Source organism: Pongo abelii, chromosome 5 (genome assembly GCF_028885655.2).
Source record: "Pongo abelii isolate AG06213 chromosome 5, NHGRI_mPonAbe1-v2.0_pri, whole genome shotgun sequence".
Lineage (NCBI taxonomy): Eukaryota > Metazoa > Chordata > Mammalia > Primates > Hominidae > Pongo > Pongo abelii.
In genome coordinates this window covers 118,172,198-118,316,376 of record NC_071990.2, presented here as the reverse complement: position 1 = coordinate 118,316,376, position 144,179 = coordinate 118,172,198, and the positions used below count along the sequence as shown (strand labels likewise).

General features: G+C 36.5%; 1 long non-coding RNA gene across 1 annotated transcript; it reads left to right on the top strand.

The window, feature by feature from the left end:
- The first annotated feature begins 31,118 nt into the window (after nt 1–31,118).
- Nucleotides 31,119–133,089, top strand: LOC129060054 (uncharacterized). The gene is made up of 3 exons (XR_008526398.1): nt 31,119–31,339; nt 37,083–37,220; nt 132,149–133,089. It is a non-coding gene; the product is annotated as an uncharacterized LOC129060054 (long non-coding RNA).
- The last annotated feature ends 11,090 nt before the right edge of the window (nt 133,090–144,179 follow it).

The window sequence follows — 144,179 nt, the reverse complement described above, 5'->3', positions numbered from 1 at the left end:
TGAGAGTTCACTTTTTAGTATTATATGCAATTTACTGGAGAGATGAACTGCTTACAAGATGATTAGTGTCACATGGCATTTTGAGTGGATACTTGCAACACTTGAGCATACCACAATAGCAACAGGAGGTGGCTACAAAATTATTACAGAAGTACAGCATTTACTACACTTAATTTTATGCAGTGATGCTTTAATACTGCATCTTTATGTTTTCACATTTCTCTCAACTGTAAATGGCATCATATATTATCTGTAAGTATTTGTGTAAGTTTTGATAAATTTCAACTTTTTATAATAGGTTTGTGTATACTTTATGGTAGTAAATGATAAAATAGGCTGGTATCTGTATATATTTTATACAACCATGCATACTTAACTTTTTCTTATTTTTTTCGATATTTTAGGCTATGCAGTTCATCTGGGAATTTTTTCAAATTGTTGCAAATCTCCAAAACATGTTCTAATATAGTTATTGAAAAAAAAATCAGGTATAAATGGACCTGCACAGTTCAAGCTGTGTTATTCGAGGGTGAACTGTATTTGTGGTTGTAAGACTGAGGTTCTCGTTTGCTTGCTGGCTGTCAGCTGGGGCTGCTCTTATCTCCTAGAGGCTGCTTGCATTCCTTTCCATACCATGTGGCTCCCTCTAGTAACAGAGGCTTTCTTATGCCTCAAAATCTCTGACTTCTTTCTCTGACCTCTAGACCCAAATTTAAAACACATATACATCACCTCTTGAATGCTTTGCTGCTTAGAAATTTCTTCTACCAGATGCCCTAAATCATCTCTCTCAAGTTCAAAGTTCCACAAATCTCTAGGTCAGGGGCAAAATGCCACCGGTCTCTTTGCTAAAACATAACAAGAGTCACTTTTGCCCCAGTTACCAATAAATTCCTCATCTCCATCTGAGACGACCTCAACCTAGACCTTATTGTCCATATCACTATCAGGATTTCAGTCAAAGCCATTCAACAAGTCTCTAGGAAGTTCCAAACTTTCCCACATTTCCCTGTCTTCTTCTGAGCCCTCCAAATTGTTCCAACTTCTGCCTGTTATCCAGTTTCAAAGTTGCTTCCACGTTTTCGGGTATCTTTTCAGCAGCACCCCACTCTACCGGTACCAATTTACTCTATTTGTTCTTTTTCACACTGCTGATAAAGACATACCTGAGCCTGGGCAATTTACAAAAGAAAGACGTTTATTGGACTTACAGTTCCACATGGCTGGGGAGCCCTCACAATCATGGCGGAAGGTGAAAGGCATGTCTCACGTGGAGGCTGACAAGAGAAGACAGCTTGCACAGGTAAACTCCCATTGTTAAAGCCATCAGATCTCATGAGACCCACTCACTATCACCAGAACAGCATGGGAAAGACCTGCCCTCATGATTCAATCATCTCCCAACAGCTTCCTCCCATGACATGTGGGAATTGTGGGAGTTACAATTAAAGATGAGATTTGGGTGGGGGCCAAACCATATCACCTTTCCTGGGGAAGATAATCCCCTGGGTGGCCCCAAGTCAGATTACCAAATAGGTAATGATTGATGCACTGGAAAAATTGAGGAAACCCCAAATTTCCTTTGATAATATTTATTACTAGGATGTCTAAAAAAAATTAAAGTAGTCATTAGGGGAAAAAAATCAGACTAAAGTGGACTTTCTTACACTTATTTAATTGCTTAGAATTATTGTAAAATTTTGATTATACAGTATATGAAGAACACAATCTTTTTAGTGCTTTGATGTCTCTAAGTGTCTTAATCTGACCCTGGCTAGCCAATGCCAGCCATGTTCTTTCCCTTGAGAATTTTTAAAGACTTAACAAAAATTGTAGTTAGTAAGATGGTGGTAAGTCCTGATTTAAAAGACCACATCGAACTGAGGCCAGAGTTTGCTTCACAACAAGGTAATATTGCATGTCATCTGAAGTATGGGGAAGCAGAAACAGCCTTGAGAAGTGGTCAACAGAGAATAGAACAGACAGACAGATGGACTGGAGAGGACCACACAGTGCCAGGAAGAGGGGAATGCAGACAGGAGGTGACTGGAAACATTCACACTTCCCTAAACCCAGACTGCAATGCCACAATTAAGTTCCATGAGATGCCCTTGTATCCTTCTAAAAGACTGCCTTTTTAGGAGTTTCTTTCAGAGGATTTCTGTTTTGTAAAACCAAACAATTCCAAATGGTGACACCAAATAACTCCTTCCCCTATAACCAAAAAATGGCCACTCATTCCTACCCTAAAGATTTCTTAGGCAGAGAAGGTGTTGTTCTAGGCAGAAAGGAAAATACTAAGTGTATAAACATGTTGTTAGCCTCAAGGAACTTACTGTTCAGTAGGATACAAAGGTCTGCACAAGCCAATTTAGTCTAGATGGTTTGTACAGAGACCTAAGAGGAGCCCAGAGAAGGAGTCACTTCTGACCAGTATGACTGTAGAAGACTTCAAGTAGAAGGTTCCTTCTGGACAGAACCTTAAAGAATGGGTCCTCTCAGGGAAGGATGGGTCCTCTCAGGGAAGGATGGGTCCTCTCAGGGAAGAATGGGTCCTCTCAGGGAAGAATGGGTCCTCTCAGGGAAGGATCTTTCCAGCACAGCAACCCATCCTCTTCAGAGGGAATGCTCAGGCACTCAACCTCCCGCTGTGGCAGCCCTGAAGGGAGATCATGTTACTTCACCTTCCCAAGGCTTTATCTGCCTTTGACTTTGAAGCAAAAGGGAGAAAGGAAGGATCAGGCCCTGCCTGGCAGGAAGGCCATGAGCATAGCAATTCATTTCTCAACTCCTACATCAAGTGCATTATCTGACAAGCATAATTTTACTTCTGAGGAAAAGAGGGTACAATAAATAAAACTGGGGTCAGAGAAAATTCAGAAATAGGATAGGAAACAGACTGCACGGCTAGAGCAACAGGGAACCTACTTAGAAGAGATAATAGTGGGAAGGTTGGATGAGATCAGAGAATATATTTCCTCGAATGCCAGACTGGCTTCTGGAAGGTGGTGGAAAGCCTCTGAGGTACTCTGAGTGGGGGATATCATAAAGTATTTGTCTGATCTCCCCGATTGCTGTCTCTGCCTAAAAAATATTTTTGTTTGTGTCTTTCTTGGACTGTTTAACACACACACACCTCTCTGTTTAGTGATTATCTGTGTAGTAATCCTGGCCTATTCTGATTTGTTCCAGAGGATGAGTGCACCTCTCTCAGCGTAGACTAAGCACCTGGCTCAGTGCCTGGCACACTGGTGGCTCCAGGCCAACAGCAGGGAAGATTCCTAGGTGAGTGGCCATGTAGAGCACAGAAGAATTTGTACACATGGGTTACTAGGAAACCAGGTGCAGAAATGTGAGATTCTACAGCCCCATCAGATTAACAATGACAATTACATGATGTGATGAATGCAACAGGGCTTTAATTCTGAAAGTCAATTTAATTTTTCAAATTACTGTTCTCCATAGCTTCCTTACAAAAATGGGTACCTTTGCACATCTAGAATACGGTAACATGTAAATACATAAGCTGCTTCAGTGCAAATAATAGGACAACTGACAAAACTATTTCTTAATACTGGGTTGCCTAGTTAGGCACAAAAAATGTGCAAGTATAATGAAACTGATGACTTTTGTTCTAACTTTTTACATTTTTCACTTTCTCTACTTTGCTTTTTAAAAATGTTATAATATTTTTCTGTGATTACAATAATATTACATGTAGATCATTTGAAAACCCTCAAACCAATAAATCTCAATCTCACTACCCAGAGAAAACTATTTTAACATTATAGTTTATTTCTTATTTAAATTATTTTCCATTCATTTACTTGTTTATCGAATATTTTTGGAGTGTCTATCTCTATCCTGTGGCACTGTTCTAAGTACACAGAAACATCACGGAATGAAAAGATTAAAATCCCTGCTTCTGTGGGGATTACAGTCCAATAGGGAAAAAGCAATGGAAAAGATAAATTTATAAAATATATGCGATGTTGAATCCTAAAATTCATATGGAACCAAAAAAGAGCCCACATAGCCAAAGCAAGACTAAGCAAAAACAACAAATCTGGAGGCATCATATTTCCCAACTTCAAGCAATACTACAAGGCTATAGTTACCAAAGCAGCATGGTACTGGTATAAAAATAGGCATGTAGACAAATGGAACAGAATAGAGAACACAGAAATAAAGCCAAATACTTACAGCCAACTGATCTTCAACAAAGCAAACAAAAACATAAAGTGGGGAAAAGACACCCTATTCAAAAAATGGTGCTGGGATAATTGGCAAGCCACATGTAGAAGAATGAAACTGGATCCTAATTCTCATCAAATAAAAAAATCAACTCAAGATGGATCAGAGACTTGAATCTAAGATTTGAAACCATAAAAATTCTAGAAGATAACATAGGAAAAATTTTTCTAGATCTTGGCTTAAGCAGAGACCTCATGACCAAGAACCCAGAAGCAAATGCAACAAAAATAACTAGATGGGACCTAATTAAACTAAAAAGCTTCTGCACAGCTAAAGAAATAATCAGCAGAGTAAACAGACAACCCATACGGTGGGAGAAAATCTTCACAAACTATGCATCTGACAAAGGACTAATATCCAAAATCTACAAGAAACTCAAACAAATAAGCAAGAAAAAGGCCAACAATCTCATTAAAAAGTGGGCAAAGGAATTGAATAGACAATTATCAAAAGAAGATATACAAATGGCCAACAAACATGAAAAGATGCTCAACATCACTAATTGTCAGGGAAACGCAAATCAAACCACAATGAGATACCACCTTACTCCTGCAAGAATAGCCAATATTAAATAATTTTTTAAAAAAATAGAAGTTGGCGTGGATGTGGTGAAAAGGGAGCAGTTTTACACTGTTGGTGGGAATGTAAACTAGTGCAACCACTATCGAAAACAGGATGGAGATTCCTTAAAGAACTAAAAGTAAAACTACCATTTGATCTAGCAATCCCACTACTAGGTATCTACCCAGAGGAAAAGAAGTCATTATAAGGAATATACACCTAAACATGCATGTTGATAGCAGCACAATTGGCAATTGCAAAAATATGGAACCAGCCTAAATGCCCATCAACCAAAAAGTAGATAAAGAAAGTGTGGTATGTACATACCATGGAATACTATTCAGCCATAAAAAGGAATAAAATAATGGCATTCACAGCAACCTGGATGGAGTTGGAGACCATTATTCTAAGTGAAGGAACTCAGAAATGGAAAATCAAATATTGTATGTTCCCATTTACAAGTGGAAGGTAAGCTGCGAGGACACAAGTTATAAGAATGATATAATGGACTTTCAGGACTTGGAGGGAAGGGTGGAAGAAGTGAGGATAGAAGACTACACATAGTGTACAGTGTACACTGCTCGGGTGATGAATGCAGCAAAATCTTGGAAATCACCACTGAAGAACTTATCCATGTAATCAGAAACCACCTGTTCCCAAAAAACAATTAATATACATATTATTTATATATAATATATATTATTTATATATATTCCATATATTATTTATATATTATATATATTATTTATATATATTCCATATATATTATTTATATATTATATATATTATTTATGTATCTTATATATTATTTATATATATTATATATATTATTTATATATTTATATTTATATATAAATATATATATTCATATGAATATATATTTATATATAAATATATATTTATATGAATATATATATTTATATATAAATAAATATATATTTATATATAAATATATATTTATATTTATATGAATATATATTTATATATGAATATATATTTATATATAAATATATATTTATATGAATATATAATATATATTTATATGAATATATATTTATATGAATATGAATATATATAAATAAATATATTAGATATAATAGATATAATAGATATGAATATATATAAATTTATATGAATATGTATATTTATATATATAAATATAAATATATAATATATAATATATATAATATGTATGTATAATATATATATAAAAAATATATATAATATATATAATCTATATATATAAATATATATAATATATATAATCTATATATATATAAATATATATAATATATATAATATATATATAAATATATATAATATATATATCAAAATATACATATATTAATTGTTTTTTGGGAACAGGTGGTTTCTGATTACATGGATAAGTTCTTCAGTGGTGATTTCCAAGATTTTGGTGCATTCATCACCCGAGCTGTGTACACTGTACACTGTGTGTAGTCTTTTATCCTCACCTCTTCCACCCTTCCCTCCAAGTCCTGAAAGTCCGTTATATCATTCTTATACCTTGTGTCCTCGCAGCTTACCTTCCACTTGTAAATGGAACATACATTATTTGATTTTCCATTTCTGAGTTCCTTCACTTAGAATAATGGTCTCCAACTCCATCCAGGTTGCTGTGAATGCCATTATTTTATTCCTTTTTATGGCTGAGTAGTATTCCATGGTATGTATATACCACACTTTCTTTATCTACTTTTTGGTTGATGGGCATTTAGGCTGGTTCCATACTTTTGCAATTGCCAATTGTGCTGCTATCAACATGCATGTTTAAGTGTATTTTCCTTATAATGACTTCTTTTCCTCTGGGTACATACCTAGTAGTGGGATTGCTGGATCAAATGGTAGTTTTACTTTTAGTTCTTTAAGGAATCTCCATCCTGTTTTCGATAGTGGTTGTACTAGTTTACATTCCCACCAACAGTGTAAAACTGCTCCCTTTTCACCACATCCAGGCCAACTTCTGTTTTTTAAAAAATTATTTAATTTTTAATATTGGCTATTCTTGCAGGAGTAAGGTGGTATCTCATTGTGGTTTGATTTGCGTTTCCCTGACAGTTAGTGATGTTGAGCATCTTTTCATGTTTGTTGGGCATTTATATATAGAAATATGTATATTTCTATATATAAATATATATTATATATTTATATATCAAATATATCATATATATTGTATATTTTTTATATATTTAATATAAATATTTATCTATATATAAATATTTAAACATATATATTTATATATAAATGGCCATTTACATATAAATATATATTTATACACATTTATGTATATAAATATATATATATATATTTATATATTTATATATATTTATGCATATTTAAATATATAGTTATATATTTATGTATACGTGTATATATTTATCTATATATTTATATATATTTATATATTTATATATATTTATATATATTCATATATTTTTATATGTTTATATATTTATATATTTTATATATACTTATATATTTATATATTTATATATTTATATATTTTATAGATACTTATATATTTATATATTTATATATTTATATAGATTTACATATTTATGTATATTTATATACATTAATATATTTATATATATTTATATAGCTATATATTTATATATCTATATATTGATATATATTTATACATCTATGTATTGATATATATTTATATATTTATATATCCATATATTTATCTATTTATATATTTATATATTTATATATTTTATATATTTTTAATATATATTTATACATATTTTTATATGTATTTATATATATTCATATATGTTTTTATATATATTTATGTATATTTATATATATTTACATATTTTTACATATATTTATATATATTTTATATATATTTTTATATATTTATATCTATTTTTATATATTTATATACATTTTTATATATATTTATATATATTTATATACATTTATATATTGTTATATATTTATATATATTTATATATTTTAAATATATATTTATATATTTTTATACATATTTACATATTTATATATTATATATTTACATATTTATATAAATATTTATATATATTTATATATTCATATATTTATATATATTTATATATTCATATATTTATATATTTATATATTTATATATTTATATATTTATATATAGTTATATCTATTTATATATAGTTATATATAATTATATATTTATATATTTTATATATAGTTATACATATAATTATATATTTATATATTGATATATATTTACATATATTGTTATATATTTGTATATGTTTACATACATATTTATATATTTATAAATATTGATATATATTTACATATTTAGATATAGTTATATATATTTACATATATTTATACATTTATATATTTAGATTTTTATACATATTTATATATTTATATATTTATACATATTTATACATATTTATATATTCATATATATTTATACATATTTATATATTCATATATATTTATGTATATTTATAAATATATTTTTACATATTTATATGTACATTTATATATATTCATATATATTTCTATATATTCATATATATTCATATGTGTATTCATATATATTCATATATATTCATATATATTCCTATATATTCATATATATTCATATATATTCCTATATATTCATATATATATTCATATATATTCCTATATATTCATATACATATTCATATATATTCCTATACATTCCTATATATTCATATATACATTCATGTACATTCATATATATTCATATATATATTCATATATATTCAGATATATTCAGATATATATTCATATATATTCATATATATTCATATATATTCATATATATTCAGATATATTTATATATATTCATATATATTCATATATAGTTATATATTTATATATATTCATATATATTTATATATAGTTATATTTATATATTTATATATTTTTATATATAATTTAATATATATTTGATTATATATTTATTATATATATATTTACATATTTAAGACAAATACATATATTCAAGACCATATATATGACAAGAATTGTACATAGAGTCAGCAGGGAAGAAGTGACCAGAAACAGTCACTGAGTAAATCATACACACACAGACACACACACACACACACACACACACACGCACACACAGGACTTCCTAGCAAAATTCAATTGATACTATATGTATTAATTTCCTGCAGCTGTGGGGTAGCTTAAGCAACTCTGAGAAATTTACTGTCTCACAGTTCTAGAGGTTCTAGAGGTTAGAAGTCCAAAATCAACGTGTCTGTAAGTCTGGTTGCTTCTGAGGACTGTTCTAGGTCTCTCCCTTATCTTCTGGTGGTGGTTTGCTCGCAGTCTTTGTGTTCTTTGGTGCAAAGAAGCATTGTCTTGATCTCTGCCTTCATAGGTTTCTCCTTCTGTGGGTATCTGTCTCCAGGTTCGCCACCCCACCTGTTATTGAGACAGGGTCTCACTCTGTTGACCAGAGTGCAGTGGCGCAATCATGCCTCACTGCAGCTTGACCTCTCAAGCTCAAGTGATCCTCCCACCTCAGCCTCCTGAGTAGCTGGAACTGCAGGAGCACCCTACCATGCCTGGCTAATTTTTGTGTTTTTGTAGAAATTAGGTTTTGCGGTGTTGCCTAGGCTGGTTTCAAACTCCTGGGCTCAAGCAATCTACCCACCTCAGTTTCCCAAAGTGCTGATATTACAGGCAGGAGCCACCATGCCCACCCAGATTTTCCGTTTTTATAAGTAAACCAGTCATATTGAATTAGTGGCCCACCATACCCCAGTATCACATCATCTTAACCAATGACATCTACAACAACCTTATTTCCAAATAAGCTCACATTCGGAGATTCTGAGGGTTAGGATGTCCATGTGAATTTTAGGGGACACAATTCAACCTATAATACAAATTGTATACGCAAATTATATATGCAAATTTGTATCAGATTTTTTACATTTATTTTATATTGTGAAAATTTGCCAATACCACTAACATTTCTTGAAAAGATGGCTATAATATAGGCATAACTTTATATACTTCAGATATGTCATATTGACTCAATCTTTCATTCCTTAGTGTTTGACGTGAGATTGTTTCCAGTTTTTCACTCTCATATTTTTCTGTAATTCTTTATCCCATATTCTTCTCAGTGAGTGGCACAATGTCAGGTGTGGTTATCTATAAGTTGTAGACTTACACTGCGAAATTATAATTTCTTTGTTTTTGATTATCTGTACTTTAAACAAATACTTTTAAACGAAATATGTAATATTTTGTAATGAGAAAAATATACACCAAACTGATTTTAAAGCAAGCTTCATTGTTATCACTATTTCCTTTAGTACCCATTTATATTTAATTTTTTTTAAAGTAGATTTCCCATGCTTTATCCTTTTATAATCTGACTTTCAAGCTTATTAATTTATTATAATTATTAGGGTTGTTTAGAGATCATGAGTTTATCTTCGTACCAAGCTTGGGACTTGAGAAAATATAAATTGCACTGTTGGGCATGTTTAGATTTTTTTCTTTTGATTATTTCCTCTTGTTTTGTTTTGTGTTTGCTTGCAATTATGGGTTGAGGATTTAAAGAAAACAAAATGTACACTAACTTTGAAGATTTTATTCATTTTTAAATAAATGAATTCTGTGTTTAGAAAAGAAATGTAATCCCTTTCAATCACATCTCTCTTTTGAGTCAATTCCACCCTTATTGCTGGTGTCAGGAGAGAACCTTGGAAGACAAAACACAGAATTACCTAGTTAGCCTTGTCACATAACTCAGCTCTGCTTTACCTACAGAACCTCAAGGTAAAGCCTTTGTTTTTGTTACCATGGCCTAATTCAAGCTAAGAAGAAAACTGACTTTTAGAAGCAGCAGAGAAAGGATTAAGTTGCCAGGTTAGGTAACATATTCCTAAAGTCCCTGTGCTTTCAGTACAAAACAAAGGAATTCCACCAAGTCTTGGAATCATTCTATTCCTCAATGACTAGTGTTCTCTGTACAGCATTTATTTTTTACTTAAAATGTATCACTTTTCTATGGCAAATAATCTAGACCTCAGCCCCGCCCCCAAAAGCCAGACCTCTGCAAGACATAGAAAGAAAATTCTGCTGTTTCTGCTGTACTTCTAAATAAAAGAATCTTACCATTTATTGTCTTTGTTCTTGGATTTATTTTATCAATACAATTTGAAATTCATGAAATTTTAATTGAGTATAATTTTCTGTCATTATTATATATTATTATGCAAATAAGAAATAAGCTGGCATCTTTCAGTTACTTAGAGCAGAGGCCAGTAAACTCTTTTTGGAAATGACCTTGAGGGACTTACCTGTCCTTGGTGCAACTACTAGACTCTGCTGTTATAATGTGAAAACAGCCATAGATCACATTTAGACAAGTGGGTGTGCATGGGTTCCTTTCTTTACAAAAATTTAAAACTTTATTTACAAAAATATGCATCAAATCAAGAATAATAAAAATGACATTCAAAGATACTCTACCCCAGACCCAACCTGCTTTTTCAGACTTATGGTTTCCCAGAATAAATCTTTTTTTTTTCAAACATACAAACTTGCTTGTTGTCTACTGAATCAACTTTTCAACTTCTACACCACTGTCTTTCCTAGAATGTCACTTTTCTCTTAGACTGGATAAATTCTCCTTCCTTTGAGAAGACTTCCTGGCCTCATGGTGCCCACACGTAAGGAGGCACTCACTCTAGCATCCTACAGATGCAGGGTTGGTACTTGCAGACCCTGACAGTGAGTTCCTCTTTAAACTCTGCACCCTAAGCACCTCCCTTGCCTCACTTTAGTGCTGGCTTTGGGCTTTGATTATCTTCTCACTTCTTTGCCATTTCCTCTTTAGAGATAAGTAGGAGGCTTTCCTTACATGGGAGCAAGGGTGATTTCCCATTTGCTTGCAATACCTTTCCAGTGTTTTATAGCATTTGGTGGGCAGCTTTGACTGCAGGAGTAGAGTGAGCCAGTGTGTGTAGACTTTGGCTTACAAAGCTTGTGAATTCCTTTTTTTGTGTCAGATACTATCATGTTGTTAGTCTGATTCAATTTTTAAGTTACCCACATACATTTGCTTGACTCTGTTATGCCACCTAACCCATTTTTGTCAGAGTTCTCTGTAGTATATTCCTATTGATCACACATTTCAACATTGGGAAAATAAAATATTAATAGCTAATGGTAATTGATATGATCCAGCAATCCCACTCCTAGGTAGATACCCAAAAGAAAGGAAATCAGTACATTAAAGAGATATCTGCACTCCCTTGTTTGTTGCAGCACTATTCACAATAACCAAGATTTGGAAGCAACCTAAGTGTCCATCAACAGATGAATGGATAAAGAAAATGTGATACATAAACACAATGAGTACTATTCAGTCATAAAGAAGAATTAGATCCCGTCATTTGCAACAACATGGATGGAACTGAAGGTCATTATGTTCAGTGAAATAAGACAGGCACAGAAAGACAAACTTCACATGTTCTCACTTATTTGTAGGAAATAACCATTAAAATAATTGAACTCATGGAGATAGAGAGTAGAAGGATGGTAACTAGAGGTTAGGAAGGGTAGTAGGGGATTGGTGGGAAGGAAGTGATGAATGGTTAATGGGTACAAAAAAATAGTTAGGAAGAATGAATAAGACCTAGTATTTGCTAGCACAACAAGATGACTATAGTAAACAAATATTTAATTGTACATTTTAAAATAAATAAAAGACTATAATTGGATTGTTTTTAACATAAAAGATAAATACTTGAGATGATGGATATACCATTTATCCTAATGTGAATATTATGCATTCCATGCCTATATCAAAATATCTCGTGTAACCCATAAAGATATACACTATGTACCCACAAAAATTAAAACTAAAAAAAGAAAATTAAAACAAAGAGCAAATGGCTTTTGTGAGCTGGATACAGCGCTAAGCATTTTACTTAAATTATCTCATTGTATAAATACTTAAATACTTATAGCAACCCTCTGAAGTAGATAATAGTTATGCCACTTTACAAATAAGAAAGTGAGTTCTAGAAAACTTAGGTAACTTTCTCATGTTCACAAAGCAATAACTGGTTAAATCGGGATTTAAACTAGGTCATATGATCTCAGTTTCTGAGTTGTTAAATAAGAGATTTTATTGGTGAATCAGGAAAATTATTTGGCTCATTAATTTTCTTTTTAGGAATCTTTTCTTCAAATAAAAGCTTGGACAAAACCCCAATATGTAAATTGAATAAAAATAGAGTGTTTTATTTTGAAATGTGTGTGTGGAGGCGGGGGGCGGAGATGGAAGTTACAGTTTAGAGTCAGATCTAATTAAATCTTCTTTACCAATTCCCTCTTGTTATGGGTTGAATTATGCACGTTTCCCCCGAAAAGATACCTTGAAGTCCTGACTCCCAGTACCTCAGAATGTGACCATATTTGAAAGGAGATTCACTATGGATGTAATTGAAGTGAGGTCCTACTGAAGCAGGGTGAGCCCCTAACCCAATTTGACTAGTGTCCTTATAAAGAAGTTGATGGAAAGAGAGAAAGACATGTAGGGAAAACACCATATGATGATGAAAGCAGAGACTGGAGTAGGCAGCTGCAAGCCAAGGAATGCCAAAGATTGATAGCAAATCACTGTCAATAGGAGGAGGCAAGGAAGGATTCCCCTACAGGTTTCAACAGGAGCATGGTCTTGCCAATACCTTGATTTGGGACTTTTAGCCTTCTGAACTGTGAAATTCTTAATCACAGTTCATCTTTAATCATTGTTTAAAACAATGACAGTTGTTTTAAACCACCCAGTTTGTGGTAGTTTGATAAGGCAGTCCTAAGTAACTAATACATCCTCTCATTGGGCCTCTGAGGGGCAACACGCAACTCAATAAGTGTGCATAGCTACTGTGAGGATAGGATGAATGAGAAAGTTCTACATAAAAGTTTGATTTTAAAGGAAGGCAAGTCATAAGGAGGAAGTGTTGAAATGTCTGTTCAACAGTAATAAACTACATAGGACCCTAACACGGGTGAGTTAGATGGCAGTAGGAATCAAGTAAATTTATATGGCTAACTTATATACCAGAGTTGCCATGGCAGATGATGGAAAAGGGATGAAAGGTTCAGAGAAGTGGGCAGGTAAGGTGGACACACCATGTAATTTCAGGGGAAAAAAAAGTGATCACATTCTGTGGGAGAGCCCAGAGAACATGGTTTATCAAAGCAGGAGGACTGCACAGGTGAAAAAGGAACAGGCATCATTGAGAGCTTGATGGTGCTCTACTTGGAGGACAGGGCTGATGGCAGGAGACACTGGGCTCACTAATAATAACGGAGAGATGGGATCCCAAAATAGTAGTGATAGGGAAGCAGGACTTAACTTTCAGGAGGAAAGCAGGCATAATGAGCAGCAGTCAGAATAGTAGTGGATTTGTCTGCTCAAGCTGCTGTCACAAAATATCACAGGCTGGGGGGCTTAAACAACAGAAATGTATTTCCTCACAGTTCTGGAGGCTAGAAGTCCATGATCAAGGAGCCAACAAATTCAGTGTCTGGTGAGGGCTTTCTTCCTGCTTGCAGATAGCCACCTTCTCACTGTGTCTTCACATGGCCTTTCCTCTATGTGCACATGGGGTAGGGGGTGGAGAGATCTCTGGTATCTCTTCCTTTTTAACAGGATACTAACTATTAGGTTAGAGCCCCACCTTTATGAAATAATTCAACTTTAATTACTACCCCAAAGTCCTATTTTCAAATACAGTCACATTGTGGATTAAGCCTTCTACCTATGAATATGGGGGGTACAAGTCATGTCATTTAGTATATACAATAGAGCACAGCCAGGTAGCTTATAGGATATAACATATAGCTAGAGGGACCTAAATTGAAAAGAGCTACAGAGATAGTTGATAGAACACGGTATCACTGAAGGAAAGATAGACGGGTAGCCAAACACTGATATTGTTCAATCTATACAACCAAAAGAAAACAAGGATAAGTTCCTGGGAAGATGGTACTGCATATCCAGTTGATTTTTCAACCAACCTTCACAGGACAAAGGGGAAGTTTTCCTTTGGCTGTCACAGTTTTGTCACAGTAAGCAGGATACCAAAACTCTGCTTTTCTGGAAATTATAGTCAAGAGAACCCTAGGACCTGACAAGGCAGCACAAAGGGCCACTATCACACTGATACCAACACAAGACAAAAAAGTGCAAAGGCTCAGTCCATCACAGCCACTGCCAACACCACCATGGACCACATGGGAACCAGAGGGTTGTCCTGCCATTGTCCATGCCATGCCTACTTCCCAGAGACCTGAAGACCTGCCCACCCACCTGGCCCACCACTGCCACAATCAGTACCCAAGCAAGCCACCTGGAGGTTCAAGAATTGGCCTATCTGGATGTGCTAACAATGGTGCTGGTGCATACCACCCTGGGGTCAAAGGATAAGCATGCTTGGCCTATTGCTGCCACCACTGGGGCCTGAGGACTGGCTCATCTGACATCCCCGTCCCCAGAAAAACTTTACCACAGCCTGCACTCACAACTGCACCCTAACCTACTGAGGCAATCACAGACAACACTGACACTGTTTACAGCCAAAGAAACTATCCAAGAACTATACTACTACTACACACACCCAGAATCAAACCAAAGTGCCCTACCTAACCAACACTATAAATATATCTCCAGAAGAAAGTCCTCCCCTATGAAAGCAAATCCAAAAATCTACAAAAAGCAACTATTACACCCAATGCACATATATCAATATAAGGACACAGAAACATGAAAAAAATAAGGAAACATGACACCTCCAAAGAAACACAATAATTCTCTAGCAAAAGATTCCAATGGAAAAAATTTTTGAAATGCCAGAAAAATAATCCAAAATAATGATATTAAAGAAGCTCAATGAGATAAAAGAGAACACAGATAAGTAATATAAAGAATCAGAAAAACATATCAGGGTATAAATGAGAAATTTACCAAAGAGACAGATATAAAAAAATAATCAAATAGAAATTCTGAAACTGAATAATTCATTGAATGAAATAAAAAATACATAAAAGAGCTCCAACAGTAGACTAGGTCAAGTAGAAGAAAGACTCTCAGAACTTGAAGACGGTCTTTTGAAATAACCCAGTTAGAAAAAAATAAAGAAAAAAGAACAACAAAAAAAATTAACAAAGCTTACATAACATATGGAATACCACAATATGGTGAAATGTTTAAATATTTGGTGTTCCAGAAGGCAAAGAGAAAACCAATGAGATAGAAAACCTATATAATAAAACAATAGCCAAAAACTTCCCAGGTCTGGCAAGAGAGTTAGACATATAGCATACAGATACAGGGAACTCAGAGATCCCCAAATACATACAACCCAAAAATGTCTTCTCCATGGCACATTATGGTTAAACTATCAAAAGTCAAAAAAAGAGATATTTTTTTAAAACAGCAAGAGAAAATCATCTAGTCAATTATAAGGGAACCCCCATCTGACTAATAGCAGATCTCTTAGCAGAAACCTTATGGGCCAAAAGAGAATAGAACAATATATTCAAAGTGCTGAAAGAAAAAAGCCCTGTTAATCTAGGATACTATAACTAAAATTATCCTTCATAAATGAAGGAGAAATAAAGTATTTCCAAGATGATCAAAAGCTGAGGGAATTTATCACAAGATGTGCCCTATAAGAAATGCAGAAGGGAGTCCTACACCTGGAAGCAAAACGACAATATCATCTTAAAAACATGAAAGTATAAGACCCACTGGTAGAACAAACACACAAATAAGTATAGAAAAAGTCCAAATGTTACCACTACAGAAAACCACCAAACCACAATGATAAACAATAAGAGAGAAAGAAAGACACAAAGGGTATATAAAACAATGATACCATCATAAAAACACATGAAAGTATGAAACCTACTGGTAGAGTAAACAAGCAAATAAGAAAGAGAAAGAACTCAAATATTACCACTACAGAAAACCATCAAATGAAAAAAATAAGAGAGAAAGAAAAAACAAAGGGAACACACACACACACACACACACACACACACACACACACAGAGAGAAAACAAGTAACAAAAGAACAGGAATAAGTCCTTACATTTCAATAACCTTGAATGTAAATAGATTGAACTTTCCACTTGAAAAGTATAGACTGGCTGAATGGATTTAAAAAAAAGCACAACCCAACTACATGCTGCCTACAAGAAACTTTACCTCACCTGTAAAGACCCACATAGATGGCAAGAAAAGAGATGGAAAAAAAATATTTCATGTAAACAGAAACAAAAAGCAAACAGGAACAGCTTTTATCTGTACTTTTATCTGTACTTATGTAAGATAAAACAAGAGAATATAATAATAATCTCTACATATATAGAATAAAGAATTGGGTACACATATATGCATATATATGTATGTAGGGTGAGATGATTGATAGATAGATAGATAGATAGATAGATAGATAGATAGATAGAAAGATTTGGGTGTCTTCGTGTGTTTATACACTGAACATCAGAGCACCCAGATGTATAAAACAAATGTTATCAGATTTAAAGGGAGAGACAGACTCTAATACAACAGATGGATCTATAATGTTTACAGGACATTTCATCTAACAACTGCAGAATACACATTCTTTTTACCAGCACATGGTACATTCTTCAGGGTAGACCATATGTTAGGCCATAAAACAAGTCTCAATCAGTTTTTAAAAATCCAAATTATATCAAGTATCTTCTCAAGCCAGTGGAATGTAACTAGAAATCAATATTAAAAAGAACTTTGGGAACTATACAAATGAATGGAAATTATACAATATGCACCAGAATGACCATTAGGTAAATTAAATAATTAGGAAGCAAGTAAAAAAATTCTTAAAACAAATGAAATACAGCACCCGGTATACCTAGGTGGTCTTTCATCCAAGTTCTAACCAGGCCCCACCCAGCTTAGCTTCTGAGATCAGAAGAGATCGGGCACATTTAGGGTGGCATGGTCGATAAGAGCTATTTATGACAAACCCACAGCCAATATCATACTGAATGGGCAAAAGCTGGAGGGATTCCTTTGAAAACTGGCACAAGACAAGGATGCCCTCTCTCACCACTTCTATTCAACATAGTATTGGAAGTTCTGGCCAGGGCAATCAGACAAAAGAAAGAAATAAAGGGTATTCAAATAGGAAAAGAGAAGTCCAATTGTCTCTGTTTGCAGATGACATGATTGTATATTTAGAAAACCCCATCATCTCAGCCCAAAATCTCCGTAAGCTGATAAGAAACCTCAGCAAAGTCTCAGGATACCAAATCAATGTGCAAAAATCACAAGCATTCCTATACACCAATCATAGACAAACAGAGAGCCTAATCATGAGTGAACTCCCATTCACAATTGCTACTAAGAGAATAAAATACCTAGAAATACAACTTACAAGGGATGTGAAGAACCTCTTTGAGGTGAACTACAAACCACTGCTCAAGGAAATAAGAGAAGACACAAACAAATGGAAAACATTCCATGCTCATGGATAGGAAGAATCAATATCATGAAAATGGCCATACTGTCCAAAGTAATTTATAGATTCAATGCAATCCCCATCAAGCTACCATTGACTTTCTTCACTGAATTGGAAAAAACTACTTTAATCTTCATATGGAACCAGAAAAGAGCCCACATAGCCAAAACAATTCTAAGCAAAAAGAACAAAGCTAGAGGAATCACGCCACCTGACTCCAAACTATACTACAAGGCTACAGTAACCAAAACAGCATGGTACTGGTACCAAAACAGATATATAGACCAATGGAACAGAACAGAGGCCTCAGAAAGAACACCACACATCTACAACCATCTGATCTTTGACAAACCTGACACAAAGAAGCAATAGGGAAAGGATTCCCTATTTAAAAAATGGTGTTGGGAAAAGTGGCTAGCCATATGCAGAACACTGAAACTGGACCCCTTCCTTACACCTTATACAAAAATTAACTCAAGATGGATTAAAGACTTAAATATAAGACCTAAAACCATAAAAACGCTAGAAGAAAACCTAGGCAATACCATTCAGGACATAGGCATGGGCAAAGACTTCGTGACTAAAACACAAAAAGCAATTGCAACAAAAGCCAAAAATTGACAAATGAGATCTAATTAAAGAGCTTCTGCACAGCAAAAGAAACTCTCATCAGAGTGAACAGGCAACCTGCAGAATGGGAGAAAATTTTTGCAATCTATCCATCTGACAAAAGGCTAATATCCAGAATCTACAAGGAAAGTAAACATATTTACAAGAAAAAAACAAACAACACCATCAAAAAGTGGGCAAAGGATATGAACAGATATTTCTCAAAAGAAGACATTTATGCAGGCAGCAAACATGGAAAATGCTCATCATCACTGTCATTAGAGAAATGCAAATCAAAACCACAATGAGATGCCATCTCATGCCAGTTAGAAAGGTGATCATTAAAAAGTCAGGAAACAACAGATGCTGGAGAGGATGCGGAGAAATAGGAACACTTTTACACTGTTGGAGGGAGTCTAAATTAGTTTGACCATTGTGGAAGACAGTCTAGTCCTCAAGGATCTAGAGCTAGAAATACCATTTGACCCAGCAATCCCATTACTGGGTATATACCTAAAGGATTATAAATCATTCTACTATAAAGACACATGCACACGTATGTTTTTTGTAGCACTATTCACAATAGCAAAGACTTGGAACCAACCCAAATGCCCACCAATGATAGATTGGATAAAGAAAATGTGGCACGTATGCACCATGGAATACTATGCAGCCATAAAAAAGGATGAGTTCATGTCCTTTGCAGGGACATGGATGAAGCTGGAAACCATTATTCTCAGCAAACTACCACAAGAACAGAAAACAAAACACTGCAACCAAACACCGCATGATCTCACTCATAAGTGGGACTTGAACAATGAGAACACATGGACACAGGGAGGGGAACATCACACACCAGGGCCTGTTGTGGGGTGGGGGGTTAGGGGAAGGATAGCATTACGGGAAATACCTAATGTAGGTGACGGATTGATGGGTGAAGCAAACCTCTATGGTATGTGTACACCTATGTAACAAACCTGCAGGTTCTGCACATGTAACCCAGACCTTAAGGCATAATAATAATATAAAAAAGAAAATGAAAACACTACATACCAAAAACTATAAGATTCAACAAAAGCTGTGATAAGAGGAAAGTTTATAGCAATGAAACCCACATCAAAAAGTAGAAAGGTTTCAAATAAATAATCTAACATTGCATTTAAAAGGAACTAGAAAAGCAAAAACAAACCAAGTTGAAATTAGTAAAGAAAAACATGCAGGTCCGAGTAGAACTAAACACAATGGAAACTAACAGAAAAATACAATGGGTAAGTGAAATGAAAATTTGGTGTGTTGAAAAGTTAAAGAAATTCAATAAATCACTTGCCAGACTAACCAAGAAAAAGGAGAGAAGACTCAAGTAAACAAAATCAGAAATGAAAAAGGAGACATTACAACTGACATCACGGAAATACAAAAGATCATCAGAGAACACTATAAACAATTATAGAATAACAAACTGGAAAATCTAGAGGAAATAAATAAATTCCTCGGCACATAAGATATACCAAGATTGAATTAGGAAGAAATAGGAAGCCTGAACAGATCAACAATGAGTAAAGAGGTGGAGTCAGCAATAAAAATCTTCCAACAAAGAAAAGTCCAGGACCAGATGGCTTCACTGCCAAATTTGACTAAACTTTCAAAAAAGAATAAACACCAATTCTCCTTAAACTATCCCAAATAATCACAGAGGAGGAAATTCTCTCCAACTCATTCTACCAGGCCAGCATTACCCTGATACCAAAACCAGATAAGGACACAATAAAAAAAAGAAAACTACAGGCCAATATCTCTAATTAACATAGATGCAAAAATTCTCAACAGAATGCTAACAAACAAAATCCAATGGCACATCAAAAAGATAATATGCCATGATTATGCAGGATTTATCCCAGACATGCAAGGAGATTCAACATACACAAATCAATAATGTAACATATCATATCAATAGAATAAAAGAAAAACCCATTTGATCATCCAATAGACACAGAAAAAGCATTTGATAAAAAATGACATTATGATAAAAGTTCTCATCAAACTAGGCATAGAAGTAATATACCTCAACATAAGAAAAATCATAGATGAAAAACCAACAGCCAACATCCTACTCAGTGGGGAAAAGCTGAAAGCCTTTTCTCTAAGAACTGGAAGAAGACAAGGATGCCCACTTTCATCACTCCTATTCAACAAAGAACTAGAAATTCTAGCTGGAGCAATTGGGCAAAAGAAAAAAATAAAATGTATCCTAATTGGAAAAGAGAAAGTCAAATTGTCCATCTTTGCTGATAATATGATCATATATCTAGAAAACCTACAGATTCCACTAAAAAAACTCTTAAACCTGATAAATTAATTCAGTAAAATTTCAGGATACAATATCAACATACAAAAATAGAAGTGTTCCTATACACTAATAATGAACTATTTGAAAAAGAAATCAAGGAGGCAATCTGGTTTACAATAGCTACAAAAAAACACACCTAAGAATAAATTTAACTAAGGAGGTGAAATTCCCCTATAAAGAATATTATAAAACACGGATGAAAGAAATTGAAGAATGCCAAAAAAAACAAACAGATATCACATGCTTATGATCAGAAGACTTTATATTGTTTAAATGAACATACTACACAAAGAAATCTACAGATTCAATGCAATCCCTATGAAAATACCAGTGTCATTTTTCACAGAAATAGAAAAAGCAATCCCAAAATTCTTATGGAACAAAAAAGAGCCAGAATAGACAAAGCAATTCTGAACAAAGAATAAAAGATAGAGGCATTACACTACTTGACTTCAAAATATATTACAAGGCTATAGTAACCAAAACAGCATGTTTTTGGTATAAAAACAGACATATAGACCAACGGCACAGAATAGAGAACCCAGAAATAAATCTACATTTTTAAAGCCAGCTAATTTTTGACAAAGGTATCAAGAATATGCATTGGGGAAAGGATACCTTCTTCAATAAATAGTACTGGGAAAACTGGATAGCCATATGTGGAAGAATGAAACTGGACCCCTATCTCTAAGCATATACAAAATCGACTCAAAATGGTTTAAAGAGTTAAATGTAAGACCCTAAACTACAAAACTACTAGAAGAAAACATAGGAAAAATACCTTAGAACATTGGTCTGGGCAAAGATTATATGGTTAAAACCTTAAAAACACAGACAACAAAAACAAAACTAGACAAAACTATATTAAACTAAAACTAGACAGAACTATATTAAACTAAAAACCTTCTGTATAGCAAAATAAACAATCAACAGAGTGAAGAGATAACCTGTTAAATAGGAGAAAATATTTGCAAAACTATGCATGTGATAGGAGACTAATATCCAGAGTATACAAGGAACTCAGACAACTCAGCAGTAAGAAAAAAATAATAATCCTATTAAAAAGTAGACAAAGAACATAAATAGGCATTTTTCAAAAGAAGACATACAAATGGTCAACAGGTATATGAAAAAGAACAAAATCATGGCATTTGCAGCAACATAGATGGTACTGGAAGTCATTATGTTAAACATAATAAACCAGGCACAACATCACTAATGTTTAACTCACCAATCACCAAAAAAATGCAAATCAAAACCACAAAGAGATATCATTTAATCAGTTAGAATGACTATTATTAAAAAGACAAAAATAACAGATTTTGGCAAAAATGCAGAGAAAAGGGAACACTTACATACTGTTGATTGGAATGTACATTAATCCAGGTCCTATGGAAAACGGAATAAAGATTTCCCTAAAAATTAAAAATAGAACTACATATGATTCAGCATTCCTACTACTGGGTATTTATCCAAGGGAAATACAGTCAGTATATCAAAGAGATACCCACACTTGAATGTTTATTACAGCATATTCACAATAGCAAGGATATGGAACAACCTAAGTGTCCATCAATGAGTAAATGAAAAAGAAAATATGGTATGTATACAAAATGGAATACTATTCAGCCATAAAAAAAGAATGCAATCACATCATTTGTAGTAACATGGAGGGTACAAGAGATTGTTATGTTAAGTGTAATAAGCCAGACACAGAAAGACAAACATTGTATGTTCACACTCATATGTGGAAGCTTAAAATGTTGATATCATAAAAGTAGAGAGTAGAATGATAGACATCAGAGGCTGGGAAGGATGTGTGGGTGGGTAGCAGGTGGAGTGAATGAAGAGAAGTTGGTTAATGGGTGCAAACGTACAATTAGAAGGAATAAGTTATAATGTTCACTAGCAGAGTAGGGTGACAGTAGTCAACAACAATGTATTATATATTTCAAAATAGCTAGAAGAGAAGATTTTCAATGCTCCCAACACATAGAAATTATACATACTCAAAGAGATGAATACTCTAAATACCCTGACCCCTTACCTAATCATTACATATCTATACGTGGAACAAAATAGCAAGTGTACTCCATGAATATGTACAAAAATTAGGTATCAATTTTTAAAAGTACAATAAAAAAAAGAAATCAAGGATCAGGAAACTAAGGGCAGCTACCCAAATTAAAAGTAACAATTCAGAGGTGATTAGGTCTGGAGGGAGCCAAGATGGCCGAATAGGAACAGCTCCAGTCTACAGCTCCCAGCGTGAGCTACGCAGAAGACGGGTGATTTCTGCATTTCCATCTGAGGTACCGGGTTCATCTCACTAGGGAGTGCCAGACAGTGGGCGTGGGTCAGTGGGTGTGCGCACCGTGCGCGAGCCTAAGAAGGGTGAGGCATTGCCTCACTCGGGAAGCGCAAGGGGTCAGGGAGTTCCCTTTCCTAGTCAAAGAAAGGGGTGACAGATGGCACTTGGAAAATCAGATCACTCCCACCCAAATACTGCGCTTTTCCGACGGGCTTAAAAAACGGCGCACCAGGAGATTAATATCCCGCACCTGGCTCAGAGGGTCCTACGCCCACGGAGTCTCGCTGATTGCTAGCACAGCAGTCTGAGATCAAACAGCAAGTCGGCAGCGAGGCTGGGGGAGGGGCGCCCGCCATTGCCCAGGCTCGCTTAGGTAAACAAAGCAGCCTGGAAGCTTGAACTGGGTGGAGCCCACCACAGCTCAAGGAGGCCTGCCTGCCTCTGTAGGCTCCACCTCTGGGGGCAGGGCACAGACAAACAAAAAGACAGCAGTAACCTTTGCAGACTTAAATATCCCTGTCTGACAGCTTTGAAGGGAGCAGTGGTTCTCCCAGCACGCAGCTGGAGATCTGAGAACGGGCAGACTGCCCCCTCAAGTGGGTCCCTGACCCCTGACCCCCGAGCAGCCTAACTGGGAGGCACCCCCCAGCAGGGGCAGACTAACACCTCACACGGCCCGCCTGGTACTCCAACAGACCTGCAGCTGAGGGTCCTGTCTGTTAGAAGGAAAACTAACAAACAGAAAGGACATCCACACCAAAAACCCATCTGTACATCAACATCATCAAAGACCAAAAGTAGATAAAACCACAAAGATGGGGAAAAAACAGAGCAGAAAAACTGGAAACTCTAAAAAGCAGAGCGCCTCTCCTCCTCCAAAGGAACACACTTCCTCACCAGCAACAGAACAAAGATGGACGGAGAATGACTTTGACGAGCTGAGAGAAGAAGGCTTCAGATGATCAAATTACTCCGAGCTACGGGAGGATATTCAAACCAAAGGCAAAGAAGTTGAAAACTTTGAAAAAAATTTAGAAAAATGTATAACTAGAATAACCAATACAGAGAAGTGCTTAAAGGAGCTGATGGAGCTGAAAACCAAGGCTTGAGAACTACGTGAAGAATGCAGAAGCCTCAGGAGCCGATGCGATCAAATGGAAGAAAGGGTATCAGCGATGGAAGATGAAATGAATGAAATGAAGCGAGAAGGGAAGTTTAGAGAAAAAAGAATAAAAAGAAACAAGCAAAGCCTCCAAGAAATGTGGGACTATGTGAAAAGACCAAATCTACGTCTGATTGGTGTACCTGAAAGTGATGGGGAGAATGGAACCAAGTTGGAAAACACTCTGCAGGATATCATCCAGGAGAACTTCCCCAATCTAGCAAGGCAGGCCAACATTCAGATTCAGGAAATACAGAGAATGCCACAAAGATACTCCTCGAGAAGAGCAACTCCAAGACACATAATTGTCAGATTCACCAAAGTTGAAATGAAGGAAAAAATGTTAAGGGCAGCCAGAGAGAAAGGTTGGGTTACCCTCAAAGGGAAGCCCATCAGACTAACAGCGGATCTCTCGGCAGAAACTCTACAAGCCAGAAGACAGTGGGGGCCAATATTCAACATTCTTAAAGAAAAGAATTTTCAATCCAGAATTTCATATCCAGCCAAACTAACCTTCATAAGTGAAGGAGAAATAAAATACTTTACAGACAAGCAAATGCTCAGAGATTTTGTCACCACCAGGCCTGCCTTAAAAGAGCTACTGAAGGAAGGGCTAAACACGGAAAGGCACAACCGGTACCAGCCGCTGCAAAATCATGCCAAAATGTAAAGACCATTGAGACTAGGAAGAGACTGCATCAACTAACGAGCAAAATAGCCAGCTAACATCATAATGACAGGATCAAATTCACACATAACAATATTAACCTTAAATGTAAATGGACTAAATGCTCCAATTAAAAGACACAGACTGGCAAATTGGATAAAGAGTCAAGACCCATCAGTGTGCTGTATTCAGGAAACCCATCTCACATGCAGAGACACACATAGGCTCAAAATAAAAGGATGGAGGAAGATCTACCAAGCAAATGGAAAACAAAAACAGGCAGGGGTTGCAATCCTAGTCTCTGATAAAACAGACTTTAAACCAACAAAGATCAAAAGAGACAAAGAAGGCCATTACATAATGGTAAAGGGATCAATTCAACAAGAAGAGCTAACTATCCTAAATATATATGCACCCAATACAGGAGCACCCAGATTCATAAAGCAAGTCCTGAGTGACCTACAAAGAGACTTAGACTCCCACACATTAATAATGGGAGACTTTAACACCCCACTGTCAACATTAGACAGATCAGTGAGACAGAAAGTCAGCAAGGATACCCAGGAATTGAACTCAGCTCTGCACCAAGCAGACCTAATAGACATCTACAGAACTCTCCACCCCAAATCAACAGAATATACATTTTTTTCAGCACCACACCACACCTATTCCAAAATTGACCACATACTTGGAAGTAAAGCTCTCCTCAGTAAATGTAAAAGAACAGAAATTATAACAAACTATCTCTCAGATTGCAGTGCAATCAAGCTAGAACTCAGGATTAAGAATCTCACTCAAAACCGCTCAACTACATGGAAACTGAACAACCTGCTCCTGAATGACTACTGAGTACATAACGAAAAGAAGGCAGAAATAAAGATGTTCTTTGAAACCAACGAGAGCCAAGACACAACATACCAGAATCTCTGGGATGCATTCAAAGCAGTGTGTAGAGGGAAATTTATAGCACTAAATGCCCACAAGAGAAAGCAGGAAAGATCCAAAATTGACACCCTAACATCACAATTAAAAGAACTAGAAAAGCAAGAGCAAACACATTCAAAAGCTAGCAGAAGGCAAGAAATAACTAAAATCAGAGCAGAACTGAAGGAAATAGAGATACAAAAAACCCTTCAAAAAATTAATGAATCCAGGAGCTGGTTTTTTGAAAGGATCAACAAAATTGATAGACCGCTAGCAAGATTAATAAAGAAAAAAAGAGAGAAGAATCAAATAGATGCAATAAAAAATGATAAAGGGGATATCACCACCGATCTCACAGAAATACAAACTACCATCAGAGAATACTACAAACACCTCTACGCAAATAAACTAGAAAATCTAGAAGAAATGGATAAATTCCTCAACACATACACTTTCCCAAGACTAAACCAGGAAGAAGTTGAATCTCTGAATAGACCAATAACAGGAGCTGAAATTGTGGCAATAATCAATAGCTTACCAACCAAAAAAAGTCCAGGACCAGATGGATTCACAGCCGAATTCTACCAGAGGTATAAGGAGGAGCTGGTACCATTCCTTCTGAAACTATTCCAATCAATAGAAAAAGAGGGAATCCTCCCTAACTCATTTTATGAGGCCAGCATCATCCTGATACCAAACCCTGGCAGAGACACAACCAAAAAAGAGAATTTTAGACCAATATCCTTGATGAACATTGATGCAAAAGTCCTCAATAAAATACTGACAAACCAAATCCAGCAGCACATCAAAAAGCTTATCCACCATGATCAAGTGGGCTTCATCCCTGGGATGCAAGGCTGGTTCAATATACGCAAATCAATAAATGTAATCCAGCATATAAACAGAACCAAAGACAAAAACCACATGATTATCTCAATAGATGCAGAAAAGGCCTTTGACAAAATTCAACAACACTTCATGCTAAAAACTCTCAATAAATTAGGTATTGATGTGACGTATCTCAAAATAATAAGAGCTATCTATGACAATCCCACAACCAATATCATACTGAATGGGCAAAAACTGGAAGCATTCTCTTTGAAAACTGGCACAAGGCAGGGATGCCCTCTCTCACCACTCCTATTCAACATAGTGTTGGAAGTTCTGGGCAGGGCAATTAGGCAGGAGAAGGAAATAAAGGGTATTCAATTAGGAAAAGAGGAAGTCAAATTGTCCCTGTTTGCAGACGACATGATTGTATATCTAGAAAACCCCATTGTCTCAGCCCAAAATCTCCTTAAGCTGATAAGCAACTTCAGCAAAGTCTCAGGATACAAAATCAATGTACAAAAATTACAAGCATTCTTATACACCAATAACAGACAAACAGAGAGCCAAATCATGAGTGAACTCCCATTCACAATTGCTTCAAAGAGAATAAAATACCTAGGAATCCAACTTACAAGGGACGTGAAGGACCTCTTCAAGGAGAACTACAAACCACTGCTCAATGAGATAAAAGAGGATACAAACAAATGGAAGAACATTCCATGCTCATGGGTAGGAAGAATCAATATCATGAAAATGGCCATACTGCCCAAGGTAATTTACAGATTCAATGCCATCCCCATCAAGCTACCAATGACTTTCTTCACAGAATTGGAAAAAACTACTTTAAACTTCATATGGAACCAAAAAAGAGCCTGCATCGCCAAGTCAATCCTAAGCCAAAAGAACAAAGCTGGAGGCATCACACTACCTGACTTCAAACTATACTACAAGGCTACAGTAACCAAAACAGCATGGTACTGGTACCAAAACAGAGATATAGATCAATGGAACAGAACAGAGCCCTCAGAAATAACGCCGCATATCTACAACTATCTGATCTTTGACAAACCTGAGAAAAACAAGCAATGGGGAAAGGATTCCCTATTTAATAAATGGTGCTGGGAAAACTGGCTAGCCATATGTAGAAAGCTGAAACTGGATCCCTTCCTTACACCTTATACAAAAATCAATTCAAGATGGATTAAAGACTTAAACATTAGACCTAAAACCATAAAAACCCTAGACGAAAACCTAGGCATTACCATTCAGGACATAGGCATGGGCAAGGACTTCATGTCTAAAACGCCAAAAGCAATGGCAACAAAAGCCAAAATTGACAAATGGGATCTAATTAAACTCAAGAGCTTCTGCACAGCAAAAGAAACTGCCATCAGAGTGAACAGGCAACCTACAAAATGGGAGAAAATTTTCGCAACCTACTTATCTGACAAAGGGCTAATATCCAGAATCTACAATGAACTCCAACAAATTTACAAGAAAAAAACAAACAACCCCATCAAAAAGTGGGCGAAGGACATGAACAGACACTTCTCAAAAGAAGACATTTATGCAGCCAGAAAACACATGAAAAAATGCTCACCATCACTGGCCATCAGAGAAATGCAAATCAAAACCACAATGAGATACCATCTCACACCAGTTAGAATGGCAATCATTAAAAAGTCAGGAAACAACAGGTGCTGGAGAGGATGTGGAGAAATAGGAACACTTTTACACTGTTGGTGGGACTGTAAACTAGTTCAACCCTTGTGGAAGTCAGTGTGGCGATTCCTCAGGGATCTAGAACTAGAAATTCCATTTGACCCAGCCATCCCATTACTGGGTATATACCCAAAGGACTATAAATCATGCTGCTATAAAGACACATGCACACGTATGTTTATTGTGGCATTATTCACAATAGCAAAGACTTGGAACCAACCCAAATGTCCAACAATGATAGACTGGATTAAGAAAATGTGGCACATATACACCATGGAATACTATGCAGCCATCAAAAATGATGAGTTCATGTCCTTTGTAGGGACATGGATGAAATTGGAAATCATCATTCTCAGTAAACTATTGCAAGAACAAAAAAACCAAACACCGCATATTCTCACTCATAGGTGGGAATTGAATAATGAGAACACATGGACACAGGAAGGGGAACATCACACTCTGGGGACTGTTGTGGGTTGGGGGAGCGGGGAGGGATAGCATTGGGAGATATACCTAATGCTAGATGACGAGTTAGTGGGTGCAGCGCACCAGCATGGCACATGTACACATATGTAACTAACCTGCACATTGCACACATGTACCCTAAAACCTAAAGTATAATAATAATAAATAAATAAATTTTTTTAAAAAGTAACAATTCATTGCTCTGAACCTTAGTCATTTTTCAGATCCAGAACCCATTGATTAAAAGAGAGGTAAGGCCAATGTCAAGAAGGGTATTTCCTAGATTAGCTTCTAACATTTTCATAATTTGAAGTCTTACATTTAAATCTTTAATTTATCTTGAGTTAATTTTTGTATATTGTGAAAGGTAGGGGTCCAATTTTACTCTTCTGCATAGGGCTAGCCAGTTATCCCAGCACCATTTATTAAATAAGGAGTTATTTCCCTATTGCTTGTTTTTGTTGGCCTTGGCAAAGAATTTTTAGCTAAGTCCCCAAAAGCAATTGGAACACCAAAAATAATGTGTTATGGATCTATGTGACATAACTAATTAAACTGAAGAGCTTTTGCATAGCAAAAGAAACTATTAAGAGAATAAATAGACAATTTACAGAATGGGAAAAAATATCACAAACAATTCATTCAGCAAAGGTATAATATCCAGAATCTATAAGGAACTTAAACAAATCAGCAAGCAAAAATCAAATAACCTCATTATAATATGAGCAAATGACATGAACAGACACTTCTCAAAAGAAGACATATAATCAGCCAACAAACATGAAAACATGCTCAACATCACTAATCATCAGAGAAATGCAAATCAAAACCACAATGAGATAAACATACGTGTGTCATCTACCAGACCTGTGTCATCTACCAGTACCTTTTGTTTGATTCACATCTATGGCCTTGTGGGTTATATATGGGGGCACCCATTATGGCTGCCTGATGGAGGGGGCAAATGGGTTGATTAAGAGAAGGGTTGGCATGATATATGGGCTAAGCCAAAAATGTCTCACTCAAGGGTAGTTTTGATATGAAGTAGAGAGACTAAGCCCTCTCAATGGGCAAGTCTTTCCCCTTTGTGTGGTTAGAATATGTACAGGCAGTGGGCTGGGTGTGGTGGCTCACACCTGTAATCCCAGCACTTTGGGAGGCCGAGGCGGGTGGATCACGAGGTCAGGAGATTGAGACCATCCTGGCTAACATGGTGAAACCCCATCTCTACTAAAAAAAAAAAAAAAAAAAATTAGCCAGGCATGGTGTTGGGCCCCTGTAGTCCCAGCTACTTGGGAGGCTGAGACAGCAGAATGGCGTGAAACTGGGAGGCGGAGCTTGCAGTGAGCCGAGATCGCACCGCTGCACTCCAGCCTGGGCGACTGAGCAAGACTCCGTCTCAAAAAAAAAAAAGAATATGTACAGGCAGTAGTAAATAGCATGGCTAGTTGGTCAAGGGTCTAAAAGGGGACTAGGACAAGGTCTGTGGTAGAGGCATTCATGTGGACATTTGTGAGTGGGTATAATGTGTAAAGATCTTTGTATTGCATGTTAATGCCCACCAGAGAGCATCTGCCTAGAAGTGACACTAAACAATTAAGTAAACACAATGACTTTTTCTGTTGACATCAGTCAGCCTCTGTCATCAGGCATGCCAGTGCTGGTGCAATGAGCTCATAATTAAAATAGCCATGGTGGCAGGGGCAGAAGCCATGCATGGGCTCAACAGCACAGTCTCCCACTTATCAAGGCTAATCTAACTACTGCTACAGCCTAATATTCAACCATAAATACCAACAATGAGCTCCTGAATGTGGCACCATCCCTCAAGAACACCACCCATTCACTTTGTGACAAGTTGATTACTTTGGACTTTTCCTTCCTAGAAGAGGCAGTAATTCATTTTCACTGGAACAGACAGCCATTCCAGGTAGGTTTTCCTTTTCTACCTTAAAGACCTTAGCCAGTGTAGAGACTGAATGTTTATGTCTCCTCAATATTTGTATGTTGAAATCCTAACCCACAATGTGATGGTTTTAGGAGGTGGGGCTTTGGGGAGGTAATTAGGTCATTAGAGTGGAGCTCTCATGAATGAGTTTAGTGCTCTTATAAGAAGAGACACAAGATCTTACCTTCTATCTCTGCTCTCCACCTTATGAGGATACAACAAGAAGACAGGCCCTCTGTAAACCAGGAAGTGGCCCCTCTCTAGACCCAGGATCAGCTGGCACCTTGATCTTGGACTTTCCAGTCCCTACATTATGAGAAATGAATGTTGGTTGTTCAAGCCACTCAGTCTACGATAATCTGTTATAGCAGCCAAAAGTAAGCCAGCACCACTATCTGAAGGCTTACAGAGTGTTCGATCCAACAACACAGGAGCCCCTTTAATAGTATATCAGAGTAAAAGATATGAGGCCATGGACCCATGACCATAGGATTCACTGATCTTGTGACATATCACACCACCTAGTTTGAAAGAATGATGGGACAGCCTATTGATGTCACCGCTGAGGCACCAGCTCAAGGATGATACCTTGTGAGGATAGACCACCATTCTTCATATGACATAGTTTACACGTTGTGATTCCATGCAGCACACAAGCAACAGCAGTAATACAATGCTGTGACTTCAATAAGTAGAATATATGGTTCTGGAGACCAAGAGATGGAAGTAGAATGATCCTGCTTACCATCATTCCCAGTAATTATCTTTGGGAATTTGTGCTTCCTGTCCCCACAACTCTAGGCTCTGTGGATTTAAGATCCTGGTTTACAAAGAGGGAAAGTATCCAACAGAGGACTCGGCAAAAATCCCATTGAACTTTAAGCTATGGCTGCTATCCAGGCATTTTGGGTTCCTCATGCCAAGGACCAGCAGACAAGAAGAGGAGTCACTATTCTGGCAGGCATAATTTACCCTGATAATTTACCAGGAGGAGGTAGGGCTGCTGCACAGTAGTGGCAGGGAAGAATGTATTTGACATCCCAGTGATCCACATGGATGTCCTTGGGTACTCTTTTGCCTAATTTTGACAATAAACGGACAAATGCAGCAACCTCAGCCTGAGTATGGGTGCCAGGGATGCAGATACCTGAAGTTTGAGGGTCTGGTTCATCTTTCCAGGAAAACCAACAAGTTCAAGATGTACTACTGATGATAAGGAGAATCTCGAATGGATATTAGAAGAAGGAAATGATGAGTATCATTTGTGGCCCTGGGAACAGCTGCAGCAGAATGGGCTACAGCTGGCTCACTAATCTTCTTTTAAGTTTCCTCCAAGAAAAGAGCCCTCCAGAATCTTGAAGGAGCTGCTGTCAGGACTTATGGGAAGAAATGGAACTACATGGTTCAAGTTTTCACTCAGGAGTGCAGAACCTATCCCCTAGCTTTCAAGAGTGCTGCCAGCTGGTGGCCCTCAGCCCTCTCCCATCAGCACTCCCTGGAGACTGCCCTTGGCTGAAAAGAGCCATTTGGTTCAGATTACATCACCTTCCTGGGCCCTGCATCTAGTAATTGCTTGATCCAAGAGGGGAAAGTAATACAAAAACCTGACACTTCTACCCCAACTTGGGTTATCTCTGAAGGGTTACCCAAGGTCCAGAGTTCTCTGCAGGGCTGAGCAAGACCTGTGTTGTGGCTATATTCCAGCCACCTTTTCTCTTTGTCCAATCCTGCTTCCTTCTCTTCCCTCACTGATATTAATTCTAAAAGCACACTCTAATAAAATACTAATTTCTATCTCATAGACTACTTCTCAAGGAATCTGACCTATAACTATGTTACTTTTTCATATTATTTCAAATAGACATGATGACTACATTCATTAGAAAATATTTATTGAGTGCCTAATACATTTCAGTTCTGTTCTAGGTCCATACAGCCTCAGCTCTCATGGAGCTTACATTTTAGAGGCAGGAGTTAAATAACAAGGAAATAAACTAATAATGGATAAAAGAACTATCAGATAGTTATTAGTCTTATGCAGAGAATTAAAATGGTGCGATGTTGTGATGTGACAGAAAGTGATTGAATGGCCACTTTCTTTTTTTTTTTTTTTTTTTTTTTAGGCAGAGTCTTGCTCTGTCGCCCAGGCTGGAGTGCAGTGGCATGATCTCAGCTCATGCAACTTCCGCCTCCCAGGTTCAAGCGCTTCTCCTGCCTCAGCCTCCTGAATAACTGGGATTACAGGAGCCCGCCACCATGCCCAGCTAATTTTTGTATTTTTAGTAGAGACGGGTTTCACCATGTTGGTCAGGCTGGTCTCAAACTTCTGACCTCATGATCTGCCCGCCTCAGCCTCCTTAAAGGCCTCTCTAAGGAGGTGCCATGAAAGCTGAGACTTGAATGTTAAGGAATCAGTGATGTGAATATAAGGGCAACAACATTCCAGGCAAAGAGAATGGCTCATATAAAGACTTACGATTGAAATAGGTTTGGTGTGTTCAAGGAGAGAAGGATGGTGATGCGGCTAGACCTTGATGGGAGTAGCAAAGAGTACAGCATAAGATAATCAGAGGTACCTGAAAGCAAGATGGGTCACCAGCAGCTCTACTGGAGCCATCTGTGAAGATTTGGTCAGAGTTCTCACTCTTATCACATCTACTCAAACTTGCATGGTTGTGATCCAGAAACATGGCCTCAATATGTGCTGCCAGTGTTTCCATCAGTATAAAAGGATATAGATTTCATTAAGTTGGACTAAGTGATCTTCCTTGAATGGATTATCCAAGGCATCCACCTCATGAAAGAAACCATGGTAGCTCTTTGTACATAAAATAAAAATCAGAGGTAGACATGGCATAGGGAATATAGGAGGTTTGGGAGGGAGAGTTTATTTGGAGAGCAGAAAATTTAAAAATTCTAGTCAAATGTGGTGGAATTAATAGGTAGAACTGAAGGCTCATTTGTGATAGAGATCATGGATTTAAAGCAAGCGAAAAGAGTGGCGTATTTTTTTTCCAGCATTGTTCAGCCATTGAGTCAAGCAAGAAATAGGCAGATAGGATTACTTGTGTTGAGCCTTTGGCACATTAGACTGATGAAAGGAGAGCATGTGAGGGAATTAAGGGTTTTGTCATGAGAGAGATAGAATCTAAGCTGGGTAAGAGAGGCATAAAGTGGTAATGCCTATTGAAAGAATGGTAGATTTAGTGGGTTGGAGATCTAGATGAGAGCAAAGGATTACTTGAGTAGGAGTTCTAAAGCAGGTGAGATTGAAAGGCAAGCTGGAGGGTACATAGAAAGGGGTATTTGAAATGGACCTTTTTGAGATTGTGCTGTCATTGGTGGTAGTAAAGTCAAAGATGTGGCTCTGGAGTAGATGGTTAGGATAGGGTGAAGGAAAAAATATCTTTGCAAGTCAGAAGGCTGAGAGAAACCAGCACATTGCAGGGATTAGCCACATGGATGTAGAAGTTACTGATAATGGAAGTCACTGAGTCAGATATTGAAATCACATTAAAATGGAAGAGTAATTGTGTGACAACAAAGGGAGTAGTCAAAGTTTGATGACATACATTTCAAATAATATATTTTAAAATATTTTCCCATCTGGAATTTTTCATTTGTCTATTTTTAATAGAATTTATTTTTAAAATTTTTAGATTTACAGAAAAATTGAGAAAGTAATAGAGTTCCCATACACCAGCACCAAATTTCCCCAGTCATTAACATCTTACATTAGTATGGTACATTTGTTGCAATTAATGAATCAATGTTGGCGCATTATTGTCAACTAAATTCCATACTCTATACAGATTTACTTAGTATTTACCTAATGTCATTTTTCTGTTCAGGAGGATCCCATCCAAGATATGACATTATGTTTAGTAGCCATGTTTCCATAGCTTATTCTTGGCTGTGATATTTTCTCAGACTTGTGTTTGATGACCTTTACAGTTTTGAGGAATACTCTCCAGGTGCCATATAGGATACATCTCTATTGAAATTTTTCTAATATTTTTTCTTAATAAAACTAGGGTATGGGGGAAGATCACAGACACAAAGTACCATTATCATTGCATCATATCAAGGGCATATACTATCAACATGAATAATCCCTGATGATGTTATTTGATTACTTGCCTAAGGTGTAGTGTTTGCAATATTTCTCCACTGTAAAATTGCTTCTCTTCCATATAGTACTCTGACTTCCTTCCAAAGAGGGGAAAAGGAGCAATTTTACCTTGGAGAAATATTGAGCCCCACACTTGAAGAGTGTTGAGCCCACGCTTAAAGAGTAAAGCCTTATGCATTCCCTCCCTGGGCTTGGAATATCTGCATAGATTACTTGGAATTCTCCACCCCATGAAAGAAACCATGCTACTTCTTTGTATATAAAATTAAAAATTTTTAAAAAGATAATCAGAGGTAGACATGTAGAGAATATAGAAGGTTTGAGAGGGAGAGTTTATTTGTAGAGTTCTGTCTCTTTTTCCTAATTTATTAATTTATTCAATCATTTATGTCTGTCAGTATGGGATCACAAATAGCTTACTATAGATACAGCTAGTTACATATAGAAATATTTATAGATATGTAAGTTCCTTTGCCTTAAGTCTTAGAGATTCTATTCATTTCAAAGTTACTTAGATCATACCTTTCCACCCACCCCTTTCAGTGAGGTTCCACACACATGTAAAAGATAGATTCTCTTGTCATTGTCTGCATTTTTTTCCCAGGATCCCCTCACATCCTAAATGCTTTTGTGAAAATTTGCATACATTAAAGCTTACTCCTTTTTAAGTAAAGTTTATGAGTTTTAACAAATGTGTGATGTCATGTGTCCATAATTACAGAATAGTTTCACTACCCTAAAATTCCTTGTTTTTCACCTATTCAACCCTTCCCCTATCCTCTAACCCCAGCAACTATGGATCTTGTTACTGGCTTTACAATTTCTCCTTTTTTAGAATGTAATATAATTGGAATTATACAGCATATAGCATTTTTAAGACTGGCTTATTTTACTTAGTAATATACATGTAAGGTTCCTTCTTATAAGAAGAGGAAAATGCCACTTGAAGATAGAGACATACAGGGGGAAGAAGGCGACATTAGTTTTAGAAAAAGAAGACTTCAGAACAAGGAAAATAATCAGAGATTAATTATCAGAGCCAATTCCCCAAGAAGTCATAACAATCTTTATCATGTACTTATCTACCAATAGAATGTTAAAATATGAGGTAAAAATGATAAAATTGCAAGAGTAAATAGACAAATACACTATTACAGTTGGAGACTCCATCACTCCTCATTAAGTAATTGATGAGGCAGAAATTGGTAACGATAGAGTTGACCTGAACAGTGCTGTCAACCAAGTTGATCAAATTGACATTTATAGACTACTCCATCCAGCAATAGCAGAATACACATTCTTCTCAACCCCCCATGGAATATCCACCAAGATGGCCCATAAAATACACCTTAATAAAGAAAAATATATAGTTTATGTTCTCAGATTACAATGTAATTTAACTAGTAATTAACAGAAAGCTAGATGAAAATTTTCAAAATGTTTATAGATAACACAACATACTTCTAATAACCATAGGTGGAAGAAGTCTGAGAAACTAAAAGTATTTTAAACTAAATGAAAATATAAGTACAACTTAGTGAGATTTGTGGGAGCAGCACAAAAGTGGAATTTTTCTTGGCTCTTTCTCACAAGATCCAGGTGGGATTCCTGAGACTACAGCACCCTGGACTTTTTCACTCTCATGTCAGTTCACACTCAGCCTCCAGCAGTTCATCAAAGTTACCATTTAAGTGTTCCTACCAATTTTGGCTCTATCAACTTGTACTCCAGGTAAGCTGACTGTGGCTGTGATTTTCTTTATTTACCCTTCTTTCCAGATTTTGGGGTAGCAATTTGTTCTGTGATCTCAATTTTCTCAGGACTCCAGGGACAGTAACTGAATTTTTATTTGTTCAGCTTTTTTTCTTGTTATAAGCATGGGAATGATGACTCATAGGCTCCTTTTATGTCAGAACTGACTGATATTTGTTTTTTTAATAAGTAATTTACTCACATGGTTCAAAATTCAAAAGCATGCAGTAACAAATGGTTCTCTTCTATTTCATTCTTAGTTGCCATTTTTCCTGCCTGAAGTCTACCAGTCTTATTTCTTTCTGCTTATCTTTTCAGGAATGCTCTAAGCACATATACAAGCATCTGGGTTTTTTTTCCCCACACAATTGATAGCATATTCTATGCCCTATTTTGTATTTTCCTTTTAAAAATTAGTACATTTCAGAGGCAATTCCATGTCAGTTCCATGACAAACATCCTTTTAAAAGTTATGTAATATTTCATCATATTTCCCTATTGAAGGATATTTAGGTTGTGTCCAATGTTGACCATTCCAAAAAACACTGCAGAAGTGACTAACTCCATATATCTTTGTGTGGTGCATGAGCATATCTGATATACATATTCTGAAAAGTGGAATTGAGGGGTAAATGTTATGTTCACCTTTAATTCTGACAGATATTGCTAAATTATCTTCCATATAAATTTCACCAGTTTATATTACCATCAGAAATATATGAGAACAACCCCCCCACATCCTTGCCATCACTTGGGGAAAAATGGCATCTTATGGTTGAAATTCGCATTTCTCTTATGAATGAGATTGGGCATCCTTTAATATATTAAGCCATCACTTTTTACTCCTATCTTTTGCTCAGTTTCTTATTAGTTTTTACCTTTTCTATTCACGTAAAGTAACTCTTTAAATATTAAGGATATTGAACAGGGCTGGCAAGATGGCCCAATAGGAATAGCTCCGGTCTGTAGCTCCCAACGAGATCAATGCAGAAGGCGGGTGATTTCTGCATTTCCAACTGAGGTACCCAGATCATCTCATTGGGACTGGTTAGACACTGAGTACAGCCCATGGAGGGCGAGCTGAAGCAGAGTGGGGTGTCACCTCACCCAGGAAGTGCAAGAGGTCAGGCAACTCCCTCCCCTAGCCAAGGGAAGCGTTGAGTGACTGTGCCATGAGGAACGGTGCACTCCGGCCCAGATACTATGCTTTTCCCATGGTCTTAGCAACCCACAGACCAGGAGATTCTCTCGGTTGCCTATATACCAGGGCCCTGGGTTTCAAGCACAAAACTAGGCAGCCATTTGGGCAGACACTGAATTAGCTGCAGGAGTTTTTTTTTTTTTTTTTTTTTTTCATATGCCAGTGATGTCTGGAACGCCAGTGAGATGGAAACCTTCATTCCCCTGGAAAGGGGACTGAAGCCAGGAAGCCAAGTGATCTAGCACAGCAGATCCCACCCCGACGAAGCCCAGCAAGCTAAGATCTACTGGCTTGAAATTCTCACTGCCAGCACGTCAGTCTGAATTCAACCTGGGATGCTTGAGCTTGGAGGTGGGAGAAGCATCCACCATTACTGAGGCTTGAGTAGGCGGTATTCCCCTTTTGTAAACAAAGCCCCTGGGAAGTTCAAACTGGGTGGAGCCCATTGCAGATCCACAAAGCCACTGTAGCCAGATTACCTATCTAAATTCCTCCTCTCTGGGCAGGGCATCTCTGAAAGGAAGGCAACAGCCACAGTCAGGGGCTTATAGATCAAACTCCCATCTCCCTGGGACAGAATACATGGGGGAAGGGGCAGCTATAGGCTCAGCTTCAGCAGACTTAAATGTTCCTGCCTGTCAGCTCTGAAGAGAGCAGCAAATCTCCCAGCACAGTGCTCAAGCTCTGCTAAGGGACAGACTCCCTCCTCAAGTGAGTCCTGACCCCTGTGCCTCCTGACTGGGAGACACCTCCCAGCAGGGGTCGACAGACACCTCATGCAGGAGAGCTCTGGCTGGCATCTGGCAGGTGTCCCTCTGGGACAAAGCTTCCAGAGGAAGGAACAGGCAGCAATCTTTGCTGTTCTGCAGCTTCTGCTAGTGATACCCAGGCAAACAGGGTCTAGAGTGGACCTCCAGCAAACTCCAGCAGACCTGGAACAAGACAGAAAGGAATAGCATCAACATCAACAAAAAGGACGTACACAAAAACCCCATCCAAATGTCAACAACATCAAAGAAAAAAGGTAGATAAATCCATGAAGATGAGAAAACCCAGCACAAAAAGGCCAAAAACTCCAAAAACCAGAATGAATGCCTCTTCTCCTCCAAAGGATCACAACTCTTCACCAGCAAGGGAACAAAACTGGATGGAGAATGAGTTTGACAAATTGACAGAAGTAGGCTTCAGAAGGTGGGTAATAACAAACTCTTTCGAGCTAAAGGAGCATGTTCTGACCCAATGTAAGGAAGCTAAGAACCTTGATAAAAGGTTAGAGGAATCGCTAACTAGAATAACCAGTTTAGAGAAGAACATAAATGAGCTGATGGAGCTGGAAAACACGGCACAAGAACTTCGTGAAGCATACACAAGTATCAATACCTGAATCAATCAAGTGGAAGAAAGGATATCAGAGATTGAAGATCAACTTAATGAAATAAAGCAAGAAGACGAGATGAGAGAAAAAACAATGAAAAGGAATGAACAAAGCCTCCAAGAAATATGGGACTACGTGAAAAGACCAAACCTACATTGATTTGTGTACCTGAAAGTGATGGGGAGAATGGTATCAAGTTGGAAAACACTCTTCAGAATATTATCCAGGAGAACTTCCCCAACCTAGTAAGACAGGCCAACATTCAAATTCAGGAATTACAGAGAACACCACAAGAATACTCCTTGAGAAGAGCAACCCCAAGACACGTAATCATCAGATTCGCCAAGGTTGAAATGAAGGAAAAAATGTTAAGGGAAGCCAGAGAGAAAGGTCAGATTACCCATAAGGGAAGCCCATCAGACTAACAGAAGATCTCTTGGCAGAAACCCTACAAGCCAGAAGAGAGTGGGGACCAATATTCAACATTCTTAAAGAAAAGAATTTTCAACCCAGAATTTCATATCCAGCAAAACTAAGCTTCATAAGCAAAGGGAGAAATAAAATCCTTTAAAGGCAGGCAAATGCTGAGAGATTTTGTCATGACCAGACCTGCCTTACAAGAGCTCCTGAAGGAAGTACTAAACATGCAAAGGAAAAACCGGTACCAGCCACGGCAAAACCATACCAAAATGTAAAGACGATCAACACTATGAAGAAACTGCATCAACTAACAGGCAAAATAACCAGCTAGCATCATAATGACAGGATCAAATACACACATAACAATATTAACCTTAAATGTAAATGGGCTAAATGCCCCAATTAAAAGACACAGACTGGCAAATTGGATAAAAAGTCAAGACCTATTGGTGTGCTGTATTCAGGAGATGTACCTCATGTGCAAAGACACACATAAGCTCAAAATAAAGGAAGGGAGGAATATTTATCAAGCAAATGGAAAGCAAAGAAAAGCAAGGGTTGCAATCCTAGTCTCTGATAAAACAGATTTTAAACCAACAAAGATCAAAAAAAGACAAAGAAGAGCATTACATACATAATGGTAAAGGGATCAATGCAACAAGAAGAGCTAACTAGCCTAAACATATATGCACCCAACACAGGAGCACCCAGACCCATAAAGCAAGTTCTTAGACATCTACAAAGAGACCTAGACTCCCACACAATAATAGTGGGGGACTTTAACACCCCACTGTCAATGTTACACAGATCAACAAGACAGAAAATTAACAAAGATATTCAGGACTTAAACTCAGCTCTGGCCCCAGCAGACTTAATACACATCTACAGAATTCTTCACTCCAAATCAACAGAATATACATTCTTCTCAGCACCACATTGCACTTATTCTAAAATTGATTACGTAATTGGAAGTAAAACACTCCTCAGAAAATGCAAAAGAACGGAAATCATAACAGTTTCTCAGACCACAGTGCAATCAAATTAGAACTCAGGACTAAGAAACTGACTAAAAACCACATAACTACATGGAAACTGAAGAACCTGCTCCTGAATGACTACTGTATAAACAATGAAATTAAGGCAGAAATAAATAAGTTATTTGAAACCAATGAGAACAAAGACACATCATACCAGAATCTGTGGGACACAGCTAAAGCAGTGTTTAGAGGGAAATTTATAGCACTAAATGCCCACAGGAGAAAGCAGAAAAGATCTAAAATCGACACCCTAACATCACAATTAAAAGAACTAGGGAAGCAAAAGCAAACAAATTCAAAAGCTAGCAGAAGACAAGAAATAACTAAGATCAGAGTAGAACTGAAGGAGATGGATACACAAAAAACCCTTCAAAAAAATCAATGAATCCAGGAGCTGTTTTTTTTTAAAAAAGATCAACAAAATAGACCACTAGTGAGACTAATAAAGAATAAAAGAGAGAAGAATCAAAGAGACACAATAAAAAAAAATAAAGGGGGCTGGGCATAGTGGCTCACACCTGTAATCCCAGCACTTTGGGAGCCCGAGGCAGGCAGATCACAAGGTCAAGGGATCGAGACCATCAGGCCAACATGGTGAAACCCCATCTCTATTAAAAATACAAAAATTAGCTGGACGTGGTGGTGCATGCCTGTAGTCCCAGCTACTCGGGAGGCTGAGGCAGGAGAATCGCTTGAACCCGGGAGGCAGAGGTTTCAGTGAGCCAATATCGCGCCACTGCACTCCAGCCTGGCAACAGAGCAAGACTCTGTCTCAAAAAATAAATAAATAACAAAAAAAGGGGATATCACCACTGATTCCACAGAAATGTAAACTACCATCAGAGAATACTATAAACACCTCTATGCAAATAAACTAGAAAATCTAGAAGAAATGGATAAATTCCTGGACACATACACCCTCTCAAGAATAAACCAGGAAGAAGTTGAATCCCTGAACAGACCAATGACAGCTCTGAAATTGAGGCAGTAATTAATAGCCTACCAGTCAAAAAAAAAGCCCAGGACCAGATAGATACATAGCCAAATTCTACCAGAGGTACAAAGAGAAGCTGGTACCATTCCTTCTGAAATTATTCCAAACAATAGGAAAAGAGGGAATCCTCCCTAACTCATGTTATGAGGCCAGCATCATCCTGATACCAATACCTGGCAGAGACACACATATACAAAAAGAAAATTTCAGGCCAATATCCCTGGTGAACATCCATGCAAAAATCCTCAATAAAATACTGCATCCCAGGGATGAAGCACCAGTTCACCATACACAAATCAATAAACGTAATCCGTCACATAAACAGAACTAGTGACAAAAACCGCATGATTATCTCAATAGATGCAGAAAAGGCCTTCAATAAAATTCAACACACCTTCATGCTAAAAACTCTCAATAAACTAGGTATTGATGGAATGTATCTCAAAATAATAAGAGCTATTTATGACAAACCCACAGCCAATATCATACTGAATGGGCAAATGTGGAAGGATTCCCTCTGAAAACTGGCACAAGACAAGGATGCCATCTCTCACCACTCCTATTCAACATAATATTGGAAGTTCTTGTCAGGGCAATCAGGCAAGAGAAAGAAATAAAGGGTATTCAAATAGGAGAAGGGGAAGTAAAATTGTCTCTGTTTGCAGATGACATAATTGTATATTTAGAAAATCCCATCATCTCAGCCCAAAATCTTCTTAAGCTGATAAGCAACTTCAGCAAAGTCTCAGGATACAAAATCAACGTGCAAAAATCACAAGCATTCCTATACACCAATCATACACAAACAGAGAGCCAAATCATGAGTGAACTCCTATTCACAATTGCTACAAAGAGAATAAAATACTTAGGAATACAACTTACAAGGGATGTGAAGGACCTCTTTGAGGTGAACTACAAACCACTGCTCAAGGAAATAACAGAGGATACAAACAAATGGAAAACATTCCATGCTCATGGATAGGAAGAATCAATATAGTGAAAATGGCCATACTGCCAAAAGTGATTTATAGATTCAATGCAATCCCCAACAAGCTACTACTGACTTTCTTCAAAGAATTAGAAAAAACTACTTTAAATTTCATATGGAATCAAAAAGGAGCCAGTATAGCCAAGACAATCCTAAGCAAAAACAACAAAACTGGAGGCATCACGCTACTTGACTTCAAACTATACTACAAGGCTACAGTGACCAAAACAGTGTGGTACTGGTACAAAAACAGTTATATAGACCAATGGAACAGAACAGAGGCATCAGAAATAATATCACACATCTACAGCCATCTGATCTTTGACAAACCTAACAAAAACAAGCAATGGGGTAAGGATTCCCTATTTAATAAATGGTGTTGGGAAAACTGGCTAGCCATATTGAGAAAACTGAAACTGGACCCCTTCCTTACACTTTATACAAAAATTAACTCAAAATGGATTAAAGACTTAAACGTAAGACCTAAAACCATAAAAACCCTAGAAGAAAACCTAGACAATACTGTTCAGGACATAGGCATGAGCAAAGACTTCATGACTCAAACACCAAAAGCAATTGCAACAAAAGCCAAAATTGACTAATGGGATGCAATTAAACTAAAGAGCTTCTGCAAAGCAAAAGAAACTCTCATTAGCATGAACAGGCAACCTACAAAATGGAAGAAAATTCTTGCAATCTATCCATCTGACAATGGGCTAATATCCAGAATCTACAAGGAATGTAAACAAATTTACAAGAAAAAAACAACCCCATCAAAAAGTGGGCCAAGGATATGAACAGACACTTCTCAAAAGAAGACATTTATGCAGCCAACAAACATATGAAAATGGAATGAGATACATTCCATCAATGTATCATCATTAAAAGTCAGGAAACAACAGATGCTGGAGAGAATGTGGAGAAATAGGAATGCTTTTACACTGTTGGTGGGACTGTAAATTAGTTAAACCATTGTGGAAGACAGTGTGGCAATTCCTCATGGATCTAGAACCAGAAATACCATTTGACCCAGCAATCTCATTACTGGATATATACCCAAAGGATTATAAATTATTCTACTATAAAGACACATGCACATGTATCTTTATTGCAGCACTGTTCATAATAGCAATGACTTGGAACAATCAAAATGCCCCTCAATGATAGACTGGATAAAGAAAATGTGACACAAATACACCATGGAATACTATGCAGCCTTAAAAAATGAAGAGTTCATGTCCTTTGCAGGGACTTGGATGAAGCTGGAAACCATCATTCTCACAAACTAACACGGGAACAGAAAACCAAACACTGCATGTTCTCACTCATAGTAGGAGTTGAACAATGAGAACACATGTATACAGGGAGGGGAACATCACACACTGGGGCCTGTCGGTGGGTGGGGGGATAGAGAAGGGATGGCATTAGGAGAAATACCTAATGTAGGTGACAGGTTGATAGGTGCAGCAAACCACCATGACACATGTATACCTATGTAACAAACCTGCACATTCTGCACATGTATCCCATAACTTAAAGTATAATAATAAAAAAAAAATCAAAATTTAGTGAGTCAAAACCATAACAATCATTAGTATTGCTCTCAAATCTGGAGACTCACTGGGATGAACTAGATAGTTCCTGCCCAGAGGTTCACATGAGCTTTGGTCAGATGGTGACTGGGGTTGGAGTCATCTTAAAGGTCTCTTCATTCATATGTCTTATGCCTGGTTTAGAAAAACAGAGAAGTCACAAGTCAATGTCCACGATATTAGTTGATTAAGACTTAGACCTTTGTGTATCCACTCAAAAGGGATCTATTGGCTCTGCTGGATAGGGGAGTTGAGTGACATAAATAAGCTTTCCTTTGAGACTGTGAGGTGGCAGGTACCATGAAGTATGCCCACTGTAGCATTAAGAGCCATGTCTGTATAGCAAAATGGTCTTGGAGGAAGGAGTAATAATAGGAATAAATGTGGTATCTGCAAAAAAAAATAATAATAATACTTAAATGTTCATGCACCCAAGATGTATTCAGTAATTATTATCTTCCAGGTAAGTTCCAGGTGTTGGGTCTTTAGTTGACAAGGAAGGTAGAAGGGAACACAGGTCAAGTCATTACTTTCATGGAGTTTACAAACAAATGAGTATGTAATATGTCAGACTCAATGAGTTCCTTGAGGGACTGAGAGCAGATGGAGAAAAGGTAAGAGGACTAAACTGCAGGCCCTCCAATATTTGCAAGTCTGGGATATGAGATACGAGAAAGAATTGGAAGAGAACACTGAGAAGGGCCAACTGTGAAGACAGAAAATCAAGAGGCTACATATCCTGGAAATCAAGTGAAGAAGTGTTTTGAAAAGGCAGGACTGATTAACTGTGCCATTTGATTCTGATCAGAGGACTGAGAATGACCACTGGATTTTGTCAATAGAGGTTATCAGTGACCTTCCCAAGAACTGTTTCAGAGGAGTAGTAAATAAAATGAGAAGGGAAGAGATGGAGACAGGATATAGACTACTTTGTGAATTTTGCTATAAACAGGAACAGAGAAATGAGATGTTACTGGAAGGATATTTGGGGTGAAGGCAGATGTTTTCAAAGGTGGGTGTATTAGTCTGTTTTTCACACCGCTATAAAGAAATCCCTGAGACTGCATAATTTATAAAGAAAAGACGTTTAATTGACTCACAATTCCAGAGGCTGTACAGGAAGCATGGCTGGGAGGCCTCAGGAAACTTAGAATCATGGTGGAAGGTGAAGGGGAAGCAAACACATCTTACCATGGTGGAGCAGGAGAGAGAGAGAGAGAAGGGGGAGATACTACACACTTTTAAATAACCAGATCTTGTGACATCTTTATCATGAGACAGCATAAGGGAGATGGTGCTAAACCATTAGAAAGCATCCCGATGATCCAATCACCACTCACCAGGCCCTATCTCCAACACTCAGGATCAAAATTCAACACGAGATTTGGGTTGGGACACAGATCCAAGTAATATCAATAGGTATTATTTAGCATAGCTGCATATTGCTAAGGATAATCTTAACAAGTGGGAAATTTTATGTAAGAGGTGAAGTTTAATTGCTGGAGGGATTTCCTTAAACAGGTGAGAGAGGATAGGCTTTGGAGAAGTGGAGCGGTTTGTCTTAGAAAGGAACATGGGCAATTTAACCATAGGAAGAGTTGGAGAGGCAAAATATACAGGCACATATGCAAATAGGTGGGCCTTTGTTGTGAGAGCTGCAGAAGTTGTCATCTGACAGCATCCCCTTTCTTATGAAATGAAACCAAAGTCATTAGCTATATGCAAGGGAAGAGCAAGTAGTTCAAAATAAGCATCCAGAGAAGGTTGTGAGGGGATGATGAAGAAGGGAAATGCATGCTCATGATGAGAAGCCTAAGGACCCACTTGAGATAAGTGAGCATGAATTTAAAGGGAGGCAGGTTTTTGAAAAACTGGATGATAAAGAAGCAACCAGTTATCTTTTCTATTGTTAGGACTGAGACCAAAGCTAATTTGTGACAAAGAGAAATTAGTATAAGTAATTACAATTACTTTGATAAAGAGAAGATAAGACAAACAAATATTTACTATGCTTTTGTTATGTGCTCGGCATTGTGGCTGAAAAAAAGTTTATCTCTTACCTTAAAGAAATGCCTGGACTAACTGAAAAGACATAGATGAAAATTTAAAAAGAAGACATTTAATACCATTACTTACCAATTGCCACTAAAACAGTAAATCAAAAGCAGAATGTGCTACTTTGCTCAATGTGTAGTCTAGGCAGTGAGCATTATGGGTTCTGAGAAAAGCCAGTTTGCCATGAAGTGGAGGAAAGAGAATTCTATGGAAACTGCATAGGGCAATGATGAAATAAACCATACAGGAAAGTAGAATGACAGCAAAATAAAGTCTATCGATTTTTAGAGGCAACTGTTAACACTCAAATTTTGTGTTCCCACTTACTAGCATTATGGGCAAATTACTTAATATTTCTGCACCGCAGTTTCCTCATCTATAAAAAGGAGATGGTAATTCATCTCCTTTTAGTCTCATAGAGTTTGTATTTTGAAGGTAGAATCGGCTTCTTGGTACCTGCAGGGGAAACAAACTATTCCTGTCTTTAGTAAAAAAGAATTTAACAGAAGCTCGCAGGGAGGCTCACATGATTCACAAAACTGAAGAAGTAGGTGCAAGTTGGGGTTGCTCTAGCAGCTCATCAGCAGAACCATATGGTCTGTGCATGTGCTGTGCATACAGCAGCTGTAAACAGCTGCCACTGCCAAATCCTACAGCTCTCATGCCACAGTTAGTTGATTCACTGAAAATTTGAAGTCCTAATATAGGAATGCCTGATTGGTCAAGTTTTAGTTTTGAGCCAATTTCTTTGCTAACAGAGAATAAATAGAAGAAAACCTCTCTCTTTGTCTTTCACCTTCCACAAAAAAACTTATACGGTGAGAGAATTCTTTTAAAAAGTAGTGTGAGTGTGTGGCAGGTATAAAAAATCACAAATAGTCACTACCATGTTTATATAAAGTACACATTTGTCCACCGGCCCATATTTTTACTTCCACACACACAAAAATGCTCCCACTGCTATAATGCCATATCATCTTCCCTGCCCAAAGTGAAATAACCCAAGTTCCATGCTTTACTGCTTCCATCTCCATGTTCAGGATTTTGGAGTGATGTCATCTTCTCTTGAGTTCTGTCTCATCCTGCCCTCAGGTTCTGTGAATCATAAAATAAAATGTAAACTCAAAAACCCGCAATAAACTCTAAAAACAAGAGGGAAGAAATAAAGAAAAATGAAAATAGACATTTATGAAATTATATGAATAAAAATAGATAAATGCACAGCAAGGAAGCATATAGGTGCAAACGCTAATCCTAATAAGAACACAGGTTCAAAACTATCCTTTATCTATTACCATTCATATTCTTTTTTCCTTCAGCTTAAAATTCAGCTAGATGGAGTTCCTTACCTCCTGAAGTCACCCATCATCCTACCTACAGCATCTGAGCCCTTGATAGTACTAGCCACATGGGCTTGCAATCTGCCATTAAGTTCCATTCATCTCTTTTCTGCCATCAGGAAGAAACAACCCTATTTCTTAACAATCAGGATCAATCACTTTGGCTGCACAATAACCTCACCCTTTTATTTTATTTTATTTTTTCTAGTGCCATGAGGAGATATAAAAAGCTAGCTGGAAGTCTCATCTGCTAGTTTAGCAAAATTATTTTTTGAGGGTCCCTTAGGGGAAACATTTATTTCTTTAAATTATCAAAGGCTGTAGATATGAAGATAGGATAGCACAAATTTTGCAGATTTGATCATTAGGTCTAACCTTGGGAATTGTTATTCCTACTTCTATCCTTGTTTCTTGGATTGATATATTCCGACAGAAACAGAATCATACATTTTCTTAGAGCATGAGTCAGGGGAAAAGGATGCTTTTGTGTGTGGCTACCTCAGAGAATATCCTGTATCCTATAGAACACCCACAATCTCACAAGACATTATCTTCCAGGAGGCAAAATAAATGAGGTTTCAATAGATCATTCCTCCATTTTTTAAAGGGTAGCCACTTCTGGATGACATGGCACATAAGATGAGTAAATTCCATGGACATCAGGCTATTTCTATACTTCTTTCACTGTCAATTGAAAGCTAAATTAGATAGGACACCGTGGTGACATATAGGCATTCTAGAAGTACACAGATGGTGTCCCTAACAGAAAATAATGAGTGGTGAATATAAATCCAGATCCTGAATGTAGGTTTATTCCAGTGAGAACAAATTGCTACCTTCAAGAACAGTCAAGTAGGTGTAGAAAATTGGACATTAGCAGTAGATGTAGCCAATAAAATACCCTCCTTTCCACCAGGAAGCTGAGTTGTCTCATTTAGTCTGACATCAAAAGGGGGATGCCTGCTGCTGGCAACAGTATACTCACTGGGTAAATATCCAGATCATCCTAAAGAAGGGTATATCCATATTATTGGGCCCATGATCCTACTGAGCAAGCACCAAAGAGGCTAGGAAGGATACTAACTGATATATAAGGAGAAAGTCATCGTATCTGACATCTCATTAAAGTGGTACTCATTAAAGTGTTCCTCAATAGAGAAGGACTTTAAGGAGGAGGTTTACATGAGACAAATATATCCTCAAATCCTGGACCTATTCCAAAAGATCAATCCATATACATTTGACCCAAACTTCCATGTTACTCTTCTTCTGGGTCCATGACCATCTGGCTAGTAGAGACCAACTCTACTAGCCCGAGTTCATAAATTGAATGCAGATGCTTATTTCTGGTCACCTTTCCTGCCTGGCAATATAGACAAGGAGATTTATTCTTGAATTTCTGCCCCAGAGATGATTTCTCTTTTTTTTTTTTGTCTTTCAACATCTTCATTTCTTTCCTCAAAGAGGGCTGTAATGTCACAGAAGTCCAGTTTGGCTGAATTGAGCAGATTTTACAGAAACTTATATAAAGACATCTCTAGACATGGTTGTCCTCTTTAATTTACTGGACTTAGGAACTTCCCTAAAAGGCCAAAGTTATAGCTTGAGGAAGGAGTGGCAATACAGCAGGAATAGGCAATTTTTGTTTAGATCCTTCACCTGCCTGGCTATTCTTGTTACTTCTACTTGATAATGAAGTGTTTCTGGGCACCTCTCACTTTATGATGAATTTGTGTATCTGACTTGCCCATAATGAGTGTTTTGGTTCAGTAATGAACTAAGAAGTGTTTAATTTTTATTTATTATTATTTATTTATTTATTTATTTATTTATTTTTTGACATGGAGTCTCGCACTGTCACCCAGGCTTGAGTGCAGTGGCGCTATCTTGGCTCACTGCAAGCTCCGCCTCCTGGGTTCACACTATTCTCCTGCCTCAGCCTCCTGAGTAGCTGGGACCACAGGCGCCTGCCACCACACCCGGCTAATTTTGTGTGTGTGTGTGTGTGTGTGTGTGTGTGTATTTTTAATAGAGATGAGGTTTCACCATGTTAACCAAGATGGTCTTGATCTCCTGACCTCGTGATCCGCCCACCTCAGCCTCCCAAAGTACTGGGATTACAGGCGTGAGCCACCATAGAAGTGTTTCTTAAATACAAAATTGTTTTCTTTTTGGGGGTATAGCTTTGCTCTAAAATCCTAGGTCTTGTCACTACCCCTGTACAGCATCCTGGATTGCTTTCACTAGAGCAAAATTAGATCTACTGGATTATAAAGGCCAAGTGGCAGACCTTCTTGCACTGTCTCTGGCCAAGTTGGTTGACCCATTTTTGCTCTGGACTCCCTCAAATCTAGTAGTTTTCCAATCATCCAATTAATGTGCCAAGAAATGGTTGCACTAGTTAGTATATGATATCTCTAAAATCCAATAAATCTCATCTCCTGTTGTGATTTTTTACCAACAGTAGACACAGGCAGGAAGGTTTAGAAATGTGCTCTCTGTTTTGTAGGTAATATCCCAACATGTCTCAGACCTGGATTCTGGAAACTTCACTGAAGTGGGCCCTAGTGGGGCTTGTGAGGTTAATCTTCTACTTTCTAGCACAATGCTTCAAAATGGACTGTAGTGAAATAGTTTTCGTTTTTATTTCTACTTTCTAGCACAATGCTTCAAAATGGACTGTAGTGAAATAGTTTTTGTTTTTATTTCCAATCTGCCATACACTGAAATATCAACTCAACTAGACAAGTCCACTCATTTCATGCTTAGCTGTTGCATCATTGTCAAATCATTATAAACTTTTCTGAACTCTTATCTGATTGTGGACCAGTGACAGAAAATTTGTAAACAGGGCCATACTTCGAGTCACTGCCCTAACACTCACATGAGTTATAAAAAAAATTAGATAGTTCTTTTTTCTATTTTTAAAATCCTATTGAGATAATATTAGGTTGGTACAAAAGTAGTAATTGCAGTTTTGGACCGTGAATTTTAAATTATTATAACTAGGCCCAAACATATCTTTAGTAATCAACATAGGGACCATTAAAATCAACACATTTTGGCGAATGAGCAATAAGTTTATGTATTCCTGTAGTGTAAAAATCCATGCTTTGGGATTCGACAAACTCTTAGAAAGCATTTTCTGCATCCTGCTGTTTGTAGAAGTGTTTTTCCTGCAAAAAGTTGTCAAGATGCTTGAAGAAGTGGTAGTCGGTTGGCGAGAGGCCAGCTGAATATGGCAGGTGATATGGCAATTCATAGCCCAATTTGTTTGACTTTTGAAGCTTTGGTTGTGCGACATGTGATTGGGCATTGTCATGGAGAAGAATTGGGCCCTTTCTGTTGACCAATGCCGGCTGCAAGCATTGCAGTTTTCGGTGCATCTCATCCATTTGCTGAGCGTACTTCTCAGATGTAATGGTTTTGCTGGGATTAAGAAAGCTGTAGTGGATCAGACAGGCAGCAGACCACAAAAGAGTGATCATGACATTTTTTTTCATATCACTTCAGTAACAAGTGTTATATCTTGAAAGATGCTGATTGACATGGTTAAAGTACCAATGGATTAAATTGTGTCAGAGATGTGAACAGTTGATGTTGTCCTGACTCAGAACACTGAAGATTTGTTGGTGCCCTGACCAGGTGAAAGAAACAGTGTTTGGTGTTTTCTGAATATTAGACTAGAGAAAATCCTTTATTAGATCAACAAGTATATGTTAGATGACAGGTTCTGGATTGATTTGCTCCAGGAAGGATGACATATCTGGAACTACAAACTAATCACTGAATAAGTTGTTAAGTGTATAATAAACCATTGTACATATCCATTTGTCTTCTGCACTTGGCAAACTATAGAGCAATATAGACATGTAGCTTATAATCTCTAAATTTTTGAACGGTTTGGTAGTGGTTTTTAGATCTGAAATTACCCCAGGGCTGGGCTGGCCTGGGCCATTGCTTCGAGTTGCATTTTTAGTATGGCAAGGTCACTTCGCAGTCTTCCATTTTGCATTTTGTACCATAACAGTTGGGGCACCAGTGCGAGAATTCTAGAAAATTGATGGGTATTTCCATGATAACAACATACTTAGATACTAGGTAAATAACTTTGGGAAAGGATTAGGTTTCTTTCGGGTTTACCATGAAGAATTAGGTTTCTATTAAGCATACTCAAGTTGAAATTCCATTTATTTTATGTCTTTTATTGATCACATTCTGACTGGTAAACTGCAGTGACATTCGGGGACTCATATTGGTTCAGAGCTGAGTCAGTATATAATATTCATGAAAGGGTATTTATATTGCCCTATTTCCTACTATGCAGTTACCTTGATAGATGGATGCAGATCCATTTCAACAAGATGAAAATGTATATTTATAGTTCTCTTGTGACAGCATTTAAGGGCCCTTCCTCAAGGATACATAGCCTCCTCTTCTTATTCAAATGGTACTGGGATTATACATTGACTCTGATTTAGGAATGCTTTTTCTTCATCAGACTAGGAAGGTTTTCTTTGTTTTATTATACACCATAAATATAACTTTACTGAGATTATCAATTCACCAACAATAAAGATTTCTTGGGGCCAATGAATTTTGATAGCTGCACTGGCTTTTCTATCTGCTATGGTACCAAACTAACTTAGCCGCTGTAGGATAAGGGACACGATGGGTCAAAACATAACTAACAGAAATGATTAACCATCCAACAGACCATTCTCAGGGCTGAATTTCCTCTTCTGTGATTAATACTTCAAAATTAAAAACCATGTACCCACAATGACAGTCGCTCTGTGTAGTGGCCTTAGTCAAGTGTTGTTAGTAATTCTTTTATAAAAAGCACCATTAGTTATTTTATGACAGTTTTGGCCACATTCACATAAAAGAAAATTTGAATGTTTCATCAAGTAGTACCATCTTCAGATCTAAAGAAATTATCAATAATTATCAGTCACCATAAATCTGGGCATAGAGCAGCTATTTATCTAAATTACCTGATGAAACTGTGTAAGAATTAAGTTCTTCAAGTAAATTACAAGTATTTGCAGATAGATTTTGTGTCTGGTTTGTTTTTCTAACTTGCACCAATACAATGTTTAAAATTATGTTGGAATTTACCACCCAATATTACAGTTATTTATGTGTTTTTCTCTTCTGATTAACTGTGTGTTTTCTTTGAAGGTGAAATTTTCATCTTGTTAAATTTATATACCAGTGCCTAGTTTATATTAATCGCTCACTAAATATTAGTTCAGTTAGATTGAAGAGCTGTCCAATACATATTTATGGAATTAAATTAATTAGAATGGATCAGAATTTAATTTGATGCCATATTAGCATAATCCTAAAAAGGCTGTCAAAGTTTCGTATCATTAGGCAGTATAATGTATTCAAGGTGAATTCAAATTCCAGCTCTATTTCTTATAAGCTTGCAGATCTTCATCAAGTTCATAATCTCTGTAAACCTCAGTTTCCCCATCCTAACAAGTAGATAATAATATGGTTGTTAAGGATTAAATCCATATAAAGTGCTTAGTGTAATACCTGGCACATAGTAAGCTCTTAATAAATGTTTGCTATTATGTTGTTATCCTTTATGTTATAAATAAACCTGAAATGTGGTCATAAAAAAAAAAAAAAAGGGACACTATTTTGTTTCTGCCGTTCTGTGGCTTTCCAATCTTCATGGTATTCAGAGAGCTCATTTCAACTTCATTGTCTCTTACCAGCATTTCCTGGCATACAATGAATAGCTAAATAAAAAGCTTCTTAGAAATACTGGCTTGCCCCCTGCCAATGTGTATTTGAGACCCCAGAGAAGAACATGTATACATTCTGGTTCCTCTCAAGGGTCATAGAGGATGGGTAAATAAGTAATGCATTATAAATTCATGCCAACATTCCTCTCTCTAAAACTCATTATATTTTCCCTCACATTTAATGAAAATCAAAATACCTAATGTAAATGATGAGTTGATGGGTGCAGCAAACCAACATGGCATATGTATACCCATGTAACAAACCTGCACATTGTGCACCTGTGCCCCAGAACTTAAAGTATAGTAATAAAAATAATTTTAAAAGTAAAAAAAGAAAATATCTGCCACATACATTTAGAATAAGCCACAGTTAAGACCAGGTAAACATAAACCACTCACGTAAGTATTAGAATTATGTCCAGATGCTAATTTGGTGTATGAGCCTTCTCTTCAAGTCTTTGGTTTAATAATAGGTCCTCTAGGTCATTCATGGAACTCAACTGAAAAGACTTAAAACAAAGTACAAAAGTGACATATACATGAAAACTCCTTGAGATGAGGAAATTACAATGCTTTTACATCATGCTGTAATTTGATGTCAAAGTTTAATTCAAAAAGTGGAAACCACTCTAGATATTTTAAACAGAAAAAGAAATCATTGGAGGAGTGGAAATCATGACTTCTGGCTTGAGGTAGAGTAGAAACATCATAGTTGTGATCCAGAAGTCAGGAATGCCTGCTGCTGCCCATATACCCTTGCTCCCTCCACCCATGAAGCTGGTGACAGATAATGGAACCTAATGTCCAGCTTCTGCAAAGAGTCGCATCTGTTGGCACTAACATATATACTTACCCTATCTTCAATAACTTATGTGAATCAAATTGGTAGATTTAGAGATACAGTTTTTAGCTTTTAAATGTCTCTGGGTTAACTGCCTTCTCCACCCTGCCTTATGTCCTGAGACTTCGACTTGTTTTAATAAGTTTCCTTCTCCAGTGACTTACAAATTGATCTGGACAAACTCAGGTGCCGGGAGTAGACAGGTGACAAAGCAATGAGGTCAGAGTGTTTATTCACTCCCCTAGTCCCTCCCCATGAGGTTATTGAGAGTTGGCTGCATCATTTTTACCAAAACCTGCTGCTCCTATCTGGTAGCCCTTTCTTTCTCTGCATTCTGATAACTTCTCTATCTCTGCACATCTTCAAGTTTATGAGTGGTAATGGCACCCAGTTCTTACAAATGCTGTGGTATTGTGGTTTTCCCTTCACCCTGCACATACTTTTGTCAATAATCCCTTTATTAAATTCTCAAATTACTTAGTTTGTGCCATTCGTTTTCTGCCTGAAAACCAAATGGTTTATTATCCACATTCAAGTGTAGCAAAATAGCATGTGAGGGAAACCAGTGTAAGTTTCATCAGGTGTATGGGATATGCCTGATGACACCCAGGTTAAAATTTGGATTTTTGTTTTTGCTCCTATAGCCATATATAATGAAAAGATGAGTTTTTTTGTTTTTGTTTTTAAGTCATGAACATGGGAATTCCTTAGGTCTCACTCTGTTTCTTGAATAGAAAAGATGGTTTGCTGTTCTCCTTATTTAAGCTGTCCAAAATTGTTAGAAGCACTTACCTCAACTGCAGACCTTGCATTTCTCATGCTCTTTACAGTAAAAGGTGGCAGCTACAAGGCAGGCCCCAAAGCATTGCATTTAGTGGGCAGGCTCTTCCTGAGATAAAGTGGGGCTCAACCCATGGCAGATGTGGTTGCCATTAGACAATTATCCTTGATCTAAAATTTATACTAGATGTTAAACTCTTTCTAAGACTGCAACTTGAGAAAGACAAGGCAAAATCATAATTATATAAACAGAAAAATGTGGAGACAATCTTAGAATAAGAGTAGTATTTGGCAGGAAAAATTGTGCAATTTCTGTGGAAACTACTAGGAAATTCTTCTCCTTCCTGGCTAAGATTTTTTCCTTGAAGTTTTAAAGAAAGCACAGAACAATTTTATTAGGTTTTTTTAGCAGACTTTTTTGAAAATAAGTAATTTATTCACTAAATTTATGATCATATTTCCAGTCAATGTAAAATATGGATAGAGTAGGACATACAGAGAAATAGATATTCCAGAAAAATACATAAATATTTAGAATACAAGGCAGTCGATGCTAAAAGTAATATCAGTAACTCAGATAATAACTTGACGGAGAAGTCTTTATAAATTATATTATACCCGGGTTACTTTACATATTATGCTTATAGTAGATCATTATAATACATCAACAGTGTTTTAAAATCACCACACAGCTAAAATAGAAAAAGAATCCTGACAAACAACATGCCTTAGGCAATAAGAAAATAAAACGAGAAATTTTCAGTAAAGTCTTGCTCAAATGCAATGTAGCATTTGCCCACTACAGATAAACACCAATATTTTTTTCTCTCTGGTAAATGCTGCTTTGGGAGGAGAATCAGGAGCACTACCCACTGCACTTGCTTTGAACAACGCTTCCATTACTAGAACTATAACAATATTTAAGTGGTTTCCTTTCCCTTGCATATTGCCACTAGATTTAATAGCCTTAGATCTTTCATAACACGAAAACAACTTTTAAAAGCAAAGGCTGCCTTGAACTTTGTATTTTATCAAATGGAAATTCTTATGTGTATTTCTGAACCCTCTTGGCTTGTACTTCTTGAAGGACAAAGAGGATGCAAATGCTGGTCTGTTAACTAGGTGTTTTTTGTTGTCATTGCTTTTTCTTTAAAAGCAAAACAAAACAGTCAGTTGTGTAGTTCTCATGATGAGCTTCTGGGTCTTGGCTAACCAGTTCTGAGGAAAGCCATCTCTAAATGCTGGATTTGCCTGCATAGCCTCACATTTATGTCCTACTCTTTGCTTATCAGCCCCAAAACTAACAAAGAGAGCCTCTCCTGAGATCGCTGGGGCTGCTTCTCATGAGGTATGGGGAGGTTTCTCGCATCCCCCTCTAACCTTGTATAATCTTTCTCTCTACTAGGTTCTTTCCCTGTCGGTATTTAGGTGTGCCCAATTTTCTCTTAAATTAAAAAACAAAACAAAAACCCTCCTTCAACCTTATATGTATCTATAACTACTCCCTGGGAAGAGTGGTGTAGTTTCTTCTTCAATTTCTCAATTCTCACTTATCCTCAACCCCTGTACTGCTTTCCTTCTTCCCCAAACAAAAACACCAAGGTCAACAGTCACTTTCTTACACAAATTAAATGACCTCTTTACAGTCCTTATCTAGTTTAACTGATTAGCAGCATTTGAAACAGTGACCACTCTAACATTATGGAAATAATTTTTCTCTTAGCTTGAATTATATCACACTAAAAAGATTTTTTTTTTTTTTTGCAAAGAATGTAAGCTCTGGATCCAGAATGCCTGGTTTCAAATCTCAGCTCCCCTACTTAGTAGTTATGTAACCCTAGACATTTTTCATAATTCTTTAGCTCCTCAATTTTTTCTACCATGGGGAATATGCTAGAGTTATTGTAGTGATTAAAGATATTAAATCTAAAAGCACTTAGAACAGTACTCAACAGGCTTATAAGTATTCAATAAATGTTAGTTATTATGATTGATTGATTCTTTCCCCCCATAAAACGTGTTCTACCTGCAGTCTTCCTCAAATCCTGGCCAATGAGATTAAATGCTTGACAGTTTTACTTTGAAAGCCAGATTTGGTGGACTAGACCATAGAATTTACATAAAGGAGACCCATGTAGGAAGAGGAATTGAAGGAATCCCTGTCTTATCAAAGAAGACTAAAGCAGAGTCAGAAATGAATGAAGCCAATAGAGATATGTTCAAATTTCTGAATTGAAGAAGTGTTAGATAAGTTAGATGGGGAGTGATTTTAAAGGGCTGTGAACTTCACTTTTTGGCCACTCTGAATTCTTGGGTGGTATGGATGAGATCTAAAATTTCCTCCTGCTGCAGTGCACATCCTGCCCCAGGAGGACCTAGGGGTTCAGTTGGGAGCCCTTGGCTGGTCACGGTGCAGGCTAATGAGACCCACAGCAGAGGCTGGGGTGGACTACCTGGCCTAGGATGCCTGAGGAGGAGCTGCAAGAGACTCAACTATTTGTAGCACCACTGAGAACCCTGAGGAATGCTGTCAATCCAAGTGCATTGCTAGCTCTGACGAAGCTGAGCGACAACAGATTTTGAGTTAGATTAGCAGCTGGCTTTAGCATTGGAGGCAAATTGAGTGCTAGGAACTGGGGGCAGGGGGCAGTGTGGGGACGCTGCTTGGATCTTAGGACCTTTTTGTTCTGAAGTCATAAGTTCACCTGAGACCTGATGATTAATTTTCCTATATACCTCTTGAATCTCTCTTCTTATTCCTGGAATAGGAACCTTCACTTATTGCCTGGATTCTTGCAATAATAATTAGTCCATCTCTCTCCAGGCTTGCCACTTGAAACCCATTTATAACATTGTGGGCAGAGTGAGATTTCCTTTTTCTTAGGCTATCTTAAAAACATGCTATGGTCTGCATCTCTCTAAAATTCATATGTTGAAATCAAATCCCCTGTGCAAATAGTATGAAGAGGTAGGTCCTTTAGGAGATGATCAGGTCACAAGGGCAGAGTCCTCATGGATGGGATAAGTGCCTCTATAAAAGAGGCCCAAGGGAGCTTGCTTTCTCTTTCCACCACATGATGATGTACCTGTTTGTTATTTATAAGCCACCCAGTTTATGGTTTTTTGTTATAACAGCTCAAATAGACTAAGAAAAACTACAAATCTGATTATGTGACTTTTCAACTAAAACTCTTCAGAGGCATCCCTCTTTTTCCTCAGAAAGCTAGATTCCTACATATGGCTTATAGGATCCTTTAGAACTGGCTGGCTCTTCCAGCCTCACTCCTTTTCCTCTCCTTTCCTGTCCTCTACATTCTCACTCTATTGAGCTATTGTTGGTTTCTCCATTCTACCATGCTGACCCCCGTGCCTCTGTGCATGATGTTTCCTCTTCCAAGAACACAGTTTTTGCACACTTGCTTGTGCCTTTACCTGGATAAATGTATAACTATTCTTCATGGTTTTTGCAATAGACCTTTTCTGACTCCCTGAATCCTGGTTAAGGTCTCTCTCCTATGTGCTCTCATAGCATAATATATTTTCCTTACCATAGTGATCAGCATTGCCCACTACCATTTATGTTCTAGAGGAATTGTTGAGATTTTGATTAAACTCAGTGTTAACATTCTTTTATCCCACCTCAGCTTGGGACCACAGAGAAAAGGAGACAGAGGAGTCAAACTTTTCTGTCCTCAATTTTTGACCTTTAAAACTATATTGGAGAGCATGGCTTACGTGAGGACAAATGGGACAAACTCTCCCTTGAACTGGTTATATTCAAAATGCCATGCATACTCTTAGGCCAAGAGCAGATTATGACAGTGGGAAGCTGAATACCTAAGACAGAGAAGAAGCCAACTGTCTTCATCTGTGTGGGCTGCTAAAACAAAACACAAGTGGCCTAAAGACAGCACAAATTTATTTCTCACAGTTCTGGAAGCTGGAAAGCCCAAAATCAAGGCTCCAGCAGATTTGGTGTCTGGTGAGGGTCTACTTTCTGATTCATAGATGATGCCATCTCACTGTGTCCTCATATAGTGGATGAGGCAAGGGCTCTCTCTGGGGCCTCTTTTACAATGGCACTAATCTCATTAATGAGGGCTCTACCCTCATGACCCAGTCACTTTCCAAGGTCCCACCTCCAAATATGATCACACTGGGGATTCGATTTCAACATATGAATTTGGGGGGGACATAAACATTCAGACCAAAGCACCAACCTACATACTTCCAGGTCCTTCTCAGAAACTCTCCAATGAGGAAAGTCATTCTTACATCTTGAGAGAGGAGAGTAAGGAGATGGGACCAGAATCCAGGAGTATTATCTTAATGGAGTGCCCACATGCCACTTGGAAACATAAAACTGGCAGAGGATGACACCTATCCCCCAACCTCCTCAAAAGAAGGACTACGTCCTGTTCAATGTCATATCTGTTCCACATAGCATAATGTATGGCATGGAGTTGATAGCTACAGTGAGTATTCATTGGCCAAATAAGCATCATCAATAGTTTTGGTGTAGACTTGCCTACATACGAGATCTGGGCCAGTGACCTCTTGGGATTTCTTTTTATTGTCATGATCTTAAGGTTAACTTCTGAGTGGCTGCATTTTTCACACTGTGTTACTATATAAAGATTACAATTTGGTGCCCTACAGTTATAATTTAATCAGCATATCTTGTCTGGTCTGTCCAAGATTTTAGAAGATTTTGATTTAGGACATCAGAAAATTTTCAGGAACCCATGGGTTTCCATTGTGTCTTTAAAAGTCAGGAGATACTGTAAAATAAGCTTGCCTTCCCAAATGCCATGCACAGACCATTTGAGAGCTAAGCAGCAGTTAGTTGCTCCTTTAAATGCGGCATGCCCTTGCATGTGGGCCTCAGTGACCCTCCCCCTGCCCTTATTGTCTTATACCAAACCTCATTCTACCTGGTTATATTTCCTGACGGCTTCTATAACTGTTTGATTGTATGACTCTTGTACAATGTTTCAGACAAATTACAAATATGGGTCTTCCCTGGAATATTCAAAGTAATTTTTCTCTAAAATGCATTGTATATATTTTATTCTCCCATTTGAAAATTCAATGGCTGTAATTAACAAGATTCATTGCTATGGAATGAATCTTGCTAACAAGATTCATTGCTATGGAATGAGTCTTTAAAATGATTAAAGTTTGATTTGACTTGAAAACAATTCATTTTAAAAATCTTTAAAGTAGCTCATCTATTACATAAAGCAAGGCATATTTGATCATGGAAAAATTACTTGATTTCTTGATTACTTGATTAAAAGAATTTAGTCCTCTTGCTATCCTTGTAGCTTGTCCTTAGGTATGATTTAAGACTTTCCTTTGCCTGACAATTTGTCTGAAGGTGGTAATGCTATTCTTCTAAAATAAGGGCAGTGATTCATATTGGCTGGGGTAAATGGTGTATTTGCAAAACGCTTTGAGTTTCTCGTATCAAAGGAGCTATACAAATTCTCTGAAAGGAGTAACAGGATAATTGTGATCCTATGATCATAGAAACTCATATCACATATGAGGAAGCAAGATGAGTATTTATAACAAAAGCATTCACAAGGATTCATGTAATTCAGAACCAAGGTAAAAGGGTCTCATGTCAGAAATAGCACTAATAAAAGCCAGATCATTATAGAGGTTGTTTAATTAATTCTTTACTCCGAGGAGAAATGCCATTGACACTTCATTATTTTGATACTGAAACCACAATTGGGGGCTTTCAAAATGTGTATACGAAACCACAAATAGATCCCCTCGGTTCTTTGTGAAGACAGCTTCTATTTCTCTATTCAAAAGCACTGTCTGCTTGGTATGTCCTTGCAGTTCTCTCCTAATATATTTTTGCACTTTGCCCCTGGGGGTCTACGTTTATGTGAATTGTTGTGTGCTGTTTTCAGAATTTAAAAAATCGTATCTTTGGAATAGGATGGGAAGTGTTCTGAAAACTAGGTTAACATTAATTTTTTAAAATCATTTCATTCAAAGAAAAATGATACTCAGAAAAGATTCTTATAATAAATTACTGTTTGATAGAATGCAGAACAATCCCAAACCCAAGGATTTCATTATGTTTATAGTTTCTGCTTATTACTTCAAATACTTTATATACATTATGCTTAAGAGATGGTGATTTTCTATAAATTTTTTCATTAAAAAGATAAATCTTTAAGACCAAGAAAGTGATTTAAAAACTACAAGTTTGTATTCTTAAGCTCTTTTTGTTTGTTTGTTTTTAAATTATGTTTCAAAAAGGCAAATTATTCACTTGTGTAGCTTTTTCCAAGAAATCCTCCTTTGGACATATTTTTAATTCTGTGTTTAGGAAGGCAGCTGTAGATATAAAATAGTCTTTCTTTGAATTTACATTTTCTTCTCACTATCTTTATATCCAATATTGATTATAAGTGAATTTTTAATTGTTGCATGTCTGGTAGAAATAAACTGTATAAAGCATTGCAAAAGATATGGGAAAGTTAGTAAGTGATAGTAAGAATAAGGTAATAAACATTTTTGGCACACATTATCAATCATTTAACCCTGAAATATATTTTAATCTTTCATTCTGTATTCGGTTTCTGAAAACTGGGCAGAAGTTATAAATCGCAGAATGGGCCTGGCAAAAATCAAACTAAGGAGTAAATCTAATGAATGACTTTTGTAATTCAGGGTTTAATTCAGAGTGATCCACATCACTGTTCAAACTGCTCTCCTCTTGCATCCTCTGCATTGGGGAACAGCCCAAAATGGACATATCTCCCAAGTCTGAAGCCCTAAGGTCGTCTTTGGTTCTCCCCTTGCTGAGACCTCCCACATCAAATGGGTTAAAACACATTGTCAGTTCTAGCTCCCTCAGTATCTGCACAGATTTGATTCCTTCATCTCTCACACGATCTGCTGGAATAACACCTATTGGCCTTCCTGCTTCCAGTGTTATTTTTTTCCTACCAATTGATTTGGTATGTTACTGCCAGTGTATAGAATTTTAAGAAATCAAATTGTAAAACATACAAGTACAAAATAACGGTACAACTCAACGAATTTTAACAAAGTGAACATACTCATGTAACCGTATTTAAATAAGGAATAAAAACATTATCAGCACTTTTAAAGGTCACTGGGTATAGTATCCTATAAATACTATGTAGGTCAAGTTAATACTGCTGATCAAATTATCTATGGCCTTACTGATTATTTTTTGTTTTAGTCACTCATCAGTTGCCAGTAAAGGAATATTAAAATCTCCAACTATGATTGTGGAATTATTCATTTCTTCCCTTAATTCTGTCATTTTTGCCTTATGTATTTTTTATTTCTCTTGCTGAGCACATGAATATTTATTATTATTATTATTATATCTTTCTGATAAGTTGAAATTTTAATCATTATGAAATATCCCTTTTTATTGTTGGTAATACTATTTGTCTTGAAGTTTATAATTTCTGATATTAGTATAGTCTCTCTAGTTTTCTGATGCCTTCTATTTGCAAGGCATACTTCCAACCTAGATGTGTTGTTATATTTAAAATCTGTCTCATGTAGGCAGTATATAGTGGAGTTTTTTAGTCTATTTTGATAATCTCTGCCTGTTAGTTGGAGTATGTAGTCTATTTACATTTGTCACAATTACTAATGTGATTAGATTTATGTATATCACTTTATTATTTGTTTTCTGTTTGTTTCTTCTGTTTGTTTGATACTCCTGTTTCTCCTTTTCTTCCTTCTTTTGGATAATTTGAATAATTTTTAGAATTTCATTTCAACTTATGTACTGATTTTTAAGCTCTTTGCATTATTTTATGGGTTGCTGTAGGGATTACAATATACATTCTTGACTTTTACATTCTACTTATAGTCAATATTGTACTATTTCAATTAAAGCACAGAAATTGCAACAATATAGGTCAATTTATCCTTACTCTGACCTTTTACCATAGTTGTCATATATTTAAGTCTACATACATTATAAATCCACACAAATATGTTTTAATTTTGTTTTAAACAGTCCTGTGTTTTATACAGAAATTAAAGGAAAAACAATGTTTTATTTTCTCAGATATTTACGTTTTTAATGCTTCCCTCCTTCCTGAAGATATAATGTGGTAGTTCTTCTCAGTCTAAAGAGCTTATTTTTACTATATCTTATATGACAGGTCTTCTGGTAATGAGTTTTCTTAGCTTTCTTATATCTGAAAATATCTTTATTTTGCCTTTATTCTTGAGGGATATTTTTGCTGCATATAAAATTCTGGTTGTCGCAGCTTCTCTGTCTGCACTTTGAACATGTTGTACTGTCTTCTATTCTCCATAGTTTCTGAAGGCAGTGATAATTCAAATTGATGTTCCTTAATATGTAATGTGTTATCTTTAGCTGCTTTCAAGAGTCTGTCTTTGATATTTAGCAGTTTGACTATGACTGTCCTAGATGCTAAATATGGTTTTGTTTGTAGTTGTCCTGCTCGCAGTTCACTGGACTTCCTCAATTTATGACTTTCACTACATTTGGGGAGGTTTTGGCCACTTTTTTTTTCATCCCAGTGTCTCTTTTTTTTGAGATTCCAGTGATCATTTGTTAGATCTTTTGAAATCATCCCATTACTCCCTTGGAAGGCTATTCATTTTTTTTATTATTTTCTCTCTGTTCTTCAGATTGGACAATTTTTATTGCTCTATTTTCTGAATCTGATTGTAAGTATACTTTCCATTCCTGGGTTACTTCACTTAGAATAATGGTCTCCAATTCCATCCAGGTTGCTGTGAACAGTGAATCTCTGTTTCTTTCTATTGTTGTCTTTACTCTGCTGTTAAGCTTGTCCAGTGTTTCTTTCTGTTTGTCCTTAGTTTAGATACTGTATTCTTGAGTTTCATAATTTGCACTTAGTCCTGTTTTTGTTAATAGTTTCTATTTCTTAACTGATATTTCCCATGCTTTCATTGATTGTCAGTATACTTTCCTTTATACCCTAGAGCACAGTTACAGTTGCTGTTTTAAATATTTGTCTTCTAATTACAACCTTTGGGTCATCTCAGGGTTAGTCTCCATTAATAACATTTCTCTTATGAATGAGTCATATTTTCCCGGTTCTGTAGATAATGAGATACATCTGTTATATCTATGGCAATGTGAATGTTATCTTGTGGAGACTGTAAAATCTGTTACTCATCCTTCAAGAATGTTTTATTAGACAATTAACCTGATTGGACTCAAACATCATATTCTGTCTTTTGGGTCACAATGTAAATCTCAAATCAGCTCTTTTATTCTTTTTTCATTCTAGACTTTTTTTTTGCACATTTTAACTAGTTTATTTATTTATTTGTTCAATAGGCTTTTGGGAAACAGGTGGTGTTCACTTGCATTAATAAGTCCTTCAATGGTGATTTCTGAGATTCTGGTGCACCCATCACCCGAGCAGTGTACACTGTAAAAATTATGTAGTCTTGTTTTTTAGACAGCCTTGCTCTATTGCCCTGGCTGGAGTGCAGTGGCGCGATCTTGACTCACTGCAACCTCTGCCTCCCACATTCAAGCAATTCTCATGCCTCAGCCTTCTGAGTAGCTGGGAGTACAGGCACGTGCCATTGTGCCCAGCTAACTTTTTATATTTTTAGTAGAGATGGAATTTCCCCATGTTTGCCAGGCTGGTATTGAACTCCTGGCCTCAAGTGATCCACCTGCCTCGGCCTCCCAAATTGCTGGTATTACAGGCATGAGCCACCATGCTCAGCCAATGTGTAGTCTTTTATCCCTCACCACCTACCACCCTTTCTCCCAAGTCCCCAAAGTCCATTGATTAATTCTTATGCATTTGCCTCTTCATAGCTTAGCTCCCACTTATGAATGAGAACATATGATATTTGGGTTTCCATTCCTGAGTTACTTCACCTAGAATAACAGTCTCCAATTCCATCCAGGTTGCTGTGAATGCCATTATTTCATTCCTTTTTATGGCTGCATAGTATTCCATGGTGTTTATATATATCACAATTCCTTTATCCACTCATTGATTGATGGGCATTTGGGCTGCTTCCATATTTTTGCAATTGTGGATTGTGGTGCTATAAACATATTTCTGCAAGTATCTTTTTCATATGATAACTTCTTTTCCTCTGGGCAGATACCCAGTAGTGGGACTGCTGGATCAAATGATAGTTCTACTTTTAGTTCTTTAAGGAATCTCTACACTGTTTTCCATAGTGGTTATACTAGTTTACATTCCCACCAGCAGTGTAAAAGTGTTACCTTTTTGGCCAGGTATGGTGGCTGACACCTGTAATCCCAGCAATTTGGGGGGCCGAGGTGGGCAGATCACCTGAAGTCAGGAGTTCAAGACCAGCCTGGCCAACATGGTGAAACCCTGTCTCTGCTAAAAATACAAAAATTAGCCAGGCCTGGTGATGTACATCTGTAATCCCAGCTACTCAGGAGGCTGAGGCATGAGAATTGCTTGAACCTGGGAGGCGGAGGTTGCAGTGAGCCAAGATTGCACACACCACTGCACTCCAGAGCAAGACTCCATCTCAAAAAAAGAAAAAAAAGTTACCTTTTCACCACATCCATGCCAACATCTATTTTATTTTATTTTTTTTTATTATGGTCATTCTTCCAAGTGTAAGGTAGTATCACATTGTGGTTTTGATTTGCATTTCCCTAGTCATTAGTAATGTTGAGCATTTTTTCATATGTTTTTTGGCCATTTGTATATCCTCTGTTGAGAATTATCTATTCATGTCCTTAACCCACTTTTTGATGGTATTATTTTTTTCTTGTTGATTTGTTTGAATTCTTTGTAGATTCTGGATACTAGTCCTTTGTGGGAAGTATAGATTGTGAAGATTTTTCTCCCACTCTGTTGGTTTTCTGTATACTCTGCTGATTATTTCTTTTGCTAAGCAGAAGTTTTGTAGTTTAATTAAGTCTCATCTATTTATCTTTGTTTTTGTTTCATTTGCTTTTGGGTTATTGATCATGAAGTCTTTGCCTAAGTCAATGTCTAGAAGGATTTTTCCAAAGTTACGTTCTAGAATTGTTATGGTTTCAGGTCTTAGATTTCAGTTTTTGATCCATCTGGTGTTGATTTTCATATAAAGTGAGAGATGAGGATCCAGTTTCATTCTTCTACATGTGGCTTGCCAAGTATCCCAGCACCATTTGTTGAATAGGGTGCCCTTTCCCCACTTTATGTTTTTCTTTGCTTTGTCAAAGATAAGTTGACTGTAAGTGTCTGGCTTTATTTCTGGGTTCTCTATTCTGTTCCATTGGTCTACGTGTCTATTTTTATACCATGTAGTTTACACCATGTTGTTTCAGTGACTATGGTCTTATAGTATAGTTTGAAGTCAGGTAATGTGATGCCTCCAGATTTGTTCTTTTTGCTTAGTCTTACTTTGGCTATGTGGGCTCTTTTTTGGTTCCATTTCACTTTTAGAATAGTTTTTTCTAGTTCTGTGAAGAATGATGATTGTATTTTGGTGGGAGTTGCATTGAATTTGTAGATTATTTTTGGCAGTGTGCTCATGTTCACAATATTGATTCTACCCATTTGTGAGCATGAAATGTGTTTCCATTTGTTTGTGTCATCCATGATTTCTTTTAGCAGTGTTTTATAGTCTTCCTTATAGAGGTCTTTCACCTCCCTAGTTAGAGATATTCCTACATATTTTATTTTTTTGCAGCTATCGTAAAAGAGGTTAAGTTCTTGATTTGATTTTCAGCTTGGTCGCTGTTGGTGTATAGCAGGGCTACTGATTTGTGCATATTAATTTTGTATCCTGAAACTTTGCTGAATTCATTTATCAGTTCTAGGAGCTTTTTGGAGAAGTCTTTAGGGTTTTCTAGGTATACAATCATATCAACAGCAAATGGTGAGAGGTAAATTTCCTGTTTACCAATTTGGATGTCTTTTATTTCTTTCTCTTGTCTGATTGCTCTGGCTGGGTCTTGAAGTATTATGTTGAATAGAAGTCATGAGAGTAGGCATCTATAGACTTCCAGTACTATGTTAGATAAAAGTGGTGAGAGAGAGTATCCTTATCTTGTCTAGCTTTCAGGGGGAATGCTTTTGTGTCTGGAATTGGTGGGTTCTTGGTCTCACTGACTTCAAGAATGAAGCCGCAGACCCTCGCGGTGAGTGTTACAGTTCTTAAAGGCGGTGTGTCTGGAGTTTGTTCCTTCTAATGTTCAGATGTGTTCGGAGTTTCTTCCTTCTGGTGGGTTCGTGGTCTCGCTGGCTCAGGAGTGAAGCCGCAGACCTTCGTGGTGAGTGTTACAGCTCATAAAGGCAGTGTGGACCCAAAGAGTGAGCAGCAGAAGGATTTATTGCAAAGAGCGAAAGAACAAAGCTTCCACAGTGTGGAAGTGGACCCGAGCGGGTTGCCACTGCTGGCTCGGGTTGCCACTGCTGGCTTGGGCAGCCTGCTTTTATTCTCTTATCTGGCCCCACCCACATCCTGCTGATTGGTAGACCTGAGTGGTCTGTTTTGACAGGGCGCTGATTGGTGCATTTACAATCCCTGAGCTAGACACAAAGGTTCTCCACGTCCCCACCAGATTAGCTAGATACAGTGTGGACACAAAGGTTCTCCAAGGCCCCACCAGAGTAGCTAGATACAGAGTGTGGATTGGTGCATTCACAAACCCTGAGCTAGACACAGGGTGCTGATTGGTGTGTTTACAAACCTTGAGCTAGATACAGAGTGCCCATTGGTCTATTTACAATCCCTGAGCTAGACACAAAGGTTTTCCAAGGCCCCACCAGACTCAGGAGCCCAGCTGGCTTCACCCAGTGGATCTGGCACTGGGGCTGCAGGTGGAGCTGCCTGCCAATCCCGTGCCATGCGCCCGCACTCCTCAGCCCTTGGGTGGTCGATGGGACTGGGCACCGTGGAGCAGGGGGCAGCGCTCATCCGGGAGGCTGGGGCCGCACAGGAGCCCACGGAGGGGGTGGGAGGCTCAGGCACGGCGGGCTGCAGGTCCCGAGCCCTGCCCAGCAGGAAGGCAGCTAAGGCCGGGCGAGAAATGGAGCGCAGCGCCGGTGGGCTGGCACTGCAGGGGGAACCGGTACACCCTCCGCAGCCGCTGGCCCGGGTGCTAAGCCCCTCATTGCCAGGGGCCGGCAGGGCCGGCCGGCTGCTCCGAGTGCGGGGCCCACCAAGCCCACGCCCACCCGGAACTCCAGCTGGCCGGCAAGCGCGGCGCGCAGCCCCAGTTCCCGCTCGCGCCTCTCCCTCCACACCTACCTGCAAGCTGAGCAAGCCGGCTCAGGCCTTGGCCAGCCCAAAAAGGGGCTCCCACAGTGCAGCGGTGGGCTGAAGGGCTCCTCAAGTGCCGCCAAAGTGGGAGCCCAGGCAGAGGAAGCGCCCAGAGCGAGCGTGGGCTGTGAGGACGGCCAGCACGCCCTCACCTCTCACTTTCAACTCTTCCCCATTCAGTATTATGTTGGCTGTGGATTTGTCATAGATGGCTTTTACTGCCTTAAGGTATGTCCCTTCTATGCTGATTTTGCTGAGGGTTTTAATCATAAAGTGGTGCTAGATTTTGTCAAATGTTTTTTCTGCATCTATTGAAATGATCATGTGATTTTTGTTTTTAATTCTGTTTATGTGGTGTATCACATTTATTGACCTATGTATGTTAAACCATCCCTGCATCCCTGGCATGAAACCCACTGAATCATGGTGGATTATCTTTTGGATATGCTGTTGGATTCGGTTAGCTAGTGTTTTGTTAAAGATTTTTGCATCTATATTCATCAGGTATATCGGTCTGTAGTTTTCTTTTTTTGTTACGTCCTTTACTGGTTTTGGTATTAGGGTGATACTGGCTTCATAGAATGATTTAGGGAGGATTCCCTCTTTATCTTGTGGAATAGTGTCAACAGAATTAATACCAATTGTTCTTTTAATGTCTGATAGAATTCAGCTGTGAATTTGTCTGGTCCTGGACTTTTTTGTTGGCTATTTTTTTTATTACCAGTTCAATCTCACTGCTTATTATTGGCCTGTTCAGAGTTTCGATTTCTTCCTGGTTCAATCTAGGAGGGTTATATATTTCCAGAAATTGGGGCCCTTAAACAAAACAATTATCACTCAAGAATTTTGTACCCAGTGAAACTAAGCTTCATAAATGAAGAAAAGATACAGTCATTTTCAGATAAAAAAAATACTAAGAGAATTCACCACTACCAAGCCAGCACTACAAGAACTGCTAGAAGGAGCCTTAAATCTTGAACCAAATTCTTGAAATATGCCAAAATAATTATTTTATTCTTATCCGGAATCTATCCATACATTATTTTGTTGGTTCATGTGTGGTTCAAGGGTCACTCAGAAACTTGCGCAGAGTTTATAGACAGAATTTGGGGTTCCCCTCTCTGGTTTTTTATTTATGGGATTTCTTTCTAATTTTCCAGTGGCTGTGGTTGCCCGGAACTTTGTCTTGGTTGTTCACACTAGAAAGACTATGGATTTTCTTTCAGAATTCCAGCTTCCCATAGAATAACAAACTTCACCTACATGCATACTTTATTCTTTTCTGCATTTTTAATCTTCAGTCAGAGATCATTTCCCTTTAACTGAAAAACTCCTTTTAGTATTCTTTTAGAGAGTCTCTGTTGGTGACAAATTCTCTCAATTTTTATTTGCCTGAAATGTCTTTATCTAACCCTCATTTTCTAAAGAGCTTTACTTTATGGTGGCAGGTGTTTTCTTATAGCAGTTTGAGTATGTCATTTCTTTTCTTCTGATTTCTATTGCTTCATGGAAATGTTAATTGTTGTTTTTGAGGTAATATGTAGTTTTCTCTGACTGCTTTTAAAACTTTTCTCTTGTGTTTAATTTTTCAGAAGTTCTATTATAAAGTGCCTAGATGGGATTTTTTTGTACTTTTCATATTGAGTTTGTAAGTTTTCTTGAATATTTTATTTGATATCTTTCTTCAGTTTTGTTTCTGTACTCTTTTCTACCTCCTTCTTTTCTGGGGCTCCAATTATATTCATGTTGTTCCTTTTCATTATGTAAGAGACTGGAAGGCAGTCTTGAATTGGCTCAATCCCTCATTAGATTCAGATAATGTATACCTACATTAACTACTTACCTTTAATCAAACAAAATCCTTCATGAAGGAAAATAATACCTTTCAGAGATTCTAGAATTTTTCATATACAATTTCTTGGTTTTAATAGAAAATTATAAGGCAAACCAAGAGACAGTAGGAAGAGAAAAAAAAAAGACAATAGAAACAAACTGCCAGACTATGATATTGCCGGTTTTCATATGTCTCCTATGATCTTTTCTATGTTTTTTTCTATTTTTTATTCTAGATATTTTCCATTGATCTACTTTCTAGATAATGAATACTCTGCAACTGTGACCAATCTGCTGTCTTATCCACCTTTTGTCTTCTTAATTCAATTTTGGTTTTATTCAGTTTAGAATTTCCATTTGATGCTTTCTTGTAGACAGAAGTTCTTTGATGAAATTATCACTCTTGCCATCTATTTTCTTGACAATATTAATCATAGATATAAAATTTTCTGATACCTGGATTCCCTGTGAACCAGCTTCTATTGTTTTCTTTTTCTTCACTCCTTGTTGTCTCTTGGTTTGCTTGGTAATTTTTTATTAAAATTCAGACATTGTTTATAAAAAAATCCAGATCTCTAACTGATATTATTTTCTTCCATGAAGGATTTTGTTTGATTAATCACAGGCATTTAATGTAGGTATATATTACTTTTATCAAGAATTGAGCCAATTTAAGACTACCTTCCTATCTTGTAAGGCCTTGTCTATATTTTTAATTTGCTGTTACTGAGTAGTCCTTTTGGGTTCCCAGCTGAAAGCTTTGGATGTTTACCAAGGCTCCCCTTCCCTGATAGTTTATGAAGTCCAATTTTTATATCTCCAGCATTATGATATTGACAGTAGATCTGTTCAGGTTTTCAGCCTCCTGGAAGTTCCTTTAGGCTTTTCTTCTCAGACTCTCCATCTGCACTGCTTTTGATTTCAAAGATGGTCTCAATAGACAAAGAGGCTCAGCTTATTGGGCACTTGTCTCTTCCTCCCCTTCTTGTATGTTGGCACCTCCTCCAGATCCATCATTCTTAATGATCCTATTTAAATCTTACCTTCCAGAAAAACTTACTACTTTTCATTGCCTAAACATGCTTCTAACACCTCTTCTCTGCTGAGAACCTCAGTTCCATGTTAGCTTGATTGTTAAACATGTACTACTTGTTTTTTTTTTTTTTTTTTGGTTTTTTTTTTAACAGATCCCGCTGTTCTTTTTTTTCATTATTATACTTTAAGTTCTAGGGTACATGCGCGCAAGGGTAACTGGTAACTTCTGTGAGGCTCCAAACCCATATTGTCACCCACTTTGGACTTCTTTATACTCAGTACATATTTCTTTCATAGCACTTTATCAAAACATGTATGTAGGAATGGATAAATAGATAAATGAAATCTTCTTCTACTAGGGAAATTACTAGTCTGTAAAGTCCTTGAGGGAAGGACTCTCTTTATTTTTATATTCCCATTACCTAAGTATATTACATGGCTTATAGTGGAAGGTGAATAAAAATCCATTGAATAAATGAAAACACTTTTAAAATATTTCTATTCCAACTTATCAAGTTGTTTCCACTGATAAAGCTTTATGATAGTCACCTGATGATTGTAGACTCTGAATGTTTGTTAATTAGATTTGCTAATTCTATTTGGTATACTTAATCTAAATAATCCATCAGATTCTGAAAGCATCTTACTTCTAAAAAATGCACGTCTGAATCAATAAATCTAGCATCCTACATGGTTTATACACAATTCTTTTGTTCTTGTTAATTTCTGTGTCCTGTTTTACCTAATTAGCAAGGTTACTTAGAACAATTTACATTTTTCTGCAAAATTTGTTCATTTATTGTAAGACACCACCTCCTCAGAGAGGAGCCATATATAGATTGAGTTGAATAGATTTCATTATTTTAAGACTCCTTCAAAGCCTTTTTTGTAATATGTTTGTAAGAAATTAATATAAATAAACTTTTGAGAAAACAACCTTTGATCCCAGAATCTGAAAATCCAAGTCAGATATATTCAATTCCTCCAGCGCACTAAGGGAAGCACAGGTGATATTGGTTGTATTTACTTACTGCAATCCCAGAACATTTAACAGTTTGGCACATAGTAGGTTCACAATACATTTTTGTTGAACTTATGAATAAGTCAATGAGAAGTATTGAATAAAAGTCCTCCAGCCATTAACACACCAGAGATATAAATCTTCCTCTAACCTGTCAGTGTGACAATATTATAAAGAGCCCTGAAGAGGAAACTGAACATGATAGATTATTTCTTTTTTCAATTTCTTTTAGAAGTAAGATTTTAATGTAAAATCTATAAAAATCTAAATAATTGTTTTAAGAAGATATAATTTAGTATTTGTATGACAATTCTAAACAACTTTATTCAACATGCTATTTCATCTTTTAAGCATATTCCTACACAAAATTTAAGCTGTTTATAGGATCCTTATCAAAGCTTTTTATATTGGAGTTACTTGATTGGTTACCATAGCCATAAAGGTTTTCCAGGCCAAGGTAAATTGTTCTATGCTTTCTGGTACATAACTTTGGAATATTTGCTTAAATATTTGAGGAAATCCCTAAAGAAATATTCCTTAGAAAATGTTTGGTCCATTCTGTAACTGCTTCTATAACAAAGATATAATTCAGGCTAATTTGTTTCCATTACAAAATTTCAACTTTTAAAAAATTTACCTGGACTCTAAAAGCTTCCAATATATGTTCAGTGAATAGCAGAACATCCTTCTTGCAAGCACTTAACCATCTCAAACCATCAAGGGTGTGGCACATAACCAGTGATGAATGTTGGAGTGTTCAGAAGCTATGCATCACAGTCACCTGTGCAGCATGATCTAAACATTGATTCTCAGACTTTATCTCCTGAGATTCTAATTAAGGATTCCACAAATTTTTATATTTAAAGCTCATATCTAAAACAGAAATGTGTACAATAATAAAATCGTAGTGCTGAAGGGGACTTCATTCAACTCTAATTCGTCTCAAATTTCAAGTGGAAACACCAACTAAGCATCAGAGAGAGGCAAAACTCTTTCCCTTTTATAAATACAACAGAAGTCCGTTAACCAATTTCTCTAACCATCGGTCACTTTAAGATTATTACCACCTTATTTTTTATACTATACATTACACCTTTGAAATGAAGACAGAATATTTTATATTAGAAGGTGAAAAATCTTCGTTTTAGTCCACATTTGTGGAAATGGCAGGCTCTGACCATTTTAGAGCAGGTGTTGCCTGATGAAATACACATTTGTAAACAGATTTTTGTCCTCTTTGTTACCGGTGGTTGTTATTGTCCAACACAAACCTGTGAAAGCTTCTGCACTTTAGCTTGTTTACTGTGCATTCTTAATGCCTATGAATGCAAACAGGCAGATTAGGAAAATAGTCAACCGTTCCTTTTAGCAGAGTTTGTAAGTACCATGCAAATTGCACTTCAAATGCCTTCAGGTGTGGAAAGAACTGCAGCTCCTTTTGTGTAGTTGTGAGGACAATAATCAGTTTCAGACTAAAGAGGGACTAGCAAGACTTCCTCTTCTGATCAGACAGAGATAAGACTGAAACACTACCTGTCAGACTTTGCCCATGGTCCTTAGACAAAATGACAATCTTAATGGACTAAGGTAAGCTCATTTACCTCGGAAGTGAAGGAAAACCCTTAACAATGAAACATTCCCCAAAACCAGGAAATTTAAAGCAAATATCAGAACATACAATTATTTATTGAATGAAAAGGAAATTGGTAGACAAAGGCAACGAACCTTCTGATACATGACAAAGATGAATGCTTTTTTTTTTTTTTCCTATGCTTTAGGACACAGAGGGAGGGAGAAATCCAAGGTCTAGAGTTAGGCTTGAAGTGGGTATGTTGGAAAAGGAGTGTGAAGTATACACATACATTGTAACTGCTGACTTCCTTTATTAAAACCTGTCTACAGGCAACACTTGAAACTTACATATGGGGAGAGACTTCTTGAAGCTGATGTCAGATGCCTAAAAAGGAAGTGCAAATGGCCATCATCCTGGGTTGCACTGGGGATGACTTGTTGAAGCACGATGTCACCAAAGAGCAGTTTCGCATCAGTAGCTTTCTTGGTCTCACACTGAAAAACCTACAGCGGAAATAGAATACTTCTGTTCTTTTACTGTGCACATGAAAGGAACAGAAAATAGGCAGGAGCTTTCTGACCCTTTAAAACAAGCTCCCAAGCACTTTACTCCTTTTGAAAACCCTGTGAAGTTTGCTCCTGACACACAAGTCCCAGTTGCATTGTATGTGGTGCATTAACTCAGCATTTGTTCTGCACTTCACCTGCTGCCTGGTTGAAATGTCCACCTTTGTGAGCCCTTTTTTTCAGGAGTCCTATTCTCCAGCTCAGCAATAGCATATAGGTCGGGCCATTGCAGCCAGCATTTCATGCAGATTGACCATCGATTGATAGGTAGCCTGGGTTTTCTTCCCTGCTTTTCCATAAATAGTTTTGTTTCAAACAAGTCACTTTTCCTCCCTGGGCCTCTTGATCTATAAATCAAGAGTGTTGGACTGGTTGACTCTTCAGGTGTATTCTACCTCTATAATTTTCAATTTCTATTTGGCAAAATAGTATCAGTAGATAATATTTTTATTTGAAATCCTCCATTTTTCTTTTTGACAGCCTTTTAATATACTTTCACAAATGAAAACAACTTTCCAAGTGTTATTTATTTCTTTTAAAAAGTCAAACAGATCCTGTTCATGTGTAATTTAACATTTAATTGTGTAAAATTTGGTTTTCTTGTATTCCCAAGAATCTAGCAATGACTTAGTAGAATATCATCCAACTCAAACTGGTGCTGATTTGCTTTCCAGGCGTATTTACACCAGCCAGAATACTGTGATAAAATAGGTAAGCGATAGTTTTGAATAGAGATTTAAAGTGCTTAAAGTGGTTTTTTGTCACCACACCAAGGGAGACTGTGGCTGAGCTGTTTTCAGAGAGCAAATCCTTCCTGTATCCCTGAGCTGTGTTCTCCATTGTTTAGTCTACTTTACTAAGATTTAGCCCAGGGAGGGGAGATCAGCATTTAAGCTGAATCACTAGACTTAGTGGCAGCTGAGTGGAGAGTTAGAATTTATTGAATACAGGTTTCAGCAGAGGTGACTGCTGTAACATTATGCGTTTAAAAGATCACATCACTTTGGTAGGCTATTACAATAAATTCTACGGAAATTTCTGGTTTCTTTTTTCCCTACTGCTGATTCCAAGGCCCCAGACCAATCTCCTTCAACTCCTGGCTTATTCTCCTGCTAGCTACCTCGATATTTCCATCTAAGCTCATAAGGCTGTAACTTGATTATTCAGCTTTGGAAACTGTGGTAAAGATTACTGGTGCTTACCACATTAGTTCTTTTCTTCTTCCTGGGTACATGGGAAGACTCCTAGCCTCCTCAGAAGTTAGATTGGGATCAAGAAAGAGCTAGTCATGTGAGCAGAAAATGAGAGGACAGATAAATCTACCTTTTTAAAAAGATCTCTTTTTCCTCAGATAAGTTTCTCCTGCTTGGCACCTTTTGTTCCAGGTAGTACCGGCTGCTGCTCGTTAGGCTGGTTGTTGTCATCCTAGGGTTTCCTTCATCACCATTCTAGGAATTTCCTTCACCCCTTTCCTGTGTCCAGTTCCCTGATTCCAGAGCCCCACATCGTCCTCCAGAGCCATTTCCTTATTGTGCTGGTTAACATGCTCCAGTAGCCTACTGAGAGAGGTTGTCCATTCTCTTCGCCCTTGTAGATTTAAATGCTTGTTTATGCTTTGCTCTCAATTTAATCAAGTTTCAGGAGAAAACAGAGATAATATGTTTATTCAATCTACTTTTTTTTCAGCCAATAAGAAGTAGCCAGTGTTTTCTTTGCATTGTCAGACTCAACTTTGGATAAATTTCATTTCAGTATGGAGTAAATAAGGCATACTTAACTCCATTGGAAATATTACCATTTTATTTCGTCATAAACTACTGTATGATTTATTTCAAAAGTATTTAGCAAAATTAATAAGGGACTTTTTTCTGTTTTGTATCTAAACATCAAAACTATATTTATTACTTTCTGCTCCCAAACCTATTCCTTTTCTCATATTCCTATTGATATCAGTCATGCATACAATCAATCAGACCTTAAAACTCAGATGTGTTTGTCTCTTCCTTCTCTCCAAACCACAATGTTTGGAGTTGCAGATTCCTCTCTATTCTTTTTGCATTTGGTCCCACCTTTCTATTCTTATTACAACCCCCAAGCTTTGTTCAACCTATTGTTATAGCCCAGCCAACAGATCCCTAACACCAAAGGTAGGGTGATTTTAGCTGCAAGAACTGAATGATGGACTAAAAATGGCATTATCTTAATCAAGTTTTTAATCTTCCTAATCAAGAAATTCAGGGGTAGGCAGTTGCTGGATTGGTTAGCAGCTCAAGGATGTCTTCAAAGACCCACAGGCCCTTGCTTACCTTCTGCTCTGCTATTCTCAAGTGTGTCAGTAATATCTCCTTTGCAGTCACAAAATGGCTGCTGCAGTTCCAAGCGTGAACTCCCTTCAGTCCCCTAATACTAATTGATTTATCCCTCCTCTATGTTCAGAGAACTAACTACATTATTTCTTCTGTTATACTTAATAACAGACACATCTACTTTGTAGAGTCTTGAATTTCTTGATGTTTGTGACTTGTAACTATATGTATCCTCAGAATGTCTTGTTTATAGGAGTTATTCAACAAATATGCACTGAGTTAAATTAAATTAAATGGTTGAATTCAAAATACTTGAAAATACATTTAACTCCAAACATTCCATCAACCTTCAAAGTGTCCTAATGAACTTATCTCTCACTAAAATGAGTTAATCTCATTCTCCATGTAGGGATTTTACTCTGTGAATGATGTATTGCTGTTTGTTTGGAATGCAGTTTACATATTTAGAATTCCAAGAAGTCCAAACTGAATAGTATATAACAATTGGAGTAATTTAAAACAAACAACATTATAGACATATCCACATTCATAACAAAATCAAGTGCTGAAGGAACACTTAGAAAAGGAATGAAAGAGCCATTAAACATTTCTTCAGTATAGGGACTCTTGTACCAGTGGCAAGATCTTAGGTTCTTTCTAGGCTGCCTCTATTCACAATAGATCGTGTCTCATGAAAAATTAAGCCCCTTGCATACAGAAGGATTAGGTCTTTTGTTTGGTTCCAGATGTTTCCCACCACTGACTCTTGGCTTTCATAAGTTAAAGGAAAAACTGCGGGCTGCTCCCCTGCAAACCTTTTCATAAGACTTTCATAAGATTTGCCTGGTTTGTTATTACTGATTGTACTCATCAGAAGTAATTGCTTAATTCGCAACCTCCGTTTAATTATTAGTATATCTACTCTTTGAGAACACATACTTTTTTGTCTTTATTCCTAGCTATTGATCATTTATAATAACCATTTTCTGATTAAATATTATTTAATAGGAAGGATACTTTCATTCAGTGTCAGAAGGTGTCAGTTCACCTAACTTCTTTTATTACATAAACTCTCAGTTTCTTCCTCTGTAAAATGGGATTAATAGGTGTGCCTGGAATAAGGTTATTGAGAAATTAATACATGTATGAAAACGATTTAGAATACTTCCTATAGATCACAAATTCTCCATAAATGTTGGCTACTACTAGTAGATTTTAAACTACAGCTAACACTATTTTTTGGTTTACATGTCTAATTGCTTACAAAATTAAAGTCAAGCATCACTAAATTAATGGAAGACATTGACTATATTCTGTATATCTGTCCCATATGAAGTTTTAGCGTGGTGTTATTAAAAACTTAAATAGTTTTTTCCAAAGTTTTCTCCTCCCCCAAATAATCAAGGTCCTTTTTTGGCTTTACATCTGGATGAAGCAAGTATACAATATAACCATATTTTAATGTTACTAAAGGTTTTTCACTTTAAAAAATCAGTTAGTATTTTTTATGTATAAGATCTATGTCGATTTATATATGGGCTACCAATAATGTAGTCAATTCAGCTAACTTTGTTTAATCTATTAAATCTATTTTCAAAAGAACACTAAACTGAGTTATTAAAATGTTAAATATATGTTTAGTTGGTATTACTAGTTTTGAATTAATTCATAGTAAGGCTATAACTATTGGAATTTTATAGTTTGAATTTTTTATAATACTTACAATATTAGGAATTAATGGATTTTTACATTGCAAGAATCTCAGGTTTTGACATTCCTATTTTAATTATATCACAAGTTCTCTGCATTTTGAGATTTTGCTCATTTTAATAGATATTCTTATAACTGAAAAAAATTATTGATTTTGTCTCTTAAAAAGGAAGGTGTCAACTTCAAATAAAATGGAAATTTTGAGGATGAATTTTGTTCACTTAATGTAAAGAAGGGTTATTTAGTCTTGAACGTTTAAAAGAACAGGATTTGTCTTTCTAAGCTATTCACATTCTTGAAAAATAGCCACTTTTTGAAACAGAAACTTCAGGATTGTTTAGTTTTCTGTGAAACACAGTGTTTGGTAAACAAATGCAGAGAATGGGAACGTTTTTCAGCTTCCTGCAAAACCTTCAGATGCATGACTGCGCATTGTCTCTACAAAGAGAAAATAAAAATGAGAGCAACTACTTAGAAACCTGTCCACACACACACATTTGTTATAAACACAAAAGTTATAGAAGAGATTTCTTGCTACTATGAATCCTTATCATGCATTAGACTTTGAACTTATTATACAGAGTAGATTTTTTCTCAGCTGCTGATATACTAATGAAAAAAAGCTTAAAATTTATCTAACAGGGTTTAAAATTATGTCTGGGTAGGCATCTCTCAATTTTCAACGAAACACTTATAACTATACAGATAAAGATAAAACGTAATATCACCACAGAAAATTAAACGGATAATCAAAACCCATTTCCAGAGGGTGGGCAGAAATTTTAGTAACCATAAGGGAGAAGGCACAGAATTAGGAAAAACAGTTGGCAGTTCACTTACGCTTCACCCACCAAAAAGAGTCACCCGTAGATGAACACAGGAATGGAGACTTTTATATCCCTCCCTGACTGTCAGGACCTGCAGTCTAATACTGCAGCCACCAGTCACATGTGACTATTGAGCACATTTTAAATGTAGCTACCAGAAAATTTAAAACTACATATGTGGCTTGCATTTGTGGCTCGCATTCTATATGGACAGTGCTGGTCTATAGCATGGCTGAGAGAACCATATTCTATACTAACTGTAAAACTGGCCAGCTTGGTGGAGTTTCTGTTTGAAGTGGCTGGAATATTTTCTTTCCTACTACATGGGTAAAAAAGAAAAAGTATTTTATTTACTTTTATTTGCTCATGTAGTGAGTGACTTAGTCCAAGAAAACATGGCAGAAATTGGAGGTGGAGTAGGGGTGGTGATTAACTACAGGTTGTTATAGAAAGTTTGTATAAAAGGGTGATATGGTTTGGCTGTGTTTCCACCCAAATCTCATCTGGAATTATAATTCCCATAATCCCCATGTATTGTGGGAGGGACATGGTAGGAGGTCATTGAATCGTGGGGACAGTTACCCCCATGCTGCTGTTCTTGTGATAGTGAGTGAGTTCTCAGGCTATCTGATGGTTTTATAAGGGCCTTTTCCCCTTTTGCCAAGGACTTCTCCTTTCTGCCACCATGTGAAAAAGAACGTGTTTGCTTCCTCTTCCGCCATGATTGTAAGTTCTCTAAGGCCTCCCCAGCCATGTGGAACTGTGAGTCAATTAAATCTCTTTCCTTTATAAATTACCCAGTCTTGGGTATGTCTTTATTATCAGCATGAGAACAAATACAATGGGTAACAAGGAAAGAGGCCTGATGGCAGTGAATATGTTGAAAATGGCAGTTTTTAATGTATAGCATCATTACAGCATGATAGAGAACAAGGTAGAGTGATGGGTAAGAGCTGTGTGACATAAAACACTGCTATTCAATGGGAAGTGAAGTTGGAGCTATGGACTACATATGCTTTCTATCGATCTGAGAAGTTAGGTTTATCAAATTCCACATACAGAGTAAGAACTAAGGGGGAATTCATGTGCTCTATTTGTTGGCAAATCTAAGTCCAGATCGATTTCTCTGCATTCAAACATAATTAAAGACTGGAGAAAGGGCTGGGCACGCTGGCTTGCGTGGGTAATCCCAGCACTTCGGGAGGCCGAGGTGGGCAGATCACCTGAGGTTGTGAGTTTGAGACCAGCCTGGCCAATATGGTGAAACCCTGTCTCTACTAAAAATACAAAAATTAGCTGGGCATGTTGGTGTGCGCCTGTAATCCCAGCTACTTGGGAGACTGAGGCAGGAGAATCCTTTGAATCCAGGAGGCAGAGGGTGCAGTAAGCCGAGATTGTGCCATTGCACTCCAACCTGGGCAACAAGAGTGAAACTCCGTCTCAAAAAAAAAAAAAAAAAAAAAAAAAGAGAGAGAAAAGAAATAAACTACTTGGATCAATAGAAAAAAAAATACAGAACAGTAGAATGGAAACATCATACTGAAGTTTTGGTGCAGGAGCATAATTGCGAAAAAAAACTACAGTGAGGTTTTAAGTTCACCTATATTAATAATTGTACTGGAGACCTTTAAGGGAAAAAAATAATTGTCTGAGGATTTTAAATTCTGAGCCAAAGACAAAGTAAAAAACAGCTAGGAAGTTTTTATATTGGCCCTAAATGAGACTATTCCTTCTTGTAGCCACAGCGTCTGACCCCGCAGTTGATGAATTATAAGGTTGGTTGATGTTACCGTCGTGTTAGGTCTCATGTAAAAATAAAGGCTTTGGTTGGGAAAAAATGAGACACCGAAATTTGAGATGGCCAAATTTTAAAGGATTTCAGTAAGTCAGAGCATCTCAGACCCCAGAATCCCTCTGAGCTTCCTATCCTAATAAAAGTAGCCTCTGTTTGAGAGGCTAGTCTTGCCTTGCTTAGGGCCTCTATTATGACTTCACTCAAGGTAGTTAGCCTGGAAGAGAATGCCAAGTTTTCACATGATCTAACTTTACTGCCCCTCTTTATCCTCAGTTAAATAGTGAGAGCTAAATAGCAGCATATTCCAAAGAGCTAATAACAACAAACAAACCTAGAAGGAAAAGGTTTACGTTATGAAAGGACTGAAACATTTTTTCTAACTTATATTGGTTGAAGCCCAGGCAGCATGTATGAATGGCTTCTGGGAATTCTTGATGAGATAGGGTGGAACGTAAATACAGTTCCCAGGAATCTTGGATTTAGTGTTCAAGTTTCAGGGTCTAGAAATTATTTTAATTGCTTGTTCAGCTGGTAAACCAAAAGTGAACTCAACAGTGGCTTAAGCTGAATCAACATGAGATACCAGACATTATTCGCCTTAATGTAAATAACAACTACAAGTGTTTAGGTGTTTTAAGGACAAGGAAGATGGGGTAGATTTATCATGTACAACTATGTCCTCCTCCAATCCTGTCCCCCAGTAGGGCTCAGGAGACACACCCTTCATCAAGACTTGGACAGGTACATTAGTTAAGGGGAATGCCAGTTGCCTAGAAAAGTGCTGTAGTGCTGCTCTCTGAGGCTAGAATGAAAGGAGATGCTGTCATTGAAATATGGTCCCTATTTTCGGTGGAAATGATGAGATCAATGATGTTGATCCTTAACCTCAAGGATCAGGTAGATGTGGTTACTGTAATATGCAGCAGGCCTTTTGTGGTAACTGACTGATTATTAGAACTGAAATAGATGGATAGCCTTCCGAGGTCTTAGTCTGTGTAACCAAAAGAAATCTAGGGCTGATGCACAAAAGCCGGACTTGAGTTATTATGACTTGAATCATGGCTTCAGACCTGTGTCATTTGACAGACTCAGAGACTTCAATAAATCTTCTACCTAGTCATACATAAAGGGATCTGCAACTGCTTCCAGGATCAGAATATACAGAGGGTTAGGGTTAGGATTAGTTAAGGATATATATTTTTGGAGGATTATGGAACACTGGTTTGGAGCTATTTGCTGTGAGTTCAAAATGCTGCTTGTAATATACCCTTCACGGTTGAGGCTTATGGAATTCAGACAATAAGTGAAGTTTTGGCCCAAGTTTATCTTATAGTAAGTGAGTCCATGAAGCTATTCTATGTTTGTTTTATCTGTTCCTTTATGTATAAAATACACTTTTTTCAACATCTGATAAAATTCCTGTCTATTTCTCTGACATATGGATTAGCATGTCAGTACATGAGAGAAAGTATGAAGTAGAAGTCCCTTAGGTTCCCATTAGTTAACAAAATAGCAAACCAAAAGCAGTACTTATCTTGAGGACATCAGGTGACAGTACCTTGTCAAATATTTGGTGGATCTTAGAGAAGAGCTGTGTTATCACATGTTTAATCAGGCTGTGAATTCAGGTGTAGCTGCTGTTGCATTGAAGACTCCAGTACATGATAAATAGCTATTAATATGGTGACTGTATCTTTCCCATACCAATAAGCCTAAAATAATTCTAATTATAACCCCAAAATAATACTATGAATTTTAACTCATTTAACTTTTAGGCAGGGATATCCTTATACTTTCATCATTATTGCTTCAGGGCTATGTCAGTTCTCTGGCTAGATTAGTTAAGACTGAGGGACTTTGATAATCCTGCCATCCCAGATGATGTCATGGTGAAAGAACCTGATGAACAAGATAGGGCAACTTTGACCCTTTCTGCTCAAAATACCGGCCTTAGACCAGCAGCAACAACAGCAGCATCACCTGGAAATGTTTAGGAAATGTAGGATTGTAGAATCCCAATGGCTACTGAATCAGTCTTAATTTTAACAAGATCTCAACTGATCTGTATGCACATCAAAGTTTTGGAAACACAACCCTATGTCGGGCATGGTGGCTCATGCCTGTAATCCCAACACTTTGAGGCTAGGAGTTTGAGACTAGCCTGGGCAACATAGTGAAACCCTGTCTCTACAAAAAAAGACAAAACTTAGCCAGTCATGGTGGCACATGCCTGTCGTCCCAGCTAGTTGGAAGGCTGCAGCAGGAGAATGGCTTGAGCCAAGGAGTTTGAGGCTGCAGTGAGCTCTGATCATGCCACTGCCCTCCAGCCTGGGAGTCAGAGTGGGACTCTTTCTAAAAATAAATAAATAAATAACCTAGCCCCACCCCAACACACACAAGCCTAGGTGCTTTGGAAGATGACTGTATATCTGGGTATTCACTTTTCTGGAAGGAAAATTGGACTAAAGTACAAATCTGTACGAATTAATGAGCAATAGCTAATGATTTAGATGCATTGTAAGGAAGATTTGTGGCAACAGCGGGATCTGCAGATTGGTGACAAGGAGGTCTAGTGAAAAGTTTCATGGATGAACCTCTTTGGATGGATCTAGAACATGTGATATTTGACTCCCTTGTGGAATTCCATTGCAGAAGAGCTCTCAATAATCAAAAGACAGATCAATGTACTTGCCCAAGTTTACACAGTTCCAGCATTAGGGAAATGTAATTCATGCCCAGCCAGTTTGGCTCTGGAGTCAACAGTAGGCGTGCTAATGCAGTGTCCTCACAACCTACCTATAAGAAATTTAGTAAAGAAGTCTACTACTCATGATGCAGATTCCTCAGTAAAGAACATGGTGGGAAGGAGCTGTCTCTAAGAGAGGGTAAGGGGACAGTCCCTCTAGCTATGCATAAGTTGAAGACTGGGAGTGGGGCTGAAAACATGGTTAGGAGACAAAATTTAGATACATAACTGGAGAATGTTTGGCCAAACCACAATTCACATGTGCTGCCCTACCACCAAATGCAGTTTTTAAACTCTAGATGATATAATGCTTAAACATCAGAGACAGATGAGGGTCTAGTTGGCGAAGTCAAGCTCATATCTGTGGAAGTCAGTGCTGGGCAAAAAGGAACTTGAATTCCCAATTAGCTTTTTGCAGCCCTCCTGGTGCTGGTTTCTACTGTACTGTTCCAGGAGTTTGGTTAAATAATTCGTTGCTGTTTTAACATTTTGGAGTCTAGCCCTAGGATGCATTAAAGATTTAAATATAAAACTCCCACAAACCTAGAAGAGTATACTGGAAAATACTTAAGGGATTTCAGAATTGACAAGAAATTTAAAATCATAAAAGTGATGCAACAAGTAGTAAGACATTTGACTGCATACATTTCATATTTCTGAGCATAAAAATTAAACTTCAAAAGAAAATGAAAACTTAGTTTTAAAAAGAAGTGTTAATCATAACTGTAACAGTCAAAATGTGCTTAAGAATAATAATCTCATATAATCAATAAGAAAACCATGATTCTTTACAGGAAAACAAAGGGGCTAAATCGACAATTAAATGGTTCACCACAGAGGACCAAAAAATGCATTTGAAAATAATCCCATTCATAACAAAAGAAACGTGATTAAAACATTGACATTTTATTTTTAATTTATTAATCCAAGATAAAAAATAATTCTCAATGCTGGTCAGGCTGTGGTAAAACAGGCACTCTTATTTGTGGTTGGCAGAACTGTAAATTGATTCAACTTTTCTAGAAAGTAGCTTGCCAATGTGCCTCAAGGGTCTAAACCTAGTTATTTGACCTAGTTATTGCATTTCTAGGAGTCTGTTTTAGTCAGGGTTCTCCAGAGACACAACCAATAAGATAGATAGATAGATAGATGGATAGATAGATATAGTATAAACCAAAAAGTGTCTGAGACAGGTCTCAATCAATTTAGAAGTTCATTTTGCCAAGGTTTAAGGACATGCCTGGATAAAGGAACACAGAAATCACAGAAACAATCTGTGGTGTCTGCCTTTCTCCAGTGATAATTTTGAGGGCTTCATTATTTAAAAGGAAAAAAGAAGCCTGGAGGGGAAAGAGGGAGGTGATGGTCATATTACTGAATCCACATGTTACAAGAGAAAAGGAGCAAGTACAGAAAGAGTCAATTATGTATTCATCTCATGGTCAGTAAACCGGCACTTCACATAAGATAAGGTGAAGATAGAGTAGTACCTGTGGAGGTATCTGGCCTTTTATCTGCAGCTTTTATCTGTAGCTTAGGAACAAGAGAATTCCCGATTAGCAGTTTCTTGCATGACTCAGCTTTCGGCTTAATTTTTTTTCTTTTAGCATAGTGAATCAGGGTCCCTAGATTTTATTTTCCTTTCATGAGGGAGAGAGAGAGAGAGAGAGAGAGAGAGAGAGACAGAGAGAGACAGAGAGAGAGAGAGGAGAAACTATTTATTAGGGAAATTGGCTCATTTGATTATGGAGCCTGAGAAGTCCCATGATAAGCTGTCTGCAAGCTGGAGAACCAGGGAAGCCAGTGCATGGCTTACTCCAAGTCCAAAGGCCTCAGAACCAGGGAAGCCATTGGTATAACTGTCAGTCTGAGGCCCAAGGTCTGAGAGCCCTTGGGGGCCACTAGTGTGAGTCCCAGAGTGTAAAACCCAAAGAAGAACCTGGAGTTCTGATATCAAAAGACAGGAGAAGAAGAGTGTCCCGACTCTAGAGAGTGAGAATTCTGCCTTCCTCCACCTTTAGGACCCCAGCTGACTGGATGGTGCCCACCCACATTGTGGGCAAATCTTCCCCAGTTCAGTCCACTGACTCACATGCCAATCTCCTCCAGAAATGCCTTCAGAGACACACGTGGGACAGCCTTAATGTTCTAATCAGATGCCAAACCACCTGGTTTCCCCTTTCAGCAGAGGGGATGGGCTCAGTGCCTACTGAAGCATTGAGGATAATTAATGCAAGAATTGAGAATTAGTGCTACTTTACCAACTCTCTGGGTATCCCTTAATTCAGTCAAGTTGACACCTAAAATTAACCATCACTCTGTCCCAAGAACATAATCATAAATATGGACAAATATTTGTGTATAAGGTAATATGCTACAGAATTTTTACTGGGAAAATTATCAACAAATAGTAAACCATAGGAAAATGTTTAGTAAGTTATAGTTTGGCCATATGATGAAAAAAATATGAGGCCATTTCAAAACTTACATTTTTAAATAATATCAGCATAGTTTGAATACCCTCATAAAACAAAAAACAGTAAGTAATCTGTACATACACAATTTTGATTATGTAATGTATATATTTATATATGAAAATTGCATGGAACTACATTTAACAGTTAGCATTGTTTTATATCTGGCTGGTGGGGTGCTGTGGATAATTTAATTTTTCTTCTTTAAATTTCTCATATTTTTAAATACAATAAACACATTGCTATTATTACCAGTAAATAATATGAAAATTTTAAGTTATATGCATTGTTATGATGTTGTCTATTCTTACCTTTCCAATATTTTAAAGAAGTTTGGCAAATAACTATGTAATGAATAAATATGAAAAAACGCTTTGTACTGCCTCCAGAGAGATTATTTGTGATTTATCTATTTTTGAAACTTTTTTATGTAGTCAACTATTTTGGCCTATCCAATCTTTTCATTATTTGGCATTTATTTAAAATATATTTAGCAGCTTCTTTCCCAAAATAATTTAAAGCAGTTTATAATACAGAACATGTGCAATATATTATAAAAAGTAAATTAAAAATCAGGGCTAAGAAAAAAGGAAGAAGTAAATAAACTATTGATATGCATTGCCATAATTTTACGGGATTGAGCATTAGACTTGACTCATATGTCTGTGGCTAGTACAAAAGAAAAAACATTGAAAGTGTCACAGGTATTTTACTATGAGGAAGGAAATAATATGCTTGGGGAAAGGGCTAGGAGTGGGTGGGGAAAGGTTATTAAAATGGGTTATTAAAATGTTAGGGGGATGGGACATGCGTAGTTTGAACTCGTCCTTCCAAAGGTAATTATAGTTGAAACATCTCAACATTCTTTCGTGATTAATGTCTTACTTCTAGAAAAAGGATTTGGGAGACAAGTCTCCATGGGTCTCTCATGTTTCTGCATGTACTCCAACCAGAGACACTCCTTACCTTTATCTTCACAAGGATGTTCGTATAGCAAACAGCCTTAGATAATAGAGTGTCTTCCACTGAAGCAGCAAGCCGGTTTGCTTCCTGTCCAGCATGTTAAAGATAATTTCCTTCTCTGGAGCAAAAGTCACACAGGTTTTCTTACTGCCTATTATAAAAGATCAGAGTTCTCTAAACTTAAGCTTCTTCAGCTGTGATTCTCTGTATGTGCAGCATCCACTTGGACCTGTTTTGTTACCCCTGTGGGACTTGAGAGGCAAGAAGAATGGCGACGAACGTGATACTCCTGCTGTTTGCAGTGCCTTGAGGAATACAGTTCTGAGTACTGACCCAGCATCGATGAGGCTGTGGCAGGCCAACTCATTAGCCTGAATATAGAGTAACAGTGCAGACTCTCCACAGTTTTTGACAATGGTTTGGAAAAGGAAGCTATTCTTGAAGCCCAAAGGTCTTACAGGGACTGCTTAGACAAAGCTGTATCTTTGGATAAATGTATCAACAGACTGAAGTAAAAGTAAGAGATAGGAGAAAAATCATTGATAGCTAATAATAGCTAAAAATGGATTTATTTTAAGGAATAGCATGCTTATATAAATTTATCGAATAGATTAGCAAGACAGGTAATAATAAACCCTACTAATTCCCAAGAAAATTTACTATTAGATAGTGAATTTACTACCAGAGAGTTAATTGCTAAAGCAATGACACAACAATATAATTATTTTTAAATACCTTATTTGTGCCAAAGAAATCAGGCTAAAAACATGTCTTCTTTTTGTATAACATTTGAACACAATGCCACCAATGCAAGGCATGGTTAAGTCTTCACACTTCAAAGAAATGACCTTTCAGCAACACTTAGGGAAAGTAAGCTAAAATCTGCAGGGCATTCCAGTTGCCAAGGACACTTGTAATCATTTCCCTAATTGTCCTTGACAATCTTATCATTAAAGATGTGGGGCATTAATTAATGATGGAACATCTATTCCCGGGAAAACAGGCCTTGGAGGCACAATAGAGAGCTTATTCTCCGTACATTCTTTGTCAATGCTATTTCTACATTGTGGGTCATCCATGTTGCAAGTGTTGCCTGGATGGCATGTAAATATTTGGAGCACTCGATTGTATGAGAATTAGATTGAATAAAATCAATGCTGATAATGCTGAAAATATGTTCAAAACCAATGTTCCCTAAAGAACCTTTTATGCCTAGATTAGTATCAGTGTTTAATTGACAGCCTCTTCACTTGGTTAATTACTTGGTCTATTGTGGCAGGGAGAGGGAGAAAAGGACAGAAGCATTTGTGTTATGAATAGTTGACAATAAGAGAATCAAAAAGGAGAAAGCCAAACACCCTGCTACAGAATAACATCTTACATAAAGTCTTCCTTGTACACCATATGATTTTTTGAATGATCATTCTTAGAAAAATGGAAATTGTTGAAACAGAACCTGTCTTTCAAAACACTAGTTCAAACCTTTGTGTTTTTAAGCTACCATGGAGGACAAATTCTGAGGTGAACTTTTTGCCTTCATTTATCTTTTGCTATAAATAAAAGGGTACAGAAACTGAGATATGAAATGAAAACACATGTTGAGGATTTATTCTTTGTACCTTTGAACTACAGTATAAATTAAACCTTTTACACAAACGGAAACAAATTGGAATACTATGAAATCACATGTACACTTGCATTCTTTTTTTAATATTCCCTTTATGTTTATAGAAATTGCATACATATTTAAAAGTCTAAAATCAATGAATTTCTTTTATTTTTATTTCTTGTAAAAACACAAGATACATGTGCAGAACGTGCAGCTTTGTTACACATGTATTCTTTGCACCTTGGATTTATAACCCTATAATTTATAACAACTATTCCTTTTCTAGATTTTTCTGGAAGAATGTTAGGAAAATTCCTATTTACTATGGAAAATCACAAAGGTGTTCAAACATATTGAAAATGTAAATGAATTCAGAAAAGAAGATCATCTTAGTTGATCTCCTTTTCTGGTACATCCTCATCAGTCTCACCTCTGGATGTCATTGTTCTCAAGGCTCCATTCAATGCTCAACCCTTGATCTTCTGCTCTTTTCTTTCTGCGTGTATTTCTTTGGTGATCTCATTTGGCCTCATGGCTTTAAATGTCATCCATATGTTGATGATTCTTGTGTTTGCATTTTCAGCCTGCACCCCTTCCCTGAACTCTGCTTGGATGTCTAGTGGGCATCTTAAACTTGTCATGTGCAAAACTAGAGCCATCTTGGTTCCTTGAAGGTCTGCTTCTCCCACAGTCTTACATTTTATATCTCTGTTACCCTACTACCAGCTACATCTACTCCTTCATCTAAAATAGATCCCAGAAGCATTGTGTGTTTGTGTGTGTGTTTAATCTCTCACCACTACTATTGTTACATGCTTATCATTTCTTACCTATATATTACTATTATCACCTAACTGGGCCTCCTTTCCCATTCTCTTCTCCTCTTTCATACCACTTTTAGTTGCCTTTCCTTAAACCCAAGCAGTTTACACTATGCCACCTCATTTATTCCTCACCAAAATGTTATGGCACAGGCTTGATTACAACCATTCTATACATAAAGAACCTAAAAATCAAAAAGGTGCTTTGAAGTCTTGACTTTAGGCCCAGCCTTTCTGATCCCTAAGCGTGTATTCTTTCTATTAAACCTCAATATGTATTACATTCAGGGCATTAATCACCTGCTAATGAAGTGAAAACACTAGTCAAACCACTTGTTTTCTGTCACCAAAGAGACTGATAAACTGAGTGTCTTCATTTCCAAACACTGGTTTTGTTACAGACAAAACCTGAATGCAGACTTTCATTGGTTTTGTTAGAGACAAAAATCTGAGTCCAGACTCTTACTCCATGGCAGCTGGCAGCCAAGCAAGTCACTGTCCTTTGCAGGAAGAGCAGCGAGAACTTTGGAGAGTGAGCCAAGGAAAAGCAGAGGGAAAGTTCATGACTTGGCTCTACCAGTACAAACTTGATCTGTGCCACAGATACTCAATCGAATGAATTTATGAGGTTTTTTTTAAAGATCACAATTGGTGCCAAAAATCAAAGCCAAGGAGTCATGCCATGTTGACTGATGTGAGGGACACTCCAGAACTAAATGATCAGGCAAGTTCTACAATTTTATCCCAACTTGCATCACACTTAGATTCTTTCTATTTGTTTAGGCAAAACATAGATGTTTATCTTTTGTTTCAGTTTGGGGGAGGAATGTCTCTGATAAGTTATCTAATACGTCCTCTTTATTTTAGGGCTAGATTTGCATTGACATCTGAATAAATGAGTATCTTCTGTGTGTTTAATGGTTTCCTAGGCCACAATTACCCTGATTGTCATATTCCATTTGAATCATGGGAATCATCACATTGATCATGTCCCGACTTTTGTACATAAATATGATGCTACCAGCCCACTAGAGTTGGAATTAGATAACATTTACTGATAACTTATTACATGCCAAATAAATACTATTGTTCCCAGTTTACACGTAAGAAAATCAAGACTCATATGGGTTAAATAACTAGTTAAAATTGTGCCACTAGTTAGTTGCAAACATTTATTCTGGGCTCTATATTAGCAACCTAGTGTTTTCTTTCTCTGTGATTATTAAAATGAAACCTAGCAAAGGAAAAGTCAACAGCTTGATGTTTGATAATGACTTTTTAAAATATAGAAATATAATAATTTCACCTCTGTGAACACAGGTTTTAATATACAGTTGACACCATATCACAATGCTACTCCTGTGGAATTATGGCCATGACTGTATCCATAGAGAAAATATTTGGATTAAATAATAATCAAGACAATATACTTTCTTTATGTATCCCAATTTGGATCATTCTTTTTAATCCCTAAAAATCATTTTATTATTACTAAGAGTGGAGTTTCATGGCCATTTTGCTTAAAGTCCAGTTTAAGAGTTTGAGCTACAAACCACTTTAATTATAGAGATATAGAAGAATATTACATGACCAGCCAATTCTCTAAAGAATACATTGGTACCATAAGATAGCCTCTTAAAGCCAGTAGATGCAAACAAAAATGTTTATCTAGTTTGTTTTTATCACCTGTGTAGTACACCATAATTTGACGCTAGGATATACTCAAATTTAAGATTTACTATGCCAACATTGCAGCGAGATTCCCTAGATATTTATCACAATGAGAGAAACGCCTGTAATGTCTGTCCCAGAAATTCACACACAGAATTACAGTAACCTGCTGCTCATTAGAGGTTAAGAGGCACGTACTTGTGGAATTCAATGCCTCAGTGATAGTCAAGGCCATAATTTGATAGACATGATTGTGTTCCTTCTGGAGGCACAGGTCTCTACTTCAAAGCATGCAAAATGAGAGGGTAAAAATAAGAGAAAAGAATATTTAGAGAAGAAATGAAATGAAAAATTCATTGATAATGTTTGGCAGGTGGCAAAATCAATCACATACCTATTTTATAATTATTTCAAGTTACAAATGAAGTATTCTAATTCACATCTGGCTAGTTTGACCATAATTGTCTTGTCTATATTATGTGTTTTAGGTCTTAGTTACTTAAAGTCTACAATATTATTTCATTCCTATGTTTTCACACAACAATTAAACAGATAACAATTAAATAAAATTCTAAACTTTAAATCTAGAATTCTCATCCCCTATTCATTTCTGAATCCACATATATAAGCTTATTTTTTATCTAAGGAACTGAAAACTGCTGATGTCAAGGTCATCAATGTTTTTCATGTTGTCAAATCCAACTGACACTTCTCTGCCCTCTTAGTTGATTTATTAATAGCATTCAACACAGTGGACTATTTCCTCTTTTCTTAAGCACTTACCTTTCTTACCATCTATGAAACCACATGTATCTGATGCTAGAAATGTTGTATAACAAGATAGTTTAGACTTTGGTGCCTTTCATATTCTATGTGTCCTGCTATAAGAAAATACTTGAGACTGTTTAGTTTATTTTAAAAAACCAAAAATTTAATTTTCATAGTTCTGGAGGCTGAGAAGTTTGAGATTAAGACTGGCAGGTTTATTATCAAGTGAGGGTTCCCTTAAGTGAGGTTCCCTCACCTCCTACCACTTTCTATCTCTTCCTAGTTTCATCATTATTCTCTATATTCTGGCTACACTGTTCTTTCTATCCTTCAAATACACATTTTCCATTTCCATTTTAAGACTTTTGTGTTTGCTAATTCCTCTTCTTGGAATTCTCTTTCCTCCATTTTTATTGGTGATACTTTCTTGTCATTCAGGCCTCAGATCAAGTGTCACCTCCTCAGTGACTCCTAACCTGAATTAGCATCCTTCCCTCTGCTTCCAAGGTGGTTCCCTGAATGCAGAGTCCTCTGGAGGGGAAGAACACTATATTCTCCTATGGCAGAAGGCAAAAGGGCAAGAAGGGACAAAAGCCCTCCATCAGGTCCTTTTATTAAGGGTACCTAATCCCATACACCAGGGAGGAGCACTCATAGTCTAATCACCACTTAAAGTCCCTACCTCCTAATGCTATAGCATTGGCAACATCTGAATTTAGGAGGGGACACATTGAAGCAATAGTGCCAGACTGCCTGGATTTGAATCCCAACTTACACATTTACTAATTTTGTAACCTTGGAAAAATTGGCTTTAATTGATCTATGACTCACTTTCTTTGTATGTAAAATGGGATGATAATAGTAACCCTACCTCACAAAGTTGTTATAAGGATTAAATGAGTTAATATTTACAAAGAATTTAGAAAAACGCTTGGCATGGAGTAATCACTATAAAAAGCATTAGATATTATTATTAGCTGTTCCTGACTCCTAGTCTTCTGTGCTGACTCAACCCAGTCTATAAATGTTGGCATTACCTGATGTTGGTTCTCTACCCATGCCCTCTTCCAGTCCCAAGGCTTCAAGTTTCATTTATTTGTTGGTGACTCCCAAATAATATGTCGTCTCTCCTGTGGACTCTAGATTCCCATATGGAACTGCTTAACTCAAAATAGTCCAAACTATAAGCATAGGTAATAGTTCATACAACAAGAAGTTCTGATATGGTTATAAGTTGGTTTATTTAGCAGCTCAAAGACATCACATCCCTAGGGTCTTTCTATTTTTCACTTTTTCATCTTTAGCATATCAGCTAATATTCCTGGTTGCAAGATGGCCACAACAGTTGTAGCAGTCACATTTAGACCCAAGAGTGTCTAGTGTAGGCTTTCTTAACCTTAGAAATATTGATATTTGGGGCTGGATAACTCCTTGCCTTGCTATGTGGACTGTTCTATGCATTGTAAAATGGTTAGCAGTATCCCTAGCCTGTACTTAGTAGATACCAGTAACATACTCTCAGATGTGACAAACAAAAACATCTCCAAATACTGCCAAATATCTCCTAGGTTACAAATTTGTCCCCAGTTGATAATCATTGGTCTAGTGAAAGAGCAGAGGCCACCTCCTTCTGTGGGTCTCTTTTCATAAATAAGGGAATCTTTCCTAAAAAAACTGCCTCTCAGGTCTCATTTTCCAGGTCTCTGTCACTCACCTTTTTCAAAACCAGTCACTAGCCAGATACATAGGATTACCATGATTGGTTTAGAGTAATTAGCATTTGTTCAGGGGTAGGATTAAATACAGAACAGAATTGGCTAGGCCTACAAGGGTGAACAGAGACCAGTATTGGTAGGAATAAGCAGTAGCTGGTGCATGTCTCACTCACATTGTCTTTGCACCAAGAAACAAGTCCATGCCTTTCTCTCCTATATCCTCCTACTTTCATCATCATTCTCTAAATTTGGACCACACTGTTCTTTCTATCCCTCATTTTCATTTTAAGACTTTTGTGTTTACTAGTTCCTCTTCTTGGAATTCTCTTTCCCCAATTTTTTATTGGTGACACTTTCTTATCATTCAGGTCTCAGATCAAGTGTCACCTTCTCGGTAACTCCTAAGGTTAATTACCATCCTTCCCTCTATTCACTCTCTATTACAGGATCTGACTTGTTTTCTACGTGGCATTTGCTGCTTTCTGATATTTTCTTGTTCAATTTGGCTGTCCCCAACAAAATGTAAACTGTCAGAAGCAGAAAGCTTGTCTTGTCTTTCATTGTATCCCAAGCACCTATAACAGTGCCTGGATATCATAAGCACTCGATAAATACCTATTATATGAATAAATAAATGAATGAATAACCTGAGAAATGTGTTCTGAAGCATAGGAGAGGAATCACCTGAGAAACTCCCAGGAATAGTTGGGAGACAATTTAATCTTATAACTTCCTATACTCAGAGTAAAATAAATTTGGGAATATAAAAAATACATAACCTGATCTCCACTCTGGGCCAAGATAGAGTAACAGGGACTGGACTTAACTTCCTACCTTAAGCCACTAGAAAGCAGATAAAATATAGAAAACAATTGTTTTCAGACACTGGACAGCAGGAAGTAGAGGGCACCAATTCTTGAGAGATGAGAAACAAACTAGATATCCTACAATAATCCAACTTAATGCCTGGAGAGTTTTCAGGCCACCTTGTGGAGGAACCCATGCAAGTTCTGGTAGTTTTCCAGAGTTAAAGAGATAGAGCTGGGAGCGCAAGGATACCAAGTTAGTTAGAGTTTGCAGGACAAAATACTGGAGAGGAGAGAGCTGCCCAGAGAGGGACCCCAGGAGATGAGTAGAACGTCTTCACTCCACACTATGGATGTCTGGGTACTGATTAGCACATGCTTGAAAGGAAATTACCTGAAGCTTGGGGGAAAACAACCCCAAAGGAGCAGGCGGAACAACCCTAAGAGCTCTCACTGGGAATAGCATATGCTACAATAGACAGAGAGCAGAAACCATGTAATGTATATAATATTGGGTAGAGTACTCTGAAGGGTATTGTCTCAGTAATACAGAAAAATTAGCTTGAGTCTACAGGCTGCTCTAATTCTGTTTAACAAGGCTTAAAAGCAAAGCTTAAAAAGGACAAATGGTTTCCAGGTCACCTAACTGCATATCAGAATTGGAATTAAATGTATTTAAAGGAATACAAAATATAAAAATATCCAACATTTAACAAGATGAAATTCACACCTAGTATCCAATATAAAATACCGGCATGCAAAGAAATAGGAAATAAGACCCATAAATTAAGAAAAGCCAATCAATAAATAAATCCAGAAAGGTCACACATGGTAGAGTTAGTAAATAAGGACACTAGAATGGTTAGCATTAACATAGTTCAGATATTCAAGAAGGAAGAGGAAAGCATGAGCATGTTAAGGAGAGCATGAAAGGTTTTTTTTTAAAGACAAATTTGAACTTCTAAAATGGAAACTACAGTAGCTAAAATGAAAAATACACGGGATTAAATGAATAGCAGATTAGACACAGCAGAAGATTAATAAATTTAAAAACAGGAAAAAAATGAAAAAAAGGGGGGAAAAATTCCCTACAGCTTCAGTGAGCTTTGAGGAAACTTCCAACAGCCTCATACACATATGTAATCAACATGCCCAAAATGTTAGGGAGAGGCACAGAAAAAAAAAGTTTTAAACAAATAGTACATAAAAGTTTCCAGAGTTCACAATAAAAGCAATAAACTCACAGATTCAAGAATCTCAACAAAGTGTAAGCACAAGAAACCTGAAAGAGTTAGACCAAAGTACATAACAATGAACTTGCATAACACCAGTGAAAAGAAGGCAATCTTAAAATCAGCCAGAGGAACACAAAGACACATTGTACTTGGAAGAACCTAAATAAGACGACAGCAGACTTCTGGTCAGAAATAATGCAAACTAGAAAACAGTGTAGCAACCTTTTTTAGAGAACCTTTTAAAAATTCGTGTTATAATTCATATACCATAAAATTCACCTTTTAAAATTGTACAGTTCAATAATTTTTAGTATATTCACAATCTGTGCAACTATAACCACTATTTAATTCCAGAGCACTTTATCCCCAAAAGAAGCCCTGTTCCTATTAGCAGTCAGTCCCCATTTCCCAACCCTGGCCCTGGCAACTACTAATCTTCCTGTCTCTATGGAGTCGCCTATTTTTAAAATGTCATACAAATGAAATCATGCAATATGTTATCTTTTATGTCTGGCTTCTTTCACTCGCCATAATGTTTCCATGGTTCATGTATTTTGTAGCCTGTATTAGTACTTTATTCCTTCTTATGGCTAAATAATAGTTCATTATATTGATATACTACATTTTGTTTATTCGTTTATCAGTTGACAGATATTTGACTTGTTTCCACTTTTTGGCTATTATGAATAATTATATCTGTGCACAACTTTTTGTGTGGTGTAGTATATATTTTAATTTCTCTTGGGTAAAGAACTAAGAGTATAATTTCTTGGCCGTAATAGTAACTCTGTTTAAACTTTTAAGAAATTTCCAAACTGTTTCTCACAGAAGCTACATAATTTTGCATTCCCACCAGCAATATATGAGGGTTCCAATTTCTCCACATCCTCATCAACATTTGTTATTGTTCATCTTACTGATTATAGCCATCCTAATGTATAGAAAACAATACTTTTTTGTGGTTTTGAGTTGCATTTCCCTAATGACAGATGATTTTGATCATTTTTTCCTGTGTATATTGGCCTCTTGAATATCTTCTTTGGAGACATGTCTATTCAAATAGTTTGCACATTTTAACATTGGATTGTCTTTCTGTTCTTGAGTTTTGAAAGTTCTATGTATATTCTGGATACAAGTCCTTTCTCAGATATATTATTTGCAAACATTTTTTCCCATTTTATAGTTTGTGTATGGACTTTCATATTATCTTTTGGAGCACCAAAGTTTTTTAATTAATTTAAACTTGATATATTTTAAGTTTAATGTATGTATTTTTTCCTTTGTCACTTATGGCTTTTGGTCATTTCTAAGAAAACATTGCCATATACATGATAATGGTCATTTACAACTATGTTTTCATCTAAGACTTGTACAGTCTTATTACATTTAAGTCTGACCCAGTTTTAAAGTAAGATTTCTAATTTCATTTAATTGTGGTCATAGAACATACTTTGAATTATTTGAGTCCTTTTAAATTTACTGAGGCTGTTTTATGGCCTAACATATGTTCTATTTTCAAGAACATTGCATGTACACTTGAGAAGCATAAATATTCTATTATTGTTGGGTGAAGTGTTACATAGATGTATGTTATATAGATGTATGTAGGTCTAGTTGGTTTATAGTTGTAATCAAATCTTTTAATTCTTTGTTGATCTTCTGTCTAGTTGTGCTATTCATTATTGAAACTAGAGTAATGAAGTACCTAACAATTGTCATTGAATTGTTTCTCTTTTCAATTCTGTCTGCTTTTTTGCTTCCTTTAACAAGCCCTAGTGTTAGGTGCATATTTGTTAATAACTGTTATGCTTCCTTGATGGATTGACCCTTTTAATCATTACAAAATGTCTTTCTTTTTCTTTAGTAACAATTCCTAAAGTCTATTTTGTCTGGTATTAGTATAGCCGCTACAGCTCTTTGGCTAAATTGTTTGCCCTAACTATTATCACCACTTGAGATAGCTGCAATATTCAACAGTTGTTCCTAGTTGCTTCTGACAAATAGCCCATGGAAAAATATGTTCACACTGAAGGATCTTAAAGTCAGATAAAATAAAAACATGTTCTGAGAGTGGAAGTATTCAGGGAACTATCAGATAATGACAATCCTGTGGCGATAGGGCAGCTTTTTAGAACTCCAAACTCATTCCATCCCCTACAGTGGCTAATAAATTACTGGTTTTCATGGTTACCATGATTACATTGCTGGTGATTTTCAAGGCGTCCACAGAACTTAGTAGAGGAGGATGAGGATGTGGCAAATTAAATTACCACAAAGCTTGCAGTTTTCCCAGATATTCAGTCTTATTCCTTGAATAAGCACTCCTCAGATTAATGCAAGTTTTTGGTTTTCAGTGTTCTGAAATTTTTATTCTTATATTTTTTATGCTAGTGATATTATAGATTTTATGAAAGAGTGGGTTTCAGGGGTCTTTACTATCTCATTCTAGATGTACTCTTCTGGAGCAGTTTTCTACAGAATTGAAACAAACAAAAAAAATTGTCAGCCTAGAATTCCTTACCCCGTGAAAATATTTTTCAGAATTGAAGGTAAAATAAGACTATATGACCTATGTATTAGTCTGTTTTCATGCTGCTGATAAAGACATACTCAAGACTGTGAAATTTACAAAAGAAAGAGGTTTAATGGATTCACAGTTTCACATGGCTTGGGAAGCCTCATGATCACGACAGAAGGTGAAAGGCATGCCTCACATGGTGGTACACAAGAGAAAAGAGTTTATGCAGGGAAATCCCTTTTATAAAACCATCAGATTTTATGAGACTTATTCACTATCACCAGAACAGCTTGGGAAAGACCCGACCCCATGATTCAATTAAATCTCATGGGGTTGGTCTCTCCCACAACATGTGGGAATTCAAGATGAGATTTGGGTGGGGACGTAGCCAAACCATATCAACCTACAAAAGCTGAGAGAGAAATCATCAGCAGATATGCTTTACAAAAAATATTAAAATATTTTAAGAAGAAGAAAATTCATAATAAAGGGACTCTTACATCTATGTAAATGAATGAAGAGCATGAGAAAAAGGTAACTATGTGGGTAAAAATAGAGACTTTTTTCTTAATTTTCTTTAAAAGGTGATGAATGTTTATAATAAAAAATAAATAACAATATATATGGAGTTTAGTATATACAAAGAAATAAAATGTATGACAAAAGTACCACAAAGGTTGAGTGGAAAGAAACAACAGTACACTGTTGTAAGGTTCTTAATGCCATATACGAACAGGTATAATATTGAAGAAAGACTGTGATAAGTTAAATATGTATACTATACACCCCCAAAATTGCTATTAAAATAGCATGACAGAGACTCATAACTAATAATCTAAAAAGGGGAGGTAAAATGGAATCACAAAAATAATGAATTTATACAAAAGAGGCATAAAAGGAAGGAAACACAAAAATGGTATAAACAGAAAACAGCTAGCAAGATTGTAGAGTTAAACCCTACTGTAACAATAATCACATTAAATGTAAATTATCCAAACACTCCAGTTAAATGGCAAAGATTTTTTTATGAGCTGGCAATTTTATTTATTTTTCATTTTTTAGATGTGATTGACGTGTATTTTTTATAACTTTTAGTTTCAGGAGTATATGTGCAAGGTTTGTTGCATAGGTAACTTGTGTGTTGTGAGTTTTGGTGTACAGGTAATAAGCATAGTATCTGAAAGGTAGTTTTTTTATCTTCCCCCTTCTCCCATTCTCCACCCTCAAATAGACCCTAGTATCTGTGGTTCTCTTCTTTGTGTCCATGTGTACAATGTTAAGCTCTCACTTATAGTGAGAACATGCAGATTTGGTTTTCTGCCCCTGTTAGTTAGCTTAGGATAATGGCCTCCAGTTCCATCTTTGTTGCTGCAAAGAATATGATATCATTCTTTTTTTATGGCTGAATAGTGTTCCATCATGTATATGTACCACATTTTCTTTATCCAGTCTACCACTGATGGGCACTTACATTGATTCCATACTTTGCTTTTGTGAATATTGAATAAAAAAGCAAGTTCAACTATACATATTTATAAGAAATATAATTTAAAAATTAAGAGACAAATATGTTAAAGTAAAAGGATGGAAGAAGATATACTATTCTTTAAAAAAAGAGCTGGAATGGCTACATTAATATGAGATGAAGTAGATTTCTGAGCAAAAGAATGTTATCAGAGATGAAGGAAGTCATTTCATAAAGATTCAATAAAAGAACATAACAAATCTAATTGCTGATGTACTTTTGAACAGAGATTTAAAACACATAAAGCAAATACTGACATAACTGCAAGGAGAGATAGATAAACCCACAATTGTTGAAGATTTAAGCAATTATCTCTCAATAATTAATATAATTGATATCACTATAAAAAATATAAAACCTGAACACCACTTTCAATCTACTTGACCTAATGAACATTTATAGAACAATCCACACAAAAATAGCAGGGCACAAAGCTTTTAAAAATGTTTACATGAAATTTATCTGGAGAGATCATATTTTATTGGGCCATAAAACTGGTCTCAATAAATTTAAAAGGAGTCAAGTCACACAAAGTATGTTTCCTAATTACAGTGAAAATAAATTGTAAAAATCAACAATAGAATTATATCTGGAAAAATCTTGAAATACTTGGAGACTAAATAACATGCTTCTAGACAACCCAGATGTTTTAAAAAAAAAAAAAACGAGAGAAATTAAAAAGTATTTTGAATTTAATGAAAATAAAAACACAGCACATCAAAATTTGTGGGATACATTTAAGATAGTATTTAGAAGAAATTATAAAGTACTAAAAACCTGTATTAGTAAAAAAGAAAGGTCTTACATAAATGACTTCAGCTTTTATCTTAAGAAACAAGGCAAAGACGAGCAAATGAAGCCCTAAGAAAATTATATTTTACTCCCTTTCATTCTCATAAAATGCTTTGCTATCACGTCATCATTACCAAGTTAATTTTACACAAGTTTGAAAAATCTGTCCTTTCTTTCTTTGAAAGTCCAAAACATTTTAATTTCTATACTCAAAAACATGACACATTGTTACATTGTTTTTCTTTCTACTATTTCTGTTTTCAAAGGCTATGTTGTAATTTTGTTGTATAACATTACTCGTCTCATGATTTTCAGTTACTGTTTAAAACAAAAAATGTTTTAATAAGGCTTTTAAGCTCCATTTTGTAATTTAGAAATGTTATTTAGGAATGTCTCTTTCAGCCGGTAATTTTCTGGAGTGATTTTTAAATAGAAAGTCTCATCCATTTCTAGTTGATATTTAATAATGAATATTTAATTTTATTTAATTATTTTTAACAGCTTTGGTGAGTTATAATTGGCACTCAGTAAGTTGCATATATTTAAAGTATACAATTTGATAGGCTTTGATATATGTATATACTCATGAAGCTACCATCAAAATCAAGATAATGACCATGTGTGTTATCCCCAACGTGTTCTTCACACCTTTGTAATTTCTTTCTCCTGCTCCTCCCTATCCCCTCATCCCCATGCAACAATTGATTTGGTTTTTATTACAGTAGATTAGTCCATATTTTTAAGAATTTTATATAAATAAAATAATTATGATAAGTATTCTTTATTGTATGACTTCTTTCACTCAGTATAATTATTTCAAGATTTATTCATATTGTTGTGTGTATGAAGAGTTCACTTTTTTGTATGGAGAAGTATCCATTCACCTGTTGATGGACATTTGGGTAGTTTTTTTTTTTTATTATACTTTAAGTTTTAGGGTACATGTGCACAATGTGCAGGTTAGTTACATATGTATACATGTGCCATGCTGGTGTGCTGCAATATTTGGGTAGTTTTTTGTTTTGTTTTGTTTTGTTTTTTGTTTTTTGTTTTTGAGACGGAGTCTCACTTTGTCGCCCATACTGGAGTGCAGTGGCGGGATCTCGGTTCACTGCAACCTCCGCCTCCCAAGTTCAAGTGATTCTCCTGCCTCAGCCTCCTGAGTAGCTGGGACTACAGGCGCATGCCACCACACACAGGCAGATCACGAGGTCAGGAGTTTGAGACCAGCTTGGCTAACACGGTGAAACCCTGTCTCTACTAAAAATACAAAAACATTTGGGTAGTTTTTAATTTTTGGCAAATAAATTAGCAATTTTTAACAAATAAAACTGCTATAGATATTTGTGTCATACAAGCCTTTATATGGTCATAAGTTTTCATTTCTCTTGGATGAATACTTAGAAGTGGATAGGCTGGGGCATATAGTAGGTGATTGTTCAACTTTTTAAAAAATTGAGAATCTTTTCCAAACTGGTTATATCATTTTGTATTCCCACCAGCAATGTATGAGGTTTCCAATTGTTTTACATTCTCTCCAATAATTCCTAAGTCATTCTTTTTAGTATTAGCCATTTTAATAGGTGTGCAGGGGCATCTCATTGTCATTTCAATTTGCATTTTCTTCAAATCTGTAGGTGTCTCTTGATGTATTGCAACTCTAAATAAAATATTCTTTCAGCAGGAAATTTAAAGCCACATGATAAAAGATAAATATGGAGATTCCTTCAGTTGAATTAGGGGCTGGAAATAAAGTTTATGAGAAACAGTTATAATTAAGCCATAAAAACTTGGTAATGCTGCCTGATTATCTAGTTCTTAAGGTATTAGAGATTGTCTTAGAGCTCTCTTATATTTCAGATTTTCTGATATGAAAAACCAGGATGAAGAAAAACTGGAAACTACCTCTCTGCAGACTCTGTTAACTATAACTTTAGCATATTGAAAAGACAGATGTTGGGAAGCTTTTGAAAGTTGTCTGTGTGTATGAGGTTTTCTATGGCCATTCTATAGTCTGTGTATCACAGTTTGTCCTTGATATATTTAAGATACTGTCTAGGAGTGAAAAAGATCAGGAAGATCAGTCTAGGCTTTGTGAAATTTCCTTGAGCTTTATCATATGCCACTAAGTGGTATCTTATTAGTGGAAATAAAACTTTGCTGTTTCAAACAGGTAATACAATTAAGCCAATTCTTTTATTAAATTTGTATTCCTTCCAGTCTCTTAAAACTTTGAGGATGAACCTTTTCATAGAGTGATAAAATATTAAATACATGTTCACATATTTACTTTGCATGGTGATTTATAACCAATAAGGTTGTAAACATCTACTAAGCCTGCTCTATCATGAAGTTTTTTTCTTTATGTCTTGTAGACTTCAACTGGTTTCATTTTTACTTTAATAATACATAGTTCAAATGTATAATTTTTGCATTTATTCTAGGCCAGACACTATGCTAAGCACTTTCAATGTATATCTGAGTCCTAAAAAATCCTCTGAATAGATGTTATTATTATTATTATTATTATATTATGGAGGTTAGTAGTACTGATATTAACAAATGTTAAAGAAAAAAATTTCTTTCACTTTAAAGTGCCTTATCAGCAGATAATATATGTATAACTCATTTATATATTCTGTAGCTCTTTTCAGTATTATTTTTTCCTATCGTAGCTTCCAGGAATTTACTTTTACATTCTACCTTGATAATCTCACCTTTAGGATTATATCTTGTTAATGTCCACTGGAAATAGAAGTCTTTCATGTTCGGACTTGTGTATGTATCTACCAGTATTTCTTTCTACTAATGTCACTATAATCTATGCAATTTAATTTTTTAAATCCCTCAATGTCATGGCTCCCCTGCATGGAAATGAGACACAATTTTACACAGTCTGTCCTCAGTCTCTCCCCTACATTCTACTCCTAAGTATGCTCATCCAATATCTTGAACTGATTATTTCTATTCTCATATATGGAAACATTTCTCTTTATCTTTCTTTGAAACTCTCCACGTCAGTTTCACCACCTCTGTTTTAATTAGATTTTGTGGATCCCGAAGTTTATATAATTTAGGGAGAGGGACACTTAAGAGAGAAAGAATACAAAATTATGAATATAAAATTAAACAAATATGCAACATGAAAAAAGCAATTCTAACCATTATAAATTCTAAAAGCTGACAAATATCACAAATTGTATAAAAGCCAGGAAAAACAACATACCATTTTTAGTGTGTTGCCTTTTATAACTTAATATACCTTCTTTCCTACTTTTTTGTCTGCATGTTTTTATCACCTAATTATATTACAGTAATTCTAAAAATATTTTATAGACAGAATAGAAAGTTAATTGATTCTCTCTTCTACCATGAATTATAGAAATTTGTTTCTAATGTCAATAGTTGGGATGCATAAAATATGTGACTTAATGCACAGTCATATTCCTATTTGTAACTTGGCAAAAGGTTATGACCTAGTGATATAAAACTTCTGATAAATTATATTTTAGAAAACTTTTGTCAAAAAGGAAAAAAATGTGGATTGGGTGTGGTGGCTCGTGCCTGTAATCCTGGCACTTTGGAAGGCTGAGGTAGGAGGATTGCTTAAGGCCAGGAGTTCGAGACCAGCCTAGGCAGCATAGGCTAGTCTCAAACTCCTGGTCTCTACAAAAATCTAAAAAAATTATTTGGGCATGGTGGCACTCACTGTAGTCTCAGCTACTCAGGAGGCTGAGCGAGGAGAATTGCGTCATTTTGGAGGCTGAAGATGCAGTGAGCCATGATTACGCTACTACATTCCAGCCTGGGCAACAAGGCAAGACCCTGTCTCTCTCCTTGTTTTGAGACAGGGTCTCCCTATGTTACCTAGGGTGGTCTCGACCCCCTGGCCTCAAGCGATCTTCCTGCCTTAGCCTCCCAAAGTGCTGGGATTAAGACATGAGCCACTGTGCCCAGTTCTTGTCTCTTAAAAAAAAAAAAAAAGTAGTGAATTGGAATTTGCAATGTTCTATACTGCATCGCTGAGTACATTCTCAAGGGGAATAAATTCACTTTGATTAGGTGTTAGTGAGAATTGGAAACCTGACTTCTAAATCTACACATGATGTAAGAGAAAAACAATTTCATGGAACTAGATTTTAGCTCTAAACAATTCAAAATTTGTTTCACCTCTACCACACATTCTTTGGGTACTAGCACAGTAAGATACTTAACATTGTCTCTGAAAGTAGGCGGTTTTGTCTGAGAGTTCCTCTGCTCCTGGCTTTTTCTGTCACAACACTAGGTGAATTGTCACTGTGGGCATGAGTATCCCTGTAACTTAGCTACACTTAAAAAATTACTGAAAATCACTAAGCCAAAACTAAATATAGCCTCAATGTAACTTCCTTGTAGCTAGATTCCAAAAAGGATCCCAGCTACTTCAATACTACAACATGAAGGTAAGCATGAGCCAGACAAATTAAGAGTAGAAAAAGACAGTAGTCTTATCAATTGTTGTTAAAATGTCTTTCTTTTCTATTAATTTTACAAGAACAGAAGACACATGTGCTTATTAGTAAGTCACTACCACGATCCTAAAGCATGACTCTGCAAGTAAGGGTCCCTGAAGTTTAAGTTTTTGAAGCTGTGGCAAATTTACCTCTGGTCCTAACCCAAGGAATTTTCGAATAATAACTGCCATTCACACAAAAAAGCCATTCCATTGCAATTCGTAGTGTTCTTTTCTTCAAACCATCACACAAAACTCTTTTCTCTTACTCCCTCACTTGTTCAACCACATTGATGAAGCACCTACTATATATAGTCATGAGCTGATTAGCAATGGAGATATGTTCTGAGAAATGCATCATTAGGCAATTTCATCATTTTGCAAACATCGTAGAATGCACTAATGCAAACCTAGATACTATAGCCTACTACACACCTAGGCTATATAGCATGTTGCTCCTAGGGTACAAATCTGTACAGCATGTTACTGTACTAAATACTGTAGACAATTGTAACACAATGGGTAGTATTTGTGTAGCTAAACATAACTAAACATAGAAAAGGTACCGTAAAATTATCTTACCTTAAAAGATGAAAAAGGAACACCTGTATAGGCCACTTACCATGAATGAAGCTTGCAGGACTGGAAGTTGCTTTGAGTAAGTCAGTGAGTGAGAGGTGAGTGAATGTGAAAGACATTATTGTACACCATTTATAAACATTGTATGCTTAGGCTACACTAGATTTAAAAAATAATAAATATGCCTTAGCTTACTGTGACTTTTACTTTATAAACTTTTCAATTTACCTTTTTGACTTTTTTGTAATAACATTTAGCTTAAAACACACGTTTCCTTTCTTTATAACTTTATTCTATAAGTTTTTTATTAATTTTTTTAACTTTTTAAACTTTTTTTGTTAAAACTAAGACACACACATACATTAGCCTAAGCATACACAGGGTCAGGATAATCAATATTATTGTCTTCCACCTCCACATCCTGTCCCTCTGGAAGATCTTCAAGGATAATGACATGCCTAGAGCTGTCATCTCCTAAGACAATTATGCCTTCTGGAATACCTCCTGAAGGACCTGCCTGAGGCTGTTTTTTTTTTAATAAATAGGGGTACACTGTAAAATAGGGGTACACTGTAAAATAACTATTAAAAAGTCAGCACAGGAAGTTTATTTCACCAGCATCACCATAAACGTGTGAGTGATGCATTGTACTATGATATTACAATGGCTACAACATCACTAAGCGATAGCAATTTTTCAGCTTTATTATAATGTTATGTGGTCCATAGTCCTTTGTTTATGTGGTCCATAGTTCACCAAAACATCACTATGCAGTATATGACTGTGCTAGGTTCTGTGTTCAACCCTGGAAATGTAATGATGTACAAGAAAGATATACATGGTGCTTCTCTCTCAGAGCTCACTGTCAGAGGCAGTTAACTACCCATTTGTAGGCTAGAACACCTCAGGTTTGCAATCAGCTGTAAGCCTTCCTAGGCTCTGTCCCACTATGATGTAATTTTTTAGGCTACATTCAGCCTAAGCCTTAATTCGTGTCTTAATCCATTCAAACTGCTATAACAAAATGCCGTAAACTGGGTGGATTAGAAACAACAAACACTTACTCCTCACAGTTCTGGATACTGGTAAGTCCAAGATAAAGGCACTGGCAGACTCAGTGTCTGGTGAGGACCCATTTCCTGATTCATAAATGGCAGTCTTTTCACTGTAACTTCACATGGCAGAAGGGGCATGTGAAGTTACGGTAAAAAGTTACAGTGACCTCTCTGGGGGCTCTTTTACAAGGGAATTAATTTCATTCATGAGGGCTCTCTCTTTGTGACCTAATTACCTGATTAGGCCCCACTTCTTAATACCATTACACTGGGGATTGGGCTTTAACATATTAGTTTGGGGGGAACACAAACAGATCATAACAGTCTGGATTACCACACCCTAGCCCAGTACACAGAACCAGTCATAGCCTCCTGTTGCATGGGGCTCTGAGATCAGATTCCTCATCCTCAGTTACAAGGCACCTATTACACTCTCCTGAACTGGTCAGTGAGCTCATTTCACTGCTTGCTATCCCATTACCACTGTTCAGCTCATGAGAACTTCCCTCTGCTGTTTGCCCTTTCCACCCAGTTACTCCTCTTCTAGATCTTCCCTGCCTAGCCTGGCACTCTGCATGAGGACTGCTCTTCACACAATATGCAACCACTTCACTTACAGCTACCCATCACCTGAACAAAATCCCCCTGGATGAAGTGAGATAGTGTATCTTCATCACTTACCACATCTCTTTGTTAAAAAGATGATAGATTCTACTTTCTATATAAGATAAATAATAATCATCTAGTCCTGAGCATTAACACAATACTATAAATTTGGTAATCCTTTACAAAAAAATACATGGTTTTAGATTATTCTTTTAATGTGTTAGTCTAAGTTAAGAAATCATTACTTTAACTGGAATTTTGGAGGAACAAGACTTAGAAATGATAAAATTTGGTGGTAATCACACGCAATAACAGTTTTTATTGTTTGAGTCAGTGCTAGAGTTCATTCAGGTGGTATTTGGCTGGCTTTGTTAGTCTTGCTTCCCAAATTAGCTTTGCTTTCCGATCCAGATGTCAATATGTGAAATGGTCATCAGCCAAGTGCAGAAGGATACACAAGCTGGCTGCAAAACATGATGACCTATCCAGTGGAAAGATGAAACCTGACAGAGACCTGGGGACAGGCTCAGACTCTGCCCGGGAATGCTTAGGAATCTGGGGAAAAGCACATCGGAAACTTGAAAAGGGAAATGGCAAACTTCAAAAATGTACAAGCTGAAAGCTACAAAAAACTCAACCCAACCGTCTTTGGAAAGGCAATCCCAGTCCTTGGGAATGTCATAGAGCAAATCTATTACCACATACATGAACCCTCAGTGCTAATATGGCTTGCCAATGAAAATTTGGCTCTCATGGACTGAACCATAATCAATTATACACAAATCAAATATTCCAAGTGTATAAATGATCTCTGTGAATTGATGAGACATGTGTAGCCCTGAGGATAAGAGGATAACAGGTGTATAGTCACTGTTTTCTCAGAGCTGGTCACATGAAAGGAGAAAGCAGTGATGCATACAGCTGTATTTATATCCTGCATTCAATCATGGAAAAAGCAGCATTCAGTATCATTGTCTGCCCCCACTAAAAGGAGATCTGGATAGTTCTTTTGGGAATTTCACAAGTTATCTGGACACAGAATGTAGCCCTTACTTATTTCTCAGCTCTACAGAGTTTTAAAATGTATGTGTAGGGGAAGGGATATTTGGCATATTTGGGAACCTTCCTCACAATTTACTGCTAACCTAAAACTGCTTTAAGAAATAGTCTTTAATAATGATTTTTTCAAACCAACAAACATTATGCATTGCTTTTAAAATTCAATACCAATCAGTAAATGTGCTTTGAAATTTGTGAAGCCCAGGTAGTTAAGACACATACACTTTGTGAGTCTCTTAGAAATAGTGGCACCATCCCATCAGAGCAGGCACAATGTCTCCTTTAACAGATGGCTGGGAAAGAAGGCAGCCAAAAGGCCATGTATGAACAACAAATGTGCTTCTAAGGGCGGCAGTCCAAGCAGCGAATGTTGAAATTGTTTTCCATCCTACGCTTGCAGGCCTGTGGCAAAGGGACTGGGGAATCAGTTGACTTGTGTGCGCTTAAGCAAAATGGCCAAATAGCTCCCGTGACTATAGGAAAGGAGACCAGCAGATGTGGGGGCAGCAGAGTGTTCCAAGCATGGGATTAGGAATGCTCATTGTCCTTGCACCATTACGAGCAAGCCTATTCTGCTGTCTGTTAACACCATGTTTTATCTTGTTTTCATTCATACAAGCTGAAGAATGAGCACAACACAGATAGGCAGTTTGGCATCTTTAGAGATGAAAAGTATTTTCGCTAGAAAGATCAGGTACAAATCTATTTTACCTAAGAAGAGAAATATTATTTGTAAGAGGGGAGGTGTCTTTGGTCTTTGCTGCCTTTCTCACTGTGCTTTAAACAAATTTCTACTACATAAATGTGGGTATAACTAGTTTATAATCTTATATCTGTCTAGTTCAAGTCTTACAAGGATGCAGTGGAATATCTGCAGTGAAGAAGTCTTGCCCATGTATATAAGGACCTCTGGAGTAAAAAGCTGCAATGTTTGTGAATTTTGAGGCTATGTTGTTGAATGATCATTTTTACATTAATGAGACTTTTTGGCATAGTGTGTGGATGGAACTTAAATTTTAATAGAAATATCATGTTGTTAAAGCCCAAAGTCCATGGGTGAGGGTATGTGTGTATGTTTACGTGTGTGTATAAAGTTGGTTTCTGTATCCAAGTGACTATACATATATGAATATAAAAAAGTGTGACTATTTCTGGGTTTGCTGCATTGATTCTTTAAATAACTAGATTTATACAGTACTCAGAACAAAGAGACAGATAAGTTTCATTGTAAAATGAGGCCCTTGATAAATAGACTTCTGTTGTGGGACTTTTCAGTTCTTAGAAGAGTTCTTACTTTTTAAACGTATGTATTGACAACAAGTGAAAGTAGAGGGAAGAAAGATCTGATCCATATGGTGCCATAAAATCCACGTTTAAGTAAACCTAATGCTACTTCTCAAACAGCACTCCACAAAGTTGACACCCATACTCTCTCCACCCTGAAAAGATTTAGGGAATAATCACTTTTTCAACCTAATCTTTATTAGATCAACTACATTCTCTGCCATCTTATGATAGGACCCCACTCATATATAATGCAGACTGGAGGTAAAGCCTTCAAAAATATATAATGTCCTTTCATAAGTTTTCAGGAAGTGAGAATCTTTGTGTAAAATCAGGCTGGGTTATTGACTCAAGAATTCACCCATCTGCTGAATCTAATCGGTACAGCAAACATCTTCAAATTATTCTCGGACACTGACACAGGTTTATGAAATACATTCCTTTATATTATTTCCTGATCTTTTCCAACTTTGTACACTTTGAGCCTCTATGATTGGAAATCAATCATGCTGACAACTCATGTTATTTTTTAAAAAATTAATAACAATTTGCCAAATCTTGAAATATTTCTCCCAATTTTCATCAAAAATGAAATGTTATTTTTTATGGTAATGTTTTTTGAGTTGTTCGTCTGTAGTGTCAAATAATGTTGGCTTAAAATAATGTAGTTAAATATTTTGTATTTCAAAATAGCTATAAGAGATGAATTCAAATATTCTAACCACACAAAAATGATAAATATATGAGTATGCTGAAAACCCTGATTTGACCATTATACAATATATACATGTATCAAAACATCATACTGTACTCCATAAATGTGTGCAATGATATGTGTCAATTAAAATAAATAAATACTGAAATAAATTTTAATGTAGTTTGAAATGACCTGAATTTGTTGAAATTGCTGTTATAATCAGAACTACTTTAAAAGTTTAAATTTTTATTAGTTTAAAATTTATAGAATTATAAAATACAATTAAAGCTTAGATAATTCTGGAACCAAGCACAGTTTTATAAAGGAGAATATTTAATTTAAAATGCAGAAAAAAGTCTACCAAACTAGTGCAATGAGACATCGATGACAGGTCAGATTTTTGAATTTTTGGGGCAGTGCTGCCCTCTAATGATAGTATTGAAGAACTTGCTTTATTTGGTCATTACTTAACAGAAAGTTTAGCCTCACATTCTCATTCATGGTTGCACATTAGAATCAGCTGGGGACCTTTATAATAGTCTCCATTCTCATCCCCCAGAAATTCTGACATTCATCTATGTCCTGAGCATTGTAGTTCTTATATTTTCCTGGAAATTCAAATATGCATCATTTTAAGAAATGCTAGTTTAGGCAGAGAAACAAAGTATTAACAATACCAAAAAAATTGTATCCCAGTCTCCAGAGTATTTAGCACACCAGTGATCACTGGTCTCTTTCTGTTTTGCAATACCATTTTCAGGGACCTGGCTTCGGACCCCCCAAACTCCCTGATTAGCCACTGGCCAAGTTATTACATAGGCACAACTAGGTATAAACATATCGACATACAGAAACACATATACATTCACAACTGCAGAAAAAAAAAACAACTTTTCCTTCCAATTCCCCTGCATCTCAACTTCTTGCCAACTTCCAAACAAAAAAAAAAGCTTCATTCATTATTATAATTCAGAAGACTTTAAAACTGATGACAACGCTGTGGGGAAGAAAGGGGGACAAAAATGGGAGGATGGCATTAAAAACAAGAGTGGGAGGTCTTTTTTATCTTGTATATATTTCCTGTCCTCCCCATTGCAATATAATTTTAATAATAAAGGAATTTTTGTCCGTTTTAGGGCAATGCCTGACACATAGTTAGCACTCAATAGTCATTGTTTAATGGATGAACAAATAAATGAATGAATGCATGAATGAGTAGGCTTATATTTGAGACTGGGTGAGAGAAAGAAAAAAATAGAAACAAATATTCAAGGCTTTGGGAGAAGGAACAGGTAACTTCACACTGAAGGAAAAAAGAGACCTATCCAAATGAAAGGTTGAAAATACATATCACTTTAAAAAAGGGAAAAAATTGAATAAGAATAATGGAAAAGCAAATTTATAATTAATTAGTAGAAACCTGTGAATTGTGTCAAAACCCAACTATTCCAAGACTGACCTTAAAGGTCATTTAAAGACACATGATTAGAAACAGAATTAGTCACTTTCGGAGGGTTTTAGGGAACCACCTCATTATTTTGATAACTAGTAAATAAAAGGTAAAAATTAGTAACTTAACTTGTCTTTCCTACACAAACTATATCACTGGGTAACCAAACATAAGTATTTTTCTATAGAATAGTCCAGTTATTAAGTAACTAAGAAATTGTTGAATTAGAATGTCATTACTATCATTATCTTCCAACCCACAATGAAGGAATGAATTGTTTAGGCATTGAGCATCAACAGCTGCTAACAGGACAAAGGTGTAATCATCAGACTCTTGATACCTCTTGATAGATGAACACACTACTACCTATAAAGCAATCTTGTTTAAAAAATTCAACCTATTTGGCAAGTCTCTAGGCTCAAATACCAATATACAGAGGACAAAAAAAACTTATTAAAATATACAGAGGTGCAATCAGTAAAATCCAGAAGAAGGAAATTCTATGGGACAAACAATCTGGCTTCATCAAAAATAATTGCAACAGAAAAGAGAGTTGGAGAAGAAATGTGTAGATTAAAATGTCTTAAAATACATATCAATGAGGCACAATTTGTGAACCTTACTTTGAAATTAATTCAAACAAATTATGAAAAATTAATGATTCATAGGGCATTTGGAATTTGAACACTTACTGGATAGTCTATATTAAGAAATGTTAATTTTAGTTATGTTCATTCTATATAGTGAACTAATATAATTAATATATAATAATATATATTATATATTAATTAATATTATAATATATTAATATATAATAACAGTATATATAAATATATTAATCTGTATATAATTAATGAATAATATTCTAGTATGTTTTAGAATACATACTAGAACATTTATTAATGAAATAATATGTGTGATATATACTTGAAAATAATGCTACAGGAGAAAGTTAGACACTGAGGATTGGACCCGTGTCAGTAACTGTTGAAGCTGGGTGGATGAGTGTGTGGAGGGTGGTACTATCTTTTTCACTTTTGTATAGGTTTGAAATTATCCACAATAAAATGTTTTAAATGATCCCATGATAAAAGCTTCCTGATTAAGATGGAAAGAGAAATTAAGGAGGGATGTTTATGACAAACTATTTAGAAATAAAGAATGAAAATGCTTTTAATAGATTTTACTTGCCCATGGTGAGCTGTTCAATCATTCTTACTGTTTTTCTCTGAAAGTTTTTAAAATAATGCAATACTTGCCATTGAAGCCAGCATGCCGAGAGCATTTCTATTTGCAATGAGAAAGAAGGAAACACTCACTGCCCTTGCTGAGATTTACAGAAAGAGAAAGGGGAGGAGAATTTGTGCAAGTCTTGCTGCTGTAGTATGAGGAGAATACTTATTCATTATTTCTAGGAATACTTACATATCAATGCTATCAAGAAGGTGTCTACATCTGGGGCCTTTTGCTTTTATTTTTCTTTCCTATGGAAAATAAGTTATGCTGGATTTTCTTTTTTATCTAGCAATAGAAACAGTCAGAAATATAAGAGTTGGCCTTGTTCTCCCCATTCCATCAAAATGGCATTGCATACTTCAGTGCAAGTGCTTAATTCATAGAGAGCAGGTTAAATGAATGATTTGGAGTTTATGAATCTGGGAATCTACTCTTGTTGATCCAGCAGGGGGAGTAGTGAGCGTAGATTTGGCTTCTCAAAAGAGGATGAGGCTATTTGAACCAGATTGTAGATGTGCTGTTCTCTTATTAACCTGTTTCTTACTTCACCTCTATTTTATAGACTCTGGCTCCTGATTGATAAGTGAGTATCTATAGCAGACCTGTTTCATTCTTACCCCACTGTAATACAAAGATTATTCTGGTAATATGGAGCCAGGGGGCATGAATCCAAGATTCTCCTTTTTGTGGTCTAAATTTCTCTTCAGAGCTAGAAAATTCCTTTTAATTTTCTCCCCTTATTTAATTCTCCCATAGCTTTTCCCACTTCTCCATTTCTGTTTCCTCGAAGCCTGACCAATAGTGAGGTAGAAGCCATTCTACTTTCGATTAAGGACAGAGATTCAGATGGGAAAATAGTCTCTGCTGTTTCCAACCCATGTCCCTTTACATGCCCCCATGATAAATTTGGGACTACAGATCTCTCCCAGAGAGGCCCCAGACAAGTAAACCAGTTGCACCTTCCCATACATTCAGGCATCAAAGCACAAGGGATGCCTTTTGCTCAGAACTGAGGGGCAATTAGCTGCATTGGACAGGGAGAAGCACTAGGCACCTTTTCTACTTGCTGCCTTTGAAAATGAACCAAGCCACAACAAGAAAGGCTTAAAGGGACCCTAGTAACAGCTGATCCACTTTGGCCTAGCTAGTAACACTCTAAGAACACAACAGCCCAGCTGTTTTCAAATCTTCATTCTATAAAAAGCAAGGAAGTCAAGCTTAGCTGCCTCAGTGAGAGTGAGTGAGGGTCAGCTCCTCTGTAGCATCAGCTGCCTCCTCAACTGATCCTTCTTCCTGCAGGACACAAGGAGAAGAAAACTCAAGACGATGTACCTCCATTAACATAATTGTTATTGTTTAGCACAAAGTAAACTTGTCCTCACAGTCTCTCTTGTAGAAATAATTCTTGCATCAGAAGATCTGTATTCTACATTAGTGCTTCTTACACTTTGGTTTACATAGGACTCACTTGGAGATCTCGTTGAACTGTGGTTATGGAGGAGGGCCAGAGATTCCAAAAGGGCTCAACCTGGCTTTTCAAAGTGTGGTCCATGGATTAGCCCCATCAGCATCACCTAGGAGCTTGCTAGAAATATCAAAGTGAAATAGTGCTACCATTTTTCCCCTTTATGTTCAAAGATCCCTGATGCTGGGGTAATCATAGTTATAATAGTAAAATAATAATAAAAATAATGGTAAAATAGTAATAGTAAAATAATAATGATAATAATAAAATACCGTTGATGAGTGCTTATTGCATTAGTCATATGCAATACATATGACTATGTAAATAGTCAGCAACTATTTACATAATAACTCTAATGCAATTATCATAGTCCTCAATTTATGCATTAAAAAACTAAAGCTCAAAGAAGATAATTTATCCAAAATCACATAGCTGGGAAATGTTCCATCCAAATCTATTCAGCTGCAAAGCCTGGACTCTCTCTTTGCCACTCCATGCTACCATAACTGAGATCTTTCATCCTACCACTAACCCACCACAACATTCCCTGACTGTTTCCCCAGACTCACCCATTGCTTGCTCTTCCCACTGATTTTTTTTTTCATTGCTCTTGCTTAGTTTGCAACATCTGCATATAATCTTCTGCAATACAGGTGGTTAAGAGTGGTCATTCATTCTTAGGGCAGTTTCTCTTTACTTGGTTCAGTTGGGAGAGATCATTGTACCTTTTGAGTTTACCAACTGTTCAATCTTTATTTTAGAGGAAACAGGTTTCTTTCTGTAGTGTTTTACTAAGGCATTTAATTTTATTTTTTTCACGTTCTATTTCCCTCTATTTGTATTATCCTTTATAAATGTAAATTTTAATCTTGCAATATTGGATTAAAGATAGTTTTCCTGTAATTCATTTGCTGAGGATGTGTTTGATTTTCTTCTGATTCATTTTCTAAACAAATGAATTGCTTGGCTGAAGATGTCACAGATTTGTATGAGTGGGCTGTGACACTTTTCCCTCGTCTTCTCAAAATGCCTGTATACATTTATCCAATAAATATGTTTTGAGCACATGCTACATGCTAGGCATTGTGCTTGGCTTAGAAATATAGTTTTAGTGAAATATGCATAGTCTTACCTTCATAAAGTTTTCTTCAGTTATGGTATCATGTTAAACTAGCTTCAATTCTTATGGCCCTTTTGGTATGACAGCATTATAATCTCAAGTGAAAATCCCAAAAAACGCAGTAGATTTAAGGTTTTGCATGGAGCATGCTATAGTAGAAAGAGTAGATTGAAGGTTTAGAGACCTGACCTATCTCTCCCTTGTTTCTTCCCTCCCTCCCTCCCTTCCTTCCCTTCTTCCTTCCTTGTATTCATTTCATTTCTTTGCCCTTCCCTGTACCCACTCTCTTACTCACCAAATATGTGCTCAACACTGGGCTACATCAGGAACCAGGCATAAGAGGTTCCTGTCTTGACAGAGCTCTAAGTCCAGTAGGGGAAGGCAAATACTGGTCATTTTAGTGACTCTGAGTTGATGAAGGAGAAGTGTAAAGTGCCCTAGGCACAGGTCATAAGCAGGCCTATCTCAGTCTGGGTCTAAGATATAGAAAAGGTAGGTTCTGATTAAGCTACCAGCAAGTTGTATGATAAGCCATTCAAGTTCTCCAGGCTTTGTTGTTGTCGTTTTAAATCTGTTAATATAGGTGTATGTGGAATGGAGTTGGATTTAACAGGTATTTTTTTTTTTTTACTCTTAAAGTTCTACTTTACACAAGAACTTCAACAGAAAATCAGGTATTGATTTTTCATTGTAAAGAAAAATTATTGTAATGCGTCTTAATTTCTATATAGAATGCAATTAATGTATAATGCAATAAAGAGAAATATGCATGCTTGTAGTATAGAAATTTCCAGAATAGAGACCCTGTGAAACTATATAATCTCTCTTTCCTTCAAATTCAGAGATGTTTTGATACTATGGTTCTCTAAGTAACCCCACTTTTCCCCCACCTTCCCCTCAATTATATCACTGGAATGTAATCACCTGTCTTGTGAAGGGTAGCAAGCAAATAATTAAAACAATAGAGATGCGTTTCTGAAACTTAAATTAGGAATAAAAAGTATTGTCAAGCACTCCCCCCCAGTATGAACTTGATCTTAAAATAATGTTACTTATATACATAGGGCCACAAAACTAGATACAAGCCTTATTAAACAAAATGAAATTTCAATTTTTGTATAAACCAAACTAAAAAACCAACCCATTCATATTAATATTTAATTTAACGTGACAGATGGTTTTGTTTTGCTAAAACCAAGTGTCTATTAGAAACATGCAGTGATGGTGACTGTTGGGGTGTGGGTTCTTGAGCGGGGCGTGTCCTCACACCGAATGTAATCAACGTTTAAGAAAATTGGATCAGACGGCCGGGCGTCCGATTACAGGCTCACACCTGTAATCCCAGCACTTTGGGAGGCCGAGGTGGGCAGATCATGAGGTCAGGAGATCAAGACCACCCTAGCTAACACGGTGAAACCCCGTCTGTACTAAAAATACAAAAAATTAGCTGGGCGTGGTGGCAGGCGCCTGTAGTCCCAGCTACTCAGGAGGCTGAGGCAGGAGAATGGCGTGAACCTGGGAGGTGGAACTTGCAGTGAGCTGAGATCGCGCCACTGTACTCCAGCCTGGGAGACAGAGCGAGACTCCGTCTCAAAAAAAAAAAGAAAAGAAAATTGAATCAGACAGTCTTGACTAGGAAGTGGACAGGTTTTAGAATAATTTTCTATTATCTTTCAAAGATATTTATAAAAAATAGATGTCATTATAGAACATATGTATATGTATGCTTACATATATGTATAATTATATATTTTTATGTATCTGCATATGTAAATATTTTATGTACAAATGTATTTATATATACATATATATGTAATAAAAAACTTGCTGAAACTTGAAACCATGTCTGAAATTACAAGTTTGAAAAAAGCAGCAATATAAAACACTGAAAGATATTAGCCAGTGGGTGATTCATAAAAGCCAGTCTTAAGAGCAAGATCAAAACTGACAAAGCTTTATTTGTCCTTAGAGAGGGTAGAAAAATGAAGACCAAGAAGATATAAATGTGGTAATACTAATTCATATGTATGAATGGCTGCTCCACACTACTTAAACTAGTCCTTCAATGTATTTTTTGTTGAATGAATTACCAATTTAATAAGCTGAACCATGATGGGAGGGAAAGCATATTTTTTTGGAAAGAAGGATGTATTTAGTGAACACTGATCTCTATCTGGGAGAATTTTGAATATTAAAACTAAATTAAGATCTTCAGACATCAGCAAATAAGATAATTTGGGGTTGGGGATCCTTTCGTGGTCCTGGTAGGAAGTAGGAAATCATGGCACCTGAGTCTTCCCAGCCTATCTGGAGCATCTTACCCAGGTTTTTGCACAATCTGCTGCTTCGAGTTTTTCACTTGTTGGACCACAGAAGTATTCAGACAGTCCTAGGTACAAGTTCCTCTGCTCTTGCAGCAAACCCTGCACTACCTGTGTTGCTATTCTCCACAATCCTATCATGAGCTCCCAGCCTATGGGATGACTCTCAGTTGACTTCATAATGAATTCCAAACTCCTCCCTGTGGTGCACAAGGTCCTTCAACATCTGGCTTCTGTTCATCTTACAACCCTTAGACCTGGCCCCACACCCTTTCCACATACACAGACATCCATGTGGAATGACTGGCAAGGATTTTATGATTCTCTGTTTTTTCCCATTTCCTGGAATATTCTTTTTCACATTTCTTGCCTAGATAACTCCTAATTAATCTGAAAGACTTAGGTTAGGTATCTTTTCTATGGTAGGTAGAATAACATTCTCTCAAGATGTCCATGTTCTAATCCCTGGAACCTGTGAATATCTTATGTTACTTGATAAAAGGGACTTTACAGATGCAATTTACATCATAGACCATACAATGGGAAAATTATCCCAGATTTTCCAGGTGGGCCCAATGTAAACTGCATGGACTCTTAAAAGCAGAGAAGTTTCTCTGACCAGAGGCAGAAGAGAGATGAGGCAGAAGGAGAAGTTGCAGAAACTTGAAGCACGAGAGGGAATTTATCCCCCATTCCTGGAAAGCTACATGGAAAGCGGGACAAAAAAAAAATGTGAGTAGTCTCTAGCAATAAAGATCAGCCTCTGGATGACAGCCAGCAAGGAATGAGAACCTCAGTCCTACAATGGCAAGAAACTGAATTCTGCCAACACTCTGAATGAGCTTAAATGCAATTTAAACCCAGAGCCCAGAAAGGAACACTGTGTTGCTGATATCTTGATTTTGACCCATGAGACTCTAAGCTGAGAATCAGCTGAGCCCAGAGGGAGTTCTGACCAGCAGACCTATGAGATAATAAATGGATATTGTTTTAAGGTGCGTAATTTGTAGTAATTTGTTTTGGCATTAATAGACACCCCCTTTCAGAAAGCCTTTTCCCAAACTTCCTGTATCCAACCCAGGTCTATGTTTCATGTCCCAGCTACATGCTGCCCATAGCTCCTGCATGCTCCTCAACAAGGACAGCCCACTGTGCTCTACTTCTGTTTGTTTTGCTATCTCCTCTGCTACATTGTGAATGCCCTGAAAATAGAAACCATATTTTATCAGGTTATATAATAAGCACATATACATAGCCTATACGTAAATCATTCTTAATGATTGTTAAATGAATAAAGTAGAAAATCAATTCATTCAACAGATATTTGTTGAGTGCCTACTATTGGCCAGGGATTGTCCTAAATGATGGTCACATACAATGAATATGAAAAGTATCTGATTCAAAGAGGGGTTGGAGGAGGCAGACACTAAATGTAAAAATAAATGAATACTTTCTGACAGCTATAATTTCAAACAATAAAATAAAATAATGAGATGGAGGGTCATAGGGTAAGAGGCAAGACTACCTTAGCTGGAGCAGTAAGGGAAGGCCCTCTTGAAGAGGGACATTGAGCTGAGACCTAAAGGATGAGGAGGGAAGAGTGTTTAGGCAGCAAAGGGAGAAGCCCTTGAGAGTGCCCTGCAGGGGTGGAATGTATGAGAAAGAATGTGCAGGAGACAAACTGGGAGACTCAGGCAGAACCCAGAGCCTTGCACGATACAGGAAGAAAATTTAGATTATATTCTAATCCAATGGGAAGGCTTTGGAAGAGTTTAATTGACATTATTGGACTTATGCTCTTCAATAGTTTCATTTGATAGCAGTGTGGAGAAAAGGCTGTGGGAGAAAGGCTGGAATCTCGAAGACCACTCAGTCTAAGCCAGAAGCGATGGCAGCTTTGACTAGCATTGTAGTAGTGGAGATGGAGAGAAGAGGTCAGATGTGAGATACATTTTTCAGGCAGAGTTTAGAATACAAGGGATTGGGAGAAGTGGAAAATGACTTCTAGATATTTGACTTTATCAATTTGCTGAGAAAATTGGGAGAGTATCCAGAATTGGGAAGGAATAGAAGGAAATCTAGAATTTTACATTAGACATGTTAAATTCAAGATGAAAATTGGCCATCCTGAAAGGTAAATGGAAATATTGGTGGAAATCTAAAGGCAAATGGATATATGAGCCCAGAATTCAGGGGAACACTTTGAGCTGAAGATACAAACATTGGATTGGTGGCATATCCGTGATATTTAATGCCAGCAGACAAGATGATATTATGTAGGAAGAGTTAGTTGTTGGGTGTGTTAGTTTATTTTGTCTTACTATAAAGGAATACTTGAGGCTGGGGAATTTATTAAGAAGAGAGGTTTATTTGGCTTATGGTTCTGCAGGCTGTACAAGCATGGCACCAACATCTGCTTGGCTTCTTGTGAGGCCTCAGGAAGCTTTTACTCATGGAAAATGGTGAAGGGGGAGCAGGGTGTCACATGGTGAGAGAGGGAGCAAGAGACATGCCAACTTCTTTTAAACAACCAGTGCGCCTATGAACTAACCAAGCAAGAACCCACTCATCACAAAGGGAAGGGTACCAAGCCACTTACGAGGGATCGACCCCCATGACCCAGTCACCTCCCCACTGGGCCCCACCTTCACCATTGATATTGAAATGTTGGATTACATTGTAACATCAGATTCAGAGGGGACAAACATCCAAACTATATCAATGGGTTGGGGGTTAAAGACAGAGGCCTGGGATATTTTAGCATTTGCAGATAAGCAGAGGAAGTGGAGTCAGAATATAAGATTAAGGAGTAGTCAGTAAAATGGGAGGGAAAAAAGGAGAGTGTCATGTCTCAAAAACCTACAGGAAAAGTGCCTCAAGAAGGAGAGTTATCTGCTATTTCAAATGCTGCAAGACGTCCTAAATATGAAGATAAAAAGAACTGGCCAGTGAATTTGGCAATAGATCAATAATTTTACTTTGGTATTAATAGAAAGTTCATTGCCAGGTTTCTTCATTAGCCTTATTCATTTCAATTCCATTCAATTCAAGAAGACTTAAGACACTGTGCTAGGTACTTTAGGGGATGAAAATGTGACCAAACCAGGATTTCTTGCCTCAAAGAACTTACAACTTAATTGAAGAAATAGACTGACCAAAAGCCAACAATGGGCCATATGTGGTGGCTCACACCTGTATCCCAGCAATTTGGAAGGCCAAGGTAGGAGGATTGCTTGAGGCTAAAAGTTCAAGACCAGCCTGGGCAACATAGTGATATTCCATCTCCACCAAATGTTATTTTAAAAAAATCATTACCCAGGTGTGGTGGTGCAGCTGCAGTCCCAGCTACTTGGGAGGCTGAAGTGGGAGGTTTGTGTGAGCCCAGGAGTTCGAGGCTGCAGTGAGCTATGATTTCCACTGCACATTCCAGCCTGAGTGACAGAGGGGACCCTGTCTCAAAAAAAAAAGAACCAACAATGTTTCATAAGACATGGTAAGTAAGCAATTAATTCTGTGAGAAAAGGCCTGAAAGAACTGGGAAGTCTCTAGGGAGAAAAAAGTAGGTCAGTTGAGTCTTCAGGAATCAGTAGTATTTCAGCCAGAAGAAGGAAAGTTTTTTTTTTTTCCAGAATGACTACACTGAAATAATAGGTAAGGCATACAAAGTTTCTAAACTGGAAGAGTGACACTGGGGATGGGAAAGAGAAGAAAAGGTCAGAAACAATGTTACGCTATCAGTAGCTATTCTTTACATCCATGCTTCAAGATACATGCGTGTTTTCATTTTATACCTGTAATCCATTAAATATATAGCCCAGGAATCATTTTCATCATTCTGAAGAGAAGGAAACTAAAGCACAAGTTGTTCAATACAAGTTATTCAATATAAATTGTATGAAAGTGAATACAGTAACTAGATTGAATTGTCAAAGAATACATGAAACTTAAATGTTATCACAACTCACTCCATCAATTTGCAGTAAGAATGGAAAGCAGATGCCTTTGATATAACTATAATTGGTAACCCAGGGCAACTACATCAAACCTAGGTCCAAGATACATCTTTTTAGCCATGATATTGGGACTGATGTCCAGCCACAGAGTTCCACAGCATCTAATGGATAATATAGTGTATCTACATAAAGAACAGAGAGATGACATTATTTAGAGCTAAGAACAATTTCAAGGAACACTGCAGATCTATGGTGTGTGGAACTATGGAACTCATCCATTCATGACATTAACATGAATAGATTGAAGCCTCAAATCTCAAATGGCCAAGCTGGAAATGGGGACACTTCATAGAGGAGTTGAAAAATGAAACTCTGATTGCCTAGTTCTCTTACAGCATCTCAGCAAAACATGATGAATCTCTTTAGTAGGGTTTCTTTGTATGTGAAGAAAACGTTAATATAGAAGGAGCCCATGTGCCAGCACACAGGGAAGCCTGATTTTGTGATTGAGTCAGACACAGTGCTTCTGTAGCTTGGGGACCATGTTTTATAGAAGACTATGAATGAATGGGCTATAAATCAAGAAAGTCAATCGTCCTTTCAGGAGAAAGCTTAATGCCTTTAATTGAGCTTTGTAAATCTGATGAAAATTCAGAACAAGCACTTGTTCACATGACTTTTCCAAAAAAAAAAAAAAAACAGTTTAGGCTTAGCATTTGGGGAATATGGAGACTTATTTTTTAAAGATCCTATTTTATTTAGTGCCTTGACCATGAAAAATCTAATCTTACACTTGAAAATAACCTATAGAAATGATAGAGGAAGGAGCTGAAATTCTCTCACTGAATAACATGATTACATAAACTCCAGCTGCCTTCACCTCCATTTGCTGTTTTAAGGACTTCCTCTCATACAGGCAGTAACACCACCAGCTCGAGATGCTAAGTGATGCTTTAACCCTTGCCACTCTTATTGGCTTTTGATTTTTGCCATAAGCAGGTCTTTTTGTCTCAGTGAGAACTAATTAGTGCTTATGTTCCACTTAATGCGGTAGTAAAAGATTTAAAAGAAGTGGAACAAAATTACTACAGTATATTTTCAGGTACTAAAGTTCGAGCAAAATGGAATAAGGGCCAGGTGGCGGTATCTACAACCTGTGCTAATGGCTCCATCAACAGATGTTTAATGTACTTAGAGTTATTCTTCACATCCTACTGTTGCTAATACATTTCCTCCCATACCTCCTCTCAACACAAAAATTTTGAGAGGAAAGGAAACATTAATAACCTCAAAGTGTTTAATTTTAAAGGATATTTAAATCTTAATACTAGTCATAAGGTGACCTATTTGACCACTGGATGGCTTATTGCAGGCTTCAATAATTTTGTTGCCATCATTAGTAAAAGTCGTTAACCAAGAAAAGGCTTAAAAATGTATGGATTTTCTCCTTTATTTACCCTTGGATTGCATACTGCTTTGAAATTATTTTTCCATAGAACAGGAATACAGAGATGCTATGCAGTGATGATTTAGGCTTGGATGCAGAGGAGGCTGGCTGTGAAAAGGGTGCTGGCCTGCCAGTAAGAGACCATGCTTTCTGTCCAGAGTTTCTAATTCTGCAAGTCAGTTCATCAAGTCAGATGACCACCTTGAAACATCAGGCCACCAGTAAACATCAGGGCATGTTTTTCACTATAATGAGAAAAAGAATGAAGAGGTGACTCCCACTTGGAGCAGCACGTTCTCCAGTGAACACATTGGGACATTTATTTATATGATGATCCACCCTCTGGGTTGCTACATAACAAAGAATAGGGGACTGAGGGGACAAGCTGCATGACAGAAAATGTTCTGTGAGAGAGAAAGGTAAGCAGGCAGGATAGTTTGGGAGCATGGTGGTAGTGGTCTTCTAAGGGCTCCCTAGAGCAACTCCAAGGGGATGAAACAAGGGAGGTAGTGAATAAATGTGCACCAGCCAGGAGAGGAGCCTCCTACCCAGCCAGCTAAGTGGCCAGATAGTTATTGTCATAGTTCTCATCACCCTCCCCATTTCATTTTCTTTATTGCTTTTCTCCATCCTACTAAATTGTAAAACTTTACAAATGTTTAATATTTTTATATGGAGGAAGGAACCCATACAGAGAAAAGTGCCTGGGGCCAGTGAAAGTAAGTCATGATGCAGCCCTGCTTATGCATTCCCATCTATGGTTGAAGGTATTCTCATTGTGGGTTACATATTATAATTTGGTTAATTGAGAAATAAACATAAGAATAGCATGTGGATCTTCTATAAGAACACATTTTTAAGTTAGATGTCAACAAAAACCTGCAAAAGAATAGTTTCATCTCTAAGGTTAGATTGAGATGGAAGAGTATATGGTGGTTGAAAAGCATTGGAAAAGAAGTCAAAATACTACCTCCAGTTATTTCTGATGAGGCTTTATCCAGTTATGAAAGGTTGGAAAGGTCACTCAGCTTTCGTCATTAGAATGAGATGATCTCTCCTTTACACTTTCCTTTCTAAACTGTAAAAAAATGTGCTCTCATTCTAAGGATTGGGTTTGGTTCTTGCTTGAGGGAATGCCCACTTCCATTTCTGTTTGTAGCCAAGGACAAAGAACAGGTTAAAGGAGAAGCATTTTTGCCCTAACAAAGATTAAAATCACAGAAAAGCTCTATTTAATGTGAGATCCTATTTCTACTTAGTAATGTTAACAATTACCACTTATAGTATTATCAATGTGGGTTAGATATAATAATTCAGGTAATTAAGAAATGAACTTGAGAAGAGGAAAGGCATCTTAACACACAGTTACAGGATGTGGGTTTTCCATAACATTCAACAGTATGAAAAATATCAATTGTTAGCTTTGAGGGGAGAGAGCTGCTCCATTGAGAAGAGAGGGACGTGCTGACTTCTAGCAGACCTTTATAATGAATGAGGCAAAATCGAAGAGACTAAAGTGAGAAGGTGAAGACATTAAAACAAAGTTGTATTTGACAGATGAAACTAATGACTTAACACAAAGTGCAAATAATGACTATGAAAAAAGTGATGTGAAACAGTGGGAAAACACATGATAAAAATATTTAAAGGAATGTTTTATAACACATATTAGCTCATGTAAAGACAGTACTCTGTTTTGTAGTTCATAGGTTACATTTTTGTTATTTAGCTTTTCTTGATCATAACATCCTTGGAAAATATCAAAAACATAAGAAAAAAGCACCACAAATATTATACTATAGTACATATTACTTATATTTGGTATATTCCCTTCCAGATTATACATTTAAAAATAAAATTTAGATTATACTTTGTAAACAGTTTTACATCCTTCTTTTTCCAAAATATTATTTTCATAAAGTCTTTAAAAACTTGTTTTAAATGAGCCTATAGTAATTTGTTGTTGAATGAAACCATTCCTCTGTCGTTATACGTTACATTATTTCAAAACATTATTTCAAAAATGTCACTATTCATTATATAATGATGTGCAATTAGAAGTCACAGACTTGATGTTCACATAGCCACGTGCATGGATCTTAAATCTATAATCCTGAATGAAAAAAACATGGAAAGCAGAATGAGATGAATAACATAAAACCATTAATATATGTAAAGTTGTGTGTATACCAAATGAGAATTCATCTTGTGTAAGAACATAGAAACAAAGGGCTCAGCACAAACATTCAGTTTGTCATCCAGCTTTGGCCATATTAACTAAGGGTGAACATATTGTATACATTATAACTTAACTTCGCCATTCCCAGGCATATGCCTGACAGAAATATGGTCATGTGTTTACCAAAAATTAAGGGGAATAAATAGTGGTATATTCACAAAATGAGATATTATACAGCAGTAAGAAAGAACAATCTCCAGCTGAACACAAAAACATGGATGTATCTTAAAAACACAATGTTGAGCTAAGGAAGCCAGACATATAAGAGTGCAAATGGTATGGTCCTGTTGATATAATGTACTAAATAAGTAAAGTCAATCACCTCTGCCAAAAGTCAGGATAGTGGTTTCTCTGAGCTGATAGTGACTAGAAAGGGACACACAAAAAATTTGTGGGGTGTTGGCAATGCCTGCCTCTTGATCTTGGGACTAGTTGCACAGTATACCTACTTATCCTAGGTATACACTCAGTGAATTTTCACGAATACCTACTTATCCTAGGTATACACTCAGTGAATTCTATGCACTCAATTCTAGGTGTATACCTAGAATTGTCTCTATTTCTAATTCAGTGCAAAATGTAAAAAGCTGTACATTAAATACATTAGAATGGTTGCCTATTAAGTGGGGCGTGAGAGTGGGAAACGAAAGAGTAATTAAATGAATTTCAAATGGATGGTTTTCAAGAATTTCTCACTGAGGAATACCAAAGAATTCCTTAATTCTAAGTGAGTTTTAAAAACTAAGATAGTTCATCCTTTGCTTCAGGACTTTTTAGAAAACATGTAGCAGCGAATGAAATTAAGCAAGCAGTTAGCTGTGTCCTGTAACTAAGAATTTGGGCAATTAAATTTTAACACTTATCCAAAAGAGATATTAAGGTGTGGTCATTATGATTCAGTTGACTTACTTTGCCTTAATGTAATGTTTTAAAAATTACACTTTTTAAGCCATTTTTATTTTATCTTTAGAATGTACTATTTATTTCTTTTTTACTTTTCTCCACATTTTAACCTCAACACCAACCTTTCCAAGTTTTGTTGAATATAATTCCATACACTGCCTGCTGGAATGAGGCATTTTTCCTTTCAGAGAAACCTAAACAGATTAGAAATTGCAAAATGTTTCTGATTTTAATTCCCTGCAGAGTTGCTAAAGAGTTGTTTTAGATTATTCTGGTGACATTTATTAAGATCAGAAGACTCAGAGATAAGACCATCCGAAATGTTTATTTTACTTAACTATTTAGTACCTCCCACATCTGCTTAGTCCAATGACCCAAACTATCTTGTAATGGCCTGTATTAAATGTTTAGTGGATGTGAGGCAAGAATATGCCACCTTAGGGAGAACGCATGCACTTTTCTTTTACATCAGTTTTCATGAATGGTTCTCATTCTATTTAATGGATAAAATGAAAAAAGAAATCACTAACCGAGTCATTTGATATAAAAGTATATTGTAATTAAGCATGTAGGGAAGTTTTCAAGAGGCACTCAAAGTGATTTTTCAGTATTACAAGTTTAATAAGAATTAGGGTTTAATCCATGAATAATTTTTGTATCCACCCATCTTTCTATTTGGAAAAAGATGATAATTTTTACTTAAAAAGCAAACTTAGCTTTCTTGTGTGTTTTTAAAACATCTTTACAAACATCTAGCAATTGAATCATTTTCTACTATGTCATTAATTTTCCTTTGGATTTTAAGCAAAAACTGACAATTTAATGTTTAGAAATCAGGTTTACTAACATATAATTTCAGAATAATGTCCTTTTTAAATGAACTGAAAATTTATCCCTGTGACAAACTCCTTTTTTTGTGTATCCTTAATTTTTTCTTATCACTCATTTTTGCTGAAATTGAACTCTATCTCATACTATTGGGGTTCAGGTTCCAGGAGTAGACCCCATCAGACGTGTGTGTGCATGCATATATTGCATAGTGAAATGTATACACACGTATATGATTCTTCACCTTGAGGTAATTCAACGAATAGAAACCCAGAATTGTGAGCTCTGTGGTTTACTAAAGCCCCATGGAAAGCCCTACTGCAGTAGCTATGCAAAGTTCTGGTTAAACATTGTCCCAGCGTTTGCACTGCTCCGTCTGTTGTTTTTACGCTAAAGACTCAGCCCAGGTTAGAGGCAGTATTGACTTTGTAATTAAACCATTTTACCTTCAGAATTTTGTAATCACTGCATTTAAAACCATCTGTTGTAGTGAGAAGGTAAACTATTTTTCCCTTCAAAGTACAGAAAAAAAAAAACTACAGTGGCTTTTTTTTTCTTAAACGTCAGAGTTCTGATTTTAGGGCATTGATTTTCTTAACATATCAGTAAAAAAAAAAAAGGAAAAAATTTATCTCTGAGAGATGGAAAAGAAATACTGTCATAGAATTCAAAATAAATGGAGGTGAAAGTACCTTCTTACCTGCTGCTGTTTTTCAAAGGTGTTTTGTTTCCTCTCGTACATGCAGAGTTATGATTAATGGATTAGAGAATGAATGTGATGTTAAAGGCAAGTTTTGGTTTTCGTGTGTGTGTTTTGGTCAAAACGGATATTTTATTGCTTACATAACAGGAGGGTTGGAAATGTGCATCCCCAGGCCGGTTCAGAAGTTCAATGCAGCTAGATAACTGGGTTGCCTTTTCTAGAGTTCTCTTGGCCTCTTCTTCATGGTCCCAGAATAGCTGCAGCAGTCCCATGTGGTGTGTCCTGACATCAAACATACCAAGCAGGAAGGAAGGGAAGGATAGGTCCTCTCTTCACCCATCTCTTTTTAAAAAGAACATTATTTCCCAGACACTGCCTAGCAGAGGTCTCTTCAGTCAGCACTGGGTAAAGACGGGTTTTTATTATACAACTGAACTCATGGAGATAGAGAGTAGAAGGAGGGTTACCAGAGGCTGGGAAGGGTAGTGGGGAGTGGTGAAGGGGAGGTGGAGATGGTTAATGGGTACAAAAAAATAGTTTGAAAGAATTAATAAGACCCAGTATTTGATAGCACAACAGAGAGACTACAGTCAAGATAGTTTAATTGTACATTTAAAAATAACTAAAAGAGTATAATTGGATGGTTTATAACATGGAGGATAAATGCTTGAGGGGGTGGATACTCCATTTCCATAATGTGATTACTATGCTTTGCATGCCTATATCAAAATAGCTTATGTTCTCCATAAATATATATACCTAGTATGTACCCACAATTTTTAGAATTTATTTTTTAAAAAGACAAGTTTTAATATGATGCATGTATTGGAAACTTTTCTTGCTAACTTGTCATGATATTGTCAGGAATCTAAGAGTACTATAGTGCGTATCATAGAGAGGGATCATGGAGCACAAGTAGAATATTCGGGGAAAGGTAAAATATTTTAAAAATAAGTGGCTTATGAAATATATTGACTTGCATTGATGTAAAAACTGTAGGCCCTGTCTTTCATTCCCAGAAAAAAGAGGCAGAAGAGTTGCCAAATTTGCACCTGTTAAACCTTCTTAAAGGGCACAGAATCAGTCCCATCACCCATCCCCACGCTGTGGACCTGAGAATGTCTGAACTACCATAAATTGCACCTTTTACAATTTGGGAGATGCAGCAAAAAGAGTTTGATAATATAAACTTTGGAGTCATACCAGGGCCCAAGTCATGGCCCTGCCACTTTTTAGTTCATGGACTTGGGGGAGTCACTTAATCTTCATAAGCTGAGGTCCCATCATCTAGAAGGTAGTGAAAATAAAATTACTTCCATAACAGGGTTGCTGTGTGGTCTTTATGAGATAGTGTATTAAAGTACCTGGTACAGTTAAGAAGTATAATAAAATTTTTACTTCTATCACAATCAGTTGCTCTATCTGAAAACAAATTCTTGAGGCATTTTACCTTTAAATCCAATGTAGTTCATCAATAAAAAATAAGTGAATATGTGGTTTAATAGTGGACTTAAATCAACTTCCTCATTCTCTTTGGCTGACATCTGTCATATTATATTATGTCTATTCAGGGAGAGGAAAAAAAACTGGGAAATAATTGCCAACTATCACAAAATTCATTATTAGTTAAGACTTTTCCTTTCTTCCTTTTTGTTTCTCTCTCTCTTTTCCTTCTTCCTTCCTTCCCTTTTCAAAAAATAATTTGAAGACTTTGAGCAAAAGGTGAAATTCAGAGATTCCTCTGAAATAGCTCGTGCCAAGCCAACAATAACTCACCATAAATCTTGGATAGAGATGTGATGGGAGTGAGGAGTAGAGAGACCACAGTGTCCATCTAAGGCAGAATTGTCATAGCTCAGAATGAAACCTTTATTCAAGGTGCCTAGCTTTAACTTCTAGCTTCCACTACCTACTAGCTATAGAGCCTGGGGAAACCTGCCTGTCTTCCGTACACAGTTTCGTCATCTGTAAAATGGAGATAGCAATAGCACTTACCTCGTAAGGCTGATGGGAAAGTTTACTCAAGTCATGTGTATAACACACTTAGCACAGTGCCTGGCACATAGCAGACACATGTAGATGTATTATTTATTAAAAGAGTGCTATAATTAATATGTGATGACTGCTTATTGTATATTGGAATTCAAGAGAGGAGAGTTGCTAATTGATGTTACGAAGGTACAGAAATAGTTAAAAGGGGCCAGGCGTGGTGGCTGAGGCCTGTAATCCCAGCACTTTGGGAGGCCAAGGTAGGCAGATCACCTGAGGTCAGGAGTTCACATGGTGAAAAATACAAAATTTTTTTGTACTACTAAAATTACAAAAATTACCCTCTACTGAAAATACAAAAATTAGCCAGGCATGGTGGCACGTGCTTGTAGTCCCAGCTACTGGGGAAGCTGAGGCTGGAGAATCACTTGAACCCAGGAGGCGGTGGTTACAGTGAGCCGAAATCCCACCACAGCACTCCAGCCCGGGTGACAGAGGGAGACTCTGTCTCAAAAAAAAAAAAGTAGTTAAAAGCATCCAGCGTCTCCTATGAGCTTACTGATACTCTGACAAACTCAAGGGTTTTGTTTTTTTTTTTATGGAGTTACTATGACCATATTAATAGAAACTATTATTAAAACCATGTTTATGCCAGGAAACCAATAAGTAAACAATCACTTTTATCCTGTGATGGAAAATGAGGAGTAATTTACCTTTAAAAGCACACTGCTGGGCACATACAAATTACTAAAAATGTATGCATGCAGTTGAGTTGCATCAGTGATGTATGTTACCCTGAAACCATGGATGTCACAGAATATGTATGCAGTGGTTCGATTACATTGACATGAAAAGACAAAAAAATTCATAAAATTTTGTCCTATTTATATTTAGGAAAACTATATATATATGATTTTATTTTTAATACAATGCTTTTATAAGTGTTTATAAAAATTCTGTATAAAAAGCATCATATAAACTCACAAATTAGGGGCAAATTAGGATATATAACTATCCTAATTGGTAGAAAATTTATAGAAAATCATGAAAAATGTAAAATATGTAGGTTTGAAAAGGAACTAAAGCTAACATGAGAAAAAGAATTCCAAAGAAATGAAAATTATTTTGGCAATGTAGGTATTCCTATTCACTGCCTACACATTCTACACAATAAAGAATTCTGCTGGGTGCTGTGGCTCATGCCTGTAATCCTAGCTACTAGGAAGGCTAAGGCAGGAAGGTTGCTTGAGTCCGGGAGTTCAAGACCAGCTTGAGTAACATAGTAGGATGCCAACTCTACTAAAATAATAATTTTAAAAATCCTACTTCACGTTCCATAATCAGTGACATGGGAGGTGGAAAAGTCTTAAAATCCTTCAGGAGGAAAAGCTGTGGCCAACACAATTCATAGTTAAAAGATCAACCTGATATTGCTCACAAAGTTCTAAGTATTCTTTTAGATGTTTATATGAATGCATTAATAATATCCTATTATTTGCCTTTGTCCAGTTCAGATAGTTTTCTTGCTCTTATCAGCATTGATAAGATGAAGTAAATCAGATGTGAGAGAAAGCATGGGAACCCATCATCTGTGCCTCAGCCACCAATTGTTCTCCTCTGGCTGTGCTCATCTTGCCAGTCTGCCGGCTCACAAAGGCCCCAGCTTTGATGTCAGTCTGACTGTTTGACAAAGCCAGTTGCAGATGCTCTTCATGGAGACAGCAGATTACAGACAATACCATGCTAAAGAAATGCTATCGTCTAGCCATGTATACACTGAAAGCTATCTCAGTGTATACATGGGATATGCTTCTTTCAAGAAGTCACGGAAATGAGGCAACTGTGGAATAAATGAAAGGCATCTATTTATCCAAGTTACAAAATCTCCCTGAGAAAGACAAAATTTATCAGCAACAGCTAAGTAACAATTGTATATGATGTGAAAGTCTTATTGATTCATTTTTTAGGTGTAGCTGGAGAGACTAATGATGCATTGCAGCAGCCAAATATTCTCCACTTTGCCCCAGAACACTTTCAGCTTTTGAAAGTGAGCAGCAATAATATAATCACATTGTTAACTTTCAAGGATGCGATACAAATCTTAAAAACACATTTTGATCTTTTTTATCCCTGTGACTTAGGAAAGAGATTCTGATTTCACTTTTGTGAATACCTATGGCCATTAAATTCCATTTTAACAAATTTAGCTTAAAGTAATCTTTACTACTAGATACATATGGTTTCAGGTTACCATGATGTACAAAGTCCTTCTCTTTACAATTTGAAATTATACTATCAGAATTCAGCAAATGACTTTGTTGATGTCAGAAGAATAGACTTTGAGTTTTATCCTCATGTTTCTGTCGGGACACTGCACACTGGTCAAGTCCCTCTGTCTCGGCAGCCCTGGAAACTTCAAATAAAATGACATCTCTGTCCAGTCACATTTTTTTCAGGCTTCGACTTCAAAATCTTAGTCTTTGTCTCTTAAAGTTAATGAATAAAATGAAATCTCTTACTTAGCTTTACTTTCCTTTAAAAACTGAAAGAAGATATACTTATCTTTGAGACCCAGACAATCTCATACTCAGAGTGACATCATTCTAGGGCTGTCTTCAGGCTTCTCATGACCTTTCATCATTCCAAACACTCCTCTTGTCATTCAGACTTGAGAGCTTCCCACATTCCAAGTTTATTTATTTACCTCCATTAGATACAATCTCCAAAACTCTTTTCTTGTTCAAATTAAACAGCTATGGTTTTAATTCTGGTTTGGAAAAGTACGAATAGTCTACTACCTTTTGACTTTCGTTCTGCTTTGGCCAATTACAACAATAAATCTTAAATTTACTGAGTGCATATCTGTCACCATTCAATATATGCCTATCATTTCCTGCTTGATTTAAAACCAATAAAATGGGATAATTCAAAGAAGTTCCTTGAAAACAAGGCAAGTATTTGGGTTAGATCTGTTCTCAAATGTGATTCATCAAGTTCAAACAGGCCATCAAGTTCAGAGGGCCTATTCAGTAGCAGAATTCTCCAGAAAATGCAGATTAGCCCCTAGTCACTAGCAAATTATCCAGCATTGACTGGGATAGCCACTGTAATTATACTTTAATTGCCAACTCCTAATACAACTTATAAGGCAAAATGTTTTAGATTTTTTTCTAATTAAAAATAGTAGTCAACAAAATTTAATGATTACAGGAAATCATTACACAGAAAGTTCCCTGTAATTTTCCCACCCTGGAAAATCATTGTCAACAATTTGATACCAAATTACCCCTCTCAACATATTCTTATTTATACTTATAACAAGAAAAAAACTACATACAGTATTTTTAAGAAAAATGTGATATGTATTCTAATTTGTTATCTGTCTCCTCATATTCTGTCACATTTAGGTATCTTTCTGTGTGTTTCAGAAGAGAACTAAGTTCTAAAGTTCATTTTGGGAAAACAAAAAGCTCATTTTTTGAAGGTTCACTTTTAGTAATATCTTGTCTAAATCCAAATATCTACCAATTGTAGTAAGCTCAAATGGAAAACAAGAAGATATTGTTGAGTATCTAATGCTCCTTAAAGCATAGGATTTTCCAAAGTCACAAAGTGCATCAAGAAATCCATGAATTCTATCATTACTACACATGGCCAGACGGCAGAGGTGGTTGTATGGATCTCTGCATATCTGAATCCTCAAGGTTTCAATATGATGTCATGAAGAATAATTGTTCTCTGGCTCTCTTTCTACATCCATTCTTTTCACCCCTCACTCTTTTCTTCCTCATGCCTATCTTAGCATCCAGATTTTTTTTCTATGAACATATTGCATGACATTTTTAATTTTAGAAGTTTGAATTTGTTACAAGAGATTATCATTTACTCTACAGTAAGAGTAAACAAATGTATTGTGAGCTGTTTTCAACTCATCTAATTGTTTTTTTAATAAAGAATGTGGACACATGAAACATGCTTGCATTCAGATGATATGCAAATTTACATAATATCTATCTTGTCTAAGTCTTCTTTCTATTTTTCTGTCTTTCTCTCCCTTCTTTCTCTCACTGCAGTAAGCAGGGCATAAGGGCAGCTGGAACATGTGGTCTTTTATTTGATCAAAGGTAATGATCAACCAAGCCAGAGGAAGGTAGGTCAGCTTTCCTAGTTCACCTGCTAAATAGAATCTTTTTACATTCTCTCCAATTGTGAGTCCATCTGTGCCACCATCAAGAAAAAAAAAAATCTACAGAAATAAAGGGAGTAGCTACAATAGGAACTGAGCATTTAAAGTTGCTTTGAATATACATGTGTAGGAACTGCCATTCTGTGAATGGAAATGTGTGCTTAGCTGATTTCTTTTCATCCAAAGAGCCATAGCTTGTCTTTTTGCTGTTTGTTTGCTTATTTTATTTTTTAATTTTCTTTTCCTACTACATTATTTTTGTCATTTTATTTCTCCTTTTTCTTCTTTAAATTTTAAGAGAGGACACAAATCTCAATTTTATGCCAAGAAACTCCAAAACATGCATATATACTTTGCAGTAGATATATGCTAATCATCGTTTCCAGGACAAAGGTTCTTCATTTGTGAAGAAAAATGACAAGAGAGGAAATTCATTTCGGGTTTCCATAGGTGTTTGCTCTACTAATATGCTTCTTTCTGCACTTGAAGAAAATTTTTATAGTGTCTTAGAGTTTCTATGAATCCTATTTTTCAAATAGAAGTCATTCAAATGATGTTAATACGTCAGATCCAAGTTTCTGATGTGAAAAACTATAAACAATAATGAACTTCCAGGTCATTTTGATGCTACAAGCACCTTTCTTGCCCATGTCTCATTCTTTGCACTGTTTCTGAGGCTCAGAACTCAGATTTTAAATGTTAGTAATGCTCTCTGTACAGAAAAGTGCCAGAAAATAAAATGAAACAAAGCTGCTAGTGACTGTTGGCTCTATAAACTATGTTCCCACCCCTCAGAATAATAGTCCCTAGTGCTTAGCAATACTTGTTGGTTGGTATTTTGATGGATCATTTCAGAAAAGTCTTCTAGAACGACTGTTGAAAGGTAGTGATAGTTGGCCGTGGAGTGGGGGCAGAGGATAAAGAATTGTCATATCAGCCATAAACTTCAAGAGGCAAAGATGGGAAAAGAAAAAAAAAAGGAGATGGTCATTGATAGAAAGTATGATTATTTGAAAAATGAGGAAAAGCTAGAACTGAGTAATCTAAGGAAGTCACGTGTCCTTCTGACAAGGCTGTTTTCATGCAATTTTCACATTGTGACCATTTTAAATTTCACATACATTAATGAAATTAAAATGACAAAGCATTAAACTTTCAGCTTATAAAAATGATCATGTAATAGCTGGACACCTTCATGCATTTCTAAACCTCACTCAGTCCTCCAGGTTACTCCTGGGAGTATAGGAGTGAATCTGAGAGGTGGGCTGGGGGTTAGCAATGGAGGAAGTGTATCTACTGTGCATTTCACTAGGTAATTAAAAAGCCAAAAATGTAAGATCTACCTTTAGACTAGCCTAAATCTGTCTGTGCCTTATTGCTGTATCAGAACTTCCTGCTGCACCAGAAAAGTAATATATCTTCGTGTGTTCTCTGTATACATGTGTATAGTACAGTGGCCTTAAACCTACCCTAATTCAATGCAGGCAGTCAGAAAATTTTATGAGATGTGTGTATAACTTGAATTTTGTAGAAATCTCCACCTTATGAAGATTTTTGTGGCTGTTTCACTTTAATAACAGGGCTTGCTTTTGGACAAGGAATACCAAATCATACGGGGGAATACACAACTGATTAGGTCATTTGATTGCCGATATAGCAATTAAAAAGCACATGACCAAATAGAGAAATACTTCTGGTGTAGATTCTGCTTTCACTCACCAATCACCAAGGCTATCCTATTTTTCTTCTTCAAGGATTTTGAGGGAGGGCTTGGAAGAATAAGGCTCATAAGTGGATAAGTAATGTTTCAGATGCTACCAAGGAATCTGATGGAATAGATGGTGAATGACATGTGAATAGAGAGTGCCATGGGAAGGCAGTGAGAAGAAAAATATTAGCAAGTCCTGCTGATGCAACCAAGGATACTGCTTCCTGTCTGTCACTCCATCCACTACCTCTGTCTCTCTTATACCTTCAATGCCTTCCTGTGCCAGTTGTTGCTCTGTAGTTCATAAGCATGCTTAAATTTCTTCCAGTCAAAAAACAAAATGAAACATCCCTCTCTTAACCCTGTAGCCCATGTTCTCAAGTGCAAGAAGTTCAGAAAAAGTTTTTAACGAGTGTTCTATACTCATTTGTCTACCTTTTCTCTCTTCCTATTTACATTTAAATTTGCATACATTTGGATTGAGCAATCTGAACTCATACGAACTGGCTTTTGCTCAAACTGCCCTAGCAAAGCCCATCAATCTTTATATTGCCAAGCCTAATAGATATTTTTCAAACCTTTTATGGAGCATCTATGTTTTGTTTACCACTATTGACAAGCACATATTTTTGAAACTCTCCAAATCCTTGACTTCAAGTTACAACTGTCCTCTTTTTCTTCTCCCAGTTCTGGCCCTCAGTCTCTATAAGGATGCCTTCTCTGTGTCTCCTCTTTAAAGAGAAAAGTTTCTCTGGGATCTTACTTTGGTCCACCGCTCTGGCCAGTCTATGTACTCTCCCTAGGCAAAGAACTTTACTACTTAACAGTTTTAACTAACACCTTATCTTAATGACCATCAAGTGCATACTTTCAACCTTTATAGTTCCCCTGAGTTCCAGACTGGAAATAAGCCAGTCCAGGCATGACCTCAAAGAAACCACAAAACTGTGTGAAATCATTATGTCTCTCGTCACTCTTCACCAGAATGTCTCCGACAGAAGAACTACACTTCCTATAGTTCTTACTCAATTATCGGCCTCACCACATACCTAGTCTCCAGATCGGCTCTTTTCTCTGCCGTCTCTCTTACTACCATTTCCCTCCCCAGCATTCAATTATTAAGTATTTTAAACCTATCAAATTCATCACAAGAGTTGAAGCCTTAACCATCTTTTACCTGCAGTATTGCAGTATCACCTTCACTGATTATAAAAATTATAATAGCCCAAGGGATTCCAGGCAACACATACAGATTTTATGTGTCACATAGGGTTTCCTCCCATGAGTTATTTGTACTTCAGCAACAAACACAAACACAAGAACCTGCCTCAGAAAAACCAGTTCAAGTAGGTTTTTCTGTAGGTTTTCTCCTTAATATAACTTAGAAAAGTATTTGCTTGTTGGAGGTTATTTGCACTGACCGTGAGCGGAAATTTGGATTTTATACTTTGGGAAGGGATGTTGAAGATGTGTCTGAACCATTCCTTTTATCTAGGGGAATGCATGATAAGTCTAGCTTTGAAAGCAGAAGGCAGACGAGTTGCTAGGCTATTGAGAGGTGTGTTTACATGGAGAAATAATTTCAAGGGAGGAAGCCATGTGTTTATACCTCATCAATATTAACTGAACTTGAAAGAATGAATTGTGACATTGCCCTTGATAGTGAATCAAATCATGACCTCCATAGTGCCTGAATTTCACTAAGCATGGTTGCTTAATGGTATTTCCCCTCACTTAAATTTTACTTGCTCATGTTCTCCATTGTGCATTGTGTTCATCATCTCTTACCTAGACTGTTGCCATATTCTCACGCACCTACCTGTCTCCAAAGATATGCCCATAGTTAATTTGAGTGCAAATGGATGTTCATCTTTCAAAAGGTCTTTTTTTTGGGCGGGGGGGGCGAATTTAGGCCAACGAGGTTATTTTGCTATGTCTACCCTAAAACTATCACAAAGCAGGTTCTCCTGACATTCATCATGAATAGAAATATATTAATAGAGTTGTTGTGAGGACTAAAAGAATACATCCATTGATCAATATTATTAATATTTTGGAAAGAATTCTAATTTAAGAATATTTAAACAACTTAATCATCCCCCAAGAATTTCACTTTGAGCAGTTTTAGTGTGGCAACCCTTTTCCCTATCTCCAAAATAGGCAGATAAAAATCACTGTGGGGATATAGTCCTACCCTAGGGATGCCAACTTCCAGACATTCTAATAGGTGGCCAGGGTGTTATAGTAGTTTTGTCTCCTGGACATAAGACATGCTGAAAATACATAAAAAATTTAGCTCATCACCTGGATGACTCCTTATGTTAAAAAAAAAACAACTCTGTGTATTTATATGTTGGGGCTCAATAAATAAAATGCGGGGATTGAAGGATCTTCTAAACCATATTATTTCCAATGAACCAGGAAATCACTACATTTATATATTTTTAAGTCTAGAAACCACTTAAATATCCAACAGTAGGGAACTGGTTAAATAAGTTATAAATATCCATATTTAGAAACTCTATACAGCTACCAAAATTTTCTGTCAAAGGAAGCTAGTTAATATAGAAAAAAAGGTTCACATATAGTACATAAGTGTAAACCAATATGCATAGAATCATGTTGTTAAATCATATGTGCACATAGGCTTATATGTGTATATGTGTAAAATTATGTTTTATAGTTTTTACTTATGAGAGGTCAGTTTATGCATTTCTGAGCATCTTTTGCTTTTGTATTATAGTTAGAAAAAATATTTATTTTGTCAAAGGAAAAACAGTCTTCTCCATCTTCTCTAACAAAACATTTATTACTGCCTAATTAGCCTCCCTGGAGATATAAACGTTTGCTAATGAGACTTAAATAACCCCTTAACTTCAATAGCATATATTTTACTCCACTTACTGCTGTACTGTTCAACTAATATCAATGGGTAAATTATGTTTGAATTTTTGAAACTGAATAGGATCTCTTTTCTTATGGCTTATTTTTATTTTACCTTAATAAATCATTATGAAATATTTTAAGTTACCAAAAGTACACAGAAAAATATAGTAGACATCAATGTATCCATCATTGTACTTGAACAAGTATGTAACATTTTGTTATATTTGCTTTGCATCTTTTTAAAAATGAAACCAAGTCTTTCACATACAAATGGACCCTCATCCAATCTCATCCCCCTGCCTCCTTTCCCAAAGGTAATCGTATACTGAAAATAATACATATAACTATACTTACCTCCCAATCACATATTTATATTTTCACCACATATGTATGTTTATAAACAATAGTTTTATTTTATGGTTTTATTTTTAAATTTATATAAATACTGGACTTTAGTCTTTTGAACTTGACTTCCACTCAACATGATCTTTTCAAAATTTATTCCTAATATGTAGAGATTTCATTAATTTTGCCTGAAGTATACTATTCCATTGGATGAATACTTACTCATTTTGAAAATCCATCCATCTGTTGATGGTCATTTAAGATGTTCTAATTTTTTGCTTTGAGAAATAATGCTACAGTGAACATCCTGTCATCTGTCTCCTTGAGCAAAAGTACAATCATTTATTTGGGATGTACACTTGGGTTCCGTGACTTACAAAAGCATCTTCCAGTTCTCCCCAATCAATCAATCAAACAATTAGTGCATTAATCAATATTTGCGAGAGCCTAGTCTATGAAAATAAATAACTAGACATTAGTTCTTAGAACCCCCTTGTGTTTCAGCCCTGCCATTGATTCAAAATAAAATCAAATCTAAAGACAAAAAGTAAGTAGACAAAATTTATGTGCGTATATAACACAACTTTCTTCCCCAAGGAAAGTTTTAGATTGGTAATTATGCCATGGCAAGTCCAGCCTCCATAAATTTCCATACTTTGTGCAATTCTGGTCCCGTTAGATGACAATGATTGTTGTCCAGACTGTCTCCGGCCTCAAGATGTTATTTGGTGCACGGCATCTTGAGTGATGAACCCAAAGGTGACTACTCTTATTCTGAGTTTAAAGGTGTTTACTTGCAATTTTAATTAATCATGTATTTATTGCAGGATTATATCAATAAACCTGAAAATTGCCTCAGCCATCCCAGAGCATATAGTCTAGTTCAGGATACAGAAAAATAGCATAGTATAAGTGCCATGTTGGGGAAGGACCTAATGGGAGCTTATGGGAGGAACACTAACCTGGAGTTTAGAGTTTCAGGAGAGACTTCTTTGGGAACAAGACACCTATACCGGAAGATTAAACAATCAGCCAAGCACAAGAGGGGCAGAAGAGAGAGTTTATTAAATTCCTGTGTATTAATTTTATTATCTCAGCCTTTGCCTCAATTAGGTCTCAATATGCCTTTATGTCATGGGGGTCTATCAAGGTATTTCCTCAGCTTTTCAATCTCACTTTGTCACACATTAAAGAGACTGAGAATTGAGCCAGAAACGCCCATTAAATAAGGTTTCTTTCAACGTTGTTTGTGTCAAATGCTAATGTCCTGAAATATTTAAAACCATTAAAGCTACTGATTTTTATAAGCAATTTCATCTCTATTGATCCTTTATCCTACACTTTCTACTCTGACAACAAAACATAAAGGAAATCCCAGTACCTACAGTGATTATTTTTGCCATCTAAAAATTCTATAAGCCTTCCAATTGCAGATGAAGTCCTCAAAAGCGTATACATTATAATGATTAATACTAGCTCCAGGCAAGAAAAGTGAAAAACCTTAGACTCATTCAGACGAGAGTGGGCCTTGTTCCGAGGTCAAAGAGGAGCAAGTGACGAATCTTGAGCAGAGGTGTAGTTTGTATCTAAGAAAGATCTCTCCAGATACGACGGAGAAACTGATTGAATTGGGCTAATATCACAGTCCTGACAAGAAGAGTTTGCACGGGGTTGTACACGAAGATAAAGAGAATGAGAGGGCTCAAGAAGACAATTAGAAGGAAAAGACTGACCAGAAGAGGGGGCAATGAGGGAGCATTTAGGATAATTCCCAGGTTTCTGGCTTTTGTGGCACTGTAACGAGGAGAAAAATACATGGTCAGAATACAACAAGAATGAAGCAAATGGCTCCAAGTCTGTAAACACCGTACTTCACGGGCCTGGGGGACATTTTGGGGGAGATTTTCAATTGACAGTTGGATGTACAGCTTAGTGGCTTGCGAGACTGGCCTTTTGACTAGGGTGAAGGTTTTCCTTATAATAATAAGGAAGAGATCAGAAAGCACCTTTTCCCTAAGCAGTTATGAAGGCATTAGAAATGTCCAATTCATTAATAATTTTTTGTTATAAATTTAATCACATATGCTTGTAGAACTATTAATTTAAATGACTTTTAAGGAAGAAAAATTAACCCATGAAAAATACTTTTTTATAATAGAAATTTTCACAGACAAATTTCATGTTTTTATGACTTTATTGCAGGTCTGTGAAAACAAATACAATTAGACTGACATAAACATTGACAATTCTCCTGCTAGAATTACTGATTAATAGAGAAAGAATTTGTATGATTGTATGAAACCAGTAATATATGTATAAAAACAAATTGTTTTAAAATATTGCTTGTAATCTTATTTTCATATCTAACAATTCAGACCATATTGTTACCCCATGAGTATCACCTCTATGAAACCACATTGGAGTAGTTAATGATTTACTACATTTTTCTTTTTTCCCTTTACTTTTACATAATAAATTATTATTTAATTGGCACTGGCCTACGTTATCTTACTAGACAACTCTAGCAATAGAGCAGTTCATGTTACACATAAAGACATAAAAGAACAGTCTGCATTGCTTTTACTACTGCCACTGATTTCGTGGGATTTGAAGAATAATAATGATAATTAGCAACCATTGCTATTTATTGAGCCTGTACAACGTGTCAAGAACCATCATGCTATATGGCTTAATTAATTCTCACAAAAACCTTCTTTGATAAATACTATTATTAAACCCATTTTACAGATGAGAAAAATGGTTCTCTGAAAAGTTATCTAAATCATCACACAAATAATGTGGTTAAAAACAGATCCGTCTGACTCTGTGGTAAGAGTTTTAAAATTATACATATTTGGTCTCTACTTTAAAATCATATTTTAGCTAATTCTGTCTTTATATTTTAATATTATATTTTAATAGAAACTTGAATAGCCACTTCAATGCTATGACATAGAGATGAGTATGGGAATCTTGAAGAGATGTCTTTCCTGGGAAAGCTTGAGACTTGCCTACATCATCCTGACACATCTTAGTGCCTGCTGCACCCCCATCTGACTCTCAAATCAAGGAGCCCAAGAAAAGCTATACTGGACTTTCACTAGGTCAAGCCATCTAGCACTGAAGCATGGGCCAAAGACAAGCAATTCTTTCTGGTTCTAGGATTAATTAGTTAGTTCTTGGCCACTGTTCCCATATACTCCCTGGGGAACATCAGTATGTAAGAGAACCACTGATATACTAAGGGGTTATCTTTCATCCGAGGTTCAATGTTCCCCCGGAAGACTTTGTTCTGCTGGCTTGATGTCCAAGTGTCTCAAATTCCCCAGGCAACTGAATATCCCGCTTCCTGTAAAAATGCTGACATCAGGTGTCACCTTCCGGCACATCTTCTAGGTGAATCTTCCTTTGGGGAGTAGAAAGTCAAAATGGGCACAATACATTGTACAGGGGTCCAGACAATAAGAAACGCGTGGAAAACAGCATGTGTGTGGCAGGGAGGGGTAGCAGATAGTACAAATATATTACCCCTGAAATTCACAGGCAAGAAATGTTGCCATTTTTAATATAAAAATATTATATGAAAAAACATGAAAAGTTTTATTTTTTCATAGAGGTCATGTGTAAAGCATTAATAAGCCAAAGTACACAAAGCCAAATGACAAAGCTTGATTAACAGACTGCCCACAAAGCTCATATTTGCCTCAGTGTGTTTAAAGATGCTTGAAGGCTGTAAATCTCTGACCCTTATTCTGACTATTGATTGGTAAGAACTCCACCCTTGTTTTTAACTAATAAAAACAATGGTTTCTCTTTACTTTAGAGCAGGTATCATATTGGGTAGGTTAATTTTTCACTTTTGTAAGTGTGTTTCTCACCCAAATCTTACTTGGAGTCTCTACGACATCTATTTTGAGAAAAGAGGTCAAGTCACCACATCACACTGAAAAATCTTGGTTTTGACCTCTTCACCTTTAGTTCTCTTCAATTTTAGGGTTAAAATCAATCACGCCATAAATAAAGGAAAACACCATTTAAAAGAATTCACATACTTTTTCCTTTTCTTGTTATCTAAGTGTGTTTTTCAAGAAAGGATGTCTGGGATTAAGTTTGTGGGGGAAAAGAACAGAAAATTCTACTAAAACTTGTTTATATTGGCTGAAATCATTTTTAAAAGAGATCCAATTTGAAACCTCCACAAAAAAACACATGAGATTAATTTTCTTGATTATGTGTTGTCTTTGGACACATAAAAGGGACTTACAGCCTATTAAATAACTTTTAACTGTGAAATCTAGGAGAGCAAGGCTGTTCTCATCATGAAAATGTTTCAGCATTTCAGAGTTTATAAAAATCTCAGTTAGGCATTCTTACCGCCTCTTCTAATTCTTTATAGATCTTCACAATCACACAAG